The sequence below is a fragment of the Eulemur rufifrons genome, chromosome 1 (genome assembly GCF_041146395.1).
Source record: "Eulemur rufifrons isolate Redbay chromosome 1, OSU_ERuf_1, whole genome shotgun sequence".
NCBI lineage: Eukaryota > Metazoa > Chordata > Mammalia > Primates > Lemuridae > Eulemur > Eulemur rufifrons.
In genome coordinates this window covers 59,183,732-59,327,910 of record NC_090983.1, presented here as the reverse complement: position 1 = coordinate 59,327,910, position 144,179 = coordinate 59,183,732, and the positions used below count along the sequence as shown (strand labels likewise).

At 34.5% G+C, this 144,179-nt stretch overlaps 1 protein-coding gene and 1 pseudogene across 1 annotated transcript; both read right to left on the bottom strand.

The window, feature by feature from the left end:
- Positions 1–36,334: 36,334 nt before the first annotated feature.
- LOC138387373 (microtubule-associated protein RP/EB family member 1 pseudogene) lies at positions 36,335–38,447 on the bottom strand (annotated as a pseudogene).
- Positions 38,448–52,886: 14,439 nt separating this feature from the next.
- SCN7A (sodium voltage-gated channel alpha subunit 7) lies at positions 52,887–113,172 on the bottom strand. Its single transcript, XM_069471824.1, has 24 exons — positions 112,939–113,172; positions 109,381–109,499; positions 108,788–108,877; positions 107,799–107,927; positions 106,253–106,344; positions 101,820–102,026; positions 101,480–101,549; positions 99,022–99,163; positions 95,641–95,847; positions 88,697–88,793; positions 87,776–88,014; positions 84,586–84,759; positions 82,765–83,121; positions 76,742–77,179; positions 73,578–73,683; positions 71,095–71,249; positions 67,533–67,706; positions 65,454–65,561; positions 61,043–61,321; positions 60,568–60,621; positions 60,042–60,179; positions 57,758–57,862; positions 56,998–57,268; positions 52,887–53,953 (listed from the first exon to the last, which is right to left on the bottom strand). The coding sequence occupies exons 1-24, from the start codon at positions 113,170–113,172 to the stop codon at positions 52,887–52,889; spliced, it is 5,052 nt and encodes a 1,683-aa protein (XP_069327925.1).
- Between the last annotated feature and the right edge of the window lie 31,007 nt (positions 113,173–144,179).

Genomic DNA, 144,179 nt, shown 5'->3' with positions numbered 1-144,179 from the left:
ACACTGTCCTAAGTCCAGGGGTCGTGAATCGTTGCTCTTAGAAAGCCTTTGACACCCAGGGAATATTTTTTTTCATTCAGTCACTCTGGGGGATCAACATTCCTAGTGGGTGATGTACCTTAGTACAAGTAGTGTTTGTTTCTCCTGGCTTAATAAAGTGCTATTTAAGTAGACCCCTGATTGAGGTGAAAAGCCTTGAGTTCTGTGCTATTTGGAATGCCTCTCAACTAAGTGTTTTGTAATTAACCAATTAACGTTCAAAAAACACCTGCGGCACCGTTAGTACTATTCCATCATTCTTCCTGAGTTATAAACACATTAAGGCTTTATGTGAAGTAATCAATAAATGACAACACTGAAAATAAATCCAGGAATCAGTGTCTAAAGTACCTGGAATTCACTGGTAGACTATCCTTACCCAACCTCATTCTTCACATGCATTCAGCATTCACACCCCAGAATTTAAGGGGTCTGGTACATTCTGGTCTAGAGCGTGTATAATGGGGTCACAAAGAGACAGAACAGGATGAACATTTGAGAAAAACATAAGATAGGTTGCCAGAATAAATATATAGTGTCCAGTTAAATTTGAATTTCAGATAAGCCCAGGACCTATATAAGGAATTGGCAACTTTTCATAGCCATGTGCCAGAAGGACTAAGCCTTTTTCCTACGGCAATATGATGGGTACTTCTTACTTCTCAGTTGACAATTTTTAACTCTCAGTGAGGAAGAAGCAAAAGGATACCAGGAAGCAATCAATTCATGAGCTAATGAAAATGAGCTAATATACCACTTTTGCACATGTGTAATTGTTTGTTGATCATCATATTGACTGTTTCCTACAAACTAAGAATGGAAAGCCTTCCAACTTTAAAAATATGAAAAGCAGATATTTTCCAGCCTAGCCATGTCCTTTGAGTTGAGCAAACTCTGATTTATCATATACTCTTATATTAACCTGCTCATTTAAATGAGACTACTAATCAGTAGCCAGTGCTAGAAATGAAAAGTATCATTCACTCTCTGTGGACTCAGAATAGACTAAGATGTAAGCAACAAGTCTTATAGATTATATTTTACAAATCATTCCTAAACCCATTTCTTTTGTTATTTCTCTTTATCTCATATCTGTACTCTTATAATAGTTTCCAACTCTCTAGGTTTCCACTCTCTTTTTCTCGTATCCACAGGATATATATTACTGTGAGAGTGGTAATTAAAAATTGATCACATCACTTCTCTGTTTAAAAATCATCAGTGGCTCCCCCACAGTTCATGAGATTAACCCACAAGGGCCTGTCCTAAGTGATCCCAGACTTTCTCCCTGCTGCTCACTCCACCCACCTCTCCAGGTCGAAGGATCCGGGCTAGGTGGCTGTGCTCCAGTGCGGCATTACTATTGGTTCTCCAAGAGCCAGTCCAAGAGTCTTTCACTTACAACTACTTTCCTTAAACCTCCAGAGTAGTTATTCTCATCATGATTTGACATAAGTACCTCCTCACAACCTGTCAGCATCTTATTCATCTTCCCACTCCCAATATTTAGCCTAATATGGCATGCAACAGTAGTCAATAAATACCTATTTAATGGTTATACATTCTTTCTTTATACTTTACTCCAGAAAGCAGAGAACAGAAAAGATGAAAAAGAGTTCAAAACATAAGGCCCCGATGAAATAAAAGAAGTTGCAAAGTTATATAATGAGTTCTTCGGTTTGCTCTTGTATTTATTATTATTTCCTATATAATCTCATTTTATTTATTTTGATCTCTGCATTGGATTAGATGTTTTACTGAGTCTACTGTCTACTGTCTACTGTCTCTTCATCCTGCAATTTAGAAGTATTAAATTAACATGAAGTTCATCATCAACATATACAAAGTAATGCAATGATAATTCAATGGTCAGAGAAAATGAAAATAATTCCAAGTCTGCAAATTAGAACATCTCTACTAAAGTTTAAATTAGGGCATTATTTTACTAAAAACCCTAAGTAAACAAGAGGGGCAGTGTATTATAAGAGCCTACAGTTGCCATGTATATAAAAATATTTCAAATGAACATGCTTGATCTGCTATATTTTTTAGTCAAAAACCTTTCTACTCTTGGTTCATGGACTTGTCTTTAACATGCTGTGCTATAATTAAAGTATCTCTGGGCATCAAGAACATTTACAAACGGCTGCTTTTGACTAGAACATCGATAAAGTTCCTTGTAGCATAAAAATTCTATGATTCTATTTTTTTCTGCATGTGTAATTTACAGGTAATTTGAGCTTTTTTTATAAGCAGAGAGATTATTTAAAAAAAAAAAAAAAAAAAAACTAGTAAATATACCCCTCCAGGCTTTTCATTTTCATTCTTATCTGGATTTTCTGTTTCCAAAAATTTTCCCTTTGTATGTAATATCCCCACCACTTGGTCTCACGAAACTAGGCATCTCTAGATATAATTCAGGATCACAAAACAATAAAATCAGAGCTCGTTGGTTCATCCCTTCATCTCTGCTGACTTTAGGGATTCAGAGTTTTAAGAAAATGGGAGAAGTTTTGAGTTGGAGAGGAATTAGTGTGTGTAGGGGTGCGCTTTAGGAATTCACTCATGAAAATTTTAAAATGACAATAATTTTCTGTTATTTTAAAACTGTGCTTCCACCTATCCTAGACATATCAAATTAAGTTCTCAGGAATTTGTCTATAAGCAAGGACACATAACTACGTTTTCTGAGGGTACTTTCAACTTGGTAATCTATGATTCCGTGATTGTAAGCACTTTCTGTGTCAGTCATCTTGCAGTTGTTGGCTTATGGTCACCAGGGAAAAAGTGAAAAGTTATTTATAGCTCAAAAGAACATCCTAAGTGCAAGCATTACCTCAGTGGGTTAGTAGCAAGTGTATCAATATATTAAGAATTAAGGGCAACATATTAATTGAAAGATGGTTATAACTATGAGTAAGAAACAGGAATTTCTAGAATTATAAATACAAAGTATATGCTATTTTGATGTGAAATTTCTTTATGACTAAATATTTTTAAAACATTTGAACAAAAAAAGCTTTTTAGAAAGCTAAGAGAAATTTGCATGCAGCATATATATGTATATTTCTTCTAAGTAGATATTTAAGACATTTTATCTAAGTTTAAAAAATATCTAATTTTTGGACACAAAGGCTTCCAGAGAAAGAACTTAACAAAATAACTCAAGGTATGAAATGCCTACAACATAAAGAACAATAATACAAAACAAAACCCACACATCAGGGTAGGAGGATGAGCAACTCAGAAACATTTTCTTTATAATGTTTATCAACCACACAATTATAGTTCACAAAATATCATGAATTGCATAAAATTAACAACAAAAAAATGATTTCCTATAACTGAGCTGAGGAATTTGGGGCTGACATATGTCAAAGGTGAAAACATGCTTCTTTTGCAAGCAGGAGTGATGGGTCATGTGATGATGTTCTACTGCAATATTTTCATGGCTTTCTTGCCAAAAGACTGATGTATATTTAATCACTTTACCTAATGGATGTGATTTCTCAAGTCACAGTTAGCCATTAGGAAAGCTCTTGCTCTGGTTCAGCTGAGCACTCTGATTATATTTCCTGACTTTGTGGTTTCAGAGAAGCAGAGCTGGAGGAGAATTCCCTGATCCATCTGTCTTTGCTGTGAACAAGAGAATATAAGAAGATCATCCAAGTCATTAGGCTTGGGGGCTGGGTAGAAAGAACTATGTGGATTCACCACATCCAAATCTTTAGAGGCAGGTACCCATATGGTTAACTTTCTCAGAAAACAGATTTTTCCCCCCCAAATGCCTCATCCTTCTTGAATAGCATGGAAACAAATCTCATTCTGGAGTTTTAAGTAATTAACATGAAGTTCATCATCAACATATATAAAGTAATGCAATGATAATTGAAAATTCTTTTTTTAAAATTCAAGTGTAGTGTGATACAATGTTTATTGTTGTAACACACAGTAAAATAAATACAGTAGAAAAATGTAAGAGAGCCAGACCATATCACTAATACTCTTTCTATGGCATATTCTTAAGAAACATGTACAATGTTGAAACTACATTTGATATCTGTTGAAAACAAACCCTAAATCTGTAAGATAGAAAAAAACCCTACGAATTTGGAATATTGGTAAGTATTCCTATCATAACTTGAATGGAATATTGGATTTACATAGCACTTTTAACAGCATAATAGCAAATTCATAATAGATAAAACCATACTGAATTAATGATATCCTTTTAAAGATTGTTCTATTCAACAAATATTTACATGATTTCTATATGCATTCCTTTACTATGAGACCAGAAATAAAGCAATAAAACATATAAAATGTAATCTAAATATAAGTTAAAAAATAAAACACCATGGTAAATTAATGATGGTGATAAATTCAAAAAATAAACCTACATTGGGAGCAGAATGTAGTAAGACTGAAACTAAGAGACCAAACAATGCATTAGCAAGGACCTTAAATTCTGTACTGGAGTATGGAATTATTATTTAGGAAAGCAACCCTCAATCACAAAATAGTAATCATTAATTAAAATATTTATTGCATTTAGTACATGCATCTTCATTAGAATTTTAATGAATTTATTTTAAATGTTCTGTTTCAAATTTGTTAATTTCTCTCTTAGTGACTATAATATTGTGGAGTCTTCTCCTCTATACTGATTAATATTTTCCCTCACACAATTCTAAGGAGATATTGAATCTTTCATGTTAATCAACTGAAAAATAAGAGAAGAAGTCAGAACCTATTTTAGGAATATGAGCACTCCACCTGAAAGGTTCTCCAGGTTTCTCTGGTGTTCCATTCTGTTGCCCCCAACAATTGAAAATTGGGTGTCATTTCTGTGCAAGTGAGATGGGCCACGTCAATGGTTTTCAATTTAGGAATGTTATAGTCTATTCAAACAATGAATTGCTTCCTCTAAACCAAGATTTAAAATTTCCAAGGACTCTATCTTTCCATTGTATCTGTTTTTCTTATTGAAGCACTACACATTTATTTTGAAAAAAGAGTGATATAAAAAACACTTTAAAACATTTAGTTGGGTAATATCAAAGAAGGTTTCATCAATTGTATAATGTTTGTTCAACGAACAAGAAACCCTGCACCTCTGCAATAGGAAATGTGTTAATCTTCCCTTGGTTGAAAAGAAAATCTATAACTGACCACTACCTACAGGATAACCTTGTCATGTCTTTGGTCTGGCGTAGAAGGCTTTTCCTAAACTACACTGACTGCTTCTTCTTGTCCCCTGTTTGCAGTCTACATTCCAGCTACATTGTTATGCATTTCATTTCCCCAAAGGGCAGCCAGATGATCCTTGCATTCTCATGATGTTCCCTCTGTCAAAACTATTCGGATCACCTGATTTCTTATCTTTCTTTTCACACAAATAATACTCTCTATACACATTGTTTTATACCTTGCTTTTGTCACTGAAAAATAAAAACTGAGTATCTTTCTGCGCTAGTATGTATAGAGCCACTTCTTTTTATCACAGCTTCATAAATTCCTATTGTATAGATGTATCAAAATTATTCAGCCATTCTCCCACTGTAGAACATTTAGGCTGTTGCCCAAAGCTACAATGATTATCTTTTCACAGGGAGTTTCACAGTATGGGATTATGTTTGTGAGACAAATGCCTGCGAGTGGAATTGCTGAGTCCTAATTGTATCTGTCTTTTTAATCTGGAAAAAGAAAATATTGCCAAATTTCCTTTCACAAAGATCTACCAATTCACATCCTCCACAAACAATGTGTCTGGAATTGTTTGTACACACCTTAAATAGAATGCTTATTATTTGTTTTCATCATTGCAATTTTAAGATGTGAGGAATGATAACTTCTCATCATTTTAGTTGGCATTTTCTTTTAGGACTGAGTTTAGGATCTTTTCATATCCTGAGAAGACATTTGTGCTTCTTTTTATGTGACCTGTCTATATGTAGCCTTGTCCATTTTTGTAATGGACTCTTGGTATTTGTTTTATTAATTTAGGAACTCATTTTTTTTTTTTTTTTTTTGAGACAGAGTCTCCCTTTGTTGCCCGGGCTAGAGTGAGTGCCGTGGCGTCAGTCTAGCTCACAGCAACCTCAAACTCCTGGGCTTAAGCGATCCTACTGCCTCAGCCTCCCGAGTAGCTGGGACTACAAGCACGCACCACCATGCCCGGCTAATTTTTTGTATATATATATTTTAGTTGTCCATATAATTTCTTTCTATTTTTAGTAGAGACGGGGTCTCGCTCTTGCTCAGGCTGGTCTCGAACTCCTGACCTCGAGCGATCCACCCGCCTCGGCCTCCCAGAGTGCTAGGATTACAGGCGTGAGCCACCGCGCCCGGCCTAATTTAGGAACTCTTAACAAAATAAAAGTATCCCTTTTCTGTGGTACAGGATACAAATATTAGTTTGCCAGGGGATTTTTGTTTGTTTGTTTGTTTTGGTTTATAGCAATTTTTGCCCTTCAGAACATCTACTTTTTTAGTAAATTGAATTGGCCAATCCCTTCTCCAATGGCTATTGTGTTTTACAACACCTTAGAAAAAAATTTCTACTTTTAGATTTTAAAAAAAATTCTCATGTTTTCTTCTAGCAGTTTTGGGCTTTGTATTTTATTTTAAATATTTGATTCATCTGAACTGTATTTTGGATCAATTGGTAAGGTGGCAATCTGAATTTGCCTTTATCCAGATTACTACTCAGTTGCCTCAATGATATCTATTAACTAATATTTCTACCTACCTATTTGAGATACCACCTTTATAATTCTCATATATAATTATGTCTATTTCTGGACATTATATTTTCTTCCACAGAGCTATCTGTTTGGGTCACCACACTATTTTGGTTACTCTATTTTTATAAAATGATTTAATATTGAATTGGGGTCATCCTATTAATATGAGATACTACTCTTTATATGTGTGTACATTTTCCTAACTATATTCATGTTATCTAATTTCAAAAGGAAAAAATCATATTTTTATTTTCATTGGAATTGCAGTAACTTTATAAACTAACTTAAAAAGACCTGCGATCTTTATGTGTTGTGACTCCCTTTCTTAATATCTCCTCTTTAGATTATAAAAACAAAGTATACCATCATAATAAGAAAAATGGATGGAATTGGCTACCTACTTCAGAGTCTCTAATGTTAGGTATATCACTATATAAGTAATTGAATACTTTTCATTAAATACTTCCCTGATTTCTGGAATCTTACCACAGCACCCATCCTTCATATGTAATATTACATTAATCATATTAATTAATTCTTAAAATGATTATTTCTTACAAATGCTTAATTTAGTAGATAGCAAACATTAATCTAATAGCTTCAAGAAGAATAGTTCAACATTCAGTGTCCTAAAAGCATTCAGAGTTTTATGGAACTTTATAGTATTTGAACAAGTATAGTTGCAAATATGGTATGCAAAACAAATTAAGGTATATATGTGATAATTTTATATTCAGATGACTGACAGTTAGGGATTTATTTCTAGATTCTCTGATGAGAAAAATTATTAAAATTTTATAATGTAAGTCTTTCTTAATACCCTATGATAATTATTATTATTATACATTGAGATAGAATTTAGTCTGTATGCATAGGCTTATAAAATATGGCATTCCTCAAATTTATAAAAAAATTAAGTTTGTAATCTCAAGAAGTGTTTTACTCTGTGGAAAATTATTAAGATTATTGTCAATAATTGTTGGCATATCTGCAAGTTTTCATAGAAAAATTCATGAAGCCTCATCTATATGGTATGTATGAAAGAAAACAGAAAACATTTCTTACCTCACATTAAATTTTCTCTCTCTGACAGAGTTAAGCCTTTATTGAGAGCACAAATTATCACAGACTTAAATGATCTCTGGGGTCACTAAAGTATAGCTGTAGAAGAGGTACCATACCTTTATTTAAGGCATCATATCAAGAGTCCATTTCCACTATTATTATACATGTATCCACCTTCCCCCAAATATCAGCATGATGTGGAGAAAGGGCATACTAACTTTGGTGCCAGGTAGACATAGGTTTGAATTTCCTATCATTCCATATAATTATCTCTGTGGCTTTATGCAAATTCCTCATAAATGAAATGGAGAAAGTATCTGTCTTATAAGGTTATCATGTAGAATAGGAACAGTTTCTATAAACTACCTACCACAGTGCCTAGGCTAAATAAGTAACAGCAAGATTATTATCCTTTTTCCTTATATACTGCCAATTTTAAATAATAAATAATGAGCTGGCCTGTAAAAGTAAAACCATGCTAAAATCTTAAGTGAAGCATATTTGTTACCTATGTTTTATTTTGTTTGCCTCAACATGTTTATGGGTTTAATTTAAAATATAGTTCTACCACAAAATAAGAAGACAGCATAGCAGAGTTGTTAAGATTAAGGCTCCACAGTGAAAGAGACTTAGATTCAAATCCCATCTCTATTGCTTACTAGCTTATGTCCTTGGGGAATTTAATAATGCTTTTTAAAGCCTGGTTCTAGGGCTAAGATGATTATCCTAAAAGGCCATTTTAATGGAAAAAACAAGATCCTATGTTTTAACCATTTAGCACATTTCTTGGTATACTTCAAGTGCACAATATGTTATCTCCACTATTATTAGTGAGTTTTATCATTTTTTTACCGATAGATTTTGCATAATGTTCGTAAGAAGACCATTACTTTGTAATGTATTACTTTGTAATGTATTACTTTGTAATAGATAAACTTTTATATTGCATACACAGAATTTTTTCTTCTTAGGGAACTTTCAATTCAGGATATTTTAAAGACGAAAACAAAACTTTGTTCATTGCAAAATCAAGACTACACTGCTTTCTACCAACAGATGGCAATATATGTCACATAGCCATTTTAGTTCCTGCCACCTTAAGGTTCATTAGTCCAGGTAGTGCATGCAGAATGTATACATTGTTTTTATGGTGATGCAAATTATTAAATCCATTGGGCTTGGTAAATGCGAACATACCAAGGGTGTTGAAAGATTTAATAGACAAAAGTATTAGAATATGATAGGAACCAAAGTAAAAATAATAAAATAATTGAAAGTGTAAGAAAATAATGAATGTGGCAAGTGCATAAAAAATTAATCATTTGACACTAGGAATGATTCTTTAGGATTGAGAAGAATTATACAATGGGTTAAAATGCTGAGCCTAGGAAATAGCCAGAAAGATACAAAGAAACATATTTTTTTTTTTAAAAAAAGGAAGATGTTCTAGCATGGCTCAGACTTTTCTTCATTAGTAGATGCTCCAGAACTTAATACTAAAGCAAGAGAAAGGTAGGTATTCACTCAAGAAGATAAAATTCAGGCATAGTGACAGGTGCTGAGGAAATATTCCTCACAAGCTAGGAATGGTTCAATAGACTCAGAGCCCTTTAATTCAATATGGAAACAAGTGAGTTAAGTAGCATGTATGCCAAAGGATTCTTTGGAACACTTGTGGACATTGTCAAAAAATGGTGAAATCTACTCATAAGATTTTTGGTGTAGACATTCTTTCAGGATATATATCAGCAGAGGAAGGGGTAATCTAAATCTGGTTTTATGATTCTAAAGGAACCATTTATTTAGTGGAAATTTACCCAGGGATGATAAAGCACTATGGAATAAATGAGTTTACAAACAAGCCTTTTACAAACAAACACAATCACAAGCAGAGGTACTTCCTGAGTTTCATATTTCTCTACTCCGCCTTGTAAGTAAAGGCTATAATTATGGCAAGGTAACCCTGATCTTAATCTGGGAATGTGATAATACCCATAATATATTGTTTGAAATATGTTTCCTTTTTGTTGTTGTTGTTTAAAAAAATATTCAGAAGATGAAATCTGTGGCTATTTTTTTAATGGTGAATTAAATGTATAATATTTCTTACTTTCTGCCATTTTGAAGCAGGATATTCAGACCCTAATAGATGTGAACAGGCTTAGAGTCATAGAGAAAATTCCAGATTAAATAGTAGCCACAGAATAAAAAGCACATGGGAAGAAAATAATTCCTACCCTTCCTCAAACTTATATTCCAGAAAACATCTGACCAGGAGACTTGGATTCTGAGATAAAGCAGTGTTTATGCAAAAAGAGTATACAATAATACAACAACAAAAATACTTAGCTTTCATTTACAGACTTTACTTTCTTTTACTATTATAATTCATAGATTGAACTGTTTATAGAAAATGTTCATATGTCATATTTCCATGACAATATAAACCTTACTCAGTGACCTTGAGTTTCCTTAAATAGTCACCATTTTTCATTTGCTAGCAGCTACCCAATGGGAAAAGGCACTACCAAGGGAACTTAACCCTCCACAAGGACTGTCTACAGAACAACACATATCTGTGGTATTAACTCTAACCTTCAATGTTTAGTTCTCAGCAGCAAACTCTTCTGAAAACACTTCTTAAAAAACTGAGTGAAAAATGAGTGTCTTTACTAAGAATAAAGGGAAACAAGAGGGGAGATTTTTTAACTTGTTTTATTAAAATGAATCTAAGATTCTAAATAGTAGAAATCATTGGTTTACTTGACACTTAAAAAAACAAGATAGCTTTTCTTTTTCATTCAATTACTCATTTATTTACTCACTCAAGTATTGAGTACATACACCCACTCTGTACAAAGCACTGTGCTAGGATCTGTGTGGGTTATGACAACAGTAAGATAGAATCCTTATTTAACTTATTCATAACATCTAATACCTATGATTAGACAACAAAGAGCCCCTGAATTTATTAACCAGCTAGGCAAGGAAGCAGAGTTCCTAGACAACTTGGGAAGAGATCAAACCCAAATATTTTTGGTGATCGGATTGGTAAAAAGACAATGAATGAACCCCATCAGAACATGAGAATATGAATACTATATTCTTTCCCTATCAGGAATCCCACTAAGTTGCTAGTATATACTCTTCCAATAATTCAAAAATTTTTATCCTAGCATACAATAAAAGAAACAAAACAAAACAAAACAAAATGTTGTTATTGAAAAGTAAGGTAAATGTACAGAGTAAGGCACATTTCAACTGAAAACCAGACCTCTGGAAATGATGGCTGAGGAAAAGTTGGAGACTCTTGTAGAATCTACAATGTCTATAGGAATTTTTTAAAAAGCACCCATGGATCACAGACTTAAACATAAAAACTATAGAACTTTTAAGAAGAAATTATAGACAAAAATTTTCTGGACATTGGATTTGGCCAAAAGCACAAGCAACAAAAGAAAAAAATAGGTAAATTGGACTTCATCAAAATTAAAAACTTTTGGCATCAAAGAACACCATCAGAGATGAAAACTCAATGTAAATAATGGGAAAAAGAGTAGCAAACCATATATCTAGTAAGGAATTAACACAGATAATATAGAAAGAATTTCTACAACTCAACAAAAAGTAAATAAATCTGATTCAAAAATGGGCAAAGGGTTTGAATAGACATTCCTCCAAAGAATATATATAAATGGTCAATAAGTACATGGAACAATGCTCAACATTACTATTTATTAGGGAAATGCAAATCAAAACCATAACAAGATGTGGCTTTACAACTAGCAAAATGGCTATTATAAAAAAAAGAGAAAGTCAATGTTGGCGAGGGTGTGAAGAATTAGAAACCTTGTGCATTGCTGGCGGGAATGTAAAACAGTACAGCTTCTGTAGAAAATACTATGGTAGTTCCTCAAAAAAATTAAACATAGAATTATCATATGATCCACCAATTCCACGTTTGGATGTATATCCAAAACAACTGAAAGGAGGGACTCAAACAGCTTATTAATATCTGCACACCAATGTTCATAACAGCATTATTTGCAATAACCACAAAGTGGATATAACCCAAATGTCCATCAGCAGATGAACAGATAAATAAAATGTAGTATGTATGTACAATGGAATATTATATTATACAGCCTTAAAAAGGAACAAAATTATGATACCTGCTACAACATGGATGAACCTTGAAAATAAGCTTAGTGAAATAAGCCAGATACAAAAGGACAGATGCTGTATGAGGTCATTTATATAAGGTCCCTCGCATAGCCAAATTTGTAGAACACTGGTTTCTGGGAGATAGGAGGAGGGAAGAGTGGGGACTTACTGTTTAATGAGTACCAAGTTTTAGTTTGGAATGATGAAAACTTTCTGAAGATGGATAGTGGTGATGGTGCACAATAACATGAATGTAATTAATGCCTCTGAATTATATACTTTAAAATAGTTAAAATGGTAAATTTATGTTATGTATATTTTACCAAAATAATTTTTTTTAATTCATAAGCATTTTCTGAGATCTGTAAGGCACAGAGAGAGTGTCAGTAAAATATACAAATCACATCAGTTAGCAGTGAGCCAACCCTGACAAGGTACAAGTGTGTTTCCTTAATGTATGGTTTTCTAGTCAATAGTCCTTTATATCTCTGTAGTACCACCATTTCAGAAGAAGAGATCGTACAACAGACATAAAAGACAATCAAAATACAGAGAGTATGACAAAAGGTTACTGTATTCTCACTATTGTTTTAGCTTCCAGAATTCAAACATTTAAAGATGCTCTTAATTTTAACCCTTGTCATAGTAGCCCTTTTCTTCCCCAAATAGTAATAAGAACTTCCAAGAATTCAATACATTGCAGATGGGACGAAAATATAGAACATTTATACATACATCACCCAAAAAGTGACAAAAAGATTATTTTTGTACAGAAATTAGGGGTTTCTCAAACATTTGTTCTGACTGTATTACCCACATCTAGAAAGGGATCCAGTTAAAAACAGCACACTCGTCCCCTCCCAGTTTGTTCCATGCTGGTCACTGTAGCATTGGCTCCTCACATAGACGCAAAGTTAAGAAAAAGCCCTCATCTTCTACTACTTCTAACCTTGCTCTTGGCACTTCTGCCACAAGGGCTTTCTCTTGTTGTTCCTTAAACATAACAAATAAGCCTTAGGGCTTTTGCCATTGCTGCTCTTTGTGGCTAGGATGATTTTTCAGTTGTTCAGCTAGCTCCCTCACTTCCTCATCTCCTTCATGTCTCTGTTCAAATATCGCCTCCAAAATACATTTCTGACCACCCTTATTAAATACCACCTCCTACCCTCAATTCTCTCTGCCCTGTTTTATTTTTCTTCACAGCCTATCTTGTAATATAATGATGGGTAGTGGCAAATATTTATTTATTCATTACCTGTCTCTTAAAACTATCAGTAAATCTCCATGTTTTGTGTAAATACTGCTGTATCTACAGTGTCTCCAATAATGTCTAAGTAGCAACTCAATAAACACTTTCTGAAAGAAGGAAGAGAGGGAATAAAAGAGGCAGAAACAAAAGAAGGAACTACTCTTAAATTCCAGGACACTGATAAAGGCTGAGAGCTCTAGGAGCTGACTTAGAGGGACTCAGCAGCCCTTTACCACTGCCCTTGGGATCTCTGCCAGGTCCTTCCTCCCCACAAACCTCAATGGCACGAATACCAACTTGGATGCCAATTCCTGACCTACACATTTTGGAGGCGAACCAGATACAATTTAATGATTGATCACCAGCCCAAGACAAATCAGTAGAAAATTTTAGCTTTAACATTTTTTTTCTTCTCTCCCAGTCCACCTTTAAAGGAAGGTTTCCAACAGATAACCCTCGTTTTTAGAAAACGATTTGGGTTTCAGCCTTTTTGATGCACCAACTTGAGTATGTGTTAAAACATTTTGGTTCTTTTGTGCAAAGAAGGCTAACTATTGTCATCTGTAATCGGTGAACCCAAACTGTGGCAGAAAAGAATCAGAAGTTCTGTTCTTTCCTAAGTACAAAATAAGAAATATGATTCTATTTCATTAGGACCTGGTAATGATAAAAAGATATACTAAATTACTAAGTCCTTGTTAACTTATTCCCTCTATATTCTTAGAAAGCATGTTTCAGTGAAAAAGAGTGATTTTTTTAAATAAAAGTTTAGCATGTAGTTGTACAATAAATATGTATAATTTATTCAGCATATGTACTAAGAATGACTACCTACAAGGCACCATTCAAGGATGCCATTATGAACAAGCCATGGTCTTTCCTCTTTTTTTTTCTAGGCTTATTGAGATATCATTGATCAAAAAAATTGCACATATTTAATATATAAAATTTGATGAGTTTGGGCATTTGCATACACCCATGATACTATCACCAAAATCAAGGTCATAAACATATCTATCACCTCCAAAAGTTTTCTTTTGTTCCTTTGCTCTTTTTTTTTTTTTGATAGTAAGAGCACATAATATGAGATCTACTCTCTCAACAAATTTTTAAGTGCACAATACTGTATGGTTAACTATCAGCATTATGTTCTACAGCAGATATATGGAACTTATTCATCTTGTATGACTGTAACTTTATACCAACTGAATAATTTCTCATTTCTTCCTTCCCTATCCCCTGGTAACCACCATTCTATTTTCTGCTGCTGTAAGTTTGACTATTTTCAATATCTCATATAAGTGGAATCATTCATCATTTGTCCTTCTATGACTGACTTATTTCACTTAGCATAATGTCTTTGACGTCCATCTGTGTTGTCACAAATGATAGGATTTCCTTCTTTTTTATGACCCAATAATATTCTAGTATCTGTACATACCACATTTTCTTCATCCATTTATCTGTTGATGGACATTTGTCTTGTTTCCATATCTTGGCTATTGTGAATAATGCTTCAAAGAACATGGAAGTGCATATATCTCTTTGAGATTTTAATTTCAATTGCTGGATCATATGGTAGTTCTGGTAGTTTTATTGTTAATCTTTTGAGGAACCTCTATACTGTTTTCCATAGCAGCTACCATTTTACTTGCCCACCAACAGTGTACGAGGGTTCCAATTTCTCCACATTCTTGCCAACAGGTACCTTTTCCTTTCCTTTTGTTTTTTATAATAGCCATCCTAACAAGTGTTAGATGGTATCTCATTATGGTAATAAAACCTTAACAGTCTATGAATGAGCTACCAATCCATGATCACTGTAACACTGAGATATATCATAGAACTCAGGGGCCCAATTTCCCATGTTTTTTATATCTCAATCAAAATACAGTATCTAAGTGGATAATAGATGTTATAAGAAAATTATCTGGATACAAAAATTATTATAAACATAATGTAAAATAAATTAATTTTCCAAAAATGTTTTAAAACCCTTAAGAGTAAAAGTTTTGAATTATTGATGTTAAAGAAACAATTAATTGACAGAGATTGACTCTTTGTAACAATAAGCACTGATTTAGGTTATGTTTGTATGTATCAATTTATAATATTATAAATATTTGTACTACTCTAATTTCAGAATGTCCAAATTCTTATTTTCCAAAACATACAAATACATGTTTTTCTTTCCTTATCCTGAACAAGATCACTTTGCTTTCCCTACTTCTCCATCCCCTAACACCCAGTGTCTTATTGTGTAACTTCATTCCATTTCAGAATGAACTTCACTCTAGACACTCCGTATACATACCTTTTTCTTTTCTTTTTCTCTTCGTTTTATTTTATTTTATTTATTTATTTTTTTTTTTGAGACAGTCTCGCTCTGTTGCCCGGGCTAGAGTGAGTGCCGTGGCGTCAGTCTAGCTCACAGCAACCTCAAACTCCTGGGCTTAAGCGATCCTACTGCCTCAGCCTCCCGAGTAGCTGGGACTACAGGTGTGCGCCACCATGCCTGGCTAATTTTTTCTATATATATTTTTAGTTGGCCTCTTTTCGTTTTAGAGACAGGGTCTTTCTTGCTCTGTCATCCAGGCTGGAGTGCAGTGGCACAATCATAGCTCACTGCAGTGATCCTCCTGCCTCAGCCTCCCAGGTATACACCACCCTGCCTAGCTCACATATCCCTTTTAATGACAGCAGTCTTCTTTTTTCAACTCTTTCCTACCTTGTGAAAGTCCTTTTTCCTGTCTTAATTTTTTCATAATAAAACAAACAAAATATTCTAACTATGGCAAAGTCAAGTCAGAGTAGTACAATGATATCCCTGGACCAGGAAAGTGAAGTCACTTAACCTCTAAAATAACTTCAAAAACCCTTTAAATGTATAGATACTTTTCTCATAATGTCTTCAAACTTCCACCAAAATCTCAATTTTGGTTTAACACAAATGCCTTCCTCCACAGGAATCAATATTCAAGATGAAATTTAGACATTCTTCAATCTTTCTCTTTTTTGTTCTCTAGTATTGTAGTTACTTGGTTTACAAATGTAATTTTATTTTAGCTCCATTAAGGGTTTAAAATGTTTTATGGAATATCTGGTAACATAACCACCAGGTGCATCTCTGTGGGATATGTGCAAGCATATTCTCGGGATATACAACATTTTCTTTCCTTTAAAAGAAATGGGCATGTTGCTCAAGTTTAGTAATCTCTGTGAGTCTTTGGAAAGGTTAGATAACTTCAGAACCTTATGGTTCTCACCTCAAAGGGTGGTTATGAGGATTTAAAGACAGCATTCAAAAATCCATTAACATACTGCTCAGCATAAATGAGATATCCATATATAAGATGATTAAATTAATGTTATTATCATTAATATGAGCAAGATGTAAACTTTCCCAGCTATATTTTTCCTTATGGCAGGGTAACTCTTATATGTTCATTTTCTATCTTCATGATATTGCCTGCCACATATCTTGTTATACATAGTTTATTATTCTTTGTAACTGAGGAAGAATTATAGATCACTTAAGAAAACAACAAATAAAAACTATTAAGTGACTATCCTAATTTTATAATTTACTTTACAAGATTCTTATTTTTGTATCACCAATGAAATAAAGTAAGTGAATGGACATTTTGGCAAATATTTCTCTCCATGCTTAGATAACTTATTTGCTTACTAAAAAAAAAAACAGAGTTGTATTCCCAATGATTGAATTATTGGAGTAAGTTTGATTGTCATACATAAGTGAGAAATTTCAGAATATGCTCTTCTAAAACAATTCCTATAAAAGTAGACATTAGTTGTTCTAAGATTCACTAACAGACCATATGGCAGGTCACCTCCTTCACTAAACTGAGTTAATGAGGAACTCTGATAGATCATGTTCAAAAAATATATGAAGAAAATATAACTGAATATTTAACAAATTCTTGATTTTTGAACCCACCTCTCATGTTTTCCTACTGATTAGTTTTTAGATATTTCATATAAACTATTTGGCAATGGCCAATAACTGAATACTTTACCAACAGAATGTTTCAAAAAGTTCAAAATGTAATGGGCCTGAATTAGAGATGCATAATTATACTTGTCTTTTGAAGTAGGGGAAACTGTATTTTTAGAATACATTGGAATAGGATTAAAAGTAAAAGTAACAAAGATGAACTTCAGATGCAGTAAAATTTATATTAAAATATAATAAGAATACATTTTGATTATAATATACTAAGTTACCAACTGTCTAGCTATTATTATTGAACACTTACTTATCATGTATGAGACACTAACGTGGCTGTTTTGAAAAAATTATATACACATATATCCTAAATTGTACAGCAACCGTTAAAAGTAGATACTGCCAATTTACAAACAGTGAAGCTGTATTTGAGAAATCAATATTAGACCAAGATCGCATACTGAGTAAAAGAAACATCTAGGAAAAAAGCTTCTGTTTTTCACTACACTAATTTGAAAAAATTTATTTCACTATGCATTTAATACTTTATAAAAATATTTTACAAACATTCTGAAATATAGTAGAGATGTAATATGGATTTTCAAAAGCACCTCTCTGCATAGCCACTCTACAAACACTCATTCCTGAAAGTACACGTCAGATGACCTCATGGGATTGTAAGAGCCTGGCTCCCAGCTGACCCCCAAGGATGCTACTTCACTTCTCCCTACCTGAATTACCATGAGCCAAGTTTGTAAAAGGTAACAAGAATGCATATCATGTTAAGAAGGAAACAAATTCATCACTTCAACTTTGTAATATTTTGTTCCATGAAAGGATCATTTATAAAGATTGGTCCTACAATATTTACCTAGAAGGAATGTGAATTCTGTATCATCACTCAGAGAAAGTGAAGCCATGATTTATCAATAAAATATGATTTTATCATATTCAAAATAAATTATAGTTAATAGATTACCCTTACTTTAAGTCCTAAAGGATTCACTATCCATTGAACTTGAAAGAATAGTCATTGGATGGAGTTTAAATCAACATATGAAAGGATATTTCATTATCATATATTTCTCTCATTTTCCCATTTTACTTGTCTATATGAATTTGAATATGTATATTTACTTCTTTTTTGAATTTCTGTAGTCACTCAAGATGACATATTTTAAAATAATTCAATTGGATTTTAAAATATACAATTTATGGGCAACTATAACAGTAAAAGTTGATAGACACTACATTTGGTAAAATCAACCCTATTTTTTAAAAACAACCAGATAATATAGGGTGTCCAGTTTGGCATATAACCCTGAAAATTTCATAAAAAATATTGATGGAAATAGCTTTGTACTTAATTATCTTAATGCATCTATCTAACCTTGTTAAACCTTCTTTAGAGGCCCAGTTTTTCAATTATTTGTACTAATAGTACTTTTGTACTGTAAGTGGAGTTAAATTTACATTACTGACATATATATCAAATGTTTACAAGATGAGATACAAGAGAGAAGAAGAAGAAAAAGAAAAGGTAAGGAAAGGAGAAGGGCATTCACTGCAGACATTGTAAATATGCTCTTTCTAAATTTCTAAGGGAACAATCATAGGTGCAATTAGAGTTATATTGTATTCTGATAAATGATTCAGAAAGCTTTGTAAAAAATCCAAGGAGACATTTTTAAAAAATTTAAGATCAATAATAGCAGTCCCTCAAACACTTGACACAACAAAAGGAAATCATAAAATGAATAGCAAAGAAATCACAAAGTAGTGGTAGGTTTTAATAGTAATATATGGCATTTTTGGCTTCCTGTTATATCACGTTAAAAAATCCAAAGAAATTCCCTTTCCTGTATTAAAGAAGCAATAACAGTGTGTTTTCATTTATAATAAGTTGTTATTTTAAAGAGAGAAGAGAAAAAAATTCTTTTCTCAGTAGGGTTAAAAAGATATAGAATAATCCAATTTTATATGTAATGTCGGTTTGAATTTGCCTGTGGCAGATTATGTTTACTGGCACTGTTCAGGGCATTCCCTCTTCCTTCCCTCTTTGTCATGGTCTGGCATTTTTCCTCACCACCCAGAAGGGTTTCATTCCTCCAAACTTCATTCTACCTTTAGCTGCCAAGAGCTGATGGCTTTCCCTTTTGCCTATAGCCATTTCCTTTCAGCTACGCAGAGAGGAAAGAGTAAATAAAACCTTCAATGAAGAAATTCCATTTTGTAGGATGGCAAGACACCAAAACTGTTATCTCATATTCCACAAAAGTATTCTACCCCCATTCTCTGAATGCTCTCCCATAATTCCTCATGTAAAAATACTTTTATAAAACCTGAATAGTATCCATTTTATTATGACCTTGCCATCTCAACTGGTAATCTAACTCCACATAGTTCTGAAGAAAGATGCCACAATACTCCTGTGAAGACTAAATTAGCTAATCTATGATATGTAAAGTGGAGGACGACCTTCACTTAGTACAAAGATACACTCCAATACATCACAACAACCACAATATGCCATCTCAATAGCAAACTTAAGAAAATCCCCTGTGACAATTAACAAAATAATTTAGTCCTTAAAGATGAAATGTGATTGCCATATTATTTACCAAAAAAAAAAAAAAACGTGGCTGGCCAACTCATTAGATAAAAATTACCATTAATCAAAGCTGATCACTGAACTAAAAGCTAAATTTTGAACCAATTGTTAATAGCAAAAATAATTATTTGCCTAATATCTATAAATACATCTGGAAAAATAAAGGGGGGGGGAGGATTTACTGCCATACAAAGTGTGTCTGTAGTAAAATTCTAGTATAAATATGACACTATCATTAACCAAGAAGTCATCACTGCCACTCCAATAATAGTGATGGCTCTTCATGAATCAGTCCACAGTAACTCTCTTCTTTAGCTAGTGATAATTCTTTGTGAGATAATTTACCTCTTGTGCCTGAAGCAAATATCAACTTAGACCATGTGGAAACCCTCTCTATGGCCCTTAGCTTCATCTAACTTTACTTCCATTACTAAGCTCATTCAAGTGTCCACATTTATTTAAAAACAATATTTTAAATATGGTAATTACTGAGTGACCTTCAAATTCTTGGTAAAAGATACAGATTTAAACCTAATAAGGTCATCATTGTAGATTAGGAGTCACTCATACTAAAATCATATTAGTTTATGCAATCTAGTCCAAATGTTTTCTTAAAATGTATTTTAATTCAGTTATGGTCACTACCTCCTCAAGAATGCCTTATAAATGACTTAGCTTTGAATACATTATCATCTACAATGCTGACAAATGGGAATGCATGTCATGATATTTTACTTTTACCTCCTCAAAATCATAGCACAGATCATTATAAACATACTGGATGTTCAATGAATAAAAAATAAATTGAATCACACAATGCATAAATTTCCAAGGTTGATGAGTTCTATGGTGAAATAATTCATATTTTTGAACTTTATTATTTACATAAATATCTATGAATTCCCCTCCCACTTCATGCCAGGCACTATTCTGGAAGTTGGGTCGACGATAAAGCCATGGTCTGGGTTCCCTTGGAGCATGCAGTATGCAAATCCACAAAATAACCTGCACACTGTAATAAGCACTGTGAAGGAAACAAACAAGTTACCAAGATCAAGACTAACAGGGGACAACCTACTTTTGACAAGGTAATTGAGAATGATCTTTCTAAAACATAGAGACCTTTGAGCTGAGATTTAAAGTTTAAGAAGGAGCAGCCATGCCAAGAGTGAGGAGAGTTGTCCAGGCATTGGAAATAGCACTTGAAAAGGCCTTAAGGAGTAATACTGTTTCATGGGTTTCAGGCACTAAAAGGCCAGTGTGGCAGGAGCACAGAAATGAAAAGAAGATGGGTTTGGGTGAGGTTGGAAAGAAGGGACAGATCACAGAGTGAAATGCATGCTAACAAAGGCATTTGTTGTTGTTAATCAGTCTCTGTGCTTCTGTGTTTTTCCTTTTTTTAAAAAAAATATAGTCCTGAGCCAATGAATGTTTTTTAGGGAGACATGATGGTATTGCTTTGTATGGAGAGTGAATTACAGGGGAGCAAATTACGGAAGTAGACTAATTTGAAGGCTGTGGCAGGATTCCAAGTAAATTATCATGATGACCTGAACTAATTTGGTGACAGTATAGATACAGAAAAGAGGGTAGAAGAGAAATATCTAAGAAGTATGATGAAATAGAGATACATTTGGGAGATAAGATTTATAGATATATATATGGACTGAATAGGGATGAAATGGAGTCATGAGGAAAAGAGAACAAAGTGACTTCAATAATTGGTGGAAGGTGGATCCATTTATTCAGATGATAAAGATTGGGGGAAAGAATTTATGAAAAAGTTTTAGGGAAAACCCTAAATTATTACCATTATAGTATCTAGAATGGCCCATTTACATGAATAAACTTTAAGTTCCTATGTCCAAGGTCATGACTTATCTTAGAAAAATACAATATAAATCCTTCTAGCACTTCACATTCTTTTTCATACCTAATAGGAATAGAAATTAGGTAAATATTAATTTTATTATTCATGCAAAATGAAAAATTCTATTTTTTTCCCTTGACACAGAGAAAGTGCATTGGTCATATTAAATAAGGTGGATAGGACTACACTAATTGCTCCTCCAAATATCATACTGTTCCTTTGCTGCTCAAATTCAGCACAGCAACAGGTAGCAAAAACACAGAAGCATTACCACAGGAGGGCTCCCATGATTATCTGTGGGCCCTCAGGGATGTAAGAAGGCACGGGGATGCTTTTGGCAGCGAGCCAGCCCTGACTCATCTTTCTTCTGTAGAAGCATCGGTACCCTGTGAGCCCAGCCCTGCACCATAGGACTCATGGCTTATCACATACCCAGCCTCTGTAAAAATACATCACTGTGCCTCACGACTGCACAATGGTTAGTTCTAAAAGGAAACCTCCTTTTAAAAACCTACAAAATTTTTAAAAACTTATCTTCAGCCAAGCTATTGGCTAAATAAAGGGCACATCCTCCATTACATTCAATGCCATATTTTGTCTATCATTTAGTTGTAAATAAGCTAGTCTATCATGATGATTCTATACATAGGGATCGGATAAGACTAGCTTTAAAAAAAATCAATACAACTTTTAAAAACTCATAATTGTCATATATTCTAAGGAAGTAAATTCTAGTTTAAATTTTTTAAAAAATAGTAGAAAAAGAATTTGAAGACTTTTCGATTCAATTTAATGATTGGATTTGTTTTTCAGATTATATATAAATGGGTTTTATTGATGTTAAAGCAAAAATCATGAAAATATATTTTCAGTTACAAAGAAAGAAGGAAAGAAAGAGAGAAAGAAAGAAAACCTTTTTCCTGTCTACAGGGAAGAAGAAATAGAAAAGAACACTAATTGTGTTTGTTAAAAGAACTGAACCTCTCAACACTAACATCACGCTCAATAACTGAATATCTATCATGTTCTTAAAAGCTTACACTGATTTGATTTTTATGTTATTGAAATTAGCTTTTTAAAAACTCCCCTAAACAACTTTCTTGAAAATTGCTCTGAACTTCAGAGGAGATATAATTTACTATGAACACTGTAACTTTTGAAAAAAATACTAAAATAATGAGTAAAATGTTTACTATAATCGCAGAAACTGGCATTAAACTTTTTTGGGGGGTCATCTTGCTTCAATCTTTTGTCTTTAATATAAGGAACAAAAATATCCTTTTTTACCCCCTAAAAGTTAATGATAGTTTCAGTTGAAGTTGATAAAATGTTAAAATGATTCTGAATCTTATCTGAATTTCACTATAGAGTGCTTATTCTCTTGAAAAAAACAAATAAACTGCATGGAGAAACAGGCGTTAAGCTCTCTGGTCAATTACTCCTTTCTGTGTGCTCTTGGATGGATCTCCCACAGGTGACATAGCTATGCTGGTTCCGCACGCTCAGCCTGGCAGATGGGAAATATAGCACATGCTTTTTGCTCATAACGAATACGAACTGCCCCGACACTGAAGCCCATCTAACAACTCTGCTAGTGTAGACTGAAAAAAATAAAAGACAATAAACCATGAGGTATCACTACCTGGCAGTAAACCCACACGGTCAAAACCGGCAAAGGAGCAGCCTTGCCATCGAACTAAATGCCTTTCCATTTCTCTTCCTCCAGTTGCTAGAACCACCCCTCCGAGCTTCTCTCCCCTCTATTTCCAGGTGGCGTAATACAGGGTGGCCAAAACGGAGAGATGGGAAAATGGACACAGGTGGGTGTGGTGGCTGAGTCGAGCTCTGGCGAAAGATTGGCGGCTTCCCTTCCCGCCACACCGAAGGAGCAAAAGAAAAGGCACTTACTTGAGACCTTGCGGGCGGATCATGCCCACCCTGTGCACCTGCAGAATCTGGCCCCAGGGGAGGGCGCGGGCTGCGAGGAAGCCTTGCTCACTCCCGGCCTCTCTTTTCCCCTGCTAGCTCTCTCTCCGCTGCTGCTGCTCCCTTTTTCTTTGGGCTCCTGTTGCTATGCGGACGCCTGCCGCTGCCACCGCTGGTACCCAGGCTAGCCCAGCCCCAGGCAGCCGAGCCGGCGGAATTGGAAACCAGACAGCTGCAGGGCCTGCTCGGAGACTGCGTCCCTCCTTCCAGGGCGCGCCCAGGGAGGGAACAGCCCCGCCTCTCCGCGGGCAGCAGCGCCGCTTTTCTTCCTCCACTCCTCCCTCTGCGCCTGGGTCGCCACCCCTGGCTCCCTCCCTCCACTCCTGTCGGCGGCGCAGGGCGGGGACCGAGCTAGGGGCGCGGTGGTGGAGATGCAGCAGCCTCTCCACAGTGCGCTAATAGAAGGCAGAGGAGAGGGTCGCACGGACTCCCATCCACCGCCACCCATTGGGTGGGCGTGCACTTGTGTGTACCTGTGTCCAGCCGCCAGAAAAGCCCTTCCCTTACCTCACCCCGCCCCCATCATCACCTTCCTCCCTTCCAGCTCAGCAGAATCCGCTAACGTTTCCGAGAAGCCACTTTGTGTGGCTTGGTGGGGAGCGGGAGAAAAACTCTGGAACAGAGGAGGTGGGAACCGATGGCAAAAGCCTGAGTCTGGGGAAGTGGGTGGGGAGCCAGAAAACACCGCCTGGCCAGTGCCTCCCTTGCCCTGGACTCTGAGGATTACAGGCTCGGAATTGATTTCTTCCCTGGGGCTTTGCCCACGAGAGTGGTGCTCAAAACCTGAGTCTAGGCTGCGATTTTTTATTTTCTCTTTTATAATCGATTGGGTTGCAGAGTCTTCCAGGCAGGCAAAGAATGCATTTTCTTTCGAAGGTGTCGTGAGGAGTCAGAGGTTGTGGTAGGTTGAGAGGGAAACTTGGGGAAGAGGCTTTTTCCAGATTTGGGAGGAGATCATCTGGATACATAAGTCGTATGAGTTCTGAACTTCAGAGCTGGGTACGAGCGACTGTGAAAAGAAATTTTTTATAATTCCTTTTGTGTGGAGTGTGTGTGTGTGTGTGTGTGTGTGTTTTCTATAGCAGACTGGGAGGAAGAGCAATGGAAACAGGATTGAATTATCTTTCTCAAAGAGAAACAGGAAATTTCCACCAAGGGAAGAAAGCGAAGGATGGCCATGGGGCACAAAGTGTCTTTCAAAAGGGCAGATCATTTTGCAGAATAAACACTAGTGATGGGCATTTACAGCTATATTGTTATTTTCTCCCTCACATGCTATCATGAAATGCTGCTTAGAGATAAACAGGAAGGATTTTAAGCCCCAGGATCTACTTTTCTAGGTCTCTTGGAGATAATTCTCAATGCCATATCATAGATTAGTCGCCTGCTCCTCCCTGATTCGTTGCAGATACAGGAAGAAGAGTTCAACTGAAATAGAAATGATGTTCTTTTTGATTAGATGCAAACAATACCACATTCTTTTGTTTTTAAGACTTTATTGTTTAGAACAGTTTTAGGTGCACAGAAAAAAATGGGAGGAAAGTACAGAGATTTCCCACATACTCCCTTGCCCCACACATGCATGCTTACCCCCAATATTAGCATCCCCCAGAAGAGTGGTGCTTTTGTTACAGTTGATGAACTACATTGATACATCATTATCATCCAAAGCCCGTCCATCATTATCACCCCTAGTTCACAACTCAGGGCGTTGTACATTCTCTGAGTTTAGACAAATGTACAATGACATGTTTCCACCATTATAGTATGAAACAGAGTAGTTTCACTGCCCTGAAAATCTTCTATGCCCCATCTATTCCCAACTCCTGACAACCACTGATCTTTTTACTGTCCTTATAATTTTACCTTTTCCAGAATGTCCTATAATTGGAATAAAACAGTATGTAGTCTTTTCAGATCGGCTTCTTTCACTTAGTGATATGAATTTAAGTTTCCTCCATGTCTTTTCATGGCTTGATAGCTCATTTCTGTATAGTGCTGAATAATATTCAATTGTCTGGATATACCACAGTTTATTCATTCACCTGCTGAAAGACATCTTGGTTGCTTCCAAGTTTTGGCAATTATGAATAAAGCTTCTATAAATATCCATGCAAAGATTATTAAGGTTTTCAAGTCTTTTTGGTAAACACCAAGGAATACAATTGCTGGTTTGTATGGTAAGAGTGTGTTTAGTTTTGTAAGAAACTGCCAAACTGTCTTCCAAAGAGGCTGGATCATTTTGCATTCCCACCAGCAATAAATGAGAGTTTCTGTTGCTCTACATCCATGTCAGCATTTGGTACTGTCAATGTTCTGGATTTTGTCTATTTTAATAGGTGTGTAGTGGTATCTCACACCTATTATTGATACCATTGCTGTTGTTTTAATTTGCATTTGACGGATGACATATGATGTGGAACATCTTTTCATATGCTTATTTGCAATTTGTATACCATCTTTGGAGAGCTGTCTGTTAAAATCTTTGGCCCATTTTTTAATTTTTTTTTCTTATTGTAGAGTTTTAAGAGTTCTTTGTATATTTTGGGTAACAGTCCTTTATCAGATATATCTTTTGAAAATATTTCTTCCATGCTGGGGCTTGTCTTCACACATGACATTGTCTTCAGAGAAATTTGTCATTTTAATCAAGTCCAATTTTTCAATTCTTTCTTTCATTGATGGTGCCGCTGGTGTTATATCCAAAATATCATCACCATACCCAACATGCTCTCTTCTAGGAGTTTTACAGTTTTGCATTTTACATTCAGTTCTACGATTCATATCATGACACCTGATCTTCTTTCTATCAGGGAATAAGCCATCTGACAAAATAGTGCTATCCAGAAAACATCATTTTGGATAGTGATAAGACAGTGGACTAGATGATCCATTGGTTTAATGATGTGTAGCAACTTTTAATAATGGACATAAAAATACTCTCACCTGTGTAGTAGGAAAGAGATTTAATGTCCTTCTCTTCTGCCACCAAGATAATATAGATATGGATATATAGATATAAATGTAGGTTATCTATCTATCACATATATAATATATTCTACTCTAAGCATCCATTTACAAGTACATACTATTTTCAGTATGCCTAGGTTCTTGTTAGGGATCTTCAAAATGAAATCTTATTAAAAAATACAATAAAAAATAAAATTTTCTTTGTCTCTCTGTGAGAGCCCTTGTAGGATTTTGCCTATGAGTTCACTGGCAAAGCATGATGTATTTTATTCATTATTTTCCCAATTTTCTTTCATCTTCCAACTGTTTACTCTCCATCTATTTATTTTATGTGTCATTCTTAGTCTCCAGAACATTTTATAGCATGTTACTTTTAGTCCATGCTGTCTGTGTTTTTACTGCTGCTTTGATAGTCCTGGGATTTTTGTCTCTTTTTGAATCCAGAAAAAGACTTTATCTGAATCTCTTATTAACTATTACACCGCACAATCCTGAGAGTTCACCAAACACTAAATATTTGCGCCACATGTAACAGAAGTAGGCAGTGCCTTTGAAAAGGTTAAAGGGTAGACTTGAATTATGACAGGCAGAGAGGATATCTGGCTGAACCAGCCAACAAACAAGTTCCTAAGAATATTTACAACTGCTCTTCTATAATTTAGGTAGAAAAATGTAGAGATACTTATGCATAGAAATTAACCAATATCATACATCAAAACCATAGTGGGAATAAAGAATTTTATTTCACTTCATAGTAACATGGATATCATACTTCTATCTTTTCCACTACTGCCCCTCCGATTTTCAAAAGTATAGGAGTTACTGGAAGAACAGTAAATAGACAGCAATATTAAAACAATAAAATTAAACAATGCAGTATTGACAAAGTTTTTTTATATTAAATAAGGTCATAATAAAATGTATCTTTTCTAATATTTGCTACATGATAATATTCTAATTTAAAAAAATTCATTCTGTTGTGAAAATGGAAGAATAAGGCTACAAATTGTGTGTATACATAGCTAAAAAGGAGGGTTCAAAAGTAGAGTTTCAAAGTAGGGTTAGAAAGAAATAGAACTAGAATTAAAATGTGATACAATATACAATGAAGATTATCAGTTATAGATTGGAATGACAAAATGGACAAATTATGCATAATGAAACAACTGAGGAAAAGCAGTTTCCTAAATGTGTCAGCATCAGAGTGCTTGCTGTTCTGATTTGACATGTTCTAGATTTTTTACCAGTACACTCATGTGAGGAAAAAATGAATATATTTTGTGTTGCATGTAGTAGATGCTCAGTAAGTATATTGATTTCTTAATTATTCTTGAAGAATTTTTCCCACAAGGTCAAAGAGTCTTTTACCATAACAATGCTTTTGTTGATCATGTGCTTTCTGTGGAGTTAGTTTTGATCAAAACTGCTGTTATGGACATCCCCTCCTTGTATAACAGAAGTCTTCGACTAGACAAGAGGACAAATATATTAAATGCTAGTTTATTGGGCAATATGATATGTAAGACTGTGATCTCTAGAGAAGGGCAATAAGGTGAACCTATGATCATCCCAGCTTACTACATGAAGTTTAGAGACTGCAGCTCAGGAAGGGGGAAACCCGAAAAGAACCCGGCAATCTCCCTGAGCTGAGAAGAGAGAAAATATAAGTTGGAGAGTCTGAGGAAGCTAGAGTTTGTGGGACAGACCATGAAAGAGAAGGGAGTTGAACAGAGATTATACCAGAGGTCTACAGAAAAGCGCCTTGATACTGATCTGCAATTATGTGAAAATAAAAACTCCCTGGGCCAGAGTAAGAACTACAGTTACACTTTGCTTAACAACAAGGATACGTTGTGAGAAATGCATCATTAGGCAATTTCATGGGCATGTGAACATCGTAGAGTGTACTTACACAAACCTAGATGGTGTAGCCTACTGCATAACTTGGCCATATGGTACAGCCTATTGCTCCTAGGCCACAAACCGGAACAGCATATTACTGAACTGAATACTGTAGGGCAGCAGCCCCCAGCCTTTTTGGCATAGGGGACCAGATTCATGGAAGACAATTTTTCCAAGGACATGGGTAGAGGGATGGTTTCGGGATGATTCAATCACCTTATATTTATTGTACAGTCAAATCTCTCTGCTAATGATAATCTGTATTTGCAGCCACTCTCCAGCACTAGCATCACTGCCTCAGCTCCACCTAAGATCATCGGGCATTAGATTCTCATAGAAGTGAAAACCCTACTATAAACTGTGCACGCAAGGGATCCACGTTGCGCACTCCTTATGAGAATCTAATGCCACCACTGATCTGACAGAAGGCAGAGCTTATGTGGTGATGCCAGCAATAGGGAGTGGCTATAAATACAGATGATGCTTGGATCACTCGCCCACTGCTCACTTCTTGCTTTGTTGCCCGGTTCCTAACAGGCCATGGTCTGCTACTTGTCTGTGGCTCAGGGGTTGGGGACTATGGCTATAGACAACTGTAACACAGTGGTAAGTATCTGTGTGTCTAACATATCCAAACTAAACAGAAAAGGTACAGTACAAATATAGTTTTATAACCTTACAGGACCACCGTCCTATATGTGGTCCATTGCGACTGGAATGTTAAGCAGCTGGTTAAATGATTCCTAGACCTCGCACAGGGCTAGAAACAATTTGTTTTCTCCCCAAAGTGGAAAGAACTCATAACACATGAGATATTGGGTAGAGTCCTTAGAAGGGGCTAAGTTAACTGTAAATTAAAGTTACTCTGAATGTACCCTAATGAAGCTTAAAAGCAAGTATTAAAAGGACTCAGCTGATTTCAATTTACTTAAACGTTAGCCAGAATAAAATCCAACACTTTTTAAAGGACCTAATAACATAAAGTTTGAATTGATTGGCATCTAATAAAAAAAGAGAAATGGCCAGACGGGCAAAGAGGAAGGAAAATATGAACTACAGCCTGCAGAAATGTCAGTCAACAGGATCAGACCGAGAGATGGCAAAGATAATGGGATTAACATATCGGGACATTACATTCTGTAAGATAAGTGGGCTAGGTAAGCTCAAGACAGTAAAGAAAAATCTGAACATGATGAGGAGAGAAATAGAAGGTACGAAAAACACTAAAATGGAACTCTTACATATGAAAATACAATACCAGAAATGAAAAGTCATTGTATGTAAGAGCAACACTGACTTGGAATAGTATTTGAGGATTATACATGTATATGCAAAATAGAAAAGTAATGGTCCCTATAATCCCAAATTTCATATATAACATAACAGCATAACTTCTATTTTTTCAGACTTTTATTTGCCTGTAGATATACATATAAAATTAATAGTTCTTGAAATAATACTATATGAATGCAATATTTGTTTTACAGTTAGAATAATTTATAGGGAGCTGCAATTATTTTTAATTTTGAATAAGTATTTTAATATATTCACCTAACATATTCATATTATATTTATTCAGTTTACCCTAATAGGATCAGAAATTTTTCTTTCATCAAAGGTATATAAACAGGTCCTGAAGATAGTTCCAAAAGAGAAATTAAAAAATATTTCAGCAAATTTGTAACTAGTGATAAAAGATGTAAGTTCTAAAATTGTTACTTTAAAGGCGGCAACAGCTATTTAAATGTATTAATTCCATTATCTTCACTAAATTGAAAGTTGCATTACATAATATAAAATGTAGTTTGGAAATACATTTTTTTTTCTGGTTGTTTTTGATTACCTTCAGAAGTAGAGCATTGGCATATTTGAATGTGTACTCTAAAATGTCCTAATAACTGAATCTTGCCAGAGTAATAAGTTTGAAAGAAAAGATGAGTATAGAACACTTGAGAAAGAGGAAACAATGGAATCAACATTTCCAGTTTGTGGATCAAGAGTCCTGAGGAATTTAGAGGGGCTTGAGAGAGAGGTGAGGCGAGGGAGGTCTACAGTGACCCAGTGGTCAAAGGGTCTTGGATGCCTTTGTAAGGACTTGTTTGCTATTTATATTAGCAGATCCCCACATTCTAAATGCTAAGTTTGTTGTTTAAAGAGTCTCACAGTGCAACTTTTTATTACATCAACAATAATCAGTTAAGGCTTATCTTCAAATTCACAGATTTTTAAATTATCAGATTATCATTGTTGTGGGTTTTGACAATTCTTTTACTTTTGGCCTAATTTTCTTTACTACTTTTATCTTGTTATGTTTCAAGGAATTCAGTAAATAGACTCAAATTTTTGTAGCAGTGAGGAAGAATTGAAAAATCATAGAAATCAGATTTCTTTAAATATACAGATATTTATTTGTATAGCGATGAATAGGACATGGCACATTTTAAATCGGAGGCCTGTTTTAGCAATGTTTGAATTAGTTTAAACTCTAAATATCTTGCTGATATTCTGAAAATGTATCATCATGTGAAATGTAATGAAGGTATTTCAAATGGTAAATAAATGGTCAATATAGTTGAAGTAGTAGATTTAACTCTTGAAATTATTTTGGTTCTTGCCAGTGAGATTAATAACATTTATTGAAGTTTTAATATATATTAATACCAGGCATTATATTAAAAACTTTGTTTAGGCCAGGTGTGGTGGCTCACCTCCTAGCACTTTGGGAGGCTGAGACAGGAGGATTTCTTAAGGTCAGGAGTTTGAGACCAGCCTGAGCAAGAATGAGACCCTGTCTCTACAAAAGATAGAAAAATCGTCTGGATGTGGTGGCACATGCCTGTAATTTCAGCTACTCGGGAGGCTGAGGCAGGAGAACCACTTGAGCCCAGGAGTTTGAGGTTGCAGTGAGCTATGATGATGCCACTGCACTCTAGCCTGGGCGACAGAGTGAGACCCCGTCTCAAAACAAAACAAAACAAAACAAAACAAAAAAATCAAGTAACCTCATCCTCTCTTTTTAAAAAAGCTAATAATAAATAAATAAATAACAAAAACTTTGTTTATTTAACTCATTTAATCCATACAGCAACTCTTAGAGGTAGATAATTTTATCATCATCCTCATTTTTTCAGGGAAGAAAACTACAATATGAGAGGTTAAACAACTTGCCCATGGCAAATGGAAGAGCCAGGGTGTCAGCCTAAATAACTTGGCTCTAGGACCTGTGTGCTTAAGCACCATGCTATACTATCTCCACAAAGAAGTGCCTATTCTATGTCTCCTAAAGACAATACATGGATTTAGAAAATATTGGCTAGGCTACATTATTTTATAAAGTGAAAATAAAATTTGGTATATATAGAAGAACAAGAAAATCATTAGATAAATAAAACTCTCAGTAGTCCATTTATTCACAAATAAATCTGTTGACTTAAACATGTCAGAGAAATTAAATTGCATTGCAGGATAGTGGGTAGAGTACAGAGGCTGTTTCCTGATCTGCTGATTATTGCTGTGTCTCTGGGCATGTCTCCTAATTTCTCTGTATTCCAGTTTTCTCCCTTGTAAATGGCAATATTTGTACTAATTTATTGTTAAGGTCCCTCCCTTACCATTTTAGACTTGGTTTTTTATTTCTACGAATATGTATAATTTTCTAAATCAAAATTAAATCAAATATACTATCATTGAAACGTATTACCTACTGGAGAATCATTGTTTGTGAGCAATAGGTGCTCATATTTTCTCTCGGATGGCCCTTTTGGGAGGTGTCGCCAAAATGGCTAATTCTGTCTTTTGATACAAGAGAAATGATCGAATTAGATTTAATTGAAGACATATAATCAAATATAAAGTTATCTTTACAGCACTGAATTATGACTGTTTCCATCAGAGGTATCCCAGGACGGATTCTAGCACAGGGTATCCAGTGGACACCGTGAATATACTACTCCTTTGCATAGGTAAAAGGCAAATTCCGTTTCCTCCTCCCGCCTTCATTTTTTGATAAATGCCACATCTACTGCCACCTAGTGTTCAAAATCAGTAGAATGTTTTACGAAGTCATCTGAAAACCTTTTTAGTTTCTCTAGGTTAGAAGCAAGGGGGAAAGTAGGCTTTGCTGATGTTCCCAGCAATGCGCATGACCTGGGGAACAGACACGCCTGGAGCTCTGACTTGGGGGGAAAGGCGGTACAGGAGCAACGTATGTAACCTGCAATTCTGTATCCCCCATAACAAGATGAAATAAAAAAAAAAAAAAAAAAAAAGGACCGTAATTTTTCAATGAAAAGTAGTCTAAAGTAATAAGGAGGTCAAATTTGTTTTTATCATTGATTAAAAGTGGCATATTACAGTAAAAAAAAAAAATCCATCTTTAGATAAGCTGAAGGCAACTACTTCTGACCCTTTTTTGCAAGGAGTGATTTCAGCTAGTAAAATTCACAGACCTGATTTGGATTGTTTTTTTCTTTTGTTGTTAATTTTTCTTTGAGACATATTTTCAACAGTTTGTAATTATTTTATGCAACATTTTCTTTGACTCCTTGTGATTTTTCTCCATAAATATTCATTACCAGAAAAACCTTCCTTAAATCATATGACCTTGTGTCATATTCTCTTCTGATTTTAAACAAAACAAAACAAATAAAGAAAATATGACATCTTAGAGATCTATATGAATTTAAAGCAAGATAGAGTAGAAATGGGTGTAAATATTGGATTTAAAAATATTTACTCTAAATATTTAAATATAATTAAATTTTTAATGATGTATAAATTAGTTTTTAAATATAATGTCTCAAATAGACTTTGTTTGGATTTATAAAGATTGTTTTACTCCTTCCATTACAATAAAATAGGTTAGTAGAAATGCAAGATGGGGTTGGTTACAGATACCAGGTAGAATCACTGGGTAGACAGGTAACCATGGAATACAGTACAACAGGGTAGATGCCTGTGGAATAAAAGCACTGTCTGAAGAGTTTTGAGAGAAGAAGGTAGGTGACAATACCAGTGGGGGAGTCACACTTTTCAGAAGAAGTGTGCTGACGGCTCTCCAAGAAGGTCTTTTTAATTTCAGGCCTTAGTTGTACCTTCACTAATTTATGCTCTTGAAGGAGAGAAGAAAAAGAAAAACAATGGTAAAGGCAGATGGGGGGAAGCATCTAACAATAGTCTCTGCCTTTTTTGATGAAGTGCAGACATTAATAACAAGATTGCTATTCCAGAACTTTGCATCTTTGCTTCTGGGTCAACTTTGCATGTCTTTTGTTCACAAAAAAATAACAAAGGAGATTCTAGAACATGCTGGCAAAAGCAGGAAAACGTAGGTGGCAAGCGTTGGAGATTTAGTGATCCCTGAGAAAGTAGGGGCTGTTTGTTTGATCCAAGCGAAAGAGGAAAGAAAGAAGCATAGGGCAACCTTATTTTTTCCTGAGATATCCTTCTTTCTTTCTTTTTTTACTTTTTTGAAAACTTTATACCAAAGTCTCTCCAATTTATTTGTTTATGTCTATCATCACTCTCACTATTTTAGCTTGAGTGATATGAACTTTCATCTGGGCTATAGAAATAGTCCTTCTACTGCTCCGTCAGCCTCCAGCATTCCCCCCCTCTTTAATAAGTGAGTGGTCCTCAGGATCAAGGTCAAATTCCTTAACATATCCATTGTGATCTCTAGCATCAAGGCCTTTGTCCTTACTCTTTCCTCTCGTGGAGCACTCTGCCCCAGCATCTATGCTTGACCCACTTCTGTCATCCTGAAGATCTTAGATACCACATCCTCTAAACCCTGCTTTATCTGCCAAATATGGATTAGATTCCTCTCCTCCAGGCTTCCATTATTCTCTGAACTTCCCCTTATCAAAGCGTGTGTCAAATTTTATTGTAATTGTTTGTTTGGCTGCCAGCAAAGACTTCCCAGAACAAGTGATGCTTGAGCTAGGACCTGAGAGATTGTTCAAGAATTGGTCGGATGGGGTGGGAGAAGGAATTCCAGGCAGAGGGAATATGGTGTGCAGGGACAGGACCCTGAATAGGCTGTGAACAAAGCAAATGAGGGAGAGTTAAGGAATGAAATATTTTAAATATTAATAATCAATTCAAACTTGGTATTGTATTTTCTGAAAAAGAAAATTAACATTTAGCAACACGCTAGTGAATTTTATCTCCAAAGAGATGAGGGCACTGGCAGAGTATGCAGATAACTGGAGAGCTGTGGGCATCAGATACCAAAAACACCCCAGCCTTGCAGACCCCAAGGCAAGGATGGCCTTCCCTGATCACTCCCTTTGCCAGAGGTCCATAAAGAAGTTGGGCATGATCACCTGCCTGCTGTGCTTCCAGCTCTAACACATTAACTGATGCATGAATTGTATTTAACTCACAGTAGTTTTGAGTCTGGGATCTCGTGAAGCATATGTAACTTACACATCTCTACCTTGGGAGCCACGCGGACTATTTTTCAAGTTGCACATAATTCATGCACAGAAAACAATAAAAAATAACAAATTTTTTCATTAAATTAGAAAGGACTGTTGTTTTAGAAGTTTTTATTCTATTTTCGTAATAAAATACCATGGCCCCATGGAAAAAAAATTATTTTCTAGTGTGGAATCAATGTGCTAAGCGGCAAATTTTAAGGAGCCAAACAGGAGTCCCAGTGGGCAAGGGGGGCAGAGCAGAGAACCATGTTAACTGTAAACCTAAAGGACAGTAAAAGGGGCACAATCTCCCACTCAAATCCCAGAGATCTTGGCAAGTCCCCCAAAGCAGCTGTGAGATTAAAAAACTGGACATACCTCATTTCTCAAAAGACATAATACATAGACATTTTACAGATAATTGGAAAAATCCTCAATGAAAATTGAGCTCTTCAATATAAACATCTCAGGGCTGAAATATGCCCTCCATTCATCTGGGCAACAATGCCCATTGCTGTTTAGCAGGGCTGCATCTGGTAGATGACACCACATGGCTTTACAGGGCAACCTTTAAAACTCTCCTTTTGGGCCCAAACCTGGGCCAGTTAGCATCCAAGCAGGCCTGCAAGGCCTGTGGTGGCAGGTTTGGAAGGTTCTGAGGTCTGGCCCTTGCTTCCCAGACACAATGTCAAATACATAAAATCTCCTGTCATGTTACATTTTATATTTTAAGATACAGAAACATATTTTAAATATTCTTAAGGCATTTATTTATTGCAATTTCTCTGCCAAGATTTCACATTAGCTTAAAATTCAATCAGAGTTTGCATTTCTTTACTGAGGTCACTGCCTCCGCGTATTACATAAAGCCTTCTCCTGCCATCAGTATGTCCTGCATCCACAGGGTGAGTCCCATAGTAGCCTCTTTGTTCCTTAGGTGAACCAACTAGAAGTTAGTGTCTGCTACAAGGTAAAAGCTCCTAACTCAAACTTATTGGAAAAGGAGTGAACATCTTCAAATTGCACTTTAAGAAGAGGTAGAAGCCAGTGAGTCTTGTAAGACCAATGAAAGGGAGTATTTTACAGTGAAACATGTGATTTGGAGTGAAGAACTCACATGTTACTTTGCTGGTCCAGGCTGTTCATACTCTTCCTGTTCCTCCTGTGGGCCCCCTTCATCAGGCATCACAAAGCCTTCACCTGTGGCATACAGAATGTCTACAGGCCTCTGAAATACACGGCCATTTTCCCCCTTGTTCCCCTGGGAAGTCAACTGAATGTTAGTGATCTTTCTGAAGTATGAGATGGAGCAGGGATCTCTCTTAGGAAAATCTTGAGTCTTTTTAGGAGACATTCTGGGCACCTGGCTGGCCTTGAAAAGCGAATGGGTAACCTGCTGGGAACAGTGGCCCATGCCACCCCAGGGCAGCCTCAGGAGCTGCCATCGTTCTCTGTGTTGCAATGCACCTTTGGAAATGGAGCTGCACGGCTCGAGCTGAGCTGAGAGGTTTCTTCCACTTATTCAGAGCTGGGGCCACAAAGGAGGGATCCACTGCAGTTTCTTCACCTTGTCTGGAAGCCACAGGGCCATAGTAATTTCCATCATAATTTGCATCAAATCACTTCTTGAATCACTGGATGAATTCAAAATTGTCTTGAAACTTTCCTTTTACTAATCTGTCCATGAAAATTATTTTGTCAATAGCCATCCTGTTAAAAAGTTCTTGTATAATACATTTTGAAGTTCTGGATGTCCTCTTGTTCTAGCTTAGCTTGTAATTTCACTTTCTTCAAGGCTATGGAGCCAGAGGATAGCATGCCCATAAACTGACAATAGGCAGCCCCTGAGAACAACTGTTGGATCTTTGTCAGATTAAACTGCAGAGACTCATTGATCCAGGCCAGCATATTATGTAGACTTCAAGTTTACATTCACTGCCATCTTCAGCTCTCCACAGAACTGCATCCACTGCTTACACGCTGCTCTGCTTCCATCTTTGTCTCATTCAAAGGTTACAACAATTTTATCTTGCAGTATCGCATTGTATGTCATTATTTTGATATTACATTGTGACAAGTGATGTACACTTGTCACTTTAGGAATCCATATTTGATAGCAATACACAGAGAAGACAACAAACATCCAGTGTATCCCAGGATCAAGGGTATCACAGTAACATATAGAGGAAGCCGTGGTGTCCATCCCCTTCAGGAACAATGAATAACAATGGATTCATTCCTTCAGTCAGACAGAGCATGGGCTGCTGATGGCTCACAGCTGTGATCCTATCTAGGAATTGTGCTTGACTAAAGGGAGCAGCCTCACTCAAGGGTGTAGCCCATTCTCAGAGGCAGTCCACATCCAATGACTGGTTAATGTAAGAGTGTTAAGGTTCTGTTCCTTTGCCTGGTTACAGGTTAGAACCTCCCATGTGTTCACTTAGGCTACTGTTGAAATAGCACTGCAGTTCAACTTCTTCTGCCAAACCTTGCTTCCTCGTAGCTATAATTCCAGAGAATACTTCCCAGTGAACTTCCATACAAATCTTATTCTCTGACTCCTCTCTATCAGAAGCAAGTTTGTATTGCATAGTAATGTTCAGGAAAATGGAGTCAATTGCAGTATGTAATATCATTCTGAAAAAAACTATAGTTTTAAGGAAAATAGTCTCTAGCCTCCAGCATCTGGCATTATTTCTTACTTTTCAATGAAAGGATGAGAATGAAAGTGTTGGAGGCCAGGGAATGAATTAACTAATTACTAGAACTGTTAAGAGCTATGGGAAGGAGATTGGAAAGCTCCCTAAGCCAGCTCTGTAGCTGTTTATAATGAGCCTGTGGATGGGAGGGACTAATCCCCGTCATAGAGAAGTCAGAAGTTGAAGACAGATAAAAATTCATTGACTGGTACCAATCATGTGCTAACATTAAAAACCTCTTGTCTGGAGATCCTATTACTCTCTATGTTACTGTTTACTATAGATTTTGTAGCATGATTAAAACATGGAGTGAACCTCAGCTTAAACAATGCACAAAAGCTCTGGACTTCATATGCAAAGATAACTTGCATTCTGTGTTCTTATCATTGAATTCCATGCTTCAATATCATTGTTGAAGGAAAGGGGATATTGTTGGAAGGTTCAGCCATCCATATGTTCCTCTAACTTATGGATACCTCAAATATATGTATCTGAACCAGACCCTCAAAGATGTGCAAACTGATACTGACTGGACACAATTACTGGTACTGATCTCTTAGGTCATTGGCCCACAGTAAGGAATGTTATCATAAACATCAGCCTCATGGGGACTGAAGAAGGAAGAGGATGATGATAAAAGGCTGAAATAATGGACATTGTAGTGTTTAATGATCTACCCTACAGGTTTTTGGAAGGCTCCCACGTTATACGTATTTGGAAAACGATCTATATCATCAAGTTGGGTTGGCAAGTACATTGTGGTTCTCAGGAATTAAAAACATAGTGATTCCCTTTTGACTAATTTATTTATTTTCTTTGACATTCTTCCCTCAATCACCTTGCTTTCTATCCTCTTTTCTAGTGATTTCAGTTTGAACTGACTGGCAACAAGATATAAAATAATGCAATATTATTTTGTTTCTTCCATACATTTACATTCAAAATGCCTAACTCTAAACAAATATAAACAAATATATTTAGGGTCAGTATTAAATAACAGCCTTCCATTTTTAAAAAGAAGATGAAAGAAACAACTTTATGAAAGGATGGAGCATACTATAGTGTTTAAAAAGCCTAGGCTTCAGAGGCAGGTGAAGCTTGTTAATTGTATTATCATGAGAGTCATTAAAACACTCTGGGCCCTTGTTCTCTAACCATAAGAACAATAACAACTGCCTTGTATGAGTCTTTGAGGATTAAGTAAGACCATATCTATCTAAAGACTTTAACACTGAGCTTGGCACATAAACACATGATGTTCAATGTTAAATACATAAATAAATAGAGAAATAGATAGCTAAATTTTTTGAGTGGTCATGACATGCCAGGCATTGGCATATAATCACATGAAATCCTCATTACAATTCAGGGGTTAGGCATTTTTTTATTCCTATTTAACAGATAAGATACTGGGGCTTATCTTTATACCTAAATAATAACTGGTGGAGTTGGAATTTTAATGTTGTCTATGACTCCAGAGTCTGTGTGCTTTGACATGATGCTCTATCACCTTTTTTGAGTGGAAACAAAAATTAGCAATCAAAGGGGAAGGGAAGGAGGGAGAGAAAGAGGGAAGAGAGAGACAGAAAAAAGATAAGCAGCTTTCTTTAGGTTGTTTGAACATGAAATATTCCTTTTCATTTCAAAGGACTTTCTCCATGAGGTTTTTCTCTGAAAGGAAGGCTGCCCCAATCTTTGTCTAGCTCGTTCCATCAATTATTTCTCAGTTTGAAGCCAACTCTCAACTCTTAAGACTAGGTCATTAAAAGGCGAAAGATTTATATGATCTGAAGAGAAACCAGAATATATACAATTCACAATTGCAAAGATGTGGAAAGAACCCAAGTGTCCATCAATACATGAGTGGATTAATAAAATGTGGTATATGTATACCATGGAGTTCTACTCAGCCACAAAAAACAATGGTGATCTAGCTCCTCTTATATTATCCTGGATAGAGCTGGTACCCATTCTACTAAGTATCACAAGAATGGAAAATCAAGCACCATATATACTCACCATCAAATTGGCATTAACTGACTTAACTGACCAACTCTTAAGTGCACATATAGTAATAACATTCATCTGGTATTGGGTAGGTGGGAGGGGGGAGGAGGGGATGGGTATATTCACATCTAATGGCTGCAGCGCACACCTAATGGACATGCTGAAGCTCTGACTCGGGTGGGGCAAAGGCAATATATGGAACCTGAACATTTGTACCCCCATAATATGCTGAAATAAAAAAAAAATTAAAAGGGAAAAAAAGACTAGGTCAGGCTCTTTTTGCCTTAAGCTGTCATAGCACTTTGAATTTCCCTTTCATCACACTTCACACAATTGTAATTAAGTAATTGCATAATTATTTTTTAGTCTAAACTGTTAAACCAAAGCTTTGTGAAAGTAGGGAATATATCTACTTTGTTTATTACTATTCTCTAGTGATAAATGATGCCTGGTAAAGAGAAGAAGCTCAATTGTTAAATGAACAAGTGGCACAATAAATAACAATTAGACCAGTGAATGTGGGGCTGATGGTGGCAAGATATTCCCACAAATAGCATAAGCAGACATAGGAGTAAGAAATAAAATGGCTAATTAAAAGTATTACAATTTGGGCCGGGCATGGTGACTCACACCTATAATCCTAGAAGTCTGAGAGGCTGAGGCAGGAGGATCGCTTGAGGTCAGGAGTTCAAGACCAGCCTGAGCAAGAGCAAGACCAGACTCTACTAAAAATAGAAAAATTAGCCAGATGTGGCAGCCAGCACCTCCCAGCTCCCTGGGAGCTCCCAGCTCTTTTGAGCCTAGGAGTTTGAGGTTGCTGTGAGCTAGGCTGACGCCACAGCACCCTAGCCTGGATGAGATAGTGAGACTGTGTCTCAAATAAATAAATAAATGAAAGAATTACAATTTGTTGGATGACTTTTATGTGTGAGGCAGAGAATGAATGAAATTGAAGTTGAAAGAATAAGCAGAAATAAATGATGGAGAGACTAGTTTGACATGTCAAGCATAGAGTAAGCGCTGAAAATCTTAATGGAACTTATTCTATTAATATATTCTGTAGATATTTATGGCCATAATAACAGTAATGTATAACATGGTCACAGAGATCTCACTGGCATATGACAATCAGTGTTTATTGCTACAGTCAGGAATTTACTGGGGGTTGGAGAGATGGCTCTGTTGATCTGGGCTAGACTTACTAAAGTGTCTGGAGGTTGGCTAGCTGTGACTAATCTTGGATGATCTTGACTGGCCTCAGCTGGGGCAACTCAGTTCTACTGGACAGATTTCTCATCATCTAGCAGCCTAGTCTAGTCAAGTTTTCAGGCACAAGACAGCAAGTGGAAACATGAAAGATCTCTTGTGGCCCAGGTTCAGAACTGGTTGCAGAGCCTTTAGCCACATTCTATTGGGCAAAGGAAGTCACATGACCATGCTCAGATTTAAGCGTAGAAAAATAGACTTATCTTACTCTTTAGTGAGAGAAACTCCAATACCACATGGCAAAGCACATCAATAGAGGGAAGGGTGAAGAATTGGGTCCAGAAATATAATCTATCACCTAAATATTTTTAAAAGCCTTCTTAACTCCATTCTAGAATAAGGTGGGAAACAAATAAATATTCATGCAAATATAAATTTTTCCTGATTTAAGAAAGCCAAGAAGGAAACATCTTACATGTTTTTGTTTAGAAACGGTTAAGAGTAGAGTGTGGTTAGTCTGATTATATAGCTTTGAAGCTTATCTCTACTATATAGTAGACTAAGAGCCATCTGCAAAATGATACCCATTCAATGGGGTTTTTGTAATGGCTATCACAAGTAATACAAATAAAGTACTTAGCACAGTGCTTGGCTTATAGAAAACATTCGGTGAATGACAGCCACCATTATTAGCTATTGTTATTCATCACCCTTGGGGAGTGTGTGAGGGCAGGAGTGAAATTTATAGCATCATGCATGAAATGATTTTTACAAATGCTTCACTATTTTCAGTACTAAAGTGTTCACTGTGAATTTATTTAAAACATTTTTTTCCTTACAGTCTGTTTGTTGATAATTTGATAAAATATACTTCAAAATTGGCTGTCCCCAGCAAATTTATTATACAGTAGACTGAATAAAAGAAAACCATGATCAGAGTTAAAAGAAGAGTAATATTTTCTCTAAGAAAGTGAGATATCCTATAATTTATTAATGTTATATAAAAACTATTAATCTATGATAACTCCCCTAATGGGCACTATTTCATTAAATCATTATTTCCACAAGAGTCCAACTTGAGGCCCATCTCACTACATGAAACACACTACTTCAGTGGTGCTTTTTCATTTAGCTATATTTGATGACTCAATCAAAGAATGTTGACTGCTTCCGAAGACAAAGTATTCCTGAAATTGTAGAATAAGTCTTTGAGGGGGTCAGGGGAACCATTACTACTCAGAACACTGTTTTCTAATATCTTGGATAATTTGCTCTCTTCTATTATAAGATGAGATTACATAAGTAAGTATTATAAAAAGGAAAGAAAGGAGGGAGAAGAGAGGGAAGAAGAAACAGAGAGAAGCAGGATGAATTTAGGGAAGCTGGAAAGGAAAGGAGAATATAGGGAAGTAAGGAAGAAAGCAATGCAGGGAGGGTGGAAGAGAGAAAATTTTTACTATTCTTTATATCTGGAAGGGGAATTGTCCTATTTATTTATTTATTGTTCACAATTGTCTCTACTAAACTGCGACCATTCCTCTTTCATATAAACTTCTTCCCTACCCTGAAGGTTTTGATTGAGTACTGAACATTGTGAATTTTAGTGTGCTATATTTTATTGTATTCTTTAAATATGGAAGGCACTTAAATAATGTTCAGATTAGTTTAATCTTTTTTGAGGCTTGTACTGAAGTGTATTTAAGTCAGGTCCAGAGCAGCCTTTAATATTGGGCAGGAATTCTTAAATTTAGTTGTCTTAGGATTCCTTCTGTCTTGTTTTAGACATTGAACAATAGGCAAAAAATCCTGTTGCCTATTGTTCAATGTCTAAAAATATTTGTTTCATACATTTTGTCCAATTTCATAGTTGTAAGATAGCAATTCCCACACCGTTACTCCATGATAAGTGGAAATAGAAGTTGCTGACTTTATTTTTAAATAAGCTCAAATAAACCCCACGATGAAACCCCACACAAATGACAGCTTAGAATTTCATTTTCGTCCTCTTCCACATTAGAATATTTAATTTTCATGCATTATGAGAACAGCAGAGTGTTAATGAAAATTTTTAAAATTTCATGTATTAAACCAACAAACATAAGCAAGAGCAACTAAGATATGGAAAATATAACCATAACAGAGTAATGACTTAAATGACATTTTCTATAGGCAATCAGCAACATAGAATCTCCAAAGCACTTAAATGAATGACTCTATTTTATAATCTCATAAAATACTAATCATATAGGCCGGGCGCAGTGGCTCACGTCTATAATCCTAGCACTCTGGGAGGCCGAGGCGGGTGGATTGCTCGAGGTCAGGAGTTCAAGACCAGCCTGAGCAAGAGTGAGATCCCATCTCTACTAAAAATAGAAAAAAATTATCTGGCCAACTAAAATATATATAGAAAAAATTAGCCAGGCATGGTGGCGCATGCCTGTAGTCCCAGCTACTCAGGAGGCTGAGGCAGTAGGATGACTTGAGCCCAGGAGTTTGAGGTTGCTGTGAGCTAGGCTGATGCCACAGCATTCTAGCCTGGGCAACAAAGCGAGACTCTGTCTCAGAAAAAAAAAAAAAAAAATACTAATCACATACAGCTAATACTATATAGGATTTACTTGATAACATAATATTCACCAAGGTAAAACAGTATAAAACAAAACAAAACATACAGACATTATAATTCTGTCTTACAAATGCCTGTAAGTGTTTACTATATAATAATTCATGGCATAGTTAAGCTAGTACACAACATTTCCATTTCTCGTTGAAGAAGATTTATGTAAAAAGTGAAGAGACTTATATCTGTAGTATAGGACCTAACCATGAGGGCTGTTCATGCCCCACCCAACAATAGTAGCAATTACATTTTGCCAACTACATTGATAATTTTGGCTAATTTAGGTGAATGCACAAAGGCTGCTGTCTTATAAGTTGAATGCGTAGCCTGGGATAGGTGAAAAAAAGTGCCCACTAGGCTTTTTCATCTAAAATAATAAAAAGGTAATGTGATCATACTGAAGATTAATGATAGCTATTCCAGGAAGATGTCTGCAGCCTCCTGACACAACACTTCTTGTCATTGGTGTTAAGAAAATGGACTAAAGTGGACTCATATCCCACAAGCTGTTCCATCAGTGGCACATCAGCCCTGGACACTGCCTCACACACACTTACCCAGTTGTAAGGTGGCCTCATGACAGCTGCATTTGCTTCTTACATACTCTGCAGTGGAAGAATTGCTCTGGAGTTCCACACTTGAGGCTTTAAAATGTTTTATGTTTCTGTTTAGTGTTACAATTCTGATTATTGCTCCGATTTACATGAATTTTTCTGTAAAAATATAGTGTAGGTCAATGCAAGCTAATGCACATGCAATCAATGCCTTGCAAGACTTTTAATCACGCTTTCTTCCTGTATAGATCAATTGCTAACAAAGGTATCCAGTTACTTCCCTCAGAGTCTGTTTGGAAATAGCATTAAGTGAAGAGAGCTTGATATGGCCACCTGTTTATAGCTGTACATTATTCATGAGCCATTTCCTGTGCGCATCAAGTGCTGCTGCAGCAGAGATGCCCAGAAGACCATGATGGCTCATTGTGCTGGGTTTCATGTCAGTGGAATCTGTGTGCACTGGAAGGATCCTGTGTGTGTGTGTGTGTGTGTGTGTGAGTGTGTGTGTGTTTCCTGCAGAAAGCCATGTGAGAACACAGCAATATATTTAATAATTTAAAGTTCAGGAGAAAAGCATACATCTCAGAGATTAATCTTCATCATTTTTTATGATGTAAAAGAAAAATAAACAGCACATTTCCTTAATCAAGCTAATGTTATTATTGTCCTAAATATATCAGTGCTGCACCTTGATCTAAAGAAGGTTCACTCAGCTGAGAAAACACTTTTCTTGACAAGAAATATCAAGCATGATTGACAGGACAATTAAAAAGAAACATTTATTCAGCAAACCAAGGCAGCTCTTTCACATACTGAAGGAAGGTAATATATCCAATGATCAAAAAGTCAGTCCTGCTCTACGTTGCACTGTGTTATAGGTTCATGACAATTTCCTTCCAGTTGTTATTTAAGAGTCTTGGAGAGATTTATTCAAACCAAAAAGTAAAACTCAATGTAGGATTAAAAATGACTGCCTATAATACTCACGTGGTTAATAAAGAATCAATTATAATGGGATATTATGTAGACATCTATGCTATCTATTAATTCCATTTTAAAAAAAAACCATCAGGTTTAGGCTCCAGAGAATACAATACTACTATAATGGTGTGGATTTTTTTTGTTTTTTAAGGATTTGGGCTTTTACCTGGAAACTTTAAAAAGAGATTTGGTAAATCACTTCAGTGTCACTCAAAAGTTCTTATTCATCTCAGCAGCCTAGTTAAAGAAGACAAAATGTGATCTGATTATTTTCAGCTACTTTATGATTGTCTAAACCAGGCTCTCTGGCTTACTGCTTATCATTCACTTACTGTTGGCCTAACTTGTTCATAATAGATGGCTCTTCACCTCATCCATGTTCCAATCAGTGAAAAGAAGTTAAAACAGATAGAATTTAGTTCGGTGATTAGATTTAACTGAAAAAAAAAGTTGTAAAAGGTAGTATTTATTTCAGAAGGCTATGTGGCTAGGTAAGAATCAGGAATGCTATTACCAAAGAATGGGAGAATAAATTTTTGAAAACCATTAGACAATTGTATCATACTTAGAGTCTTCTTAATGAAGATACCTAGTTATAAATAAAGCCTTATCCTATTTAAAGCTTACATTTATTAAAACCAATTGATTGAATAGTTTTAACTTCTGTCTTGAATGTTTTGCAGTTTGCTCCTCAAAGTGACAGGGTGTGGCACTCATTTGGAAAGGAGGCTGTCTCTGTTTCTGCTTGATAGATTGGAAGCTTAGAGAGCCTTAAGACTCAATATCCTTGATGATAGATTTTCAAATGTTCAGGCTGAGCTATGGCAGCAGAGAGATGATTTTCTGAACAGAGAATTCAGATAATTGGAAGCTGAAGCAAGTAAGAAAAAAGAATTGGGCTGAAACTTGTAAAAATATTGTTTCACCTTAATCATGTGCATGCTGTCAGTGTGTAGTCAAAGACCAGATCAAGTCTATGGTGATATCAATTTAGCCCATGTATCTCTACTTCCATTAATAATTTGCACTGATATATTTTTACATCATTTTGTTCATACACCATGAAATACTACCTAGCCAAGAGGAAGGATGACTTAATGCATTTTTCAACAGTTTGGATGGAACTGGAGACCACTATCCTAAGTGAAATATCTAAAAAATGGAAAAACAAATACCACATATAATCACTGTTAAATTGGAACTAAGCAATGAGCAAACATGTGCATAGAGGGAAGTAAAACTCAACAGAAATCAAGCAGCGGGGAGAGGGGAGGAGGGGATGGGTTATAACTTACTTAACTGGTATAATGAACACTATATGGGTGACAGGCACAAATATAGCCATGACTTAAGCATTATAAAAGTGATCAATGTAACCAAAAATATTTGTACCCCTGAAATACTTTCAAATAAAAAAAATACATAGAACTGAATAAAAACAAAAATACAATATATCAAAATATGTAGGCCGCAATTAAAATAATGTTGAGGAGAAAATTTATAATCTTGAAGGATATTTTGGATTTGAAGAAAGTAAATTCCCTAATTCCCTAATTAAAGAAACAAGAAAACAAAGAACAATATAAATGCAAAGCAAGCAGAAACAAGAAAATAATAAATATTATAACAGAAATCAATAAAATTAAAAAAGGAAACAATAGGAAAAATCAATGAAACAAAAAGCTATTTTTTTAAAGAGTCAATAAAATTGATAAACCTCTAGATAAAAGTAAAATACATCCCATGTTAATGAATCAAAAGACTTAATATTGTTGATATGGCAATAATCTCCAAATTATCTTCAGATTCAATATCAAAATCCCTATTTACATTTTTGCAGAAATTGATACAGCAGTCCCTCAAAAGATTAAACATAACGTCACCAGTTTCACTTCTAGATAAATAGTAACAAGAATTGAAAACATATGTCTAGACAAAAACTTGTACAGTAATGTTTATAGCAGCATTATTCATAATAGCACAGATTCAGACACAACTCAAATGACCATCACATGATGAATGGATACACGATATATGATATATCCACATAGCAGAATGTTATTCAGCAATGAAAAGACATGAAGTACTGATACCTGCTGCGACACGGATTAACTTTGAAACATTATGCTAAATGAAAGAAGCCAGTCACAAAAGGTTACATATTGTATGATTTCAGTAATATGAACTGTCTGGAATAGGCAAATCTATAGAGACAGAAAGTAAATTGGGGGTTTTCTAGGTTTGCGGTGGTGGAACTTAAAGGGATTTTCAACAGAGATATTAGGTTGGTGTGAAAGTAATTGTGGTTTTAGTACTGTTGAAATTTGCCATTTGATATTGGAATACATTCTTAAATGCAGCCATGTTATACATCATTTTAATGAGCATTACCCATTTTATGTTTTTTTGCTAATGACTTATTACTTGCTGTTTTATATTTAAACTATGGAAATGATGTTAGACAAAAAGCAAATTTCAGCGATTTTCTTTTTCAAGTTCCAAATGGGTCATAAAGCAGCGGAGATAACTCACAACATGAACAACGCATTTGGCCCTGGAACTGCTAACGAATGTACAGTGCACTGGTGGTTCAAGAAGTTTTGCAAAGGAGACAAGAGCCTTGAAGATGAGGAGCACAGTGGCCAGCCATCAGAAGTTGACAACGACCAATTGAGAGCAATCATCAAAGCTGATCCTCTTACAACTACACAAGAAGTTGCCAAAGAAGTCAACGTTGACCATTCTGTGGTCATTTGTCATTTGAAGCAAACTGGAAAGGTGAAAAAGCTCGATAAGTGGGTACCTCATGAGCTGACCAAAAGTCAAAAAAATCGTTTTGAAGTGGCTTCTCTTCCTGTACGCAACAATGAACCATTTCTTGATCAGATTGTGATGTGTGACAAAAAGTGGATTTTTATACAACAATCAGCAAGCACAAAGCAACAAAGCACTTCCCAAAGCCAAAAAAGGTCATGGTCACTGTTTGGTGGTCAGATCCACTACAGCTTTCTGAATCCCAGAGAAACCATTACATCTGAGAAGTATGCTCAGCAAATCAATGAGATGCACCAAAAGCTGCAACACCAGTAGCCATCATTGGTCAACAGAAAGGGCCCAATTCTTCTCCATGACAACAACCCACCACATGTCCCACAAGCAAAGCTTCAAAAGTTGAACAAAGTGGGCTGCGAAGTTTTGCCTCATCCACCGTATTCACCTGATCTCTTGCCAACCAATTACCACTTCTTCAAGCATCTGAACAACTTTTTTCAGGGAAAACACTTCCACAACCAGCAGGATGCAGAAAATGCTTTCCAAGAGTTCATCAAATCCTAAAGCATAGATTTTTACACTATAGGAATAAACAAACTTATTTCTTATTGGCAAAAATGTGTTGATTGTAATGGTTCCTATTTTGATTAATAAAGATGTGTTTGAGCCCAGTTATAATGATTTAAAATTCAGGGTCCAAAACCATTTACTTTTGCACCAACCTAATAAAAATGTTCTATTCTTAGGAGTGATGCTTGTACAACTCTGTTAATATACTAAAAATACCCAATTGTACATCTAACAAGGAGAATTTTATGGTATGTGTATTATATCACAATAATGATATAAAAAAGAATGGTTAATAGTGGTGAATGTGGGCAATCCAACATGTATGATGGATTTTTGTTGGTATATGAGAGAACCCACTGTAAGTGTTCTTTTGGGGTTGTCTCAACCTTTAACACTCTTGAGTTGTCATCTCTCTTTTCCTCATATGAACATACCTCATATGAATCCAACTCTACCATTTATTGCCATTTTCTGAATGCTTTTTGCATGAACATATAAGAAGAGAGACTTGGAGTTTACGGACTCTATTTTTCATACTTCCATATTTGCTGTCACTTCAAGTTGGGATGCCATTCCTCATCTTCATCATGCCCCCCAACAAAATCTCATTTACTAGAAAACTTAGTTCAAGATCCAGCTTTCTGTGAAGTTTGGTAAGACTTTCCCCCAGCCCCTAGTGAGGGTCTCCATTATAACAATGAAGTAAAAGAAGTTCCAACATGATGTTTTACCCATCACACAAGGCCTTTTGAGGATAAGGGCAATCTTGCTCATCTCTAAATTGCTTTGCCTAATATATAGGAGTTGTTCAATGGATTTTTATGAAATGATGGAAAGGCGGGAGAAAATGAGGGAAGATAGTGATGAAATTTTGTATGAAGAGGGACTCAGAACTTATGGATTATTTGAAGGTATAGACTTTTATGTAAGTAGCCTACACCAGAATCCAGGGATATAAGGGTATTGTTCCACTTGGATGGTGATAGAACCTAGAAGTGGAATTTAGAAAAAAAATCCTTGGAGCCAGTATGAGATTTTTAAGTCGATGAGGATAGAGGTTTACATACAGATGAAGAGATGAGTATAAGTATATGACCCTGACAGTTTTAGTTCACCCAGCATAAAGTTGAAAATCCCCAGCTGTGAAGTGAAGACTCTGTCATTCACTGGAGTTCTTTGTTGACTGTTACAGCTGAGAGTGCAGACCCAGAGTTCATGGAAAGTAACAGTTAAGGGAAAAGAAAGTTTAAAAACCAAAGGGAAAAATAAAGAATGTCTGGGAAGGGATTCAGGGTATCCAGAGAAATTCTGCTTGAATTTTCTAGCTAATCTCTGTGGTGGAAGTTCTCCTTAATTCATCTCTCTTTGTTTTATAGCCTGAAGAACTATAAGCTGCAATCCTAGGCCTAGAATTCTCCATGATGGACTCTTCTTAAAAGTACCTCTTTGCTGAATAAAGCTAACTGCTCTAATTGATAAAAACCTCCTTTTCCTACAGAGTCCCCCTTTATTCTTTTCACCTCTGATATCTAACAGAGAACCCCGATATTCCTTCCTCTAGACATAATACAATTTACACCAATGGTATAAAAATTACCGTATAAGCAGATGAATGGTTATGTTTACCCACACTAGCAAGCTCTTTCATCTCAGATTTATCTTTATACATGAATAGGCTCTGAGTTTACCTCTAGTACCTAGCATTCAATAAATGTTGAAAAAATACTTCTATAGTTTTATCTCTTGTGCCTTCTCTTTTTTCCAGGGCTTATGTTCACTTTTCAAATTTCCTCCACCAAGCAGGAGGGGGGATGGGGGAAAGAGAGAGAGAAGAAGAGGGAGAGAGAGACAGAAAGACAATCAAGACATTAAAGCTCTGGAACCATCCCTGGTTTGGAGTCCTGGACTTGTCTCTTATAAGTTCTGTGCCATATAAAAGCCTTTAAAACCTTTTTAAGCCTAATGTTTTTCACCTATGGACTGAAAATGATTACTGCTTCATGCATGATAAATACTTAGCACAGTGCTGGACATAATAGTCTGCTCAATAAATGATAGCTATTACCATTACCTTTAAAATAATTTCAAATATATTATATTTATTAGTGAAACAAAATATTTTGAAGTAGAAATTAATAAATAGTAGTGTATCAATAAATTTAATTTCAGTATTATGTTTCACAAAGCAAACTCTAACAATAATGAAATATATCTAGTAAAATTAAAATTAAAATTTTGATAAGAGGAGTGCTTTGTACAGTCTGTCAGTGTATAGAGGTCTCTGGTAAACTTACTAACATTCGTCTTACAAAATTAAATGATATAATGTAAGCACAAGTGTTTCTAGTTTTGAATTTTCAGCATAAATGAATAAGCTTTAATGTAAAGCTTATTTTAAAAAATTCTACTATACAAAGTTGTCATCCTGACTTACCAAATTGAAAAAAGAAAACAAACAAAGCTTTTTGTGGTTAACAGATTGTATTTATTATTTCCTATAGTACCTAAAAAGTAAGATATATTGTAAGACTTTGTTAAAAATAATTCTTTATACAGCTTTTGGAAGGTAACTGGCAAACACGATTTGTAAGTAAAAGCTATAGTTTTCAAACTAAAATCAGTTTGTTGTCTTTATGGAATTTACATAAGCAAGTTATGATTCAGTTTAAGTATCTGAAGCAGTTTCCACATTAAAGCATTCCCAAGAAATGGAAAACTGAGAAGCTTAGATAAAGCACCAGCTGCCACATTGTCACCAAGTTAACACTGATTCCTCACTGGTCCCCATCACGTGATGGAGAGCAGGGCGAGAAAGGAAGGAACACTTATAGAAAAAACAGAACCCTGAAATTACATTTAATTAGGGGATCCCCCAAAGGCATCTCGGTAAGGTTATTACATTTCTGAGGAGCAGAAAAAGATTATAATATTTAAGGCTCAAGATCATGCATTCATAATAAAATACAATTACTGATATGCAAATGATATTGAATGTCACACAACATATTTAAAGGATATCATTTAAGTCAGTAGTATACAGATTTTCTTTTTGAATCTTTTAGGACTTTGTAGGCACACTGAAATCAATCTTCATACAGATGAAATAAAGCTTAGCATCTCAAACTACATGGATACAAATGCACTTTTACGAATAAGTCAAAAAACAACTATTTGTGCCTATCCTTTAAATATAATTTCAATAGTGAAAACTAATGTTCAAGATCTTAAAGTTCTTTGAACATAAAGAATTTTTCAGAGTAATGATGTATGTGATGAGATAAAAAATTTAAAAAACTTGGAATAATAAATGTGTAAGTGAAAACAAACTTGTATACACTAACGTAAAACAACAACAAACTTAACACTTTTATCTCCTAATTAATAGTCTTTATAGTTTGAGTGATCATTTTCTTTCTCTGAATTAGAAAGCAGCATAAAGTACAATGAAAAGTACTTTAAAGTGGCCACAGTTTCCCAAATAAAAGACACTGTGAAAATTAAATTTCTAGACATACGGTAGCTCTTGACAATTCTGGTTCATATTACGTCATGCATTGCCAGATCTTACCCACTCAGCATTACATTAGAGATAAATGGTAGAAAATACATCACTTTTATGATAAGGCAAAGATTGAGTCTATTAACATATTATCTAGTACGTCATTTTAGTAATGCATACTTTTAAAAAAGTGTAAATGAGAAGAAAATGTAGACCATAACTGTCAGTTTCCTTTATGCTTCTTATTTTATGAATTTGTCCTGTTGAAGAGCCAGAGCTTAGGTGGAACTAGCCAAAGAGATGAGAAACCAGAAGCCTGAGAACCATGAAACAACATTAATTCCCAGAACCAAAAGTAAAAGAAAACAAGAACAAACAAAAATTAAAATAGAGCTTCAACCAATCTTTTTCAATGTGGTTTTAACCAGCTGAACAATCTCTGTGATTGATCTCAAAGGCACTTTCTAAGGAACGGCCCTCTCCCTTCCCCTAATTGGCATTTGTCTAGGCAAGTTTATGATTTAATGGCCTGTAGCACTTCACCATCCCATATTAAGAAAGTATTTGTTTATTTTTAACTAAGTCCTAATAGGGGTGAGACTTGAAGCCCATAAAATTAGACATAAAATATACAAGGAAGCCTCCTTTTTTGTTAATCTCTATCACCACCATCCCCTATCCTTTAGAAGAGGTACACACTATATAAGTCATATAGAGAAAGCAAACATTGGATTGTCCAATGGCAACTTTAACCCACTTTAAATCACTGAAGCAATATTAAGGAGTTGTCTTTCCTGATTGGTTAGACTGAACATATAGTGCTAAAAAAGTGAATTTGGCATGGAGTCTTGTGAATACAGCTTCACTTCCATGACTTGTAAACAGTTGATTATTATCTCTGCTTTCTCTGATCTTTGCTTTTATTTCTGATTTACACTTTTAACATTTTTGTTCTATATGAAGAAGGTAAAGAGGTCATAAGTGGGATTAGATCTGGCTTTGAATAGTCGGCTTTTCCTTAGTTTTGTCAAAGTAGACACTTTCTTTAGCAGCTTGAACATCTTTATCACCATCTATCACATGAATATCTGATGTATTTTGGTCATTTCGCCTTAAGCGATAATTTTTATAAGCACGCTGAATGATAGTTGCTGAAACTGCCTCTTGTTTTCGTTTCAGAGTAGTTGTAATTGGCTCATATGTGATCTTAAAAGGATTGGCTAACAAAAACCCTGATTCTATCTCTGAAAGGACTTTCTCCATCCTCACATCATTACCCATAACTCTCTTTGTAAAAGCAAGTAGAATGTCAAGGCAATGAATTCTGTCTCCAACAGCCATGGGAAGATCCAAAGCAATGAGCTGGCCCTTGTTTGGTTTTGCCATGGAAAGAGGAGGATCAAGAGAAGCTGCAAAGTCTGAAAGCTTGCTAGAGTCTATGTACTGGGTCCTATCAGGATCAAATCGTTTCCATACCTGAAAGAATTTCCTAAAATCATCTTCACTCAAGGTCTTGACTTTTTTCTTAGAAGCAATATTTAAAAACTCCATGACAACAACAATATACATATTGACAATGATCAACCATGATATGAGGATGTAACTGACAAAGTAAAAAATCCCAACAGAGGGGCTACCACAATCTCCTCTAACCTGAGTCCCAGGGTTAATTTTATCAGGATCACAGTCAGACCATTCACTGTTGAAAATTGCATTGAGCATCCCATCCCAACCAGCAAATATTGTAACTTGAAAAAGACAGAGCATACTGCTGCCAAAGGTTTCAAAATTGGACACATCATTAATTCCAGCTTCCTTTTTAACATAGGCAAAGTTGTACATTCCAAAGATGGCATAGACAAACATGACCAGGAAGAGGAGAAGACCGATGTTCAACAGTGCTGGGAGGGACAGCATGAAGGGAACCATCAGATTATGGAACACCTTTGGTCCTTTTCCAAGGCGCAGGATGTGAATGATCCGTGAGAGAAGTATTAGTTGCACAAGCGAAGGAGGCACAAGGTAGTAGCCTACTGTCATAGGCAGAAATAGTCCTTGGGGTGGGAAAAAATAAAGCAGGCAACAAAATTATTCAAATACAATTGCATTTAGAATAATATAAATTATTTTTAACTTAATTTTTAATATATTTTGTTGATATTTTATTAATTCTTTCTGTTTAACTATTAATATATTGAAAGTTTGGGTTAGCCATATACTAATTGTGTCAATGCTCAGGATATGTAGCAAAATTTGAAAGACAATTCTCTTCATCTCTTGACAGTAATTCTGGAATCACAGATGACCTGATTCCATAATACAGGACGATAGTCATAATTTTTTCTGATTGCTGTTGGACCAAAAACTTTAGATCAATGTAACCTTTACTGAATGCCTAATAAACACATTATGCAAATATGCAGAGATGAATAATATGATTTGTCTTCAAAGACATAATTTAGGAAGCAGCAATAATAGACATTTGAAACAATTATAATGCAAAGCAGAAAGACCTAACTGATAAATACAATTACAAAATTGTCTGGTATTCAGTGATTCATAGATTAGAATTTAATTTACTTATTTCATAATTAGTATTTGGGCCCCAGGCACTTTAAATGTAAATAGAATAAACGCATCTTTGCTTAGAACTTTTTGTAGTTGTAGTAGGTGAATGAGGGAAGTATGGGAGTGAGTGAGTAAGGGAAGAAATAAAAAGGTAAAATTATAATTTCTATAAAAGGCATAAGGAATATTTTCTGGAAGTACTGGAGAAAAGTGTGGGTCATTTTGAGTTGAGAAGGTGGTGAAGGGGAGAACCCCATGAGGCTTTTAAATGAAATAGTATGTTTGCTGAATCTGGAAAGATTATGCCTCATGTTTCTGTTAAACTTAGGTCACTGCTAAGATGATGATCTCTCCAATCAATAGTTCTATCCTATCAATACCCTTATCACCACAGTGCTTTAGTGAATCTTCTAGTTTAACCCAAAGGCTCATTTCTCTTCAATCTTCCAGCTCTTGCATTATGCAGGAATTATCACCAGTTAATTGGAAATAAATTTCTCTACATCCTCATCACCAGTTTTTTTTTTTTAAACCTTCTTTCTTATCTAACACCTGACTCTATCTTGAGGATAGAGTTGAGGTTCCCTGGCAACCTTTTAAGTGCAGGCAGCTCATTCTTCCTCACTCCATGTTCCTCAGAGTAGGTGGATAAAATAAGTATCTTTATTTCTTTCTAATATTATTTCTGGATACTTCTGCTTCCCATAATTTTTATAAAGGAAAAATGAAAGAAATTTTTGGATCATGCCATTCAACTACACCATTTGTACCATTCCTTGGCTCTGTGATGTACTCACTACTCATCTGTCTTCTCTGGAGGTTTCAGTAATCGGCCCAGTGCCTCCCATTCCACCTCAGTGCCCACCATCAATCCAGTCAAAGTCCAGCCTCTCAGTCTTTGGCCTTCTGAAGTTTCATAATCCATCACTTTACTTCAGTCATTCACATCTGTGACCACATATTCTGTGACCACATATTCTGGATCCAGACTACCTTACCTTATGAAACCTCAAATTCAAAAAGCTTTCTCTCTGACTGAAATTTCTTTTCCTTCCAGCTCCCTGAGTAAGCAACTTCCACTTCAATCTCATAGGACTCTTAACTCCATAAATCCTATTTTCTTCCTATCAGTCCCCTCCTGACTTCATGTACATTTCTATCAAGATTCTTGTGTTTTTCCCTCAATAGTTCGTTGCATTGCTTCAACTATCAACTGAATGAGTGAATTTTCTAGAAGCACAACTGGGAAAATAATTGACCTACATTTCCCACTCCTGAATACACAGAATAGTGCTTGACACAATAAACTATTGTGTCAACATTGTCCCTACTCTCTTGGAGCTTATAATCTGGTATGTGTGTATGGGCAAGCAGACAATAAACTTCTTTCTACTTGACATTCTTTTTTTTTTTTTTTTTTTTTTTTTTTGAGACAGAGTCTCACTCTGTTGCCCAGGCTAGAGTGAGTGCCGTGGCGTCAGCCTAGCTCACAGCAACCTCAAACTCCTGGGCTCAAGCGATCCTCCTGTCTCAGCCTCCCGAGTAGCTGGGACTACAGGCATGCACCACCATGCCCGGCTAATTTTTTCTATATATATTTTTAGCTGTCCATATAATTTCTTTCTATTTTTAGTAGAGATGGGGTCTCGCTCTTGCTCAGGGTGGTCTCGAACTCCTGAGCTCAAACAATCCGCCCACCTCGGCCTCCCAGAGAGCTAGGATTACAGGCGTGAGCCACCGCGCCCGGCCTCTACTTGACATTCTTATTGATCCTGAATTCTTTGCTTGTCTATCTCCTTATCCAATAGGTCTCTATTTAGATTTTGCTTCCTCCACAGAGTTTTCTCTGACCTCCACTTACTGATTAGGTGCTTTCCTTTTGTTACACTGCTGCAGCACCCTGTGCTTCCCCTACCATAACCTTAACAGCACAGTATTAAAATGTACTGTTTAATTATCTGTATCTGTATACACATAGACTATAAATTATGTGTATACAGGGATTATGCCTCTCTTGTTTACTACTGAATTATTTTCATATAGCACAATATCTGTTCACAAAGAGGATAATCAAATGTATTTGCTAAACAAAAGAGTGAGCTACACAAAATAAAAGAAAACTAGTGAAAAATTTATCAAAGCCTAAAACTTTAGTTATAAAAGTTGTAAATGGTTTTAGAGGAAGGGAAATAACAGTGATCTTAAAAACTTACATCATTCTAAGACATAAAGATCTTTCTACTGTCATCCTGGAAAACTAATGTATGTTATATACTGAAGGAGTAACTAAGCATTTACCTGGTGGCTTATGATATAAAGACTATGCTATTAGTTCAAGAAATATTTTTGAATACCTTATATCTGCAAGGCATGTGCACATGTAAGAATGCAAAAATATGAGGCATTTCTTTTGGGATAAAAAGGATCCCTAACTGTTTTGCTTATTATGAGACTACATCTCAAGAGACTACATCTCAAGAGCTTGCCTGAATATTATTACAAGCAAAAATTTCACTAAACAAAATCTTACCTGTAATGGAGAAAATGACCACCATAAAATCAAAAATGTTCCATCCCATGGTGAAATAGTAACAACGGAAAGAGATGAGCTTCAGTATACATTCTATAGTATATAGCATAACAAAAATTGAGTCAATCCAGAAGAAAGCAGTTTCCATTTGTGGACTCTGTTCATCACTTTGTATTATAAGGAGTATCGCTTGGAGACAGATATGAACCATAATGATGACATTAAAGACAGGATTTGTTACCAAGTCAAAAATGAATCCTTGGAACTTGTTCTGTGTGTAAAAAAAAAAAAAAAACAGGTGTAATAGTCTTATTAATAGTATATATGCACATAGAAATGTATACACACGCATACACACACAGATTCTACACTTTCCCTCCTAGAATAAATAGGAGAATAAGTGGGCTTAAATTTTTACTAATAGCATATAGTCAAAACAAATTTAAAAAAATGACAATTAAAAGATTTTATAAGAAACATATTTTATAAATTTTGTCAAAAGCATTTGTTAATTTTTTTTTTTTCTTCTTCTTCTTCTTTTTTCTGAGAGACAGAGTCTTGCAATGTTGCCCAGGCTGGCTTCCAACTCCTGAGCTCAAGGTATCCTCCTGCATCAGCCTCCTAAATAGTTGGGACTACAGGCCTATGCCACCACTACTGGCTATTAAAACTTTTAACATATTTTTATTTTTAAAAGAGAATGTATTAATATAAATAAAACTTTTTTTGAAGCTTCAGAAATATTTAGACATTTTCTTACTCCTGGGCGAGGTACTGGTCTTTGAGAGTCCTCATGCATCAGCTTCTTCAGCCCACGGTACTGTTTCCTCTGCTTTACTGTTATAAAGATATTTGAGCCTCCCTGGTAAATAAATGAAGGAAAAAGATATTAAAATCACATTTAATCTAAATTTTCCATTATATAATACTAATATGTGTTTTTAAAAACTTGGTAATTATTGATTTAATCCTTTTACAAAGGCTTAACTGTGATGAACTAAATCATGTTGGAACATGTCTGACTTTCTGTACAAAAATCCATATAAAACACATGTAGAATACATGCTGATAATGACAATATTCGATAATCTTTTGGTGCACTTTCCTGGGGCGGGCTAACCCTATTTTCACTTTTCATGCTACTGAGGGCTACCGCTTGTTAGAAAGGGACAAAAGAGAAACAGCAGGGGACATCTGGAAAGGTTTACTAACACAGGTTGAACTCAATAAAGGTAAAGTAGATTTATGCCTTTTAATAAGCAAGAGTAAATAAATACTGCTTTATTTTTCAAATACTATCAGAAGATACTTTTCACAATTGTTCCAAAAGTATTTTGTGTTTACCTCTTCATAGCTCCTTCTAGGGTTTATTTATTTTCCTGTTTCTAATTCTCATTTCATCATCTTATACAAAATATGTAAAGTAAATAATGTCATGTTAATCTAGGAATTAGGAATTGTTACTGTGCTAAATCAGGACCAGATTGCTTAAAATTGATGGAGGTCACCAATCTAAAGCCCAGAAGCAAATCCTAAGTGAAGTCCCTAGGAAGCTGAAGTATCCAATGAAAACCATATTTGATCAGTGAACCTTCTACTTCCACCTGATTAGTGGAGACTCAGAGTGGTCTACAGTAGTGCCCCATTATCTGAAGTTTCACTTTCCACAGTTTCGGTTACCCAAGGTCAACTACGGTCCAAATATATTAAGTAGAAAATTCTATAAATAAATAATTCATAAGTTTTAAATTGCATGCCATTCTGAGCAGCATGATGAACACTCTGTTCTGCTCAGGGTGTGAATTCTTCCTTTTGTCCAGTATCTTCGCTCTGTCTACACTCCCTGCCCATTAGTCACTTAGTAGTCAGCTAAGTTGTCAGATCCAGTGTCACGGTATCCCAGTACTTGTGTTCAAGGAACCCCTATTTTACTTAATCATGACCCCAAAACACAAGAGTAGTGATGCTGGTAATTTGGATATGCAAAGAAAAGCTGTAGAGTGCTTTTTTAAAGTAAAAAAGGTGAAATTTCTCAACTTAATAAGGAAAGGAAAAACATTGTATGTTGAAGTTGCTAAGATATTAATATATGGTAAAGACGAATCTTCTATCCATGAAATTGTTAAGAAGGAAAAAAAAATTTGTGCTAGTTTTGCTGTCGTACCTCAAACTGCAAAAGTTACAGTCACAGTGTGTGATAAGTACTTAGTTAAGATGGAAACGGCATCTTAACATGAATGGAAATGTGTTCTGATTGATAGCAATTGGGTTAGCTCTATCCACACTTATTTCAGGCAACCACTGCGGGCCTTGAAATGTATCCCCCATGGATAAGGGGAGACTACCGTACCAGGATTTGCACATGGCTGAAGATGGAAATTCAAAATTAAACTATTCTTTTTGAAGGCTTTCCTATACCTTATAGAGGGTAGGTATCTATGGTTAAAGTAGGTGGACTTAGATGTCTTTTGAGACCTTCTAATTTGTACAGGCCCTGAAGGGGAGTCTTTGTGTAGAAATGGCACCAAACAGTGGTTGTTCAAATCTGCCTTTGAATTCTCTCTTATCAGATTCAAGCCCTCCTATTTAGGCCATCTAACTAGGATTTATGACTCTCTCTATTTCCAGTAGAAAGAGTTACTCTAAGTTAAAAAGATATCCATGCTGATTATGGCTCTGAATTCTTTGAATATAACAGAGTGTAAACTAGTATTTTTTCTTGAGCTCTTCACATATTTGTGAAGATACACAGTATTACTTAACTATTTATTTTTCAGCACATCATCATTTACAATATATGTACAGAAACGTGTAACTTTTAACTTTTAAACTTGTCTGTGTATATTTTGAATATAGAAAGCAATATGAGGATGAACATTTCAGCAATGTTCATCAATGTACAGGAACATTTATTATTTTATTAGATATGTATTAAATAAAAACAACATTAAGCTGAATCTAAAACCACTTATTTGAATCAGTATGTTTTTATAAATATGTTTTATTTTCTCAGGTGTTGATGAACAAATAAAGAATATACTTATCTTTATTTTATGCTTGTTGAAATTAGTAATAATAACAGCAATCAGCATACTCAAAGGGAGAAATAATCCAAATACAATAAAGTTGATAAAGTAATAATACATGTAGATGTTGACTTCAAAATTAGGCTGCATATTTACCTAGAATTTAATTTTAAAAATAAGAAAATTATTGATATTGACTTTTTAAATCAAGATTTACAAAACAATGTATGACAAGAAAACCTAACAATGCTTCTTGAGGTACTGTTTTCTTTTTCCTTTTTGGTAAAAGGCTATCATTGCTTTGTTTACTTGGATTTTAAAGTTTATTTCATTGGTTTAATCACTGTTACAAAGATGGGTAATCTTTCAAAATGGGCCTACTGGACCTCAATCACTGTATAAAACACTGGATTTCACTGCCCATGAAATACCCACTCTAAAATGTATTTAATTTCTATTAATTATTGCTGATATCCCATGCTTGAATTGCAAAAATGATTTTGCTTGAATCTTAACAAAGGTTTTAAAATTATATTGTACTTACTTCAACAGAATCAACTGCTGAATTCATAATAGTAATCCACCCATTGAATGTTGCCTGTAAAAAAATATGTATTTGATTCTTATGGAAATTTAAGATTCATGGCAAATAAAAAGTAAAAACTCAATCTGATATTAATACACTAAAACATTTGCCAGTAGGCTTGCCACAATTCAGTATATTGTGTAATTGAGATCTTTACTATTTTCATTATTATACTGTCTGTTGACAACTGTTTTAAATGTTTAGTTTATTTGTAGTAAATAAAATATTTTAGGATAGTATAAATAGAGAGAGCTAGAGGGAGATCAATAGCTGAATGGTAAATAAACACGTGTCATGGTTTTGGTTACTTGTAGCTGTTATAAATGTGCTTTTCTGTGGGGGACATATGAGGAATAGCCCATCTCTTCACATCTGCTAGATAGTGGGTCACTGAGTGACAAAATCGATAAAGAAAAGTCAAACGTGTACTTACTACTTGAAGCAGAGAAAGGAAACCATTTCCAACATTATCAAAGTTCAGTTTTGCATTCTCCCATGGCATGGATTCATTAAACACAAGGGTTTCACATAGACTTTGATTCTTGACTTCAGATACAGGAAACCTTTCTCCACTTGTTGGGTCAATACATTCATAGAACTTGCCAGCAAATAAGTGTACTCCCATGATACTAAAAATCAGCCAGATCATAAGGCAGACCAGAAACACATTCAAAGTGGGAAAAGTTGTTTTTATCAAAGCTCTCACAACCACCTGGCATATAAAAAAATAAACATGTAAATTTCAGATAAGAAATGTAAATGATTTTAATTTCTGATAAAATTAGAAATATTAATTAATATAACATCATACTGAAAAGATAAAAAAATGCCATATCTAAAGATTTACTAGCCCACATGCTGGTATTAGAATAACCTAAATAGCCATTCAATTTTGATCAAAATACATAAAAAAAATCTAGATATTCTCAAAATCTTTGTACTTAAACATCACTAAATGACAACAGAGCTGATTAGTACAGATATTAGAATAATTTTTCACTGACTTAATACATACATGTTTATTGATTCCCTATATTGTTCCAGAAATGATAATTCAAAATAATTGAACCATGTGTATGTATGCAGTTATCTAGCCTGCAGAGACAGTGAAGGAGTAGGGGAAATCAGAAGGCCAAGAGATTGTACTATCAATGAGGCCAAGGGAAGAGATTGTTTCAGGAAACACTGAATGGGCTGCAATACTTCCCAAAGCCTTAACCTCCTCACTGAACCATTCTGTGTCACTGATGAGTCACTACAGAGTAGGAAGTTTGTGAGATGAATCCACTACCTAAACTTGAACACCAGCAACAGTCTATAATCACTGTCTTCATTCACTCAACACCCTTTACTCTTTAATATTAAAATCAGAAGTTTGTTCTTACCACTCCACTGAAGCTGTTATGGCAAATGTAAACCAGTTGCTATATCCCATAGAATATCTTCAATATTTATGCCATTTCTCTCTCTTTATCTTAGCTTTTCTACTTTTGATTTCCCTCCCCTGAACTTCCTTCTTTCATTTTTTTTTTCTGAAGCACCATTGATTCTCTTTTCTACCATTCTAACCTTCCTTTCCATCAACCATTATTAGATATTATACTCATCCTTGTGCCGGAATTTCTTGCTATATTCTATAGGCATCCATCCTTGAATTAATGTATTGACTTTTAACTGTACTTTCAATAACACGTTATTTTATTTCTACAATGAGGTCAAAGATCCTTTGTTAATACTTTGGTCATTTTGAGAGGTCCACTGATGCTGCTGCTGAAAAAATGCCAGGTCTATTAGAAAATCCACATACATGAGAATAAAAACAGTGGATATGGTTGATACAAATATTTGAGTAGTTGTGCACCTAAGACTTTAGGCTTATTAAATACATAAAACATTAATTTTGTAAACATGTAGCTCCCTAATATCCTCAATGATGTATCTTCAGGAATAATTTAACTACAGAACTTCCAGAGGTTGAGATGAGGCTTCAAGTCTGGACTTGACCTTGACATAACTATGGCTACTATTTTCCTGACCTTGAATTGTCCAGGGTCACTATCTCATTGCCATTCTAATAACTATATGACATCAAGTGGCACAGTATTTAATTTCTGACAGAGTCATTTTCCCTGGCAAATCTCATCATGCATTTCTCTAAAATGAAAGCAGACAATTTGCTTGTTTTAACACTTTGTTTTTCTCTTATGTATTTAAATTTATAAGAAAAGAAAAATTGGTATTATCCCATAGTGTTTTTACAAAAAAGAAGTTTATTTTAGTTACAATCACTTAGATTGTATATGTCTGTGTATATGTGTTTGTGTTCATTTGTAAGTTTTGAATCAATAGGTCATTTTTAATTTGTAGTTCTAGAACATTCTATGAAGTTTTCCTATCATCAAATTGTATTCATGCTGGAAATTTGGCTGTTTTGTCATTTTTACCTCAATCTTACAGACCTCTTCAACCACTTTCTCCTTTTTACTTTATTTTCCACATTATTTTGGTTTAAAAACATTGAGGAATGTCATCACCTTGTGGACCTTCAAGATGTGGTTAATGAAATGTATTAAATATTTTATGTTATAATATAAATTACAATTATCTTAGATATTTTGATTTTGAGCTATATTATAATTGAAATTTTTCTGTATTTGGATTTTTATGTATTTTCCACATAATCAAAATATTGCTTTCCCAACCCCAGTAAATCAAATGCATTTATGAAACAGATTGATCAGGCCCAACTCCTGCTATAACGAGTCAGCCACAGATTCATGTGCACTACAAAAATATGATCAACTATACATTTAGCATATATATCAAAATATACTTAATGTACTTAATACATATACTTAAACATGTATACATAATATGATATCAAGGTAGTACTATTAAAATTTCTGAAATGATTTTTAATAAAATACATATTTTAGATTATCTATATTTTTGTTTGGATTTATAATAATCACTAAAATTTTGAGAGAAAAAATATTTATTTTTTACTAAGTGGAAAGACTTTAAGTGTTATGGCTTCTTAATGAATGGCAGTTCACATGTAACATAAAATATATAAACTATAGTGATAATGCAACTTAAACATAAATAATTTTCTCATTAGACCCTACCATACATTGAATATGTGATATTACGTACTATGAATCAAATAGGCATGCTAATATTATTTAATTTATGTAAACAATTTAAAAATCCTACAAATGTATGATTATGAAATAAAAGGTACAATTGAACTTTTCTGTCATTTCTGCATATAATTGATCATTGTATATCTACATACTTATACTACCTGTGGAGGTCATAGACTCCATTTTTTTCTCTAAGGTTTAATCATATGAGATTCCCATTATTGGCACAAAAGATTGAACAATGGCCATTTTATGTTATTCAATCTATTAGTTTTCTTTACATTATTCAGAAGAGGCTTTAATTTAACATGGGAATGAGGGAAAGAAGGCAAGCAAGAACTCATAGTTTGTGATGTGTGAATTTTAAAAAGTACATTTATTTTAAAACCCAAACTTTTCTTTCATTCAGTGAGTAATGACTTAGTGTATACAATGTTCTTATACTATTTAAAAAAATTTTTATTTTATTTATTTGTTTTATTTCAGAATATTATGAGGTACACACGTTTGGTTACATAATTTGCTTTTGTACAGTTTGAGTCAAAGTTATAAGCTTTCCTGGCACCCAGATAGCTGCATTGTATCTGTTGGATGTGAATTTTCCCAGCCCTCCTCCCCACCCCACCTATTTGATTTCCATTGAGTTTTACTTCCATATGTGCAAATAAATGTTGATCGATTAGTTCCAATTTATTGTTAACTACCTGTGGTGTTTTTTTTCCATTCTCGCTATACTTCACTTAGAAGAATGGTCTCCAGTTCCATTCGGGTTGTACGAAAGATAGTAGGTCACCATCTTTTATGGCTGAATAGTATTCCATGGTATACAAATGCCACATTTTATTAATCCACTCATGTATTGATGAGTACTTGGGTTGTTTCCACATCTTTGCAATTTTTTTTTTTTTTTTGTGAATTGTGCTGCTATAAACATTTGAGTGCAGGTGTCTTTTTCATAAAATGTCTTTTTTTTTTTTCCTTTTGGGTAAATACATAGTATTGGGATTGCTAGATCAAATGGTAGGTCTACTTTTAGTTCTTTGAGGAATCTCCATACTACTTTCCATAGAGGTTGTACTAGTTTTCAGTCCCACCAACAGTGTATAAATGTTCCTTCCTCTCTGCATCCATGCCATCTGTTTTTTGGGACTTTTTTATAAGATCCATTCTCATTGGAGTTAGGTGATATCTCATTGTAGTTTTGATTTACATTTCCTTGATGATTAGAGATGTTAAGCATTTTTTCATGTGTTTATTGGCAGTTCGTCTATCATAATTTGAAAAGTTTCCGTTCATGTCTTTTGCCCACTTTTTAATGTGTTCTTATGATTTTAAAAAGTTTGTTAACCAGAGTTTCATTTTCTGAGAGTTATATTTTTAATTGAGTTAATTTCATTATTCATCTTTATGTCAGTTAGAAAGATATTTTTGAAAGTATATTTTCTCTCAACTATTAGTTTCTTTTTATTTTGCTTAGCTTTATTAGTTTTTATATCTTATGAGCAACAAGGACCTAAAATCTTAATAAGCATAAGTAACATACTCTAAAACAGCCTCTATATTTTTGAGCAGCAGAATATAAAGTTTTTTTGTATTAATATTGTTAAAGTTATAAATGAGAAGACAACAAAGCTTGTTAATTTTTAGAAATTTAGTAATTTCAAATAAAAATCTATAGATTAGAAACTTTTCTCTTACCTTCATGCTTTCAAATTGAGATAGAACTCTGAGTGCCCGAAGGAATTTGATGGAAATAAGTGGCTTTAGTTCTTCTCGAGATTTTCCTATTAAGCTAAGACAAAATACCTATACATATATTAAAAAAATGAACAGGATTCCATTTTAATCAAAATAATATGCAAAATAAATTTTGCACTTATTATGAGAGATACACAATCAAAGATTACAAAAAATCTGTGGAAAATTTCAATATATATGTAAAATATCTTAGTAATAGCTTACAGAAAATTATAAGAAAATCATTTTGTGTTAAAATCACTTAACGAAGATAAAGCAAAAATATTTTCTGGTAAGAAGAAGCACGTCATCAAGATGAAGAAAAATTTGTATATTTTACATTCTTTATGATCAAATATTAATATTCATATCTTTCTTCAGTTTGAAATTAGATTAAGAATCAGTTTCATTATTATTTGAAATATAGTATGAAATATATTCATTAAAACAAAATTTGGAATGTATTTACAAATGTATATATATATGAATATGGTTAAGACAATACAGAAAAAATGATTTCAGAGGACAGGAATCAACAAGGATATGAATATAATAAAGTCAAAAGTACAAACTACAAAAAAGTGTAACCAGATATGAAAAGTAATTTTAAAAAGTAAATATAGATATGTATAAAAATGATTCATAGTTAATAAATATTGAGTAACGTGGTAGAGTTATGATTAACTTTTATTGTATGTTCACATTTTTCTGAATTTTCCAATCAAATATATGAAATATTTATTCTTCTGGCCCTATACTACATAGATTATCTTTAAGTAGGCTTTGAAGTAAGGGCTCATTTACATAAGCATGGATGAATATGGAAACATAAGAACAATGACTAGGAAATAGGAAGGTGAGTTGCAGGTATAGTGTGGTTTGACCAGAGTAGAAGGCTAATTTGTAAGAATTAATTTAGAAGACGGAGGTCAGCTATTGTAAGTCATTAATTATAGATTGTGGAGCTTCCATCATTGTTCATAGAATAGGAAGCCATTCATTCTTTTAACAAAAATTATTGAGCACCCATTGTGTGACAGTAAATGTCCTAGGTACAAGAGACAAAGGAGAAAAGAAAACTGAGAAAAAATTCTGCTCTAATGGAACCTATCTTTTAGTGGGAGAAAACTGTCAATAAGCCAAATAAATGAACAAATTATATAATATTAATGGAGGCTATGTATATGAAGAAAGCAGAGAAAGGGAAAAGGAATATTGGAGTGATTATAGTTTTAAATAGGGTAGGAAGGAAAGACCTAACTTCAAAAGTTTCATTTCAGCTAACATATAAATGCCAGCAAAAGTTCCAGGTGGAGTGAAAAATAGTGCAAAGGCATTAAAATGAAAATAATCTTGGCATGTTTGAGAAGCTTCAAGAAGTTCAGTGCTGGTGCATCAGTATATAGACTTGGACAGGGGAAAAGCTGAGTAGAAGATAAGACTGGAACACATAGAGACTTGCAGGCCATTGATCGCAAAGACCGTGGCTTTTGCTCTGAGTGAGATGGGGTGCTATTAGTGGATTCTAAAAAGAGAAGTGATGTGAGCTGACTCTCATTTTACAACAGTCACTCTGGTTGCTGTGCGGAGAGCAGAATGAAAGTGGGTAGGGAAGACAGAAGCAGGGATGCCAATTTGGAATCTACCATAGTGATCTAAATGAGAAATTCTGGTAGCTTAGATCAGCATGGTACTGGTGAAGGTCATGGTAAGTACCCTAATTGTGGATATATCATTTAAAAGTCAAGCCAACAGAATTTACAGGTGCTGATATTTTCAAGATATTGCATAATAAATTTATTTGGTTAGCAGTGGGTTCATAACTGATTATTACAATAAAACAGGAGTGAAGTACTGAACTTATTAGAATGAGAAGAAAAAGATAGATGCTAAACATTGTAAATTGGGATGTTGGAGACTAAAAATGTACAGAGAAAGGAAAAAGGAAGATATAAGTAAGCGGAGGGGAAATTGAAAGAGTTAGAGTAAAGAAGAAAAAGTAAATCAAATAGCCTTTTAAATTTTCTTTAAAATACGTACAATAACAACCATGAAGTCCAGCTTGTACCACCCATTAGTGAAATAGGCTTTAAAACCATATGCCATCCATTTTAGAAGCATTTCCAAAATAAAGATGTAAGTGAAGATCATGTCAGCATATTCTAATAAAATTTTAATAGTCTTTCTCTGATTGATATATATATCTTCAAAAGCCTGTGGGTTAAAAATGTAAGGATTAGGTGTACATGTAATTTCTAAAAACTCATTTGACATAGAAGGGAATGAAATCCTATCTCTAAAAGCATATGGCGAGCATTGTTATAGGTTGTAGTCTCAAGTGCTGGTTCACTTTGCTTGTATTTATTGACATAATCTGTAAGTATTATTCTCTGATTCCATGCCTACAGGAAACATCATTAATTGATCCCAGAACTTCTTATATAAACTTGGCTTCATAATTGTTTCAATAGCCCCTCTCAAATCAGTTAATAAAACTTAACATAAGAGACAAAACTTTTAGTCACATCTGATAGGAATCTTATGTGTAATTCCAGGTAGCCAACTCACAGATATATGGCACTTGCTCAAAGAGAAACACAGACTTTTAAAAATGTTTTTAGAAATCTATATGGCTACTAGAAGAAAAAGTCACAAAGGTTGCTCTGCTGCAGAAATAATCAGGCAAACCAGTGGAAACACATAAATATGAATTAAAACTATAATTGTTTCTCCAAAGTTTCTCCATTTTGATAGGTCAAACTTAATTTTTACGTGGAACATGTAAAGTCTGATAATGTCATTCAAAGCAATTTCATAGTTTTTTAGTACTGAAAACGGGCAATAAGTACCAATAACTTCAGGCAGACTTTCACTATCAAAGTGCATCCAAGGATGGAAAGTAAACAAGGGTTAAAATAATCTTATGTAAAGAATGATGTGATTATTAAAACCCACTGTTAATAGAAGTAAATACAAAATAACAATAGATTTGATGATTTTTAATTGAACCAATTATGGAGTAAAAGTGTCCATAAAGCAGATTATAAATATCACAAAAAGTAATTTAAAATTCTTTTTATTTTGTTACATATATTTATATTTCAATTATCCAGCTACCTAATGCAAAATACAATAAAAAGATGTACAGAAGCCTCTACTTCAATTAGCATGGATGGAATAATTTTTACCAGGCCAATGATCCTGCTGTGAACAACTAGAAAAGCTATATAAAGTTTAAAAAGCATCTCTTTTTAAAGGTATCACAGAATTTCTGCATCAATAAAGAGCAGATGAACCCTAATTGTAGAAAGGAAAAGGTTAGAGTATATGTAGGATGAAAAGATTTACCATGTGATTTTAATAAAAATAAAGCTAATATCAAATGAGACAAGATATATAACTTAAGGATATTTCATAATGATAGAGGGGCCAATACCATGGGTATAAATATGTATGCATAAAATAACAGGTCATCAAAATATATAAAGAAAAATTAACAGCACTAAAAGAAGATTGTTAAAAACATAACAGTCATGGTGGGATGATTTAACACATTCTTTCCATAGCTAACAAAAGACAAAAAAAAAAAATCCTTATAGTAAGGATATAGTAGATGATAGTAGATGGGAACAATAGAAATAACAAACCATAACTGCACCCAACAGCATCATACAACACACACTTTTCATGTACATATTGAACATTGTAGTAGATACCAGAGATGCCCATCAAGAGCACTTTTACTGGCAAATCTACCTATTCCACAGCAACTATTATTGTTGCTTCATAAGGCACAAATGAAGCCCTTTCTGGAGAATTGCTTCTGCTAAACAAGAGCCACCTCACCCAAGAAGCCATGTTTCCACTCCTAGCGGGACACACCTCAGTCAATGGCTAAATGACATAGAGATATAAATGCCATTTGATTCACTCAAGGTGGAACTCTGTGGTGCAGTTTGGGCTCCAGTAAGATCAAACTGAACCTAGCCTTGCTTGAGGACCATGAAGAAGCCTCCAATAAGGTATGTATCTTAATAAAATTCTCTTTAAAATCCACCTCTACCTCCCCTCCTGGCTACCAAATGTACACATAAGGTCGAATCTCTAAGTGGCTATGGAAGTACTGAGATTGCTAAGGAAGAAGGATTATACATGCCAGAGGACCTGGCCCATATGCAGGACCTAGTAACATGTACCAGCAGGAAATGGGAGCGTATTCCTGGGAGTGGATCCTGAGAAAACTGTGTATTAGCTTCCTATTGTAGCTGTAAGAAATTACAACAAATTTAGTGGCTTCAAACAACACAGACCTATAATCTTGTAATTCTTGGGGTCAGAAATAAGGTATCGAGAGGGCTGGTTCCTTTTAGAGCCTGTGACGGCTCTCATTTCCTTTCTTTGCACTTCTAGTGGCTGCCTATATACTTTGGCTTCTGATGCCTTCTTCTGTCTTCAAAGCACAACCGTCCAATCTTTGCTTTCATCCTCACATCACCTCCTTTTCTGACTCCAACTCCTCCTGCATTTCTTTTGTAGGACCGTTGTGATTACATTAGGCTCATCTAGATAATCCAGGATAATCTCCCTATCTCAAGATCTTTAACTCAGTCACACCTGCAAAGACCCTTTTGCCATATAAATTAACATTTAAAGATTTTGGGGATTATGATATGGACTCATTGGGAGGCCACTAATTAGCCCACTGAGGCTGGATCAATGCAATGCAATCTGGTTCACAACCATGACTCCATCCTCTCTGTTCAGTGCATCTCACAGTTAAGTAGTTCTTGTGTATCCTATCCTGTTCTTTTTTAAGCAAATGAAGACAAATATCAATATATTTTATTATTCTTCCTTTCCTACATAAGATGCAGAAGGCCATACAATTTATTCTAGACTATTCTTTTTCACTTATTATCATATCTGGGAGAATTACAATATCAGTATGCAGACAGCTCTGTATTTCTAAAATAGCTACATAGTATTCCATTGAACGATTGTACCATAGTATAAGCACCTATTATAGACTCTTTTTTCCCCAATCCTTTGCTATTACAAAAAATTCTTAAGCCAATAACTCTATAAATGCATTTAATACATATGAAGATACTTGTAGGACAATTTTCCATAAGTATTATTATTGTCAAAGGGAAAATACGTTTCTAGTTTAAAGGCCCTTAAAAGTATATGTAATCTTCACTTTTCTTATTAAATAGGTACCAAAGTACAAACACAATACAGCAGTTTTGGATGTCCAAATTATTAAACTGTTTGACAAACAAAACTTCATTAAAGTCAGAAGAATCAAATATCTATTAACATTTCATTTTCCCACTATCTCTCATATATTTTGAATTATATTATTTATTTAATTTTATATTTCAATTTAATAGCAATATTAAATTTAACATTGAATGATATACATACAGACTTTCTAAGAAAGTGTAACATTTAGTTTTTAAAGCTAAAATCACAGAATATGAAATTTGGTGCTATACTAAGTATTCTGGGGAAAGTTATCTGCCTGGTGACTTTCTGAATTAACAGAATTATGAAACATTTGTTCCCATAAAAGCATCACACACCCTGGCTGCTCACTTACCAGAGTGCCTGTGCTGAGCAAAGTGACAAGGCCAATAAAACACTTAAACCAACTGTTCTCTACTATTTTGAAGCAGGTTTTCCTTATGTTCTGCCAAATCTTTCCTTTCTTGGATGCTCTACTGATTTGACCAGGTGAAGATCTCCGTCCATAACCTGCCAAGAAAGAAACTGTTAAGAACAAAAATGTGGAAAACTCATGAAAAAGTACACATCTCAAACATCCTACCATATGCTTTAGCAGTTATTTATTTACATATTCTGATGTAGGTAGTCTCTTATTTATAAACAGTTGATTTTTACTCATGCTGTAGTGACCACTGCAAGCATTGAGGAGAAAAAGAAAAACTGAACTTGTGTAGTAATCGGAGGAAAGAAGTTGTGAAAGGCAGGGATAACTTAGAGCATCCTCTTACTGCAGAACAGTCCGAGAATAGAATTTATTCCCCAACCCTACAAAAATAAATAAATACACACATCTTCTAAATGTTACATTGTAGTATAATGCCTGAAAATTCACCCTCTAAAGATTCACATAGAATAACATGCGTTCACATTTAAAAACACAAACACATACAAGATGTTAAGAGGCATAATATTAGTTAAATCAATTAAATTCCTTTGATTTCAGTTCTTAAGTTGCATGGAAATTGGAATTTTGATTGAAACTATTTAAGGAGGTATCGTGGCTAATGACGTACTTTGTGGGTAGAGTACATGAATATGGGGCTGAACAAGAGTGTTAACAGAAGAAAAACCTGAGGCTTGAGAAGAGATTGATAAATAGATGAGAAAATGAAGAAATGGAAGTAGGTGGAGTTTAAAGTCAAAATACTTCATTTTAAAATTTTGTCTAGTGTTAAATTACACATCTCTGGTCAAAAAAATATGAGACATAGCACTCTGGGAGGCCAAGACAGGAGGATTGCTTGAGGTCAGGAGTTTGAGATCACCCTCAGCAAGAGTGAGACCCCCATTTCTACTAAAAATAGAAAGAAATTACCTGGACACCAAAAATATATAGAAAAAATTAGCTGGGCATGGTGGCTCATGCCTGTAGTCCCAGCTTGGGAGGCTGAGGCAGAAGCATTGCTTAAGCCCAGGAGTTTGAGGTTGCTGTGAGCTAGGATGACGCCACAGCACTCTAGCCCGGGCAACAAAATGAGACTGTCCTCCCCGCCCCGAAAAAAATTATGAGACACATTTCCTCCCTTGTCTTAGATGATCTAAGTCTTAGAATTCATGCATCTGAGAACAGATTCTTATTTTAAAGATAGAAATTTGAGATTTAAAAGTTACCATTTTGATGACTTTCCAGTGATTTCAAATGTCCAAACGTTAATAATTACTTAATTTTTCTAGGAAACTAATTTGAATTATAAGACATCAAATATGTATATTATATATCTACATGAATACTTATACATTCTTAATATTCGTGTTAAATACATAAATGTTACTATTAGAATCTGTTTTCTTATGAGAGTTACAGGATGTTTTCATATGAGTATTTTAAATGTTGACCCCATTTCATGAAGTCTGAGAATATTTTATTCCACTTCAACACATACATGTGTATGTATGGATGTGTGTGAACATATATATATGTGTCTATATATATACATATAAAATACATACATCTACTTTTCAGAACTGCTTTAATTATAATGATTTTATGTTTTACTACAAAATCATGCTCTGCTCTAATGTACACAGGTACATAGTTACTAGTATAAAATTCAATATGAATGTTATGTGATTTTACCCAATATTACTTATTACATGAAAAATATGTTTTGGAATCAACACTATCAATAATATTCCACTTACACAACGCTACTCATTGTTCTATTCTGCATTAACTATATCAATTAATATATCTGTAAACTGAAATAATGAAGTATGATGAAGACGTAGATATTATTATTGGGTGCTGATTTTTGGGGGGCAAGGTTCTCTTTCTCTTATAATATTATACACACACATACATGCATATATGTATACTAATTTGATCTTTTTAACAATCTGACAAGATAAATGTTATTATTATCCTCATTTTTACAGATTAGGTAACTGAAACAGAAAGAAGGTAAGTAAATGGTGGACTGGGTTTTAAAATCAGGCTGCCTGATTTCAAAGTCAACCCTCTTTACTCCACTAGACTTTAGGAAATAGGGCCTTTCCCTCTTTTCCCAATGTTGGCATTTTTTTGACATTTATTATAAGTGTCTATCAGGATACATATATGCACACACGTGTGTGTGCTTATCCCTTAGCCAAATTAATAAACTCATTTGTAATTTTTTTTATTTCAGAATATTATGGGGGTACAAACATTTTAGTTACATAAATTGCTATTGTACCATTTGAATCAAAGTTATAAGTGTGCCTCTTTAAAATTAAAAGTATATCCAATACTATTACTTAGGTTAAGAGAAATTTAATCTAATTTCAATAAAATTACCAAAGAAATTTTTTTCTTACCATTTTTAAGATGCTTCAGCCTTTCATGTTCACAGACCATTTCTTCCTCTTCAGAGATAGCTATATCAACTGTACTGCATTCAGATGAGCTAGATTGCTTTATTTTCTAAAAAGTAAAGTCCCACCAAAACAATTGTGATTGGAGTTTCATTTACTCATTGTAGCTAAAATTTATTTCATTTTCAGAAGTAAGAATAATCATATATGGAAAGAATATTATCAAGTTTAAAAAATTTTAGGCCAATTTCATGATTGATATTAAAATGCACCCAATGCATCCACATTGGTATAAGTTGAAGTTTTAAAAAATATTTTAGAATACTTAATTTAAGCTATAATGATTTTTAGATTAAAATTAACATTTAGTTAATAACACTTTGCTTCTAAAATACATATAGGCTACCTTTAAATTACAAAAGGATTTGGGTTCCAAAGTTTTCTTGAAGTTACTCACAAGGTTCCCATATATGCTCTTTCAAATATATCAGTAGCTCAAAACAAATATTTCCTTGATGCTAAAGATGGGTAGATACTAATGCATGTATTTTGTATTGTAAAATCTAGTCCAGACATTCTTGTGCATGTCATCATAGGATGGGATTGATGTGAGTTTGTCATGAAGTGACATAAAGGAAAGGTACAAGGAAAAGGGACAAGACAGGCCTGGGAATGTGGCACAAGCCCTATGGAAAGAACCAAGATGCAGAGACTGACTTTCTTTCCCACCCTAGTCTTGATTAAAGTTCAAGGCTGGTTAGGACAAGGTGGTCATTGCTTTGCAGAGGTAATAATGCAAATAACTTGGTTTGCCTTTACTTGAAATTATTTTCTAATAATGCTTCTTTTAAAAATGAGTATATAATATATCATCCTTTAAAATCACCAAGATATTAAAGTTAATAGTATATAAATAATATTTTCTAATTAAAATAAATTGAGATAAGCATGTTTAATCATTTGAAATAAAACTAGTATTATTTCTTAAAAATTAAAAAAATATCTCGGTAAAGTAGCAAGCAAAAAGAAGAGGGAATTATAAATATTTTGTCTACCTCTTGGTCTTATGCACAATAAGTGTCAAGGAAATATAATTATAAAATCTTGTTTTCTTTAGTCCTTACAGGGTCAATTGTGAGTAAGTCAGTATGGTATTCAACTAAAAAAATAAAATATCCGGGAGAGTATTACTCTTAAATAAAGCGATCTTTTTTATCATTTCAATTTCCTTTACATTTTTAAAATTTATTTCTAATGAAATAAAGGCTACAACAATGTATTTATTTGAGCGTAAACAATGAGTAAATGAAATATAATATTTGGAACCCAATAATTAAAATATGCTTTACATTTATCTTTTTAAAGAGTTTTTTAAACCCTGGCACAAACTATTTGATGTGATTTTTCCAAAAACTGCATGAGTAGGAATTATTCTAATTTTATAAGTAAATCAATTAGGAGTCAAAATTATAAATCATTTACTTTGATAGAAGATTATTTAATGGCATTAGAAAGTGACCATGATATGTTACTACATTATAAAAAACACATTATAAAATATGATGTAAAGTTTGGTGTTTTTTATAATATGTAAATATATATATATTTGTAATAAAAAATCTGTAAGTGCATATACCAAAGGAACAAGTATTGTATCTCTGAATTATCAGTGATTTTTATGTTTTATTGTTTTGGCTTTTGGTAGATCAACATCCTAAGTACTCATAGGCTACATAATCTAGAAAGTGCCTGGCTAATTAAATTAAATGTATAACTAAATATATAAATAAGTGAATATATCTTTTGTGACTAGTTAACCAACCAAGACCAAATAATTATGCAGCATAAATGACAATTTCTAAAATTTCAACATTTACAGTTATTTCAAATTACAGCTTTCCTATGTGTTTTCATACTCCAGACTTTCCAAAAAGATGGGCAAGAAGTTTCTGGGAATATTCCAACATGACAGTGCTGTGGTAAATAGCAATTTTACCCAGAAATATATGGCAGTCAAAGTCTTCAGTGAAGATAGAGAAGTGTGCTGGGTAGGAATTTTCCCCTCTTTTCTAGTAATAGTATTAATTAAAGGTAAATTAACCGTGTGTGGAGTGCAAATGTTTCTCTACCTAAAACTAAGATGCCTTCAGCAGACGCTGGAAGGACCTTGAATAATTGAAACTGAACTCCTATTAGAAGACTGATTTGAAAAGTTACTCAAGGGAGTATCTGTCAAACTCTCCACAGAGGTAAGGGAAAGAATAGGGTGCCAGAGATGTTGGGGACCTGGAAAGAGATATTTCATGACCCTTCCATGCCGGTGAATGATCTGAAATGATCCCCCAGTGGGATCCAAAGCAAAAAGCCCATAGTGCAGATGTGATCTCTGTAGGTGTAGCTTTCTACTACATTACACCTCCTATTAAGGCATTATGCTGCTTGCAAATGGAGACAATAAGACTGTTTCCAGTAGGGTGTACATTTTAGAAGGTAAATGCATAACAATATCTATCCTTCTTTGAATATGACCCTGACTTTTTTTTTTTAAGCCAAGGGTTTATAAAACTACCAACTGCTTACAATTCCAACTGGTGGGATTTTTTTAATGTTTTAGTCCAACTTAGTTAAATATGTTATAATAACATGTTCCAGAAATGAACTAACAGAATCTTAGAATTTTAGCAAGCAAGCAAAAATCTTAGCACTCTTCTAATTCAATTTTCATTTTAAAGATAATAAAGCCCAGGGAAATTTAATATGATTTCTTCAATAATACATCTTGATTTAAAAAAAAAAACTTTTGTTTCCTCAGTATGCTTTTCATAACCCCAAACTGCCTGTTTATTAATTAAAAATTTTCATAATAATATTATCTAATGTGTCCTAAGTGCTTACTATATACTAGACATTGTTCTATGTACTATTAAACTATTTTCTTAGTTCTTCTATTCCCCCTAAGAAGCAAGTAAAATTTTATCCTCATTTACAGATGAGGAAACTGAAGCTTACAAAGTTTAAGTAATTTGATCAGGAGCATAAAATCAGGAGCTAAGAGTGGTGGAGCTAAGACTGAAAGGGTAGTCTGATTGTGGTACCATTGCACTGATTTACTTCCTTATCAACAATGCCACAAATCAGTAAGCAATCAGGATATTAAAACATCTTACCTCTTTGCTGCCTTCATCACCTGACTTGCTCTGAATCTCTTTATTATCCAGATTTTCTATATCAGATTCTCCTGAAGCAATTGGTACAGTTTCTGAGACACTAGGACTGGGGATAAGTGATTGACTCTCATTTTCGGTCATTGTGTTTTTCTCTGTGCCACTGCTTTTTTCCTTATCCTTGAGGAAATCTTGGGTGTTGCTCAATTCAGAAAGGGTATGGTCGGAAATATCCTCTTTAACATATACATCATTTACATGGTCCATTGTCTCCTTTGGGATATTTTGTTTTTTGCATAATATTTTAAGAAACACATAGTTTATTCCTTTTTTAATCCTCGCTATTGCAAGCTGGAGATTTTTTGCTTCATTGTTCTCTTCAGTTGTTGCAGCGTTGTATGAACTAAATGAGCTCACCAATGCCAGAAATAGGTAAAGTATCTAAATGAGGAAGCAAAATGAGGCTAAATGTATCTCATTGTTTTCTTTTAAATTTTTTAAACAATAAAAAATTCTTTTAAAAAAGCTGATTTGAAAACACTTAATATCTGCTCTCTTAGCATTTTCAGAAATACAATATATTGTCATTAACTACAGTCACCAAGTTGTACAATAGATTTCTTAAACTTATTCCTCTTATGTAACTGTAGTTATGCATCCTTTGACCAACATCTCCCCAGTATCCACTTTCCATTAACCACCCCAGCCTTTGGTAACCACCATTCTACTCTCTGCTTCTAGAGAATGGATATTAAATGTTCTCACCACAAAAATGATTACTATGTGAAATAAGGCATTTGTTAATTAGCCATTAATAGATTTAATTGTTCCACAATCTATGTATACTTCAAAACATTATTCTGTACCTAATAAATACTTACCAATTTATAGTCAATCTAAAATGTAAATAAATTTAAAAAAAAAATGACCTGAGAAAAATTTGAAAAATGAGCATACGAACTAAAATGATACTCAGTTCTTAATCACCTACAATGTGTCACATGCTGTAGGGGTTTGTATACCTAGAACTCATGTTAAGCTCACAACATCTTATGCAATATGATTTGTTTCTCTTTTACAGATGAAAAAGGCAAAACTTACAGATGTCAAATATCAAAGGTCACACAGATTAGACTCAAGTTTGTCTAAGCTTATCTTCTCAATGAGCCACTGTCTCATCCAAGGTGAGAAAGTGAATTATTACTCCAGACAACTCACTTCACTTCAACTGTTTTCTCACTGGTGTCTCATTTGGCAATGAGGCTTACTTACAGACAGATAATCTGTGCGGGGGCTCAATGGCCCTCTTAGGAACCACACTGTTAATTTAACATCTCTATCATTCTCAAAGGACAGAGTTTCCTGATATCAGAAGGTGAGACCTAACATAATTTAAGATAGGTGGTTGGTGTTTTTTTTCCTCCTTCAATTAGGCGCAGTGGGAAATATGGAAAGGGTGTTAGGTAAGAGTTTTATGACTGTAAGCTTCATATGAGCAGGAACCAGATTTTATTAGACAACCAGCACACTGCTAGGCACAAAGTAGGTGATAAGTAAATATTTGTTGAAAAAAATTAATTAATTATAGAATGAATAAAAGAATAGATTTTGAGCCACAATTTGGACAAGGAAAAATGATGCTATACCAATTATATTTTTAAGAGATTACAATCTAAGATTTCTTACATCTTAGACACACACATTCACAGATATGTACACACACATACATATATAGTGAGAATGTTAAAATGCTGAAAATGAAGTTAATATTAAAAGCTCAAAATGTTCTGAAACTGTGGTTTAAGGAAAGAACTTTATAACACTGCAAAATGCTACTACTTTGCTCAGATGTGCTCTGAACTAAAAATAGCCTGGTCTCTTAAAGGATTAAAAAGGAAGGATAGGCTGTGTAAATGGCCAAAGCTATGGAGGATTCATTACTTCTTCTAATCTGAACATTAATAAAGAAGAGAGGGAGAAAAGGAGGATGGTATTATATGAATTTAGAGTAACTTTTATTATCTGAATTATACTGTATAAATTTAGAGTCACATTCTTCCACTTACAGAATCTATAACCAAATTCAAAACGCATATTGTTTTGTGTTAAGAAAAAAGAGAGAAAAAATGAAATAATGTATATAAAACAAAACATTTAAAAGTTTCCCTCAAATTTGCTCTCTTCCTCCTCAAAAGATATTTACCTATTGGGTGAGATCTGAGCAATTCATATAAAAATCAAGTAGTATAAAAGAGAAAGAAAATTCAGAATTTATCTAATTAATTTTTTTTTCTGATTAGGAGTCAACAAACATGTATTAAAGATTTTTAACATGTATGGAGACTCTTATTTTAATATTGTTCTAATTAAAACTTAATATATTTAATTTGGGTATATATAAATATATATGGGACATAATACATATTTATGATTGTTTTAATTTTTATAAATTTTGTATTAGCTTTTCTATTTTTCTTTCATGTTTCTATTACTCATTGTTTAGTTTATGTAACCAAAACCAGATACTATATCTCATCTGGTGGCAACTATCTAAATTATAGATAAAACAACTGGAAGGGCCAGGAGCGGTGGCTCACGCCTGTAATCCTAGCACTCTGGGAGGCCGAGGCGGGTGGATCGCTCGAGGTCAGGAGTTCGAGACCAGCCTGGGCAAGAGCGGGACCCCGTCTCTACTAAGAATAGAAAGAAATTATCTGGCCAACTAAAATATATATAGAAAAAATTAGCCGGGCATGGTGGCGCATGCCTGTAGTCCCAGCTACCCGGGAGGCTGAGGCAGTAGGATCGCTTAAGCCCAGGAGTTTGAGGTTGCTGTGAGCTAGGCTGATGCCGCGGCACTCACTTTAGCCAGGACAACAAAGGGAGACTCTGTCTCAAAAAACAAAAACTAAAACAAACAAACAAACAAACAAAAAACAAACAACTGGAAGAAAATAGCACCTCTCAGGTTTGCCTAACTGAAACTCTTAATAATATTAAATAATTAATAAAAAATTGATGCAGACGTAGGGGTTAACATTTTCTAAAGTGTAAAGAAATGAAAACAAACATTTACAAATTACTTATAGGGTGGTAGATAATTTTATTTAAATTATAATAACCCTAAAAGGCATGCATCGTTGTTATGTTCATTCTCCCATTACATGAGTCAGATTTAAAGAGGCCTGTGTAATATGAACAAGGACATTCAATTAGTAAGTGATAGAACTGAAATTTGAACATATGCTCCTTTAGATCTGAACTCTGTACTTTTTCTACAATTGGAACACCACAGAAAAATGTAAAAGCCACTTTAAATGCTTGCTTTTGTGTATTATGATTTTTTTAAACACTTCCACTTAAGGCTCAGAATCACTGTTGGAATTTTATTAAAGGAATAAGACAAAATTAAATTTTAAAAATATGAATTACCTTCCTTTTACACCATTGCATATTGGAAGCATGGAGGGTAAAAAGGTCAACAACCTCACAAATTCTCTCCTTGCATTTTTTCCCCTTCTACTTACTCTAGTGTTGTTTTCATGACGTCCCACAGCTGGATGACTACAGAGGAGAATAAATCTTAAAGGATTTAGTGAACCGAGAAATATGATGGCCAACCAATTAGAAATGGAGGTTCATTTAATTTCATTTTATCCTGAAATCTCCCGGCATAGTGACTTGAAGTTTCTCATCACTAGGGATAAGAAAAATACAAATAGAATGGAATTCAAAATCAAGGAAGCAGAAATGCTGAGGGATTATATTATATATACTATTTAAATTTATATATTGTGAATAACATATAAATGTCTAATATGCCTCAGCATTTCTGTTTCTTTGCTTCTGAACTCTGTGTGTGGTATTGTTGCTTTTCTCAACAGCCATGGCCCTTCCTTTTGGAAACAGAAACAAATATTTAATTTGGGCAAATTGCCCTTATCCCATTATTAGTCATGGGATTTCGGTTTGGACTGGTGTCATCTCCAGCTCTAAGGGAGAGTTCTAAATGGCTTAATATAATGAATGTATTCCTTACCCTAGGCAATAGAAATTGATTAAAAAATGGACACGTGACTCAGAGTTAATGAGATAATAGGAAAAGTTTACTGTCGCCTCTAGGAAAGAAATTCTGTCTTCTATTAGACTTGATATGATATGACGATGTGAAGCTTTTGACTGCAAAAGACATCTTGACAAAACAGGGGATACCAACCAGCAAAGAGCATAGGAGAAAGACAGAACTGAGATCCACAAAGACCTGCCTTTAATGATCCCATTTGAACATATGTGCCATACCACAACTGAAGCAAGATCTCCTCTCTCCCTTTCTCTGATATTTTGCATTATGCATGCTGACTTGTATGATCATTTTTTCAGTCAGTTAGAATAGTGTTTTATATCACTAGAAATTGAAAGTGTACTAGTAATAGCTACAAAGAACAGAGGGTATTAAAGTAGTATTTTTACATGTTGGACACTATTCTAGGCTTTATGATATAAAGAAGAGTTATGGTTCCTTCCCTCATGGAGTTTATAGTTTAGTAAGGAAAGTAGACAAGTACATTGACAATTAAACAATGCCAGTGTGATAAGTGTATGATGAGAGTATTTCCAAGGTGAAAGAGAAGCAAAGAGAAAGGGCACAGATAAAATTGAGTCTAATTTGTGTAACTTTTTTTTTTTAGTCTTTTGGGAAATGTACTTGATCTTAATGACATATGAGTAAAATGCAACTACTGAGTCTTTTTTTTTTTCCGGTAAGGACCATTTTCTTTTATAAGCCATACCTTTATCTTAGAAACAGTGAAAGCTGCTTATTCAATTCATGTAATGCCACTTCAATTATTAGGAAATTTAAAAGTGAAAGCTTTCTCCCTTAGTTAATGCATAACAGTTTTATAGATCAGTTTCAATCTTTGCTGCACAATTTAATCAACTGGGGATTGAAAAAAATACTGATGATCAGACCATGTCCATATATCAATAAAATCAGAATCTCTGGGAACTGATCCAAGGGATCAGTGTGTTTTTTATTAATTCCCCAGGTAATTCCAATGCACAAGCAAATTTGACAGCCAGTGTTAGATTTAAGTGCTTCTTAAAATTTAATGTGCACTCAAATCACCAGGAGCATTGTTCTAATGTAGATTATGCTTCCATAGGTCTGGGACGGGATCTGAGAATCTGAATTTCTGACCATCTCCCACATGATGTCAATGATACTTTGAGTAGCAAGGTTATAAACCGGTACTATCCAGTAGACATATAATGCAAGTCACATATGCAATTTAAAATTTCCAGTAGCCACATAAAAAATCATAAACAAAAACAGGTGAGATCAATCTTACTAATGTATTTAACTAAATATATTTAGTTAAATATAAATATAGTAACCCACTTTATCCTGAGAAGATATATTCTGAGACTCGCAGTGGATGCCTGAAACCACAGATAGTACTGAATGCTACATATACTATGTTTTTTCAATCCAATAGCCCAGGTGGCTACCAAGGTACAGGCAGGTAGCGTATACAGTGTGGATATGCTGGACAAAGAGATTATTCATGTCCAGGGCAGGACAGAGTAGGGTGGTGGGAGATTTCATCGTGTTACTCAGAATGGCAGGCAATTTAAAACACACAAATTGCTTATGTCTGGGATTTTCCTTTGGATATTTTTGGACCATGGTTAACTGAAACCTAAGAAAATGAAACTGCAGATGGGGGGACTACTTACTGTATTATCATTTTCAAATGCATCCAATATAAAAATTATTAATGAAATAATTTATATTCTTTTTGGGGGTAAGGCTTCAAATCCAGTGTATATTTTACATTCACAGCACATTTCAAATTGGACCAGTCATAGTTCAGCTGCTAATAGCTGCATATGCTAGAGGTCACCCAATTGGATAACACCAAATTGGATTGATAGACCACTGGATCCCATCAATCCACATCATGAAAACATCAGAATATCTTGTACCAGCTTTTAAAAGAAAAATAAAAACATGGACTACTTACCAATAAGTTTCCAATTAAAATGACCATCATGTAAAAAGAAATACACCAGGATTGGCCTGCTACCTCCATGCAGTCCCATAAGGTTTCTACCCACTCTCCACAGAGAATTCGGAACACATTCAGGTAGGAGTGGAAGAAGTCATACATATGCCAGCGTGGGAGTTGACAGTCTTTGTCTATGTGACAGACACATTCTTTGTAACTCCGACCAAACAGTTTCATGCCGAATACAGCAGAAAAGAAGATGAATGTGAACAATAGCAGAACCAAGTCTTTCAAGGCCACCCATGAATGACTAAGAGTCAGCATCAGATTCTCAAATGTTGGCCAATATTTCCCCAACTTGAAAATGCGCAACTAATAGAGCAATGTAAAAAACAAGAACAAAAAACCTGGTCAGTATATATCACAATGTAAATTTAATTTTTTAACAGCATTATGCACATACATATACACAGCCTTTAAAGTTTTAGCCATTATTAATATTAATCCCTGAATACCCATTTCATGTATAATGCAATGCATATTACATGTTCTATAATTTTGCACACTGTATCCATAACACATCCTCTTCAATTGATGTATTTGTCAATTCCCATTCAATATTATACTATTATAATTATTCTAGTTTTATGTATAATATCTCATAGGCAAGTACTCATTCTTTCTTTTTGCTTTTCACAATATGTTGGATATTTTGACGTACAGATGATATTGAAAGTCTGTGAGGATCCATTGAATTCCACTGAAGGTCCTTTTGTGTATTTCCCTTTTAAAGGAACATATCAAAGACCAAACACAACATTCCAGGTTTAGTCTGAATATTCCCCTTCTTTCACTAGATTTTTTATTTCTATTCATACAACATAAGATTACCTTAACATTTTTGTCACTACATCACAGTGAATTTATAGTCATCTAAAATCCATACATCACTTTTATATGTGCTATACCTTCCTTTTTCTAGTGTATAGTTGGCTTTCTGGACTCAAGAGTAAAACTTTACATTTATCCATGTAAAATTTGATCATCTTAAATTCAGTCCAATATTAGCCTTTAAGATATTTGGTATCTTTTGGCACATTTTCTGCATTTTGCCAGTTTTGTTTCATCCATAAATGTGATGACTATATTCTGTATGTATTTATCTCATTCATTAGAAAAGTTTTTGAATGAGGATTTAAGGCAAGGTTCTGAAGAAGCTGCCCTCTAGGAAGTAATCATTAGGATAAGTCAAAATCTACTTAATTGTTCTTAATTGCTGCTACATTCCTTCAATCTGTTGCCAGAATGTGATAATACATTACTTATCAAATGTTTAATGTTTCCATAAATATCATTCTAATTACATTATTTCTGTGATTTTCAGAGTCTCACTACCACCCTACATTATAGACATATTATGATTCTGACCTAATAATTTTCATAATAACATTTTACTGGTCTGACTGGTCTTCCTACCCTACATTTTGAAATTCTCACCTGATTTTAGTTACTTGATCACTAATGGCATTCCATATTTGGAACTTTTCATTGCCTTGCTTTTTAAAACTTACCCAGTTACCCTAACCCTGCTTCCTAGAACTATATCTCAAATTTGCTGCATATATGGCCCTATTTCTTTTAATCCTTTAGTCAAATAACAGCACTGGAGACTGCTTAATCTTTGCTGGGGCACTAAGCTCTTTCATAGGAATTAATTCATTTAATATCATATTTCCAAAATCCCATGGGATAAGTATTACCATCATCTCTTTTTATGTCTGATGAAACTGAGATAAACTTTGATAAAATAAAAAATAGGTCTTGGATTCTACTTACTATCTTGAATGATCGAAAAGAACTCAATCCATGAATATTTGCTAGATATAGTTCTGCTAAACCAAGGAACACAATTATACTATCAAAAATGTTCCAGCCTACTTGGAAATACCCATATGGATGCATGGCGATTATTTTTAAAATCATTTCTGCAGTAAATATTCCAATAAAAACCTAAAACAAAACAAAACACATGGGTGAGAATAGAATTTCAATAGCTTTATCAGAGTCTTCATACACAGAAACCTTAACCCACACACGGTGTTAACTTGTCGTTGTTGCATTCTTCATAGTTCCTCTCAAGCTCTGGTTAGTTTTGGAGTCTGCATTACAAAGACAGACTCATATATTTTATTTAACAATCTAATGTCTAACAATGTGTATAGACTCTTTGATTATTTTAATAAAAAGCCATCCTTAAAACAAAAGAATATTCGAGGGTAAAAAGCTTTCCGTTTAGAATATTTCTTTTTGAGACATGGAATACATATTAAGATATTTAATTTTTCAACTTGTGAAAGAATAAAAATGGTACATAGTGATTCAGAAAAAAAACGTTATAGAGGTCTTTCCCCTCCTTGGTTAAACATATTCCTAGGTATCTTATTTTCTTTGTTGCTGTTATGAAAGGTATTGAGCCTTGGATTTGATTCTCAGCATGACTGTTGTTGGTGTATAGGAATGCTACTGATTTGTGTACATTCATTTTGTAAACTGAGGCTTCACTGAATTTATTTATCAATTCCAGGAGTCACTTGGCAGAATCTTTGGTGTTTTCTAGATATAAAATCATATCATCAGCAAAGAGCAATAATTTGACTTCTTGTTTCCCCATTTGGATATCTTTGATTTCCTTCTCTTGCCTGATTTCTCTGGCTAGGACTTCTAGCACTATTCATCTCATTTGTATTTTCTTGATTTTTAGTAAGTTGAAAATATTTTTTGTATATTTACCATCCTTTTTTTCTTCTTCTTCTGTGAATTACCTGTTCATGTCCTTTTCCTATTTTTTTTTTATCGAAGGTAGTTCTTTAAATCTTCTGGATGCTAATCTTTTGTTAATTACATACATTGCAGATATACTTTCAAAGCCTGTGGCTTGTCTTTATCCTTTGTTTATACAATCTTTCATTGTATAGAAACTTTAAATTTTCACTTTATCAAAAAAAAAAACATCTTGAGTAAACCTATGGAAATTGTCTTTTAAAAACTATACTGGCAGAAATAACTAAATTGCTGTTTTGATATCAAGTAAATGTATAATTTGAAACTGATAGCAGGTTGGCTATTTGTATTAGTACCAAGCAACTAAACAGTAAGAATAATAAAAGCAAAGAAATTTAAACAATATGTATTTGCTTGAACATGACTTACTTTTAAACTCACAGAAATCTATTTTGTCTTTTGCAATGTATGTGAAAAAGGACATATGAATCTCAAAAATATGGAATATGTGGCTAAAATGATGGGCTCCAATCTAAGGCAAAGACAGACTGGTTAGAACAGGCAGGGCTAAGTGCTATTGTGGTCTAGATTTCAGAATTCAGGTGTCAGTGAAACACTTAGATGTGCCTGTTATTTCACCTCTGCCCTACTCTGATCCATGGGACAATGGGACCAAGAGACTGTATATTTGGGAAAGGGGGGGCAATAAATAATTTCCACTTGACTGCCAAGCAGCTGGCTAGGAATCCCAGATTTAAATGGCAGAATTTTAAATAAAGGGTGCTGGGAAAATTGGATAGCCACATGTAGAAGACAGAAACAGGATCCATACCTCTCACCTCTCACAAAAATCAACTCTTGATGGATAACAGACTTAAACCCAAAACATGAAACCATAAGAATTCTAGAAGAAAATGTTGGAAAAACTCCTATAGACATCGGCTGAGACAAAGAATTTGTGAAGAAGATCCCAAAGGCAATCACAGCAACAACAAAAATAAATAAATCAGACCTGATCAAATTAGAAAGCTTCTGCACAGCCAAGGAAACTATCATCAGAACGAATAAACAACCTACAGAATGGGAGAAAATATACTCATGCTACACATCTGATAAAGGGCTGATCATTAAACTCTATATAGAATTAAAGAAAATCAACAAGAAAAAAATAAACAACCCTGTTAAAAAGTGGGCAAAGGACATGAACAGAAACTTTTCAAAGGATACAGACTAATGACCAACAAACATATGAAAAAATGCTCAACATCTCTAATCATCAGGGAAATGCAAATCAAAACCACAATGAGATATTACTTAACTCCAGTGAGAATGGCTTTTATCAAAAAGTCCCAAAACAACAAATGTTGGTGTGGATGCAGAGAGATGGGATCACTCTTACAGTGTTGGTGGGACTGCAAACTAGTACAACCACTATGGAAATTAATATGGAGATATCTCAAAGAACTCAAAGTAGAGCTACCATTTGATCCAGCAATTACACTACTGCGTATTTACCCAAAGGAAAAAAAAAAAAAAAAACATTCTATAGTAAAGACATCTGCACTTGAATATTTATAGCAGCACAATGCACAATTGCAAAGATGTGGAACAACCCAAGTGTCCATCAATACATGAGTGGATTAATAAAATGTGATGCATGTATACCATGGAGTCCTACTCACCATAAAAAACAATGGTGATTAAATACCTCTTGTACTAACCTGGATGGAGCTGGAGCTCATTCTTTGAAAAGTATCACAGAATGGAAAAACAAGCACCACATGTACTCACCATTAATTTGGTACTAACTGATCAACACTTATGTGCACATGTGGAAATAACGTTCATCAGTGTCAGGCAGGTGGGTGGGGGTGGAGGGGGTGGGTAATGGCACACCTAATGGGTGTGGTGCACACTGTCTGAGGGATGGACATGTTTGTAGCTCTGACTTGGGCTGTGCAAAGGCAATATATGTAACCACAGTGTTTGTACCCCTGTAATATTCTGAAATTTAAAATAAATAAATTTTTTAAAATGGTAGAATTTTGAATTCCAGCTGTAAAGCTATTCAATGACAGGAATATTTACAAAGCAGAGGGTGGGAGGGCACAGACCATGAACACAACATTTCATTCAATAATAAAGCATACTGTAACATATTGGAATTATAAAATAAAATAATGGTGATAATGATGAATAAAGAAACATTGACACTGCAAATGAAAATAACATACGAGAGTCTTACCAGGTTTCCAATGCTGAGAAGATTGTTGATTTGTGCACTCATTGGATAATGTTCCAATGCCAAAAAACATACATTTAAAATTATGCATATGATAAGGAAAAGATCAGTAAATGGGTCCATTATAATCCTGTGGACAAACTCTTTCAATTTTAACCAACAGGGAGAACAATTCCATATCAAGAAAAGTTTTGCAAATCTATACCAACAAAATGGGCATTTCTTCCTGGATGTTTTAAGTTCTGAAATGAAAGAATAGAAAAGTTAGACATTAACAAATTGTTTATTTAAGTTCTAAGTAATAGATGATTTTGACTTTTATATGCAAATGGAGATTTGAAACTAAACTTCTGACCTGGAATTTGAAAATAGAAGTATTCTATACTAATAAAAAACAAAGAAGTTACATTTTCTATATTCCGTTCATGTTTGTGGAGTTAGGCAAATGAAAATGAGGCAAACTGTGTATTAGAAGGAAGATGTAGGAGTGTCTCTCAAGAAAACAAATGTATGGAATATTCTTGAGAACATTATGATTTATAATTTCCAGATTTGTATGCTTTACAAACTTATGCTTTTTAATATTGTCCATGATAAAGAATTATTGGTTATATGTAAAAAATGTAGAGACTACGGACATTGAAATATTAATGTTATATACTCCAATCTCTATATTTAGTCACAAATTTATATTTCAATATCTTTTACTGTTAAAGAAAATATCTTGGTGTTCTTTGGTCACCCTTTCCAATGTTTAAAACACCATGCTTCTGAAATTTCTATGTATTGTTCATCCTAATATTCTCATATTATTACTTAAATTTTGGTTTTTAACATCTAAGATCCTGAAGAAATTGCTGGATTTCTTTAAAAGTCAGTCTTATGTACCTTCCATTGTGAGTGTCTAAATATTTTTTACTTTACCTTCTTTATATCTGAGAGTAGCATCTTCCAACATATCCAAAGATATATTTGTGGAAGTTGGTGACCTTTTCTTCATTTCTATTTGTGTGGTTGTGGTCTGGAAAGAAATTTGATGGGTGTAATATCGGCTTTAACCCTTTTGAAGGTCCAAGACCATAAGTATAAGAAGGTGTGTAACCTTGCTAAAAATGCTGATTCTTACCTCCAGGAGCCTCATTTTTCTTTTTTTTTTTTAATTGTTGCATAATAGTTGTACATATTTGGGGGGTATATGTGATATTTGGATACATGCATATACTGTGCAATGATCAAATCATGGTAATTTGGATATCCAACACCTCAAACATTTATCATTTATCTTTTCTTTATGTTGGGAACATTCCACTTCCTCTTTTCTAGTTATTTTGAAATATATTATGAATTATTATTAACTGTAGATACCCTCCTGTACTATCAAACACAAGATCTAATTATTTCTTTCTAACTGTATTTTTGCACCCATTAACCAAGCTCTCTTTATACCCCTCTCCCTTTCCTAGCCTCTGGTAAGCACCATTCAACTCTCTACCTCCCTGAGATCCACTTTTTTAACTCCCACATATGAGTGAGAACATGTGATATTTGTCTTTCTGTGCCTGGCTTATTTTACTTAACACAAGGATCTCCAGTTCCATCCATGTTGCTACAAATGACAAGATTTCATCCTTTTAGTGGCTGAATAATTTTCCATTGTGTATACATACCACACTTTCTTTATCCATTTATCATTGATGAACACTTATGGTGATTCCATATCTTGGCTATTGTGACTAGCACTGCAATAGACATGAGATTGCAGAAATCTCTTTAAAATGCTGGTTTCCTTTCTTTTGGATATACTGGGTCATACGGTATTCCTATTTTTAGTTTTTTGAGGAATCTCCATACTGTTTCCACAGTGGCTTTACTAATTTACATTCCCACCAACAGTGTTCCAGAAGCCTCTCTGTGTTCCATCATTGCCACTCTTGATACTACAGGTAGTATTAAACTGATTCAGGATTATTTGGAAAGCAAATGTGTAGAACTTGAAACTCAATGAAATTTTATACTACAAGGTCAACTATAAAAAGAGTAAAGACCAGGGAATCTTAGATATCATCCACATTTGACAGAATTCAACATATAGTTTGGATTTTTGTGAAATATCCAGTCAGCAAACATACTACTATTGAGCACAGAGTATTTTCCTAACACCTTAAAATTTTTCCTTAAGGATATGTTAACTTCATAATTTTGTAAATTCTCTTGATAAAATCAAAATAATTTGGTTTTGTGATGATGAAATAAACCTTAAAGAATATCAGGTAATAAAATAGATTTAAAAGGGTTCCCTTAAATAGAACACATATGCTACTTAAATGAGTAAGACAGGCATACTTCCATAAGGGAATCACTTTTGTTCTGTTTCTCATGTCTCCTGAGTAATGGTTTTAAGAGATCTTCCACCTTGCTGGTCTTGCTTTGGAAAGGCACTTAAAACTCCTAGGATTTGATGTAGATATTACAAGTTCTATATATTCAAACTATGATAAGTATAGTTACAGATGTTTCTACTGATCATATTTAAAATAGTATTTGAATTTAAACTCTAAGATCCTGACAATGGGTGGATGATATTACACTGTAATGATTTTCATTCTTTGGCACACACAAAGAATGATAATATTTGTTTATTTGTGAACTTGGGGTAAACAGGTGAGACTACTCTTGAATACAGTTAAATGACATCGGAGCTCTTGCTGCCCTAACGCTGAGGGAATTAGTGGTTGAAGCTGGCAGATAACCCAATCCAACACTCAGGTTGGCAAGTTCTGCTGTGGTATATCTGAAGTGGCATAGTAAATATCAAGGGAATCATATATTCATCTTACTCAACATCAGTCAAGTGCCCTCTAATTTCATAAATACTAGAACTAGAGGAGTTTAAAATCAATTGTACTGCATACTGAGTTTCATCAGTAAAATGACAGATTCTGCAGGTCTACAGAGCTCTGTTCCCTCACTTTTTTTTTAATTGAAAAAGTAAGCTAAAAGCTCAGGATGTGAGGTTGGTTTATTTATTTAAGCCATGTTTATTCCAGAAAGTATTTTGTTTGCTGAATTACAGGGCTATATAAAATGTAAATTATAATGTATGCAAATCCAAATTTTCATGAGCTAAAAAGCAACAGAAGTAATTTTTTTTCTATTAAGATCTGACAGGGATTAGATGTGTATCTTCCTAAAGATTACACTTTGTAATAGAGTAAATAATATCCTTAACCATATCCTTAACATAGAGAAATTACCACTTATAGAGCTGTTTTGGATAATGACAATGTTTGTTGGAATCACACCAAACATAAATATAATTGGGGGAGAGGGGACATAGAGAAGGTGGTAATAACGTTGTTGATATAATTAATACTAAATTCTCTGTTAATTAAGCTTGAACTATGGATATATTTTAGAACATAAAATGAACGAACCACCTATCTGTCTAGTAATATATTTATCTTGATTGAGCTTCTCATACATATTGAACGAATGTCACACATTGGCCAAGTACTAAGGATATAGCTATTTCACAATGAAAACCGAGAGGATGATAACTCAACAACTCTACTCCTTTGGGAATTTAAGCGCCAATAAGGCCATATCCCTGAATGTTTGACACCCTGACATTAAAATTAAACTGAAAAAAAGGTCTAGAATTCCTCTTTTCAAAACTAGTTTACATTTTTTTTTGATGTGTAAGGAGGAACTCAGCCACATTTCTTGCATTTACCTATGAATATCTGACATGTTCCTCCTGGATTTGGAGATACTTTCTCTACTGCAGCCATGCTGGATGTCTTAACTCTCTGACTCACCCTGTCCCCTCCCTCTATTTAAATGGGACACATTCTTCACATCTCAGCACAAGTGTCAGTTCCTCAAGAGACCTTTTCTGACTCAGAGAAATATTTTATTAAAGGCTCTCAAAGCACCATGTCTCTGCTTTATTGCACTTGCCCCAGTTTCCTTTAATTTATTAAAATAGAGAATAATACAGTGAACCACCAAGTACCCAATATCCAGCCTCAACAATTAATAACATTCTTCTTTCATTTTTTTCACTTATTCCTCACCCTACTTGTTTTATGGAATATTTTAGATCAAATTTCAGACATCATATACTTTTTAGATAAAGCTTTTTAAAAAACAAAAAATCACAACGCTATTATCACAACCAGCTAAATTATTAATTCCTTAATGTTATCCAATGCCCAAATTATACTCAATTGTATTTCATTGCTCCAAAACATTCTGTCATATTTAATTTTTTTTCCAATCAAAATACAGACAAGGTCCACACATTGTATTTAGTTGGCAGGGCTATTTGTAATTTTATTATTTTTTATTTTTTTTTTAATTTTAGCATATTACAGGGGTACAATGTGGAAGCAACCCCAGAACCCGTCAATATCTTGTAATTTTAAATGATTTTTTTTCCTACATGATTTATCTGTTAAAGATACTGGGTTGCTTGTACTATAGAATTTTCCACATTCTTGATTTGGCAGATTGTGTCCTTTCAGGGTAATTTACTGTGTTCCTCTCTTGCCTATAGTCTTTGGAAGAAAGCAATTAGATTAAGAGGCATATTAGACTTAGCTAAGATTCTGGGAAGAATATATTGTACATAGTGCTTTGGGTTTCCTATTTCATAACACTGGGAAACACATAATTTCTTGTCCTAGAGATATAATTTTGGGTTTATGATAATTTTATATTCTATCTCCCCATTAGACCACTAGCTTTAATATAGACACTGTATTTGTACTTATCAAAAATATTTACCTTCAGTGCTTAGTACAATTGTCAGTAATGTTTTAATTAATTAGATAAGCTATAAGAATGTTAATTTAAATGTGGCAAATAGTTTTTAAAAAATTTGTATTTCTACAATTTTGTATAGCTGATTCTCTTCCTGAGGTTTTGCCAGTAGCTGGCAACTCATAGGAAAGTTTCACCAGCAAACCGTGTAACTGATGGAATGATATTGTTTCAGCCCTGAGTCTCCCGAACAAGGAAGTAAAGTGGTGAATAATGAGTTCTCTTCCTTAGTGTTGAAAAATCAAGATACAAGTGAATATAGATCCAACATTGTAGCTGGAACTCTTCAATGAGGATTAAACTTGAGAATTCATGAGACACATTATATGTCTGGTGCATAACTGATATTCAGTAAACACTATATGCTGCTGCTATTGTTCTTATTATTTTAATTATCCTCAAATATAGTCAAAGACTTATGAATTTTATGCTGATAGGTTTTTCTCTATTGGGACAGTTGTGCCTTCTTGTGTTCCCCATAATTAGCTATTGACTTTTTATAATATATATCACATGTAAATTAAATATTATAGGGTACAACTATAAGAAAGTTTAATGTCTGGTTAAATATTTTGGCTAGCGCTACATTTCCTACTTAGGAGACTGAATGTCAATTTTTCATGTAAGATATTGGGATAATTCCTACACCTCAAGGGGTTGTCATAAGGATAATGTAATACATAATGTATGTAGTACATTTAGCATTAAATCTGGCACATAGTAAGTAAGCAATAAATATCTCATAATATTTTATTATATTGTTATGAGATAATTTACTTCTAAAGCGTGAGTTTATTTAAAGACAGATTTCCTTCCCACAAAAAATCAATCAGTCTTATGTGGATTGCTGAGTATGATAGCTTGGGTAAAAGCTGTCTTTAATATGATGTATAATATTGATGTATTATAATAATTTTAATTAATATTTTTCATAAATTTTTTTAGTTACTTAGTATAGTCTAAATACTGCTTAGTGCTTTACATGCATATATTTCATTTAGCCCTCACAACAACCTGTAAGACAGGTACTATAATTATATACATTTTACAGATAAAGAAGCTGAAGTTTAGAAAGGTTAACAGAATTCACAAATATCATACATCTGTTAAGTGGCTAAAACGCACCGAAAACTATACTTATCTGGCTGTAGACCTGTGCTTTTAGCCAAGATGATCTACTGCTTTCCTATAATGTGAGAATATAAAGCATCTAAGTAATCTCCCTGTAATACCAGTGCTGGAATTGGAATCTGAGTGACATTAAATCAGATCAGTCATCTAGAGTGTCCTCATTATGTTCCACTTTAAATTCTTTTCTCTCTGGTGTTTTTTTTTTTAATTTGTAAATAAAAAAAGAAAGAGAAAATGAATCTTGTAAAAATGGTTTATACTCTTACTTCTGAGAAAACTCTGTATGACAAAATGTTCTAGGACTCTTCCAGGAAAAGTAATTCTTTATAATTGAAAAATTTTAATTAAAACCAGAAAGGCTTTCTGTGATCCAGAGCAGAAAAATGAATGGAGGTATTGGGAAATTGGGAAATATCCAAGTTCTTCATAAGCATAGTTAGTAGAGCATTTCATCTTAGGATAAGAGAAGTATTGTCATGCTCTTGGATATATATGAGTGTATCCATAAGACCTTAAGATTCTGAAATGCCTCTTCAGAACAAATTACACATTCAACATATCACTCAGACCCTAATCATTCAATCTGAAGGACCCTATTCATTTCTTAGAGAGAGAAAGATGTTGAAATTTGTTTTTCTGTGACTTACTCATGAGGAATATAATGGTAATACTCAATAGCCTCTTTTTATACATGTTTTCTTCACACAGCCCATAACTGCTTCTTGTTCAATGGTATGCATGTTAGTGTTCATCAAGTCATTCAGTATGATTCTACATCATGTTATTCAGGCCACATTCTTTGGCACAATGGATATCTAAAGCTTCTTCATTGAAGATGATTTAAATGAAAAGTTTACATATAAATATAGCACAGTTAACATTTTCCCCTTTTTGACCTAGACAAGACCTTTGGTAGCAATGAACTTGGACAGCCTTACTGCCCATTCCACTTAGTGCCACAGTATGTGTTGGTCCTTTATTTTCCTCATCTCTTTTTATCCTCTTTATATGGGAGGGTTCTGGGTATGGCTCCTCTCTATCTCGTGTCTCAATCCAGACCCTTATCCATTTACCAGGAAGGTAGTTTGAAGACGAGGTGAGAGATAGCCAAGTCCCGCAGAATATAAGAAAGCTGCTTCTGGTTGCTTTCCTCAGTCCTGTTCTTTCGTTTAGCACACTTATGGCACAGTTTAAATTTTTAAAGATGACTTTCCCTAACTTCCTTAACGCTACTTCTGCCAATATTTTCAGATTCGTAGAACAAATTTTTGGCTATGAGGCTAAAAATACGAAAAAAAATATTCAAATGCAACATTAAAGTAATAGAAAATTACAGTAAAACATTATTAAGTTTAACTAATCATGGATTTAATGATTCCTGGATAAAATAATTCCCATATCATGATGCACAGTGCATTTCCTCTTGAAAGAATCAGACAGCCAAGAAAGTACATTCTTTTATCTTTTTAAAACTTGAGTCCATTGTTTTAGTGCTTCATAATTTCTAAATTATGGAAGGCACTATCACTTTTGAGTTAAACACAGACTTTTTCCAAAGTTAATTCTAATGTGCTATCTGAAGTAGCTTTAAATTAATAAACTACACCTGTATTAAGAGAAGTCAAATTCTAAAAACATCATATATCTACAGTTTATCAGCTGTAATAATACATATTTTGGAAAAAAATATATAAATTAAAGAAATCTTTAAAGATGCTGGTTACTCTCACTCCAGGGCATTAAGGAGGGTAATGTCATGTAGCAAGAGTGAGCTCTCTTATTGAAATCATTTTCGATCTTCTGATCATGTAGCACACACCAATATGAGCATCTCCCAGAAAATAATATACTCCAAGACTTTGAGAAAATATCTCTAGCACCGTGATTCTAAGAAGCATTAAAAAATATTATACCTGGGCTGCTTCATTTCCTTCTTGAAGTTCTTTTATAGTCTGTTGAAATTTTGGTTCAATCTTCTTAGTTTTTTCAGCAGCTGTCTGCTTTTCTTCTTCATAGGCCATAGCGAGTATGCCCAAGAATAAACTTGCCATGTAAAAGGCAAACCAAAAACTTACCACAACAAAAAATATCATGTAGATCTTCCCAGAAGCATAAAGGATCTACAGTAGAATATAACACACAAGAAGGAAATGTTATTTATCTTGCTGTATTTGCCCATTTTAAGATTAGAAATGATATTTTGTTATAAAAATTATTTAGCCATAAGTGAAATGAAATCACAGGACAGGTTAAGCACTGGTTCTACATGAAGAAATAAACCAAAGGCTCCTTAGCTTTAGACATGGGTGCAAGGTTTATAAAACCAAGGGAAGAATTTAGTAATTAAGTTAATTAGGGTGAATATTTGACTTTTTTATGTCTTCTTACCCATTTCATGTCAGAATATATAAATATGCAAGAAAACTGTAAAGAAATATATTAAGATAGAAAAAATCCAAATTAATGTTAGTGATTTCCCCTGGGTCAGAAGGAAGCTGATATAATCAGAAAAAAACTTCCAGTGAGCCTCAACTGTCTAGATAATGCTTTATTTCTTAATATGAGTATATGGAAGTGTGTTATAGCATTTTTGTAAGTTTTGTATACAACATAGTTCATAACAGAAAAACAAAAAAATAAAAAAAACACCCTGAAAGGAAAATTATCATCTCAATAAAGAAGCTGGACAGTCTTGATACGTTATTTTCTTTGCAGTAGAATCTTTAAACATATGAAGTTTAATCAAGTCAGAGAATGTTTGGGGATTACTTTCTTCTGAACATTACTTTATGTAAAAATCACAGCAAAGTGCAAAATCATGTCTATACAAGGGGTGGGAAGCAGAAATATATGTATGGATGTCAGAGTACTTGCTTTGGTGAAGAACCTTTTGGCAAGCCATATGAGAAAGTCATATAATTGATTTATATAAAGTCATTGCAGTGGGTGATATTTATGGATAGAAAAATATAAAATTTTATATTTCCAAACTGAGCACTGACTAGCTTTTATTTCATAATAATTGCCTGAGATAGACCAGAAAATTTAAAGATTAAAAAATTATAAGCAGAACATTAAAAATGCAAAATTTTGTTTGTTGATTTATCCTCATTGATTAAAAGTACATGAACAATCCATGCAAACAAGTGGGAATAGTCTTAACGCCTGCACCCATGGTACACCAAAGAGTACTTGAATCAAATAAATATTTTTTGAATTATTGGAAAATAATAATCTCCAAAACTGTCCTCTGTGGGAATAATTGCTAAATTTCCACAGCCATAATTAATTCAGTCTAGTGAAATGCTCAAGAGTACAAATTCAGGCCAAATCAAGGCAAACTCTATCCACACTAGTCAATAAAACTTAGAGTGCAATAATGAAGGTTCTCAGGACTCCACCATCAGGACATTCCCAGTCTGGTTTCCCATTTCACTGGTAGAGGGAAAGGATTGCCTTTAAACCAATGCTAACAAGAAAATTAGCTAACACATTTTTGGGGGCAATAAACAGAAAACAAGACCTTTATTAATATATAAAGTGATATAATGCATAAATATCACTTGTATTTTTTATTTATTAAAATTTCATTCATTGTTTCTATGTGTTAGGTGCTGAGAACACAAAAGTTAAAATAAGAAAAAATATTTCTTCTCTGGTAGTTTATCTCTTAGTGGGGAAAATAGCTGGACAAGCAACTAAAATACCACTATCCAAGGAAATTATAGTGGACTACAGGACTCCAGTGTAGGATATGCCTTACTTTGAATGGAAAACTTGGGGAAAAGTTCAAACAAGAAATTCTGCCTCTGAGGTATGAATTTCAGGCATGAGACTGAAGACAGATAGAAGGAAACCTGGATTTAAGCAGAGGGTACACCATACATAGTGATAAGGAATTATGAGAAAAGCTCATTTAGGAAATAGCAAGTCTTTTTCATACTGAAGTAAAGAAGAAAGTACATATTGGGATATTTTTAGGAAATAAATCTGGAAAAGTATGCAGGGACTAGCTCTTAAAGGGCACAGTGTATCATGCATATGGACTTTGAACTTCATCCCATAGGAATCTGGAAATCACTGCAGGATTTTCAGGATAACATGATAAGATTATTTTAGAAATAAGCTCCCAGTGTTATGGAGGAAACACTGATACTTGTTAAAAAGATTGGGAAATAACAATATAAATACTAATTTAACAAAATTAGAAAAATATGGTTTGTACAAAAATATAACATAATATTTTCATGTATTTCTTTTATTAATACCAATAATACAATTATACTACATGTATGTTTCGTTCACTTGTTTTCCATTTAACAATAAATTATGAACCTTTGTCTATGCCCAAAATACCTCACATTATCCTATCATTATTAATGACCAGTATACACACATACATGCCCCATAATTTATTAAGCCAATCAAAACAAATATTGTGTTTATGTGCATTTAATAAAAGAATATTCTACCTTAATTTTAAATACCTTCAGAATTTATAACTAACATCTTTTTATCTAATATCTCTTATACTATACTGCTTTGATAATAACATTGTATAGTCTACTGTAATGAAACTTCTCTTCAAATAAAAACTGAATGCCCATTTTAATGAATATCATACCTTTCTGAGAAACTATGGCACACACACAATTAGTTATAAAGACAGACTCTCAGAATTTGAATTTCAAGTCTCATTATAGCAAGCCTTCTGTTATAATTGGAGCATGACTCAACAGTAAAATGGAATGAGAAGAAATAGAAGAATAAAGAGAATTGAAACACTCTACATACACAATAAACAATTGTTTAATACATGGTAATCTCATAAATTCAAAGAATTTTAACTAAAGAATTAGTACCTAAAAATGCTCTTTACTTAGTTAATATCAAATGTGTAATATCACAGGCTTTGGAGTGGGACAATAATCTGAGCTCTCACAGGTTCACCTGTTGTAAATTTTGGGTGGCTACCCAACCTCACTTAATTTCAGTGTCTTCATATGAAAGGCAAGTATAGACATAGACACACATGTACACACACACACATACACACACACATTGACCATGTTGAATTATTGCAAAGATTAAATAAGATATCACACACAAAAGCACAAACCTGGCACAGCAGCCAGCATATAGTTTGACATTCAGTAACTCTGGTTCTCTTTTCTTTTGTCCTCAAACTCTTCTCCACATAAAAGTTTAATAAAAAAAATTACATTTGACCATTATTTTAGAAGGGCGGGCATGGTGCCATTCTTAAGTGCAGGGCAGATTCTCTCTGTTCTCACCTGGTGATAAAGTGCTTCGGGGTAATCCTGGGTCATTAACCGAAATAGGGCAAATAAGGCCCAGCCAAAATGGTCAAAATTGGTGAAGCCATGATCAGGATTTATGCCAGCTTTTACACACACATATCCTTCAGGACACTGACTAAAGAAGAGTAAGAAAAGAAACACTGCTTACTGTTAGGTGATTTTCAGGTTATGGCCAATTTATAAACATAGAACATCTGTTCTTGAATAATAGAGGGCTCCCTCTTCCACAGGAAGTAATTAGTCTTCTCCCAATTTCCAGTCAAAATGCCACAAATCAGTTTGATTTTAAGTTGATATAAGTGAGCAGTGTTAATTAAGCTAAAATAAGGCCTCACAAGTGGTTTTTGCCAAGCCTTTTTTGGTATTTCTTTTTTCGCTGAAGACTAAAATTTTATAATTTTAATTTAATTGTATATATTTGTTGTGTATAACAGGATGTTTTGGAATATGCATAAATGTGGAATGGCTAAATTCAGCTAATTAACTTATGCCTTATCTCACATACTTATTTTTTGTAGTGAGAATATTTAAAACCTACTGTCTTAGAAAATTTCAAGAATGCAATGCATTGTATTAACTATAGTCTTACTACTCAATATCAAAGGGGAAATATCTGAACGTCACAGTGAAAGTATAACTGGTGGAAAATAGTACTGATAAAAATAAAACTGTAGTAATAGAGGTTTAATTTTCAAATGATCTCATCTCAAACCTTTAGAGCCCATTATTTAAGGGTGAGAAAATATTTATCACATCAATAATTTATACGCAGTACGCACTTGGGGAGATAGAACAGATTAAATATTTATTTCATTTCCTTTCAGGGCATCCTCATAACTTTTATGTACTGAGGGGCTTCGGTGCTGTGGTCACTTATTACAGTAGTGGCCCAATAAATCATGCTTCCCTCTCTCTAATGCCCTTGTGCAGTTCCCTCCCACGTTATTCTGGGTTTGGTCATGTGATTTGTTTTAGACATTTGTTAATGGAACAAGAAGAGGTTTAAAAAGCACTTGTGCACTGGGGCTTGCTAAATTGCTGACCTATAGAGTCCGAGCAAACGAAGTTTTGTTGCTGTCCTAAGCCACAGAGTTTTGGAGGAGTTTACCATGCAGCAAGGTATGATTGCCACAGGTGAAACATTGCATGACTTTCTCTTTTTGACTTGAAATATATCATGGCTTTCTGAATATTCACGACCTAGTACCCTCAAGATGCATTTTAGGTCCTGGTTGACTTTGGAATGTACATAAAAAGGATTAGCTGACAGGAGATGGGACAAAAGAGATGGGTTCACAATTTGGATTTGAGAATAGAATGTAAGTCCAACAGAAACTGGGCAAAAAAAAAAAAATGTGCTGAGCACGTGATAAAATGTCTAAATCACTTGAATTTAAATAAACTATATAACTCATGCTCCTCTCCCCCATGTGCCTAATGTCAATCTGGGCTCCAGAGCCTAAGAAAGAGCTGAGCCTCTGGGTGGCTGCACAGTCATCCCAGCTGACCAAAGCAACAGAAGGAAATTACGTGAGTCACTGCTGAAAAGGGCCCCATTTCTACCTTCTGGATTATAATTTTCATCTGAAATTATAGAACACTAAGACATGGGAGTTTGTCATTTCACTGAAAAATTATTTATACACACTGTTCTTAAGAACAAGTGTTTTTATTAATGTAAATTATAGCCATAAAAGGTATACAAGACATGAAATAAGTGAAATAGCAGCATAGCTTTAAAATTTCTTTTCTCTGAAAGCTTCTAGACAAAGAATAGATTCACATTGTATATGTTGGTAATTCTCACTAGTTCTAAGGCACAATACAAAACAGAAGATCAGATCCTTAAGTCTTAGCTCTGCCATTTGCTAGCTTCTTGACCTCGAATAAATTATTTTGCTAGTCTGCCTATTGCTTTTTCTATAAAATTGGATTAATAGTATTCCATATTGCATACTTCTGCTATGATTTGAATGTCTGTGTACCCTCAACATTTGTATGTTGAAATTCTAACCCCCAAGGTTAGAGAGGTAGATTAGGTCACAGAGGTGGAGCCCTCATGAATGTGATGAGTGCCTTTAGACAAGAGGCCCGTGAGAAACCCCTTGCCCCTTCTGCTATGTAAGGGCACAGCAAAAAGACACCATCTATCTCTAAGCCAGAAGGCGGGCCCTCACCAGACACCACATTCGCTGGCACCTTCACCTGGACTTAGCCTCCCAGCCTCTGAGAAATAAATTGCTGTTGATTTTAAACTACCCAGCCTATGGCACCCAGCCCGAATGCACTAGGACAACTTCTCTGCATGGTTTTGATGATAAAATGAGATAATGTAATCAGATGGGAACCAACAGTAAAACCAATAATCATTCAATAAGTAGTATTGACAGGTGATACTGACCTGATTGAAGAAAATATTAACATCACTTACCCAGCATCTGTTCTATTGCCACAAAGGAGAGCATATCTTTCTCCTTCCAAATAATAAAAGTTTTCTGTTTCTGGAAAATAGGCAAAAAATGATAGTCTGTATCAAATCTTGAGTTAGCAGCATATCTGAAATCCATTTGATCTCCAAAGAAGATAAACATCTCTCTTTCCAGATGAGAAGAAAGGAGCAAATACCCTGGCCTTTTTCACTTAGCATCTGACACAAAAGCCAAAAAGCCTTTGAAGTCCAGCAAAATGTTGAGTGTTCAACATTTCTGGGAAGACTGCTCTGCCTGTAAGAAAAGTTTTGCTTTTTGACTTAGATGGCAAGTGATTCTTACCTCGAATGTAATATGGATTTCCAGTTCTGTTGTGCAGAGTTTCATTTTCGTTTTCTTGGGGCCATCGCAGGCATTTATGCTTCAGGTTGCCCATGAAGAGCCCCATCCCAATTAGTGAAAATATGCTCAGGAAAAACAGAGTCAAGATAATGACACCAGTGAGTTTCTTCAAGCAACGCATCAGGATCCCTACAAGGGACTGCAGACCTGAAGAGAGAAAGAGTTTTTTTTGTTTTTAATAAAATACAACATCTTAGTAAAGCAGCATTAGCAAACCCCCTCCATGGCAATCCATGCTCCATTGAAATCAACAACTTTATGTCTTATAATCTAATTCTCATTATTCAGGTCTAATAAATAATCAACGAAACTTTGAGTTTTCTATACTATTTCTAATTTATAACATCTGATGAAATAATTCAAGCACAATGTTTCAAATTAGTTGTTTGTTTCTCTTTACTATATAAAGAACAACAGCCTTTCTGTCTTGGTTACTACTTCTTATACCATCCAGCCATGTTATAAGCTCAATAATGAATTAAAAAATATTAGCCCTGTGATGATGAATAAGTTGTTAATATCATCATTTCTACACCTCAGGTTTATCATCTTGAAAATGGAAATAATAATAATACCTAATTCATATATTATTGTGAGAATTTGAAATCTATTTTTTTAAATCACCTCAGCTGATTAGATTTCTTGAGTGAAATAGGATACGATTGAAATAAAGTCATTTCTGTGGCAAAAGAAATGTGAAAATCTAGAGTAAATATATAAATTTTATTGGCATTACACTGAAATATGTGTTTGCAGCCTGCTTTTGCCACTTAGGATTATACCATTATGTCTTTTTTTAACTATCAGCAAGTCTTTTTAAGTATCATATTAGAAATATAATAGAATTTCTGTGTCAAATATACAACCATGTTTAAGTGTTGATACATATGTTCAAATTGTTTTTAAGAGATGTTGAACCAAGTGTAAATCAGACTATAAGCCTTCACTAAAACTGGGACATTTAAAAAAACATTGTTGGCAATATAAGATCACTTTAAAGTAATTTCTGTGGTTACCATCATAAACTTTGAAAATATGTCTATTTGCATTGTGTACTTGGTAACTGTAATGGGTCCTCTGTATATTTGTATGCTGAAATTTTTTTCGTATTGTTTTGTTAGAATTATTTTTGAGAAGAGTAATTTTTAAAAAAGGATATATAATGTGTATGCCTATGTGGATATATACACACACACACATATATATATCTCCACAGTATACTCAGTTTCTTGTGGAGCTTTAATTTTAGTGGTAACATTTTGATTGAAGGTAAAAACTGTCACCATCAAATTTTCACAGAATTAAATTTATTAATAATTTTCATTATTATCTACCATTCAGATTATTGTTAGAAATGTCCAGGTCACATGCCAATCTTGATTTCAATTTTCTGGTATAACTTTCTCCTTTTTATTTTAACTTATCATTGTGTTTAGTTATGTATCTTATAGAGTTTAATTTTATATCTGGTTTAATATTAAAGTTTCTGCTCCCTTGACAGAAAATATTTAACCCAATTGCATTTATTTTTGAAAATTAGCTTTACTTTACTTTTGGGTATACCTTTAGCATTTTATTATTTGATTTCTATATTTTCCTTATGATTTACTGTTTCCTATCCTTTCTAAATTAATTTTTTCTTTACTATTTTAGAAAAAAATACTTCTGTTTCGAAAACTTTTATAAAATTAAAGTTTCTATTTTGAATCACATGCAAATCTCTACTTAAAAAATAAGGCTGTATCTACTCTAATCCCACCATATAAGAAAATAACCATATTTACTTTCTCACTTTTCTGTATTTCCATTTCTCAGTTTTTAATGTAATTTAGGACTTGTATCCTAGTTATACTTGTTGAATTATTATTTTTTTACATTATGTATCGTCTTTCATGATTTAGAGGAAGGGTAACATTCAAATCCTTGCAAAGGTTTGACAGGAAGCATAAATTCATGCAAATAGAGAGTTAAGGGGATTTGAATGAATACACCTAATTTGAAAGGGCAGCTGCTCCCCATCTACAGCAGATGGTTTTCATTCAGCAGCACAGGTGAATGTATGCTGGCAATTCATCCAAGTTAACTTAGATAAAAATGACCAGAATTGTACTAATGTTGGTAACTATTTTAAAGTTGTGTAAAACACACACAAAATATATCCCTAGTTCAAGAATAACCCACATATGTCCATGTTGTAACTTCTGATTTATAATATGTGCATCCTATTTTGCACTCCCCTAACAGAAGTAATTTGTAATCCCTTCTCTGTTGAAATGATTTCAGAGCTCATTGCAATGAACTTTGAAATGAATTCTTGCCATTGTTTAATATTGTATTTTCATACTTTTTTCCGCAGATATTTGGGAAAGACACATGTATACAATTTCATGACTTTTGCATGGCTGAGGATATCTTTCTGTTGACTTCACATATGAAAGACAGACAGGTATAGAATTCTATGTTTCAACCTCCCTGCCTACACTCCCCCTAAGTTCTGAAACTCCACTGCCTTCTCAAGTTTAATAGTGCAAAGAGGTCTAAGGATGACTTTTCTATTAAATCTGCTTCTCTCATTTTTTGTTTGTAGGGTTGTATAATACTTTTATTCTTTAATATTTTAAATTTATGAAAGTTTATAATATGTAAATGTATTTTCTAGTTATTTTTTAACCTAGTACGAGATGGGTCCTTTCATTTGTAAAGTCTTTCTCCATTTAATAAATCTAGATTTTTTTCTACTGTATTTTTGAATAATTTGCCTTTTACATTTATTCTGGCCTTTTTTCAGGATCACTAATTATCCATAAGATGGAATCAAGTTTTCTCTCCTTCATTAATCCATCCCATTTTTGGTTCTACTATATTAATACAGGACACCCCTAGTCTTTATTACACAATTATGCCTGTTTGATGCACTAATTTTTTACTGTTTCTATTACCATTTAATATTCACCTAGAGTATTATAATTTTTATCACATTTTTGTCTTAAAGTTATTTGTGTTTGCCTATTTTATTATCTCATTTTCATCTTCTTGGAAGAGTCAAAGTTTTCTTCTATTGAGACTACAAAATAGATGTTGTCTATGCTTGCTTCTATGCCTTAAGCACAATTTTTTTTTAAAGAAAGAGGATTAGTTTCTTTATATTAAATAGCATGCTTGTTTTTCTGTATTGCAAAACATTTTCATATGCTCCATATTGCTGGTATGTGCCCTGTACAGTATCCCTTGAAAACACAGTGGTAAGTCCCTGCTAGCCTCTGAACTCCAACACTATAGAAAGAATTCTTGTATTAACTTAAATTCACCTGATTTCTTTTATAATCCTTGCCTCTGATCCTAAAATGAAAATGTAGGTGATGCAGTCTTCCGTTCTAGTAACATTTTGCAAGTACCAGGAGGGCCAAAGTAGTGGAAATTCCTCCCAGGGTAAATCTCACTACTTGTTTCCTTCACTAGATGTGGTAAAACTGCCGCCACAGACCATTTTTGAAAAATAGCTTTATTGAGATGTAATTCGCAGACCCTACAATTCACCAGTTTAACGTGTACGAGTCAATAATTCACAGGTTATGAATCCATCACCACATCCTCCTATCTGCTTGTCTGTTTCGTTCATCCTGATCTTCAAGTCACAGTATACATTTGTCTGGCATTGATCCTAGAGTTACCTATAGACCTTATTTTTGGTTTTGTTACATTTGTTTCTTGATACAACTATTTCCTAATACTTCTGACTCATAGTAGTCAAAAGATTCTGAGTGGAGTCGTTCTTATCTGATTGTTTTTATCCATTCAGAGCAATGTATTAGGTGGTATTGCTGGGCTCCCTCTAGAATATCTTCAGAAATGGGAGCTGTAAATTAGTCTTCAGTATCTTCTATCAAAGTAGTCACAGCTCTAGCAGATTTACCAGAACCTCCCTGAATTTTGTGGCATGTGAAGTGCACACTATCCAAGCACTCAGAGCAAAGGGTACTTATATTTATTTTATTGTATATTACTTTGTTCATTTCAACTGGTTTCTTGATGTGATGAGGAAAAGAGGGAGGCAGATTAGATACCTGTCTAGACTGCTATTTACCTCAGAATTCTATGGACAATTTTATAAGTTCATACTTAAGATATAAGAATTAAAAGTTAAAAATATATTTGATTGATGTCTATATTTTGGTTTTTAAAGTATTTTTAAAGTATCTTCCTTGCCTTTCTTGGAGTGACAAATAAATTGAAAGATCAGATAACTTATTAAATCCCAAGTGGAAACATTATTCAATTTTACATTGTCTCTGAACAACAATAGGGGAGTTCAAATGAATATATGATAGTACATAAAACAAAATGAGGAAAAGGAATTCAATGTCATTTCTTACCTGGGTTTAAAGGAATAATTTTCAAAATTCTCAAAGTTCTTGCAGTTTGAAGCATTAGAATGAAGTTCAGAGATGAATATCTTGTTATAAGCCTGTGGAATTAAAGTATTTAGAGGTCATATTGAGTCTATGCTACTTATCTTTGGCTTTTTATACTTTTTCAAACATACTTTTAAAATCCTATATCCATACAATTTCTTTGCTCACATTATTCCACTTTTGCATATAGTTTTATCATTCTCTGGAAGACAAAGATCGCCACAGTGCAAGTTGGCCAGGTTAAATATAAACCTACAAACTTAAATTATGAGAGTTTACAAAAGCTTGACACTGTGAATACTCTTGATTTCATATCAAATATTTTATAGTATATCCACAAATATTTTTTTATCTGATTACTGAGAAAGAGTTAAAATAAGAAAAATTAATAGCTGGCATTTTTAACGAATGAAATTCATTTTAAGTATTTAAACTTATGATTATGACAGAGATGATATGAAAATGATGATGATGGTGATAATGGTGACGATGATGATGGTGATGATGGAGGATGATGATGATGGTAGAAGGCCAACTGTGTATTGGTTAAGGTCACAGACTCTGGAGCCCAGTATCCTGTGTAGAAATCTAGGCTCCACCATTAACTAGCTGTGCAACATGGAAAAATTACTTCAATCTTTCTTGCCTTAGTTTCCTCGATTGTAAGGTGGAATTAATAATACTTCCTGATTCAGAGGCTTTTTGTAGGGATTTAATGAGTTAACATATGTAAAGTGCATAGAGGAGCACCTGGCATATAGTAAGGGCTTGCTAAGCGCTAGCTAACAGCAACAGCAAAAGCAGCAGAAATAAATGATAATAACAGTAAAAGTAGTAATGCTAATAATTACAATGATATGAGGTGTTATTTTAGATTGCATTCAACATGGAGGACACTATTTATGCTCTTCATAAAGGTTATTTTAAAATTGACCAAAACCCTATAAATAGAATATCATTTTAAATTGTTTTTATTAGAGGTTTGATGCCCTGATCCTTTCCATAGCTATAAAACAGAATACACTAAATAGAAGTTTGAAAAAATAAATAGACACAAAATCATTAAAATTGTATGTAACACTAAAGAAAAGTGTATGGGGGTGGAGTGGATGTTTAAGATACATTTATTCTGATATCTAGCATATCTACTGGTCTTAAGCAATGTGGGGATTGAGAATGGAATATGTTAGGATCCTCTCCTAAATATTCAGAGAATTCTCTGCTCACTGCTCACTGAAGAAAATTACATAAAATGTACAAATTCAATCTCTAGCATTCTTGCTCCAGGTAGAAAATAGAAAATATCCCATTTCTTTCATTTTCATTGCATCTTCTGAGGACTCACTCAGAGACAACTGCCTGAGAGAACTCATTATGACTATGACTTTGAAATAGTCTTCACTCGCAATATATTTGCAGGCAGAAATGTTTGTAGACCCCAATTATTTTTTATGAAGCATTTGCTTAGTACGACATTAAGATGTGTGTAATTTAAAGAAATACTTACTCAAACAAAGTTATGCTGAAATCGAGCCAGTTCCATGGATCACCAAGGAAAGAAAAAGATCCTGCCCAGACACCTCTTGCAAAGAGTTTTACAATTATTTCAAATGTGTAAATTCCAAGCAAAGTATTCCTGCAGAAAAATTTTGATATAAATATTAAAGGTGAGAATGACACATTGGTACATCTGAAATACTATAATATATCTATGATAACCATCTAGTATTTGAGTATAAGTTATCAGAAAGACGAGACCACATCTCCTTGGCAAGCCAAAACCAACTAACCACCAGTCAATTAGACAACAATCAACAAGTGCTCCTTTAACCTTAGCCCAAGTCTTATGGCATTAGTCATGAAATTTGACTATTAAATTTTTTCAATAAGTCCAAGCTCAGAGGTGATTCTCTTTATATATTATGTAAGTAAATGTTGAAAACAGCAAATATCTAATTTGGTGCCTATAGGGATTATATAAAAATTAGCTTAATAATAATTAAAGAAATTTGCAAGATATAATTTTATTATATACATATACAAGGATTTTTTATGTTGAATCAGTGTTGTAGTTACTTTCCAAAGTCAATTATTTTTAAGAACAGGGTTAAAGCTTAAGAGGTAACTTTAAAAAGTCCTTTTCCCTGAGAAAATTTAGTGGGCCTTTCCATCATTATAGTCTAATGCAAGTTAGACCCCCATCCCTTCGGAAAGAGCAGAAAAGTAGAACAGAAAGGAAGAGAAAGTAATAGTTTTCTTAATAAATTGAAAGAAATAAGATTTATTTGAGTCAGAAGCAAGTCAGGAGCAGGGTTGCAATTGTAAAAAGACCTGAGGCATTGAAATATTATATTAAACATTAATAAATATTAAATTGTGTAATGTTAGAAAATATAGTATATCACATAATTTAATGTTTATCAAATTAAATGTTAAGTGTTAAAAATAAAATATAATTATATATCATATCATATATAATAAAATTATATAACTTACTCTACTGCTGGTCCCCATTTTGGCAAATTAGTCATGGACATAAATACACAATCAGTCAGGACACTGATTAAAATTAATAGTCGGAAAAAGGTAGGTTATGGTTAAGGAATAATAAACAATACTGGAAAATATACATTCTTGTAATCTGTTTATATTTATACGCTAAAGATAAAATATTCTCTGTGTGTGTTATGAAAGTTTTATTAGTCATTCACTCTATCACTAATACTCTTTGTAATGCATGACCTTCTGAACTGGAATGGTCGTTGATAGGGTTTTCTTTTGTTTTTCTTTTACCCCCTTAATATTTTGAAAGAAAAAAGAAAAAAATTCTTAAAAAAATTAATCATATTGAGCAACAATGGGGATTGATACTTGTTAATATTTACTGATGTGTGTACTAGAAAATATATTTTATATGTGTTTTCAAATGTGGAACACTTAACGAAGTATAATCCAGATTTCAATATGACCTAACATGACATATAATTTCAAAAGATAAAAATACTGCATCAAAATTTCAATAATAGTATAGTTGCCTTTGGTGTTAATACAGTTTAAAGCATAGTCAACAAGCCAATAGAAAAGGATATGGATGCACCAAAACCTTGATAGTTGTTCCTCTAATAGAACTGAAAGGAGACAGTGTACATAAGATGGAAGCAGCATTGAATCTGAAGATTGTTCTGTTTTTATTTAATACTATGAAAGTCTGTAAGAAAAAAATCAAGTAAAATTAGAACTCAGAACCTATAATCTCATCAATTATGCAACATGTTAATGATCATTAGAATTTTGAATTCTAATAGTTATACTTTTCTTCGTTTTGATATTCTTTTATAGACTAAGTCAAATGGAAAAACATTTAACTGTTTTTATTAATGCTTAGGCACATCCACTTATCTATGATTTTTGTTTTGTTTTGCTAGTGTTATGCTCAAGAAAGTTGTTTGCCATACACCACATCCCCAGGTTTCTCCACGGAAATAATGCAACAGGAAGAACACTATATCCCCATGGCTTGTGGAGATGCATTTAAAAGTACCAGAGGTGGTTCATTTCAGAATTTAATGAATGTAAGAAAAAGTTAGATTTTATGTCAGAGCAAAGCAAATTTGGGATTATAGTACATTAATCATTAACAATATTCTATAAAATAGGGAAGGGGAAAAGACGGCTGACTAGAGACATCACTTGTCAGACCATCCCAGAGGGAAGATAGAAATTCTGATACAGGAAAGAGGAGAAGAGGCACACAGTGGATGTGGATCATAGATAGAGAGAGGTGTCAGAGCCTGCCAGGGATCTCATGGAGGAAAACTGCAAAGCAGAAAAGGTAGAAGATAAAGGGAAAAATCATCAGGGAAATGCAAATTAAAACCACAATGAGATATCACCTTACTCCAGTCAGAAGGGCCTGTATTAAAAAGTCCAAAACCAATAGATGCTGGTGTGGATGCAGAGAGAAATGAACACTTATACACTGTTGGTGGGACTGAAAATTAGTACAACCTCTATGGAAAACAGTACAAAGATTCCTCAAAGAACTAAAAGTCGACTTACCATTTGATCCAGCAATCCCACTACTAGGTATTTACCCAAAGGAAAGGAAGTCATTTTATCAAAAAGACACCTGCACTCAAATTTTTATTGCAGCACAACTTGCAATTGCAAACATGTGGAATCAACTCAATGCCCATCAATTCATAAGTGGATTAACAAAATGTGGTATATATACACCATGGAATATTGCTTAGCTATAAAGAAGGATGACTTAATGCCTTTTACAATTTGGATGGAACTGGAGACCATTACCCTAAGTGAAGTATCTAAAGAATGGAAAAACATTAAATTATATTTAATATACTAAATATTAATATATTATATTTTGTATTTAATATTTTGTTATATTATATTCAATATTGTATATTAAATTAAATTATATTAAATACTAATATGATAATATTTAAAAAGATTAAATTGTAGCTAATCCATGAGCACACATGTGCATAGAGGAAACTAAAACTCAGTGGAAATCAACCAGGGGGAGGTGGGTAGAGGGGATGGGTGAAAACCCACCTAATGGGTACAATGAACAATATCTGAGTGATGGGCAGTCTTAGAACCATAACTCAAGCATTGTAATAGCGATCCAGGTAACCAAAATTATTTGTACCTCCTAATACTTTGAAATAAAAAGAAACATATTCTATAAAATGAAGCTCAACTTGTTTGATAGATAATTTAGATGCATATAAACCAGAAATTTATATCATGTAAACCTAACATATTGGAATATTAAAACATTAAATTGTTCATTGTAAAGAGATGAGTAATTCCAGATATAATAATTTTCAAATTTTAAAAGATGAAATTATTTTATTTGTTTTATGCCCTCTTTAGCAGAATAAACTGAATACAACTTAAAAGTTTAAATAGATTGGCATCACTGATAATAGCACTTTTTATGCTAAGCTATCCTTGCTGTTTATGCCCCAAGTGTTTCATAAAAACTAGACCATGAATAACTCTGGGCCTTGCTTTATTTTTCAAAACTCTTAGTTTTACCTTCAATAAAAAACCCAGTTTTGCTTACCATGCCTGTGTACACTGCAGGATACTCCCAACTCTGCTACATTGCAGCTACTCCTAAAGTTACTGGGCCATATCAATTATTATGATGTAAGCATAGCAAAAACTGAATGCAGAGATGATTGAGATGAGTGAGGACTTAAGTTATACTTTCACTAAAATGTTCTCAAGATTATGCAAGTGTTTCCTAGCTAATGTTACATATTGCACATGTCCTTTTTAGTATATATATACACACACACACACACACAAACATACACACACACACAAACACACACACACTTCTGCTGTAAAATGTCAATACTCTTCCACCACGAAAAGTATTCCAAAGGGTTGTAGTTATAAAAAAAAATCACTTTGCCCTCTGCCCTCTGTGAGAGACTTTGGTTCAATTCCATGTCACGCATTTGATATTATAATGTCATTGAATGTTCCAGAAGAATATAAAATTACATTTGCCCACTGTGGGACTAATCCTCACCTTCTACAAATTTGATCTTTTCTATAGTTATTTCCTTTTGTCAATGGCACCACGATTCTTCCAAACTAAAAACCTTGGCATTTTTAGTTAAATCCTGCTGTTTCTTTTCAAGTGTGTTCTCTCTCTCCTCTGCTACTATAATCCAGGTCTCTGGACATCAAGTCTGGATTACTCACTCTTCTATTTCACCTTTCTGACCCTATCTCTTTCGTGCAATAGTAATTCCAAAATCTGCCAGATTAAATTTACTTAAACTTTGCATTAATCATATCAGTCCCTTTGATCACCATATTAAATTCATGTTGACATCTCCATTACCTAATCTTACATCCCATAACTTGCAACATAGCTAAGTTTCCAGTTAGAGAATCACTCTGTCCTTTCCCCATTCCAGAATCAATCTTTGTTCTTTCCTTCTCACAGAAAGTCTTCCCTTTGCCTTATTAAAATGTGAAGTATTCTTCAAACTATTTACACAAATTCTACTTCCTTAATGACTATTCCAAGTTCATTGGTTCACAAAGAGCTCTGCCCTTTTAAAACATAATTATTCATATTTAGCATTTAGCATTTTGTACTTGTTCTGGGATTGTACATATGTAAGTAGGTGCCTCAAATCACTCTAAACATAAGGTTTGAATGTATGCGTGTATGAATAAATAAAAATTGTAAATAAGACACAGGTTGGATTTACTTTCCTAACTTCTGAGTAAGTTCATTAAGTTGAACATTTTAAATTGTTCTACATATTCTAGACATTTTATAGTTACTTTAAAATTGATAACCATAAATAGTCATCATGTTTCCTTAAAACAAGTCATTTACATTAAGGCATATCAGTACCTATATTAAGAAGTAAAGTCACCCAAAATAAACTACTCAACCAGATAAGACATCAGTTTTGATAAAACTCTGAAATATGTATGTGCCCCAAATGAAATATCTTATGCAGTTCTGTATAATTTAAAATTAGCTCTTCTCTGTTCTTCATTCTATTTTTATACCATCTCAATTACCTTTTCTGTATGTATGGAAATAAAATAAAAATGTATTCAGAATAATTTCAATTAATTCTCACATTTTTTTTCTTGTAGTAGTATGGGTCCACATCTTCCAAGGGCTCTGACACCATTCCTCGAGAAAGGTTTCCATAAATAAATGGAAGCTCTTTGCCAACTTCCAAGTCACTGTTCACCTTTAAATCTTCTTCTTCATGTTCCTCACTGTGTTGTTTAGCAATACGTTGTTTTATAAGTTCAAAAGACTCTCTAGTGAAGGGAACAAGGCCCTTAGCTTCTGGTGAAGCCAACATTTTTAATTTTGTACCTGTAAGAAATTAATTTTCTTTAATTCTATATAAAAGTGGGCATATTAAGAAAAACTGAAAATTAAAAAGGTTAGGATATGAAAAATAGAGATCAGCAAAGTGAATACCTGAATTCATTTAAAGAACACATTCCTGAGTTTTGTAGAAATCTAAGTTGTTCTGGAGTTTTACTGTACTTAATATCAGACTTAATTTGTAATTTCATGAATAACTCAATTGCTTCATTTACTCAACACTCTTTTTTATTTTTTTTACTGAAGTCTGCTTTTAACTTCTCCACTCTAATAAAAGAATTCAAAGGTTACTAGAGATCTTTTTTTTTTTTTCAGAGACAAATCCAATTATTTCCCTGTGAGCTGTATTTAACGACTGACTCTACTTTCTTCGCCCAAACTTAGTCTTCATAGATATGGGGCCCACTCTTCTGTATCTCTTTATTTCCCTTGTCTCATTTTTAACACAGGTCAAATTTTAACCCAAATTTTAACTCTCATATCCCTTGACATTCTGCCTTCCTCCCCTGTTATAGTCATCATTCTGACGAATGCATGGACAAACATGAAGTTTTAATTACTGTATTCAAATGACTATTGACCAAGTACATTTTTCAAAACCCTTTCTTCTTCCAGCTGCCTCTGCAGTAATTTTGCCAATGGCAGCAGCTTAACAGGTAAAAACAAAATTCATTGTCTTTGTACTTGATTAGAATCACTCTTTAACATCTGAGCTATTGTAGAAACAAAAACTCAAATTCAATATCTGAAAAATTATTTGTGACATTTTTCTCTATGTCATCAATCTCTCTACACAAAATAATTTTCTTTCAGCAATTTTCCATTATGAATCATGAATGCTATTGATATCTATTTATTTACCTACTTGAAGATAGTCATCTTTGTATTTCTATATTTGAGATGCTCTAATAGTCTTCACATATTTCAATTCGAGTCTTAACCTATTCAAGTCATCCCACAGGCCATTCAAAATAGTGTTGATCAAATATAATTACTTGAATTCCCATTCATGAACCTTTTTATTTTTCACATATTCAAATATGTCCTTTGCTGATTTGTTCCAATCTAATTCCTATTAAAATTTACTCTTCAAGTGATAAATGCTGAATGATTGATTTTTCTTTGTTTGCTTAAACCCTCTTTGTAATTTTATTATTGTAATTAAGGGTAAGAATTTTTTTTTTTTTTTTTTTTTTGAGACAGAGTCTCGCTCTGTTGCCCGGGCTAGAGTGAGTGCTGTGGCATCAGCCTAGCTCACAGCAACCTCAAACTCCTGGGCTTAAGCGATCCTACTGCCTCAGCCTCCCGAGTAGCTGGGACTACAGGCATGCGCCACCATGCCCGGCTAATTTTTTTACATATATATTTTAGTTGTCCATATAATTTCTTTCTATTTTTAGTAGAGACGGGGTCTCACTCTTGCTCAGGCTGGTCTCGAACTCCTGACCTCGAGCGATCCACCCGCCTCGGCCTCCCAGAGTGCTAGGATTACAGGCGTGAGCCACTGCGCCCGGCCAAGGGTAAGAATTTTTGTACTTGATATTGTGGCATTTTGTATCTGTATATTTTCTCTTGCAGTGCTGGTACTAGCTGAATTCCTTCTATAAGATTTTTCTAAGACAGAAATCAACCACACATATATGCACATATATATGTTCTACTCCAGAATTTCCTATTGTTGTGAAAAACTGAGTTATATAATACTTTAATAAATTACTTACCTATTATTTAAAAGTAATAAAGAGATAAAGTAGTTAATATTAATGGGGCACCACTCATTGCAAGAATCAGACTTCCACTGCTAGCTTAAGTAAACTGTGAGAGGGAGATATTTTAAATATTATTCAAGAAAAATACACATAGTATATTTCTGTGTCATAAATGTGCTATGGAAAATAAAAATGAGAAATAAAAACAGAAATAAAATACTGGGATGACTACATATGCCTTTCATGGGATCACACATTTTCTGGGCTTTGCTTTTCATGCTGCTCCATTCTACCTGAAAAATGGCTTCCTTCTGAGAATGTGTGTAGACCAAAATATTACAGCAGCCTTAACTTTATTTCATTTTTCAGTTTAAGTTCCCACTGTATACCTATAATCTATGTTTCAATAAAAAGGTAAATAGATATATACTCTGATTGGCCTAGACTAACTTATAAATTCATTTCCCCTTGTTTCAGTCATTTATGACCAGAGGGAGGGACATTTTTGCAACAGCAATGTCTGCTTATACCCAAGTCCTTCAACAGATGTTCCAGGGATAGGGTACAAGGCACTTTTAAAGAGAGGAATATGGACTTGGAAGAACAGCAGATCTCTATTTTGAACTCTCTTCCCAAACTAATGGTATAAAAACTCAAAATTGCTCACCTTAAAATTTACTTATTTCCAAATATCTCACTCAATATCATACAAAAAACTGAGACTTACTAAAAGTTTTCTAAGAATTATTCATATGTACAATATGCACACACATATAAACATGCTTATGGTAACACTTCATATGTTAAACTTTATTGAGGGAAGCGAAAATGCTTTGAATAAGTACAGTTTATAAGCCTAACCTACATACAACTAAAGTTTTCTCTTACATACAAAATCTTTTTTTTCTAAAATATTTAGTGAGCCTTCCAAAGTTATATTCCTTACACAGAAATCCTCGAATGTATGTGAAGTAGTTTATTCATAACTAATAATTGTTAAACATTAATTACTATATTATACTATAGTGATGCTCCCATAGGCAATAACTGAATGATTCTGTTATGCTTTTAGAGTCCTACTGCTTCCTGCTTTAGCAATCAACTGAGACTTGATATTGCATTGCTATTTCTAATCTGCTCCTTCTATTGTCAAAAGTGAAGAACTGAATTTTCTGGGTGAAGATTGACCTTTTTAAAAAATACGTAGGCTTTATGGCAATTACTGGCTGCTTAGGATATGTTTCTTTGTACATGAACCTACCCTATTCATGTTTTATTTTCTCACCACAAGTCTTGATTATTTCACAAGTAAAATGAGGTAAAATATATATATATATTTGGACTTCAGTGAGTCAATTTATAAAATGTTTCATAACATGAAAAAATATGTGATAGTATTATAATTAGGTAGATTTATAAAGGCCTGGAATCTTTGTCCAAAGACTGCTGACCAATGGACATGACACACTTAAGTCCTCTGTATTCTATTTGGTTTATTCAACACATCAACAGTTTCAACCGTGGTGGAAAAATAGCCTAGAAGAAACAAATAAATAAAACCAGCAAGTTTGAGCTTAGATAGATCTACATTCAAATCCTAAACTCTGTTACTAATGTTCTAAGAGACCTCAGTCAAAACACTTAATACTTTTGAACTTGTTTTTACAGTCATAAAATTGGAATTCCTCCTTGGGTTAAATAAGCATAAAACAAAATAATACAAGTGAAAATTCCTAGTACAGTGATTGGCACATATTAATAATAGGTGGGAAATAAATATTTTTATTTGTGATATATTTAATAAATAAATAAAATTTGTTAATTTTTAATAATGATAAAATTTAACATTTTAGAATGGTGTACCAAATTTAATAGAATAATATAATGTAAGACTGAAATTTGGACTAAAATAACCCTTCTCCACAAGTACAGTAGAGGACAGATATGCTTTTGTAGCAGAAAAAACTGTCAAGGATTTTACTTACCAGTCATTGCTGTACAAATCTATACTAATCTGTTTCTGCTAATACAACCTTTTTATACTGAAAGAAGATGGAGGAGGCAGTTCTTCTCTACTGTGCTGTAATCCAAGAACACCACACCCAAAAGACATGTACAGAAACTGGAGTGTCTGTAAATGGCGCCAGAATGTTAATTAAAGTAAAATGACACCATACACAGATAAGTTAAAATAATGGAGGATATATAGTTGGGGCAGAAACGACTCTAGTGGAACCTTACTATTTCCAAGTATCTGAATTATTCTCATGTGGAAGAGAAATTAGACTTTTGTATTATTCAAAAAGGATGAACTAGGATCAATGAGTTGAAACCAAAATAGATTTGGCTCAGGATAATAAAGAGCTTTCTAAAAAGCTGTCAAAAATAAAATGGGTTAATTTGGGCATTAGACCTTCCCCTTGACTAGCAATGTGGAAGCACAGACTTGTTTACAGTTGGGTGGGATGATTTAAATAGATCCAGATATTGATTGATAATGTCAATACCTTGTAATTTTGGAACATTCTAATGTTAAGACCCTTTGACTGAATTTGTTGTAGATTATCACATGATGTAAAAGTCTGGGCTAATATATTAGCTAAAATAAACTTATGCAGTGTTGAATTAACAAAATCAATATGTCTTTTTTGATCACAATGAAAGTAATTCTTATATTTGATATTTTTAGGGATATATTCTGATTGCTAACAGCCATTATTAAACTTATTTTTGTTATATATATTGTCCTTAAAAGTATACACAAAGGGAGGTTGAAAACTTTTTGCTAAGGTGCTATCATTAATGAAAATAGTTTAAACACCTGTTATTGAAAACTCAGGATACAATTTGCCGGCCTGTCTTCTTATTGCATAGTCCAAGTATAGTCTCCCTTTTCTTCTGCTGTTACCACTCCATAGAAAAGTCACCTTTATTCCTGATTTTGCCGCATACCAGATGTGAGACCAGTAACATCCCCTGATTCTTTCTTTCCTCATATGTAAAATTTGGAGTCCCTCGTATATCTCACAAGGTCATAAAGATTAAATCAGACCATACAGAAATCTTGAACCACAGTACTGTCTTCATCAGTACTAATTCTCTCTCCCAACCCAGTCACTTATCCCAGAAGATTCTTCTAGTGATAACTCTGATGCTGAATGAAAATACCCTGGGTTGTTGATTAGATGAATGAATGGATGGTGGGTGCAGTTCTCTATGGTATTGCAAAGAAATGCAAGCACTTATCAAATGGAACTGGCATGCATCCAACTTCTCGATGGTTGAGTGCAGACTATAAATTATTAATCATTAAATCATATTTCAGTAAAATCATTTCTGTGGGGAATTTATATAATATGGTCCAGGCACTAGGCTTTCCGGTGAGCTATCTTAATACAACACTAAAGCCTGAAAAATATAGAAAGATTAATAGTTAATCCATCCATTAGACTGCCTTTGTGAAAAATTGAATAGCTAAAGCAAGTTTTTGGCAATAATTGTATCAAAGTCAATTCAGACTTAGACTCTAAAAAATTCCAGTTGTACCAACATTTTATGTACCTTTGATTGAAGTGGAAGCCATTTCTCTTGGGTATCTGTTGAAAGTTGCAGAAGTAGCAAAAGTGTGGGGAAATGAGTGAATTCTTATAGAAAAAAACATATTATCCTTCAAATTTCAAATTTGAGTATGAGCCAATATTTATCAAAACTTTTATGGTGATTATAATTATGTCCATGCTTATTGAGTGACTACCATTTTTGAGGCACTGCACTAGATGTTTCTAATTACATTATCTCATTTTCTTGTACATCATCCTTGTGATTACCATTTTACAGAAGAAGAGACTGAGCTTGATCAGTTTCATGACTTCATCATTGTAAAGCTAGTTAGATGGTGGAGATAAATGCTAATCCAGGTGTGTTGAAATCTAAATTTTGATATCTTTAAACTACACCACAAAAAAATGCTTACAAGCTGTAAACATTTTAGGCAAGTGTAAACAATGATACTTCAGTACAGCTACTTTAGAAATGTCCACAAATCAGTGCACCCACTGGGATAACTTAACCACCAACTTGCTTCACTGAGTAGACTGACATCAGTTGGGACTGTCTAGAAATGTTTTTAATGTAAATGTTGGCAAAGTAAAATATTTTCTGTTTTGTAAAATTGAAAGTGAACAAGCATAGTGGACATTAATTTAGAGAGGACAGTACTGCCTAGCATGGTAAACCACTAGCTAGATTTAGGGAATTTATTATTGTATTAATATGAATAATGGTTGGAGACCTACTGCAATAAAAGTGAAAGAAAGAGTCAGAAAATACAGATAATAACTTTTCTAGCCTTTCATGGATCCAAGAAGTGACCACATGACGTCAGGCAAGCCAACTGAGTGTGCCAAATCAAGATTTTGACTTTAGATCTAATGACACAAAGTAAGAGGGGCAGTGGATAATCCATTTCTGTAAAACATGCAGAAGCTTCAGCAGCAACTTTCTGCAATTTGGGGAGCAATCATAGTAATGAAGCCAGTGGCAGTATTTACTGCTGTACTTTTGGTGGTTTGAGGTTGAGTTATTATATGCCCGCTGGACTGGTTTTGCCATTTGATACTGCTTATAGTCTTGGGTGCAACTTAGTGCTCCAGCAGACTTAAGACTATTAAGTGTTGGGTTTTAATTTATCACATGGTTTCATTTCCCCTGTGTTGGTTCTGTTACCATCATTAAGCATAATTTAAAGCATTAGCATAATGTAGAATTTATGTAAAAATTGACTAGTTTGTTTCAAATCAGAGTAGAAAAATAGGGAATATTCAATAACTGATACAAAGAAGTTTGTGGAAAATGCTTTTCCCCTAGTATTTTCACACTTAGGTTGCCATTCTCTGCCTGTCCATCACTTTAAATCGGGTTTAGTCCCTGCCAGCCACTTTTCCTCTCCTCCATGCCCCGATTTTCATAAAGGCTTTGGAGTATACATATTGCTCAAATAGTTTTTTGTTTACTTTTATTTTACAGGCATTTTGAAATTTGAGCATTCTCTGCCCTCTAGTTATGCTGAGGGGTGGGGAACCTGCGGCCTCAAGGCCACATGTGGCCCTCCAGATCCGCAGGTCGGCCCCTTGAAAAGGGGCCACATTCAAGGATCCAGAAGGCCACATGTGGCCCCAAGGCTAGGGTTTTGTGTAGGTTTATTATATTTATTTGTGTAGTTTTGGGTATGATTATGTTGTATTTGGTGTTTGTTGTTGTTGTTGTTGTTACTATATTGTTTGTAGAACATCTATGGGAAGATTCAGAATTGGGTAGTTCCCATTATCCTTGGCTCCATATACTTTTTGCACCCAAGTAAATTCTAGGTGGTCCAATTATTTACATTCAAAATAAAATTAAAATTTAAAAAAAACTAGACAATAAAACGTATAAAAGGGAGAATGAGTTAATTTATTTATAATAACTAAAAATGTAAATCCTAGTTTAATGAAGCAAAGTGTTGGCTAGGATATGAGAAAACACTTTAATAAACCTTTTTTGATAGTGTAAATTGCTATAACTGTTCTAGACACAAATCTGGCACTAACTCTCTAAATGAAAACATGTATACTTTGCCCTAGCAATTTGAGCTTACCCCTTAGGTACACATGTCAAAACAATTTACATATACAAGATTGTTCACAGCAGTTTAATTTTTACAGATAAGAAGAGAAACAGGCAACAGATATCTCAAGTGCAGCCACTAAAACAATTATAGTGCATCCTTATAAGGGACTACTATTAATATTTTATTCTTCTGTTAACTATATCAATTTTTTGAAGTATATGCAAGTGCAATTATTTAAAAATAGAAACAACTTTTAACTAGAAAATGCTGTGCTTCTTAATATCTATATATATATTTTTTAAAACACCCTAATAATTGAATCCCAACCATGTCCATAGATTATGGGTTCTGACAGTGAACCCTATAAGATCTGGCTTATATGACTATCATACAGAGAATATAGACTATGGTAGAAGTAGTAGTTTAGAGATTAGGAAAAGCTAATGTTTTTCATTTTCGGGGGTTTGAGATACATCTGAAACATCCAAAAGTAAAAATTCAGGTATTAATTGGAAGTATGGATCTGGAAATTAATACAGATAATTAAGGATTATGTGTGTGCACATGTTTTATATACACATAGATACATAAATATGAGTGTATGTGTGTATATATATATTAGTATATTGTATATAGTTATATGTATGTACAAATAGCCAAAACCAAGCAATAAAAGATTATGTGTATCTGCAAAATATGCAAAATTTCTTTATAGAATGATTTCAGGGATAGGGCATTAAAAAGTACATACCTATTATTTAACATTTGTGATGAAAAAAACTAATTTAGGAAGCAAAATATTTTATACATCACCACTAATATATGTTTTAAGTCCCATGGGTCAAATATTAGTAAGGTATATCATAGTCAAAATCTTGAAAGTAATAAAAGAAAAATGATACATTACATATTAGGAAATAATGATAAGCATGATCCCTGGCTTCTCATTATAAAAAATGAAAATCAGAAGAGAGTATAATAATATCTTTAAAGCGTTGACAGAAAAAAGAAATGTAAAACTAGAATTCTACATACAGCAAAAATACTCTTCAAGAATGAAGACAAAATAAAGATATTTTCAGGTGTTTCAGATGGAAATTTAGATCTTTAAGAAGAAATGAAGAGAATGAGAAATGATAAACATATGGGAAATTATAAATAAAAGGCATAATTACTCAAAACTGGAAACAGTCCATCAAGAGGAGAATCGATTTTTAAAAATAAAACCTGTGGTATTTATGCAGTAGAATACAATTCAGCGATAAAAATGAATGAATTAATACACATAACAATGAATAAGTTTAAAAACATTGTGTTGAGTGAAAGAAGTTTTGCACCACAGATTAAATACCACATGATCCAATCCATATGAAGTGCTAGAAGAGACAAAGCTAATCTCTGGGAGTAGGGTAGGAATTGCCTGGGATGTTATAATGGACCTTCCTGTGGTGATTGCAATGCTCAACATTCTGTTAGGGATTTGGAGCACACAGGTGCATTTTATTTTGTTTTACCTTTATAAAAATCATAAGCAAATATTAATTCTAGTTAATTATATGAATGATAAAGTGTTTATTGGTGAGATTTACTACTGCTTGCAACTTATTTTGAAAGACAACAGAAAAGAAGAATAATTGATGCATGGTTTCAGGGATACATACTTGGGGAGATAGGTGATAAAATGAATACAAAATGATAATTGAAGATTCTAGATGTTGATTATATAGGTGTTCATTGTACAGTTCTGTCAAGTTTTCTATGTGTTTGGAATATTTTATCATACATATTTGGGGGAAAAGTCTAATTCTGGAGCTAGATTGTCTAAATTCAAATCTGGGCTTTATCACTTTCTAACTATATCCTTAGGCAAGGCATTTAAACTCTCCATGCCTCAGTTTCCTCAACTACAAAATGGGAATAAGAGAAACTACCCTATAGGATAATGTGAGTATTGAATGAATTAAGAAATACAAAGCACTTAGAACAGTGCCTGCCAGGTACTACACGCTCAATAAATATTAGCTATTAATATTTTTAATCCTTTAAAAGATGGTATTTTTATGTTTAACCATCTTTTAAATTGAAATAATTGCCTTAATTCCTGGAATTTATAAAGAGAATATCCATAATATAATTTATCTTTTCGCTGATAACTCAAAGTAATAATAATAAATTATAATGATCATCTGCAATATTTTGACATTTAAAAATAATTTTTAAAACTCCAAGGGCTCCATTTTTGTACTTTCTCCTGCTTGATATATTTGTATTTTTATTTTGAAACTTTTAGATTTTATTCTTGCTACTTTCAATCTGCTTGCTCCTATCTGCTTCCTCTTCTAACAATTGTCTCTAACTCATTATGTGTAAGCACCATAATAATAGACTGTGAATGGCAGCCCAAGATATCCAGTGGAAAAAAAAAAATCAACCATCCTGTGAAACTTTTGGCTGTTCAGAAACCTCCTCCCTCCTATCAGCACCACCTCTGCCACCTGATGCCCCATTATTTTCTCATCCTGAGCTACAGCTTAAAGGATTGAGATTGATGAATGATGGCTCCTGGAAAAAAACAGGGCATAGCACACTTCTCTCTAGATTCCCAGAGGCCAGTCAGGTTTAGAAGAAACTGATGATATTTATTTTTATCAGAAGTGTAATCCAAAACATGTCATAATTATTACTTAATTAGAAGAGTTCCCAAGGGCAGAACTATTTCTATGGGGCAAGACTGAGAGGCAGCCGGCTGCACAGACCTAACAACTGATAGAAAATCATCCTGCACTCCTGTGAGTGCGTGAGTGCGTGACCTCCAACACTGGCTCAGGCTTCACTCCATTTGTTGCATAACTAATTTATATTTTTGAATTCTTCTTGTATTTACATCTCTTTACTCTAGTGTGGCTATTATCTTCTTTATTTCATCCTTTTTCTTGCTCCTGAGATTGTTTCACACTTTCCCAACTTATATCATTTCTGATTTATGGTTCTTTCCTTTAAATTCTCTGCAATTGTGTTCTGCCCACCATTCAGTCAGTTTGGGCTAAGGCTTCTCAATACATCTGCACTACCTAAGATTGGCCTACTATGGGTCCCCCTTCTAGGCTCTTTGCTGGCTCCTGATTTACAGACTGTGTAACTCTAACTAACCTTCCTTACACGCTTGGCCTAACCCCTCTTAGATCCCTTTAAGCATATCATTGGAACGTGCTACCTTCCAGAAAGAATTTGTAAACAGGCAAGACTTTTCATAATATAATCATATTCACTTATTTTTACAATTATATATTTTAACATATTTATTTCAGATATATTAAAGTGAGCTCCAATTTTTCTTTAAGAGATTGTTCTTGAAGTTTGATATGTCATAGATGGTGATAAAGCTAACCATGGTGTTATGATTTTGGCATTCATTTATTTAGCAATCATTTGTGGAACATACACTTAGTAAGTGACAAGTGTGGTACCAGGCAGCAGCGCTAGAAATGTTAATAAAATATATTCACTAAATTTAAGGACAATGGGATAAAGACTTGTAAACAAATAAGAACCATGTCTTGCCTTGTTCATCTCTGAAACTAATTAAAGTTTCAAGAGGAACAGGGACTGAAATTAAAATAATTGTAAACACTGGTGGACCTGGATTCTATGGATTGTACATCAAATTGTCCAATACTCTGAGAATAATTAATGTCTCTGTTTTTGAGGAAGGACAAGGGCAACAGATACAATACGATTAGGAATCCACACAGTGCCAAATAACCAAACCAAATCCCACTATCTGCATCTGATTGCAAATTTACTAAGAGCAGTGAGCATCAGGAGAGCTTAGTGGTAGTTGAAACACCAGGAAGGGATGCAAATCAGGGGAGATAAAATCCTCTTGAAGGTCTCTTGCTGCACTAAGACACACCACTATGACAGTGATAAAGGCAACAGAAAGTATGGTTTCCAGGAATACAAAGTAAAGCTGGTTCTGCCTTAAATGTTCCTGCTTGAATCTTCCAAGACAACAAAGGCCTTTGATTCCCTGCCAGAGACCCTGGGAAAGTGATCTAACCCAACATTCTATAATAAACTCCTCAATGTCCCCAATTTCTCCAGATGTTCTCAAAACTTCCACTGCTTTATAAAATCAGCCTCTAGAATTTCTGAATTATCCCTTGTTATCCCGCCAAAATGAGCAAGTTATAAAAGAGCCAGGATTGTCTTAGAATTCTATTTCTGGTAGACCCAGTCTGTCAGATCATTGATCAAAAATTTCTGGGCAATGGTCACATTAGCAATATCCTTTTCTGCTCTCTAAAGGAATACAAAGGAGGCTCTATCGTGCTACCAGACTAACTTGCACTCCATCCTGAAGTCCGTGATACAACTGGTTCCCCAGAGGAGCAAGACCTGATCTCAATTACTGTTTAAAACGTTCCAGAGCTGGAACTATCCTTAGAGCTCTTGGGGTCTTCTTTGAACTAGCTGACCTCCCTGAGCATCCTCTTAACCTGTGGTTAGACTGTTGGATTTTCTTGAGCCTTCGCTGTTGCCCAGCTTCTCAGCAGTGGGACTAAGCCCATAGATCCACAAACCACACCCTAAATCTGTGACCAGACAGAAGAGTTCTGACCCACTTGTCAAATAGGCCAACCACAAACCTCTAGCACCTAGTCTGGCTCTGTGTTAGCTTGAGATGGACACAAAAGCTTCTACAATGTACCAACCCCTGGAAGACTAACTAGCTGTGACAATGCCAGATCTACAGGTCACAAATCCTGGAGCCTCTAGGAGGCTGAGAGTATGGTGACCTCTGTTCAACACCCTGGTACTGAGAGCTGTAAAGAAAGAAAATCCCCTCAGTATAGCTGATTTGAATCATACAAGCTCCAGACTACACATTAGAAATCTCCTGAGGCTAGTACTAAAAATCTAGGAGCCAGCAGCCCAAGGCAGACAGTCTATTTCAGAACATCTTGTGTTACGGCCCCCTTGAGATAAATCTAATGCAGCCTGCCAGGCAGAAAGATCCCTTTGGTTGATAGCCAAGCCTCACCCAACCACCTTTATAAAGCAAGCAGGCACATCATTACATTTTCTTTCGTTGTTTTTTTCTCATTCAATATTCCAAATATGAGAGATGAAGCACATACTGGAGTTGCTGAAGCAAATACCTGCTCAATAACATCCCTTCTCTAGAAGATCCATATTCTTTTCACCTCTGTGGGCACCTGCTTTCCCTCAGCTCTCCAAGGGCCTGTTTGGCGATGACCTTACCATTGGCATTCAGGCAACAGAAGTCCTGGTGCGAAACAGCTCTAAAGTTTAAAATCTGAGTAAAACACCTGAGACATTCACTTTACCCTGCAGCTCCCACGTGCCTCCAGGATAACAACTCTAACATTTTCCTTCCACTCTCTACTCCCCTTTCCAACCTATTCAAGCTCATCTTTAAGTAGTGTAACCAGAAGTCCCAGGTTACTGGAGACAGTTTAGGTGTATGCCTGTTGTCGAAGACTAACTATTAATGATACCCTCTTTGCTTTTAGGAAGCATCCTGAATTGCATGATGAGTTACATGGCTACCCGATCAGTGAGCCAATGCTAGGCCTCTGTGTAGCTCAGTTCCCAGCGAGGAGGCTGGTGTCAATAGCATTTTGCATCAGCAACCGCAACTGCATCTTCTTAGAGATAGATAATTGAGGGCAGGAAAGAAAGGGAATACCAGAAGTCAATGTTTTTCCCCTTTACTTCTCTCACTCCCAATTGTTACCCTGTCCCTCAGTTTGATTCCCAGAGTAGAGCTTGCCAGTAATGCAGTCAGGATACGGAGACACATTTTCCACCTGCAGGAGATGCCTGATGACTGCCCAGGGCAATTGCAATCTCTTCAATCCTATTTATTGTAATCTTAGGGAATTCAAACTACAGCATCTAAGTAATCAATCATTATGCTTTTTGGGAAATTGAAGTTGTTCCTAGGGAAGGGAAAACAAATGTTAGATTAGCTTTGCCAAATAGAATTGTGAAATGTTCCACTCTTTACCAGATATGTGTGTGTGTGTGTGTGTGTGTGTGTGTGAGATGCATTTCTGAAAGGATTTTGGTTTGCACACAAGAATGTAGACCATAGAGCAATATAACATAAATTAGGAAAAATGAAACAAAAAAATTTAGGACAGTGGATCAATAAAGATATCACAAATGCCAACTTTACTCTGACATGCAATGGGAAGTTAGGATAAAATGACTTCTCGGTAGTTTTCAAAATATTTTGAAACAATTATGCTCTATAACACACCTGGACAATGCATCATGTCAATTGCACAAATGACATTCAGATAATTGTAAAAAAAAAAAGAGTAATGATAATAATAAGGCTGATAAGCTAAGCTGGGGCTAGAGTTGATGAGATCATTATATAGACTCTATATTGTTGAGAACATAGAAATCATAACTGCTGACCAATTTAGCAATTTAGTGACCAATTTAGATTGAATTTTTGTTGCTTTGGACTGCTTGACTGCACTTAATAGACATATTATGGCTTATATTTCATCTTTTCCACATTCCACAATGACTCACAGTTAAACGCTCTGATGCAGAGCTATTTCCCTTAGAGCTCTCTGACTAGAATCTGTTCCCATCCACAAGGGTTTAGAACTCAAACGATATTAGATGCACTGCTTTTTACAATTTTTTATGGGAAGCTATGAACATTTTGTCATTGACTTCTAGGAAGCAGAAGCCTATGAGGAAAGAAGATTGAAGCTAATGAAATTCTAAAGGGTATGCATAAAATTAACACAATAATTTTAATAGTAAAATGCTCTAGAGACATAATTAAGACTCATTTCAATGAATGTGCCCTTTTATAGGCTGTGATATGGAGGCAATGGGCACCCTCACACAGTTCAAGTGAGAATGTAAATTGGTGCAGTTTTTTTTAAGGTCAACTTCTCAATAGTTTCTCAAATAAAGTTTCATGTACTCTTTGGCCCAGAAATGAAGCTGCCCTATGAAAATTCTTGCTGAAGTTTGAGAAGTCATATTTGCAAAGATGTTTATCACAACATACTTTTAATTTCAAAGACCAGAAACAAAGTGTCTACTCTAAAGGCTGGTATCATAAATTCTAGTATGTTGCTACCATGGAATACTAGTCGGTAATATAGAGGAATGAGATGGTTATATCTGCGCTCATACGGAAAGTTTCACCCCGTCAATTTCGAGTGAAAAATATAAAGATGAAAACAACTTGCTTGTTTACTTTTGAATAAAATGTTTTATAATGATAACATATGCAGAATTATACATGCTAGTGTGCACATAATGTTTCTACCTCTGGGAGTAAGTAAACTATTTTATCCATAGAAAGGGACTAAAAAGGTGCCAGAGGATTCTGTCGCTTTCCAGTTAATATATCCTGATTACTTGCATGTAACTCACCGTGTTATGACTATAGCCTAGAATTGAAAGTCTGCACACTCAAGTTTGAGGAATAAAGTGCAGCTTGACTGAAATGGCACCAATCCACCTGGAATTTTTCAGCCATATGGGTAAATAGATGTTCTTTAAATCCTCCTTGACTTCAACTCACTTGATTTTCTGCTTTTGAACGACTTTCCACTTGGGTTGGTTACTTCCAGTTTGGGTTTGATTACCTGACACCTACTATTTTACTTGTCTCTGGCGTAGAGTTTACCTAGCCTGCCTTAATTGACTTTTGCCACTTTGTTCCTGGACCTGGATTCTGCCTGCAGCTGTGTTCTGCTCTCAGGTCAACCCATATTGGCTTCAGGTTCTACTCTTGAATATACCCACTTAATTCTGGACTCAACTCCCTCACTCTGACAATTTCAGCCAATACATTCCTAGAATATGTTATCTTGAGGAAGAAAATTATAAATAAGCAACTTTCTCAAAAGCGTCAGGATGCATTGTCATTTTAAAAAGTTTTATTGTATCTTTAATTGATAATAACTGTATGTATTTATGGGGTACAATGTGATGTTATGATAGATGTATATATTGTGGAATGATTAAATAAACTAATTAACATATTAATTAACCCACATAATTCTTTGTGGTGAGAACATTTAAAATCTACTCTATTAGCATTTTGAAATATGCAGTGCATAATTAAGCTATGATCACCATGCTGTGCAACAGATCACTGATACTTATTTCTCCTGTCTAACTGAAACTTTGTACACTTTTACCAACATCTCTCCTTTCCCCATCCAATCCCTCACTTCTAGCCTTTAGTAACCACCATTCTACTCTCTACCTCTGTGAGTTTAATTTTTTTAGATTCCACATACATTTGAAATCATGCAGTATTTCTGTGCCTGGCATATTTCACTTAGTATAACATCCTCCAGGTTTATCCATGTTGTCACAAATTGTATATATCCAAGGGAATTGAAATTGTTATGCCAAAGAAATATCTGCACTCCCATGTTCACGGCAGCATTATTTATAATACAATAGCCAAGATACAGAAGCAACCTAAGTGTCCATCAACAGATGAATGCATAAAGAAAATATGAGAGAGAGATATATATATACACATAATAGAATACTATTCGGACCTATTAAAAAGGAAATTCTGTCATTTTCACTGCCATTTTGTTTTGATTAGAATTCTTAAAAATTTTAATATAAGCATTGCTCAGAATTAAAAAGCAGAAACACAGCCTAGTAAACAAATGAGCAACAGCATAAATCCAAAAGAATATGTCCTTTTGTTCATGTGAACTAAACTCCCCTTGAAGTCTGGTGAACTTAGATTCTAGTGATGGTTCCTTAAAATAATCAGGGGCTGAGGTCTTTTCAGGTGTCTACTCTCCAGGAAGGAGGAATGTAGGTCACATACATTCAGAGTGGCACAATCAACTTACACTGGAAGAGTAGACATATGACAATGTCTTGAAATTAACACCTAATCTCAAATGCACTTACTAGAATGAATCCAAGGAAAGCTCAGTGGAAGTTTAAATGCCTGGAGAGGATGCAGAGGACAGTTAGTCCCTGTGGGAGATGGAGACTCACCAGGGTGAGCCCTTACGACTGGCCAGGCACTGGAAGCTGGGAAGGGTTGCAGGAACATGAAGGAAAGCTGCCTCTGTTTTAAATACGCCCACTTGAGCTTCTCTATGACAACCTTATGGTTCACTAGCGGGGTCTATCTTGTTTCTATGGATACGATAAAACCTTCCATGCTGTGTGTGTCCAGCTCACCAAAACAAGCATGTTTGGGGAAAGCCAGAGTCTCTCCAGAACTCACCGTCCTTATGACCCTAGTCAGTCAGACCATGGACCCTAGGAATCCTGCCAGAGGCCATTTAAGAGCTCAAAAGGGAAGAATGGGTTCTTGCCCCTGCTAGAGTAATACACGACAGATCCTGTTATGAACGTAACTTACATACTCACCAGCAACCCTGAAACCTTTTGGTCTATGGTCTTAGATGCTACTGGAGCTATGAAATACTTATTTTTTTTTGGTTTTGTTTGTTTTTTGTTTTTAATTCCAGAACTGACACATTCATTGGACTCCTGGAGGCTTCTTGTAACTGGCTATTTACCTCCATCTTACCTCTATCTTCTGGTAACTCTGAAAAAGTCTATCTGCTTTTCCAGGATTTAGTCCCTTCCACCCCCAAAAGCTACTCTAACTTCTCAAACGTGACACCAAACATACAGATACCCATTCCCTTCTCAAACTGGAGAGCAACTACAGAGGAGCCTTGAGACACATTAGGATGGGCATGGTTTTTGTCTCACTCTGAGGAGTTGTCTCGCTCTGAGTTGGGCAAAGAATGTCCAACATAATGCCCCCAGGCCAACTGAGGAGAGTAGACATGGACCAGAGCCAAATTCATAGCCTGTATTCAAGTGCTTAGACCCTGTAACCTCCGGGAGAACTCAGAGAGTGAGAGACTGGTGAACGGGAAGACTCACGCTAGCATTTAAAGCACAAGAAATGGAATATTCCACTCAACACAATTATCTTCAACCAGGTTCTATGGCCCCCATATCAGTATCATCTGCTGCTCTAGCCCAAAACCAAATGCCCTATCCTAATCCCAGACTTTTCAATCAGAATCGCCATGAGTGGGAGCCCAGTTTCAGCATTTCCATTAGGTTCTTTCATGCAGACACAGACTGTCACCTGACTCTCCCCACCGTCAGGGCTGTCCACAGAGCTAGTTATGCTCAGCCAGCACCAGGCCCAGTCAATCCAGTTAGAAATATTGCATAAACAACTGGGATATCTGTTTGCTAGCAATACCAGGATGGACTATAACAAGATAAAGCCTAGTTTATAAACAGCAATGATTTAACAAATGTATGGAAATCATGATCTTAGCTGGGTCACAAGATATGAACCACTGAAAAATATCGCTAGGAGCCATCAGAGGAAGTCATTCCTTTTAACCTCAAAGGTTTCCTCTTCTAATATTGCATAGATGAGACCTCATTTACCCAGCATTGGTTTGCCCATGCTAATCTAGGAGAAGGGGACCAACGCAGGCAAAAATAAGATCAGTTTGTATAAGTTGATAGGTGACTGTGCATTGCTAATAGCTTGTGGGAGTGGGCAGAGGTTACAGATTTCCTTCTTGCTACTGATCAATACCATACTGGCTACTGGAAAGAACAGGCTCAGACTCCCAGAAATCAAGAATGTTCCTTTTACATTAATGTCTCCACCATAAGCTTTCAAGGAAGAGTCTAAGGTACTATGTAGAGAATTGTTGGTCAGTCTCCAGTTATAGATTTCAAGCCACTAAGATCAAGGGCTACGGTGTATTAGGATTCTTCTTTCCTAAGTAAGGGATTGGGCAAAATATTGTTGTTTCCATTTCTAGTATGCTTTGGACATATATTCATTCTACTTGGGGAAAATCAGTGAGCGTATCAACTACCAAACCCTCTACTACATGAGGCTATGGAGACAGGATGCCCAGTTCCTAAGTGCTTGGCTGCACCTCCAGTTCTCCAATTGAGACTGATATGCAGCAGTGGGTCTAGGGGCCTGGCTGTGCCATCTGGGATCCATTGGCCCCCATTCCTGAGCTTATGTCCAAGTTAGGTCTTTCTCCTATCATTTTAAACATATTCACAGGAAAGAAGGGACTCACAGTACCTCTTCCCCAAGTGCAAGATTTTAACAATCTCTATAGTCAAGAGTGAAATATTTATGCCTCACCTTTGATTTCTCCTATATTAATTAATAGACCAAATAAATTCATCAATATCCAATATACTGATTGTTTCATCCCCAGGAAAGAGGACTACACACCTAAAACAAAATTTAAAACTAAAAAGATAAGCAGAGTGCACTATATCTGGAGAATATCAAAAGGTGTTTAAATATGAGTAGCTAGCCAAAGCATACACTTTTGTGAAGATAGAGGCTTACAGGTTAGAATGTACTTTAAGGTGTACAGGTGGCAAGTGATGGATTTGAATTCCACTTCCTCTAGTGCATTCTAGAGAGGCCTGCCAAAGCCCCCTTTATTCTTATATTGAACTAGACTTAGAATGAGATCTAAAATAGTGAAGTAGATAAAAACAGAATAATTCCTTGTACAAGCAACAGTTACACATATTATTATACTTTCATAAAACCCTTCATGTAATCTGTCAATTAGTCATTAGTAAGAGTTTTTGATGTGTCACCTATAAATAAGAAAAATAAAGCTTAATTAAGTTAAACAGTTGGCTTCATTTGTACAAAAATGGAAATCAAGTTTCATAATTCTAAATCCCAAAGACTTCTTCATTGGACCTCCTGCTCAATCACTGATTAGCCAGGTATCTCCAGAGAATTACTCCTAAGGGCCTTATCTTCCTTACCTGTAAAAATAGGAGCTGGATTACACAATCTTTAATTAGGGTTAGTCATAGGAGATACAGTGCCCGGGAATCTGTTTACTATGGGACCCAGTTTCCTTCTACTTTGCTATAAACTACGCTCCTGGACAGTAACAGGGGGAAAAATACCACAAATAGCACCACCCAAACTCCTTCCATTTTAAGGTATTTTTCTGGCCAGTATCCAAACTTGACAACATCTTTCCCACTAATGAAGGGGGCCCATCAGCATGTCATTCCACCTGGATTCATCATTTGTCTTGCTTTGACCCATGTTTTGAAGGTATCATCACCAGAGTCACGTCATCACTTCTGAAAGAAAACATCCAGAAGATATGCATTTCACAGAGCTAAACAATACAAAACCAAAAACCCTGTCGATCTAAACAATACCAAGATGCCCAGCTGTTTAAACTGAACACACCATTTCCAATCACATCAAATTGAGGCCTCTATTTTATACTGACAATTCTTATATGCAAAGCACCAATCTTGAAATCATGAAGTTGCTTAGAATTACAGACAGGATTCCTAGAAGTGTAGACCAACCTGCATAACCTTTCATTCCTTTCATACTGTCAGTGTGTCATGTAATATAAATCATTGCCATATAGGGTTTCTAGATATCTTACACTAACAGAGCATCTTGGTTTCAGAAGCTTACCTGGTGGGATGAGACAACAGACGACACAAACCGTGCAAACATCCACAGATCACTGCTGCTCTTGAAGTAGCTCTCTTAATGCACGTCCAGAATCTAAATCTCCGTCCTCCTGCTGGGGACCCTAAGGGTGTGTATGGGATAGGGCAGGTGGGAGTGGGTGGGAGAGGCCGGCAGCAGATGATAGCTGTCACCATTCTAGGACTGGACACAACAGCAAGAAAAAGGCACTTACTTGCTACCGAGTGACAGGTCTCCACCAGCACCTGAGGGAACCCTCAGAAGCGGGGCTCCCTGGAGCCCCTTCCTCCTCCTGGGCTGCTCTTTCTTCCCGGATTGGGTTTTCTGAGCTCTGGTTGCATAGGAGGTGTTGTTAGGCTGGCGTCTGTCCTCACCAGCTGTGGCTCAGCAGTAAAGGGGCTCCACTGAATTGCCGGCTAGAAAGCGAGTCACTGGGGCGGCTCCCCAGCCACTGACCCAGAGACCCTTCCTGCCCAAATGGCCAGTGGAGCGGCGCCCGCAGCTTGGAAGCTGTTTTTGTCTCCTTCCCACTCCTCCCTCCCCTCTCCCAGACACACCACTCTCTCCCCCGCCCTCATCTCCAGGCCAGTGCGCGACTTCAGCATCCAGATCGGGCGTGGGCGGCTGATATTGGCAGAGACCGGCTGCAGAGGCAGTAACGGCGGCAGCTGTGGCTGCTCCGCCACCAGCTGCCAGGGAAGGGAGGGAGCAGGAGGAGAGGGTATCGGTGAGGACAGAAAGTGGGGAGAGGACCTGGGGGGCGTGAAGGAATGGAGGGGCTAGGGAATAGCCAGGCAGGAAAGGAAGAGCAGGGGCAGCTAAGTTGTGGGGGAGGGCGAGCAGGAGACAGGTAGAGAGGAGGACAGCAAACTCAGTTTCCTTACCTCCAGCTGTTTTCTCTCTCCCCTTGCCTAGCTGCCCCAGTGGAGCTTGCAGGGGCAATTGTCAGCCTCCAGCATCCAAATCTGGACGTTGCTGCAGATGAGAGTGTGTGATGCTGCTGTTGTGTGTAGGTGTGTAGCTGTTTAGGACACAATGGGCTGGAGCTGCTACAGCCTTCTTGCTCTAGATCTCTTTCCCAATCTGGTGATTTGAAACACGGGGGATAGAGAAAAAAATTATGTGTATTTTAGAAAACTGGGGCATTACAGTGTAGTTTGGGGGTGAAGTAAAGAGGTGTGGGGCCTTCCTTCCCAAAGGGAGTTAGGAAAATTTTGCCACACTTTAAACATTCATTTGGTAACCCTGTCTTGTCCAGACATCACATCATTTTATCCAAAAATACATCAACAGATGCCTTTGAATGATAAGAACTTCTTAAAAATTTAACCTAATACAATTATCACACCTAGAAATTAACAATAATTGTATTGTAGAGTCAAACATGATTTCTTTGTAATAGGCAATTTATGGAACAGAAGCTTCTCTTCTCCACACTGTGTGGTGACAATGCAAGTACACTTTCTAGTGCATGGAACTTTCCGTGGCACAATCCGATTCACGCATCCTTTTTCACCAGTAAAATTCTATATACTTTTCACTACATTCAAACATAATATCAACTTAACAAAGCTAATAATGCCAAATATTTACACACTTAAATATTTACACACTTCTCTTAAGAACCTTATAATCATATGTCCTAAGCTGTGTTGCCTGGCTATGTATTCAGAAAGCGGACTCTCTAGGCCCACATGCTCTGCCTAGTAGAGAGAAAAACCCGCTCTATCACACTGCACTTGAACCAGAACCAGATAAGCCCCTGGGGATGTCACTTTCTTTCAGCCTGTTTAAATGGGGGCTGTTTATTCTAACCTCAAAGATATCAATGTCAGGATCACAGATGGGTCTGGTGTTTTTATTCAAGGCCCACATTGTCACATCCAGGGTTGACAAAACTTTGTGTTAAAAAGGCAAGCAAACAATTCTCTCAAAACATAAACAACTCAAAACTCTTTCTTTGGAAATATGTCCTCCAGTTATACCCTCCTTTTCTTCTTCTGGTAGCAATCATTCTCTGACTTTATGGACACTCTTACTTATTATGAATTTATTTTGTGGTTGACAGTCTTTCCTTTCATCTGAACTCTTGCTTTCATTCTTCACAACTTTCACATCCATTTGGATGCCAACAGGCATTTGGAAGAAACATCCAACAGCCTAAGTTCTGATTTTCTCCCTTGTAGATGATCTTTTTCTCCATATCACCTCAGCTATTAATTCCCACACTCACACTTTGAATCTTGCCACAGTTAGCAATTGCTTTGCTTTTCTCCATAGCACTTATCTGTCATGCTAAACATCTATTGCTTATTTGTTTATTTTCTGTCTTGTTCCACTAGAATGCATGTTGAATGACAGCTGAGACTTAGTCATTCCCTATTATGCAATAGTGCTTAGAACAGAGGTTGTAATATAGTAGGTACCCAGTAAATTCACTAAAGGAATGAGCAACAAACATGACCTAATCCACTATGTGCTTCCTGGAAAAATGTGATGATTCACCAAAGGAGTAGACCATAGAGCCCATAGAATATAAAAAAATATGACAATTGTTTGTTGATCTGTTTCCATCCTTCCTAATCTCTGGTATTTATATATTTTAATGCTTCTGTAATATATAGATTTCCCCTGGCTACAGAATCTTGATACAAAAAAGCACAGGCCTGCCTCAAAAGAAATGAAAAAACTAAGAAAGTCCAATTTTGTTTATGGGGAATGCCAAGGAACTTAGAGAAATGAAGCAATCAGAGTCAAAAAGAAGTTATGCCTTTGATAGTGGCCATTCTAACAGATATGAGTGACATGTTATTTTGGTATTGTCAAAAAGAAGAATGATAACAAGTGTTGGTGAGGAGGATGTGGAGAAAAGAGAACTCTTGTACACTGTTCATGGGGATGTATATTAGTACAGCTATTTTGGAAAATAGTATGCAGGTTTCTCAAAAAACTAAATATAGGATTATCATGTGATTTAGCAATCCCACTTCTGGATATATATCCAAAGGAATTGAAATAAGTATGTCGCAGGGATATCTGCAATCCCATGTTCATTTCAGCATTATTCACAGTAGCCAAGAAGTGGAAGCACCCTAAGTGTTCAATAATAAATGAATGGATAAAGAAAACGTGGTATTTATACACAGTGGAATACTCCACATCCTTTAAAATAAAGGAAATTCTGTCATTCATGACAAAATGGATGGAACTGAACCACATTATGCTAAATGAAACAAGTCAGGCACAGGGAGATAAATACCATATGATCTCACTTATGGGTAGAATCTAAAAATGTCAATCTCCTTGAAACAGAAAATAGAAAGGTGGTTACTAGAGGCTTGAAGGTGGGAGTGGGGGAAAGGGAAGATGTTGATCAAAGGGTACAAAGTGTCAGACTGTGTCAAATGCTTGAGGTGAGGGATACCCCAATTACCCTGATTTGATTAATTCACATTATGCCAGTATCAAAACATCGTATGTATCCTATAAAAATATACAGCTATTATGTATCCATAATAATTTTAAAAGCCTCATACTAGAGGACTAAATTTTAACATTGCATGGTGACCATAGTTAATAATAACATATGGTATATTTAAAACTTGCTAAAAGAGTAGATTTTTAATGTTTTCACCACAAAAAATGATAAGTTGGTGAGGTGATGGATATGTTAATTACCTTAATTAAATCTTTCTACAATGTATATAAATGAAAACATCACATTGTATCCCATAAATATACACAATTATTATTTGTCAATTAAAAATAAATAAAACAAAATGCAAAAACAGTTGTGTTTCCTAATATATATTCAGAATGTGAAAGTTCTAGAGCCACATTCTCTGCTTTGTCAAGAGGGAAACCTGCTGTATCACACTGCACTTGAACCAGACAGGCCCCTGGGGGCATTAGTTTCCTTTCAGCCTGTTTGAATGGGGGCTGTTTGTTCTAACCTCAAAGATGTCCATGTCAGGAATGTGGATGGGCACTTCCCTGACACTTATTATAGAGTAGTAAGAAATAGATACAAGTTTTGGATTGCTGTCAAAATCCAAGTCTAGATTTTTTAAAAGATGAATATAATATAAATCATTGTAGAATCATATCTCTCTGTATCATTTAAATTTTATGATTCTTGAGAGTTCCTATTTTCTTTTGCAAATGCCAATTAACTTTCCAAGTGTCATGTGCAGTATCACTGGCAAATACCTACTGTGTAATTATACAAACACGATGTTGCAACACGAGTCATTTCCTTAACATGATTTTTATGGGTATAACAGTCTACTTATGATTCTGATTATCTATATGCTCGAGTTCCTTGGAATTGCTTCAAGAAATCCTTGCTCAGTCTTCAACCCTGTCCTAAATTTCAGAACCATAAGAATTTGGACCTGATCAGTGAATAAAACTGTAAAGAGCTGTTTGACAATAGCAGAGAACAAAATAAACAGCCTGTGAAAGAACAGGCAGTAGATGGTAAGAGCCAACTTGGGCACCTCTACAAAAAAGTAGGTAAAAACTCTTTTAGAGCATTAATTATTAGCTGATAAATTTCTAAACTGGTTCCAATTTCTCAGATCCCCTGGGATATATACATAAACACACTGCCCAGTTCGACTTTTTGAACTATGGTTATCTTCCAAATATAGGTATAGTTAGTAAAGAATATCAGAAAAAAAGTCAAATTTAATATTGGAAATCAGCAGAGAAAATATGTCAAACATTTCACTAGGAGAACTTACATTCATATAATGTAAGTGGGAATGTTTTATGTCTATACTTGTTTAATAATATTTCCTTGATCCCAAGAATCAGATGACAAAATTCACAGGCATACTTGGAATTAGCATTCAAAATATTCCTGATCATAATACATTGAAATACATTTGCCTGTCAAGTAATTCCCAGCCAACCTTGGCAAAATCCCAGGATACTATATTTTCAAATAAAAAAATAAAATAGAAAACATAGATAATTACAAAGTTGCAATTTGTCATGTATTTGGAAGTCCTATTGCCATTTGTGTGCATATATGTGAAATAGTTGAATATGTGCATGCCACGTGCAGCAGTCAGATTTGACTGCTGTAATAGAAACCTAAAATAACAGTGGCTTAAACAAAACAGAAGCTTATTTCTCTCAAACCTAGTATTCCAGGTATAAGCATTTTAGACTTCAAAATACCAAGGAGTCAGACTCTTTCAACCTTACTGATTTGCCATCTCTAGTACACTATCCTCATTTGCATGATTCAGGATTGTTTACTGACACATTTATATTCTAGGCAGTGGAAAAATGAAATAGAGGAAACCAGAAGTTTTAATTTACACATTCTTGAGTTCATATTATTTTGGCTAGAGTTTAAACCCATAGACACAGCTGCTTACAAGGAAGGATGGTGAATGTCATATTCATTTTGGTGCCTATTCAGTGGGCTAAAAATTGAGGTTTCTACTAATATAGATAAAGGTAACAATAAATATTTGGGAATGACTAGCAACTTCTGCCATACTATGTCTCTGTCTGCAGTTGGCATTTTATTTCAACTGGATACCCCTGCAAAATTAGGAAAAATGTTGTGACTTTCAAAGATTTAAGAACTTACAAAAGCATAATCAAATTTGTCAATAAGTATTTCTCCCCATCTAAATTAGAATGATGAGGCAAGGAATTCATACTGAAGAACAACCAACTGAACAGTGTAGTAATAAATTATAGTTTGTTTCCTCAAATTCATTAGGTTTCACAGTTTTATATTTCCTTCATTTCCATCACTTTGTTTTTGGTTTGATAACAAGATGCCAGCTCAAAAAGTTTTCTCACACATTTTCCTCTCTTAAATTTTTCAAGACAAGGAATGCAAAACCCAGAAATTCTTAACTACATTTTCAGTGAAACTATGAAACATCTGTGACATCAAAGCACACTATATGAAGTAGAATGTAGATGAAAAAATAATAAATTATTTAGTAAAGTGAAGCAAAGTCTAATTTAATTGTCTATAGAAAGTGATATTGGTGAGAATCAAGCTAATTCTCTCTGCAGACAGCTAGAATATCTTAGTTGTTAAGGATACCTGGTTATCTTGCAACTGGATAAGATTGGATGCTGAGAACAGAAAATTGTTTGAAAATCTTTAGACCACCAAAAGTCCAGTTCCAGCCCACCCCACCAATTGCTCTCTTCCTCAACCTAAGGTTATAAGTGTTAATCATAGAGTCAGTTGCATCATAGAGTCTTAAAATCTGAAATATTAAACACAGAGAAGGATGAAGAGAAGTGCTGTATGAAAAATAGGAACATTTTTAAAAGTTTGTATTCTAAATGATGAGACTCTTCCCCCCACTCCAGATTCTTTCCCTTATTTAACAATCAGAAATTCAGTGATCACACTTTATATTTCAGAACGGAGATTCTAAAATCATCCTCTGAAAAACTTGACCTGCCCCACAGGGCGGGTATTGGCATTTTGGTGGCCGCAACAAAAAAGTTAACTGAATACTGGATAATCCTAGAAGCCTTCTAGTCCACAAGATTTACTTCCCCAACTCCCAAACACATGCATAAATGTAAAGAGTATCCAGTTGGTTTTTTAGTTATTACTAAATAAGAATCCTGGATATTTGAAGAATGCCTTCAGCATGACTGAGAGGAACCAAAACCAAACAATTGAAAAAAGTAATTCAGTGGAGGTAGAGAAAGTAGGACACAGAAGAAAATTTAAAGATAATATAATTAATGTGAGAAATAAGAGTGATATATCCATGGAACAAGAAAAAGATGCTCAGTTTAAAGGAACAGAATAGACAGATACTATGTGATTTCACTTATGTGTGGAATGTAAAAAAGTTTACTTCGTAGAAGCAGAGAGTAAAACTGTGGTTTCCAAGGGCTGGGGCATAGGAGAAATGGGAAGAGATGTTGGTCAAAGGGTACAAAGTTTCAGTTATAAGATGAATAAATTCTGAGGATCTAATGTACAGAATGGTGACTAAAATTGATAATGCTTTATTGTTTAGTTGAAATTTGCTAAGAGAGTAGATCTTAAATGTCCTCACCACCCCCTCACACACACACGCACACACAAAAGGTGAGGGATTTGTTTATTAATTTGATAGTGGTAATCATTACAGAATGTATACATACAGCAAATTATTACATTGTGTATCTTGAATATATACAACTTTTATTTGTAATTATACCTCAATAAAGTTAAAAAGAATTAAAGAAACAGTATGTGAAATAACTCCTGGAAAATTAACCTATGATAGCTTATTATTGTTATGATAATTACTTAAAGGCTTTGAATAATGAAATTGTAGAAATTGTCAAGAATGTATGGAGAAAAAGGACAAAGAGTGAACAATTAACTTCACAGTGAAGAAATGTGACAAACCCCACATCTGCCAGGTGATCCAGGTCAGCATCAATAGTCATAAATCATGTTGATAGTATGCACCCTTGATATATGACATGATGAAAATGACAATTTACCTCTGTGGTCTGTAAGAGTTTTTCCAACATTTTATTCTAGAATTCTTATAGTTTCATGCCTTAAGTTTAAGTCTGTCATCCATCGTGAGTTGATTTTGTGAGTGGTGAGAGGTACAGATCCTGTTTCAGTCTTCTACTTGTGCTATCCAATTTTCCCAGCACCATTTATTGAATAGAGATTCTTTTATCCAGTGTATGTTTTTGTTTGCTTTGTCAAAGATCATATGGCTATATGAGGATGGTTTTATATCTGAATTATCTGTTCTGATTCATAAGTCTATTTCTCTGTTCTCATGCCAGTATCATGCTGTTTTGGTTACTATAGCCTTGTAGTAGAGCTTGAAGTCTGGTAAATAGATGCCTCCCAATATGTTATTTTTGCTTAAGGTTGCTTTGGCTATACTGAGTCTTCTCTGGTTCCATACAAAACATAGAATTATTTTTTTCTAGATCTGTGAAAAATGATGTTGGTATTTTAATAGGGATTGCATTAAATCTGTAGATCACTTTGGGCAATATAGACATTTTAGCAGTGTTGATTCTGCTGATCCGTGAGCATGAGCATGATCCTTGAGCATGAGCATGATCCATGAGCATCCGTTTACGTCCTCTGCTATTTCCTTCCTCAGTGTTTCGTAGTTCTCCCTTGTAGAGGTCTTTCACCTCCTTAGTTAAATATATTCCTAGGTCTTTTATTTTCTTTGTTGCTGTTGTGAAAGGTATTGGGTCTTTGATTTGGTTCTCAGCTTGACTGTTGTTGGCCTATATGAATGCTACTGATTTGGGTACATTGATTTTGTAACCTGAAACTTTGCTAAATTGATTTATCAATTCCAGGAGCCCCTTGGCAGAATCTTTGGGGTTTTCTAGATATGAGATCATATCGTCAGCAAAGAGTGATAGTTTGACCTCTTCTTTCCCCAATTTGGATGCCCTTGATTTTCTTCTCTTGCCTGATTGCTCTGGCTAGGACATCCAGCACTATGTTGAACTGAAGTGAAGATAGTCGGCAACCTTGTCTGGTTCCAGTTCTAAGCGGGAAAGCTTTCCATTTTCCCCCGTTTATTACGATGTTGGCTGTGGGTAATATTCTGAAATAAAATATATACATATACACACATACATATATAAAATAAAAATTAAAAAGTAAAATGACAACTTACCTCTGCGATCTTCCTCCTAAAACCCATATCCCAAGATTAATTGTGAGAAAAACATCATGCAAATTCCAATAGAGTAACAACCTACCACATACCTCTCCAATACTCCTCAAAACTGTTAAGAACATTAAAACAAGGAAAGTCTAAGAAACTGTCACATCCAAAAGAAGTATATGACAACTGAATGTAATATTGTAATCAGGATAGGATCCTGGAATGAAAAAAGATATTAGGTAAAAACTGAAGAAATCCAAAATAATTATGGACTTTAGCTAATAATTATGCATCAATATTGTTTCATTAATTGTAACAAATGCACCATACTAATATAAGATGTTAGTAATAAGGGAAGCTGTGTGTGGGGGGTGGTGAGGGAGGGGGCGACATATGGGAGGGGATATATGGTAATTCTGTATTATTGTCTCAATTTTTTTGTAAATCTAATACTTCTCTAAAAAATAAAATATTACTTAAAATTGAAAAAAAATAAATCAGTGTAGGGAAGATTCATTAATAGATGTTAAAATTAGTGAGTGAATGTATAATAAGAAACAGAATATTTTCAGTCTTAAAAAATCTAGCTACAGGATAGGTATTATTTACAAAGGGAAAAATAGCAAGTTTACAGTGGCATATCCTGGAAGGGGCCAACTTGATGAAATGATCCAAGTTAACTTCACCAGTAATAAGACCTGCACATATTATATTCCTCCTGATATAGACCACTGAAAAGATAACAATACCACTTCTGTGGTATTTTGCCAAATGTGCATAAACTCAATCTAATCAGATAACCCATCAGACAAACCACAAAATAACCAGGCAGTACTCTTCAAATCTGTCAAGATCATGAAAGGCAAAGAAAGATCAAGGAATAGTCATAGATGATAGGAGACTAAGGAAATATGACAATTCTGTATAATGTGGAACTCTGGAGTGAATATTGAATCAGAAAAATGACATTAGTGGGAACTAGTGAAATTCTAATAAATTCTGTAGGTTAAAAACAGCAAGAACAAGGAATTGTACTATAAATGGTATTGGTTTTATCAATAGCAACATTGGAATCTAGAAAACAGTGGAATAGTATATTAAAATTTCCATAGAAAAATTATCACCAATCTAGTATTCTACACACAGCCAAGCCATCAATAAATATGAATAATAATTTTCAGACATGGAAGTTCTAAAAAATTTATTTTCCAGGCACTTTTTCATATCCTATGTATTCTTGCTTAAGATGTTACTGGAAAATGTGACATATCCAAAAAGGGAGCCATACAAAAAAGTTCCTGGGATCCAATAAATAGAGTTTCAACACATGAGAAATGCACAGAGCCATTTCCTAATGATGTGAATGGATTTGCCAGAAGAGAGATGCACAGCGGCCTCAAGAGTACCCAGTTTAGACTGAAGGTGGAGGAGGGACACGTGGTATTTTACAGAAAAATTGAAGGTATCAGAATACTTAGCCAAAGGTTAAAAAAAACTAAGAAATGTAAAAAGTTATCCAAATATTAACTCTAAGAAAAACAAAAACATATATATGTAAAGAAGCATGATTATAGTACTGTCCTTGAGTTTGCAGAATCATAATTATGACAGTAACCAATGTAGGTTTAACCATGTCATATAGCCACAATGGCAGGATGTTTGCATGGAGAGGGAATGAAAGAGAGGTAAAATGTTCATTTTTCATAGTAGAAATGTTATAGATAATGTCTAAAATTGATGAATTAGAAGAGCATAAAGACATCTATTATTTGTAAATTTGGTGGAAAATTACAGCTAAAATGATTTAAAGGGTTAGCTATTGGGAACAGAATTCAGAAAGATGAGAGAGCTTTGATATGTTTTTTTAGGACTATTTAACTTTTAAAACTATTTTTATGTTTTACCTTAATAAAACATAAAAATAAATTTAATGTATAATTTTCTAGGCAGTAATCACACCAATATGAAGATAGAAACAATGTTCAACTTTTCACCCTGAATACTGCTTTCTCTCTTTAATCCACATGAAGAAAAAATAAAGTAGGGGTCATATATATCACAAAACAACTAATCAAGAAATGACTCTCCAAAGAGATGATGTCCCCATCTTTTCATCAAGTAAGTATGAAAGGAATTTCCAGAAAAGCCACCAGATCTTTAATTGGCTCTTCTGTTGTTAAGGGAATATTACACTTATAGCTATAGCCTGAGAAATTCCCTTCCATCATTCTTCCAAATCCCACTCCCACATTCAGTGAAACCCTCCAGGCAGGCCATAGACCCCACCTTGTCACTCCCCCTCTGTTGGCAGCTCTCTCTCAGAAGTAATTGCATTCCTTACAGAAAGAGAATAGAATTATTTTTCAGGACCCCACCCTCAACATTACAGCTCATGGAGGGAACAAATCCTGAATGAATCAACAGTCAACTCTGAATGAATTGCTCCAGTAGGAGCAA

Bases quoted from the DNA above. Each gene is read 5' to 3' on its own strand.
- SCN7A (XM_069471824.1), bottom strand. From the start codon at position 113,172: ATGTTGGCTTCACCAGAAGCTAAGGGCCTTGTTCCCTTCACTAGAGAG. The intron at 65,562-67,532 runs GTACGTATTTTA...ATATATGTATAG, and splicing joins TGGACTTCATGGTTGTTATT to GTATTTTGTCTTAGCTTAAT. The intron at 53,954-56,997 runs GTAAGATTTTGT...TCCCACCCCAAG, and splicing joins GGTCATTTTCTCCATTACAG to GACTATTTCTGCCTATGACA.